The sequence below is a fragment of the Lagenorhynchus albirostris genome, chromosome 9 (assembly GCF_949774975.1).
Source record: "Lagenorhynchus albirostris chromosome 9, mLagAlb1.1, whole genome shotgun sequence".
In the NCBI taxonomy this organism is placed as follows: Eukaryota; Metazoa; Chordata; class Mammalia; order Artiodactyla; family Delphinidae; genus Lagenorhynchus; species Lagenorhynchus albirostris.
Window position 1 is genome coordinate 51,306,212 of NC_083103.1, and position 144,179 is coordinate 51,450,390.

The 144,179-nt window shown below is 39.6% G+C and overlaps 4 protein-coding genes and 1 pseudogene across 7 annotated transcripts in view; 2 read left to right on the forward strand and 3 right to left on the reverse strand.

The window, feature by feature from the left end:
- Nucleotides 1–10,724: 10,724 nt before the first annotated feature.
- RAB6A (RAB6A, member RAS oncogene family) lies at nucleotides 10,725–77,117 on the reverse strand. 4 transcript variants are annotated; one of them, XM_060159981.1, is made up of 10 exons: nucleotides 76,558–77,117; nucleotides 62,986–63,083; nucleotides 53,092–53,176; nucleotides 48,709–48,767; nucleotides 38,921–38,974; nucleotides 37,244–37,349; nucleotides 35,317–35,428; nucleotides 30,235–30,328; nucleotides 13,788–13,854; nucleotides 10,725–12,781 (listed from the first exon to the last, which is right to left on the reverse strand). In XM_060159981.1, the coding sequence occupies exons 4-10, from the start codon at nucleotides 48,736–48,738 to the stop codon at nucleotides 12,717–12,719; spliced, it is 528 nt and encodes a 175-aa protein (XP_060015964.1). In that variant the 5' UTR covers nucleotides 48,739–48,767; nucleotides 53,092–53,176; nucleotides 62,986–63,083; nucleotides 76,558–77,117; the 3' UTR covers nucleotides 10,725–12,716. The 4 variants fall into 4 exon arrangements, with proteins under 4 accessions (XP_060015964.1, XP_060015962.1, XP_060015960.1 ...); XM_060159979.1 differs by lacking the exon at nucleotides 53,092–53,176; XM_060159977.1 differs by lacking the exons at nucleotides 53,092–53,176; nucleotides 62,986–63,083.
- On the reverse strand, nucleotides 51,160–56,183 carry LOC132525908 (zeta-crystallin-like; annotated as a pseudogene).
- An 18,588-nt stretch (nucleotides 77,118–95,705) lies between the features above and the next one.
- On the forward strand, nucleotides 95,706–95,907 carry LOC132525302 (H/ACA ribonucleoprotein complex subunit 3-like). Its single transcript, XM_060157840.1, is given in 2 exon segments — nucleotides 95,706–95,816; nucleotides 95,819–95,907. Coding segments are annotated over 2 exon segments (192 nt in total). The 5' UTR covers nucleotides 95,706–95,713.
- A 2,867-nt stretch (nucleotides 95,908–98,774) lies between these two features.
- Nucleotides 98,775–144,179, forward strand: part of MRPL48 (mitochondrial ribosomal protein L48) — a 62,714-nt gene continuing 17,309 nt past the window's right edge. The window contains exons 1-5 of the mRNA XM_060160860.1: nucleotides 98,775–98,840; nucleotides 111,829–111,996; nucleotides 122,063–122,115; nucleotides 123,120–123,157; nucleotides 135,349–135,437. Coding sequence (XP_060016843.1) covers nucleotides 98,775–98,840; nucleotides 111,829–111,996; nucleotides 122,063–122,115; nucleotides 123,120–123,157; nucleotides 135,349–135,437 — 414 coding nt within the window. The remainder of the gene's footprint in view (nucleotides 98,841–111,828; nucleotides 111,997–122,062; nucleotides 122,116–123,119; nucleotides 123,158–135,348; nucleotides 135,438–144,179) is intronic.
- On the reverse strand, nucleotides 124,453–124,822 carry LOC132525303 (large ribosomal subunit protein eL13-like). Its single transcript, XM_060157841.1, has one exon. The coding sequence runs from the start codon at nucleotides 124,820–124,822 to the stop codon at nucleotides 124,469–124,471; it is 354 nt and encodes a 117-aa protein (XP_060013824.1). The 3' UTR covers nucleotides 124,453–124,468.

Genomic DNA, 144,179 nt, shown 5'->3' on the forward strand with positions numbered 1-144,179 from the left:
ATTCCAGTCTTAGGGAGATCATTTGCTTGGTTGTAGGTGGCTGCAAACATGCATTTAAAGCTTTTGAGGGAATACAGCACACCAGGAGGACTACTATAATTATTATGTTCAGGATAATTCCAATGTTTGGAGTGCACTTTGGAGCCATGGTCCCCAAGACCCAAACAAATCAAAATTTAAAAGTCAAAGAAAGATCACTTGAAGAAATCACTTTCTGAAGCCAAGAGGCTTGTTCGGTAATCTTATGTAGCTGAGTTTCAATTTACCCAGAATTGTTAATCCAGGTGCAGCAAGTAGTGCTAACCATAGCACAAACACCTCCTTGTTCAGCTAAAAAATAATCAGTCTATCCTATTATCAAGGACAACTTCAGCCAGAGTTTGATTTTTGTTGGACAGCTATTGTTTTAGCAGCAGATTCTGCAATATGTTCATTGTTAAGGAGAGGTTCCTTATCATAGCCTTATTTGCATTTACTCTTAATTAGGAATTAGGGCTCTGCCAAAGGAAGTAAATCCTGAAACCGAGGGGGGGCCCTGTGGGGCTCCTGGGCATGGAGGCCTTTTTGTCTCCCATTTCTTGTAGGCAAGACTCTGGCTTCCATGACCTTCCCTGAGTTCCAAAGGGCAGATTTGGAACAGTTGCTAATCACGGGAGGAGCAGTCAGGAAACCACCTGAGGCAAGAATAAAGGGACCAGAGAAGCTCATCAAGATTAGGAGACCTTGACCACCTGAGACTCTGCACATACCCTAATCTTATCAGCAACCCCACCCTTTTGAAACTTTGCAGAAGAAGAAGGCAAGACTGTTACTGCCTTGATCCTTACCCCATACCCCTGACCATAAGACCCGACTATAAGACCTCTCCCTATTCCCCAGCGGGGGGAGGCACATTTCTTGAGGCGCTAGCCTGCTGTGTTCCCTTTTTGCCTGGCAAAGAATAAAGCCACCCTTTCTTTTTCCTCCAAAACTCTGTCTCCGTATCTCATTTTGGCATTGGTATACAGGGAGCCAATATTTTGACATAAATCCTGAATCATGAATGCCTCCTGGTAGGTCCTTTCTAACTTGAAGATATAAATTCAGGGGAGCTGGGACTTCCCTGGTGGTGTAGTGGTTAATAATCTGCCTGGCAAGGCAAGGGACACAGGTTCAAGCCCTGGTCCAGGAAGATCCCACATGCCACGGAGCAACTAAGCCCATTTGCCACAACTACTGAGCCTATACTCTAGAGCCCGTGAGCCATAACTACTGAGCCCACGTGCCACAACTACTGAAGCCTGCGTGCCTAGAGCCTGTGTTCCACAACAAGAGAAGCCACCGCAATGAGAAGCCTGCACACCGCAACAAAGAGTAGCCCCCGCTCGCTGCAACTAGAGAAAGCCTGTGTGCAGCAATGAAGACCCAACACAGCCAAAAATAAATAAATAAATAAATTTATATTTAAAAAAAAACAAAAACAGGGCTTCCCTGGTGGCGCAGTGGTTGAGAGTCCGCCTGCCGATGCAGGGGACACGGGTTTGTGCCCTGGTCCGGGAAGATCCCACATGCCGCGGAGCGGCTGGGCCCGTGAGCCATGGCCGCTGAGCCTGTGCGTCCGGAGCCTGTGCTCCGCAACGGGAGAGGCCACAACAGTGAGAGGCCCGCGTACCACACACACACACACACAAAAACAAAAACAAAAACAAAAAAAAAACCCCCCAAAACCCCTGAGAGGACCAGGTAGAACAAAATGCAAGCTCCTCCAGGAAGGACTTTTGTTCCCTAAGGCCAGAATTTTTACCATAGTTACAAGTCTTTTGAGATGAATAGGCAAGGTTAATTGTTAAAAAGGAAACAGTGAATTGTTTCTGGAGCCAAATTTTTGTTTTTGTAAAAATCTGTAAGATAAGGACAGTTGCTTTTAGTTTATTAAGGAATCGCATTGCAACTTAAATGACATCATAAGTTGGTCCACCCACACAACCACATTAGCTTCAATTTGCTTTTTTATTTTTATTTTTTTTTGTTGGCCATGCTGCACGGCTTGTGGGATCTTAGTTCCCTGACCAGGGATCAAACTTGGGCCCTCGACAGTGAAAGTGCCCAGTCCTAACCACTGGACTGCCAGGGAATTCTGTTTGCTTTTTTATATATCAGGAAGATTTCCAGCTTAGATGTAAATCAAAAGATTTCTATGTTCTGGATTAGAGCTCTGTGTCTTTGGAATGTTTTAGTAAATCCTTCCACAAGGCTTTAAAATTTAAGGCTTTTCTTTCTCACTGTTTACATAGTTTTATTTTAGCTTAAGGGAGAAGGCCTAAAAAACTCTCTTAAATATCTTGTTAGTTTCTAGCTGGGACAAACAGTAAATATTTCTGGTAGTATTGAACAACCCCTCCTTGGATGTAAGCGGAATCAAAAAGGGTACAAAGGATACTACCTTCCCAAGATCCAGAGTCACTCCCAAAAAGTAGCCAAAAGAAGGAACTGACAACCTGTATGTATGTACGAGGCAGGCAGAAAGCCAGGCCAAGTTCTTAAGACTCAAGACAAGATAAGCAAGAAGGCAATAACTATCCCTGGGAGGGACTTCCCTGGCAGTTCAGTGGTTAGGACACAGTGCTTTCACTGCCATGGACCCGGGTTCAATCCCTGGTTGGGGAACTAAGATCTTGCAAGCTGTGTGGCACGGCCAAAAAAAACAAAAACAAACCTATCCCTGGAAGAGAAAGAATCAATAACAAATGGGTCTGGATTTGGAAAGCAAGGGACAGCGTAAAATTTAATTCTCCTCTCTCAACCAGGTACCACAGACAGAGATTTGGGAGAGCTGATCTGGTAAGAATTCTCACTCTTTGCTGGCTTCTGCCAGTTTTCCCAGGAGCCACTCTGTACGCTCTGGTATCTATCAGAATTTGGCAAGATTCTTCACTAACTTAATTTAAAAATTTTCGCTGTTTAAGAGATTAATGTAGAAGTTTATCAGAAAAATCCCTCAGAGTCTTGTCAACTCAGGGAGGGGCCCATTTGGGGGCCCTCCTTCGAGGGTAGATATGGGGCCTTCAGCAAGGCTCCTAGCTTGGCAGATTTTGTTTACAGTCTTGCTTGTTTTTTTTTTTTAAGGCTGCACCGTGCATCATGCAGGATCTTAGTTCCCCAACCAGGGATCAAACCTGTGCCCTCTGCAGTGGAAGCAGTGTGGAGTTCTAGCCACTGGACCTCCAGGGAAGTCCCTTAAATGATCTTATTGAATTGGAACATTTGTAATAATGGACTTTGTAATTCTAGGTTGTTTTCAATAAGATTTTTGCTTTTTTTGTAGATATCTATGGCTTGCGGGACCATAGTTCTTAGACATAAACTAAGCAGTTGTGCTGGAAGGTGGTGTGCTCAACACTTTGGAATTTAAAGATCCCATTTTTATTAAATAATTAATTAGCTAAGATTTTGGGTCTCTTGGACCCAAACTAATACTTTTTTTTTCTTTAATTTGGTTGCGCCGGGTCTTAGTTGTGGCTCATATGCTCCTTAGTTGTGGTATGTGAAGTCTTAGTTGTGGCATGCATGTGGGATCTAGTTCCCTGACCAGGGATTGAACCCGGGCCCCTGCATTGGGAGCATGGAGTCTTAACCACTGCACCACCCGGGAAGTCCCCTAAACTAATACTTGAAAGGGATGTGCAGCTGAATTGGGAATTGTGTGATGTTTTACAGTGTACCTTGTTGCATGGAAATTTTCTTGAGGTTGGCAGGTGGCCTAGTGTCAATCTAACCTGTTCCATAACCAGCTTATCCTAACAAAGGAGTCTTTGGGTCGGTGGCAAGTGCTCTATTAGCTTTTACATGCTCAACGCATGCCCACCAATTTTGTGGCTGCTTCCAAGATTTCCATTAGCAATAGCCTTTACCTACACAAAACACAATGGACCCAGTCCAGTTTAAGCCTGGATCCAGTCTGGTTTTTAAGTCAGACCCAGTGTGACTCTGGCCAGAAACCATCAATAGTCCCTGATGTGGAATCTGGGAATACAACCAAATCCTGGGGTTTTCCACTCAAAATGGGGAACAGTGGAAAGCCAATTAGATTGGGAGCTCGATGGAAAGAGAGCAGAGCTCAGAACTGAGGGGAACTTACCCACAATCTTCAGAAATGGCGAGAAGGAGACCTCAAAAGGGTTCGTGGGTATGCCTGTGTTTCTTTATGTCCCTAAAGCCATCAGAAGCGCCCTTCCTCAGTCCAACTGCTGCCACCACATCTGTTAAAAAACAAAATTCAGCTGAGTAAATTTGAAGATCTAATTGGTTTTATTCAATGATTCATGAATTGGGTAGCATCCCATCTAGCAGATAGAAAGGAACTCTGAGGAGCTGTATAAAATTGAAGGCTTTTACAGGCAGCAGGGAATGGGAAAAGGAAGTTTCTAGCAAAGAACAATGTTTTAGGCAAGGTGACCTTCCTATGGGGTCAGATGGGATCTATTGGGTGGGTTATCTCACTAGTGCTGACCAGGTAATTCAAAGTCAAGTGGTTAAAGGTCACTTTCCAGGGAGAGGCTGAAACTGCAATTAGGTTAGGTATTAAGTCTTGGTTTGTTGACACGGGGTTTAGCACAAGTGACTCCATTTTGGGTCTGTTGTTTCTTTTTTAACATGTGAGAAGAAAGAAATCATTTAAAGGTAGAATTCTTAATGAAAGGGAAAGCAGAAATTTAAAACTCGAAAAATTCTCAGCCTATCCATATTGAAAGAAATAAGAAAACTCATTTGAGAGAGAATGCAAAGTGTGTGGCAGGATCTGATAAGAAGATTGGTATGGATCTACCACTCCAACAGAAGCTGGGAGCTATTCAAGACAATGGGGAGATTGCTTGGTCATCTAAAAGAAGACAGGACCTATTATCCAAGACAATAGAAGAATGACCCTGAAGGCACTCCCATCACAGTCCCAAACTGAAAGGGCATGTGGGGCAGAACAATTTCAAAGGAGAAGCTTCTGCTGCCTGGCACTCTCTCACATCCCAGGCTCTGCTCCCCCCTCCCCAAATTCTGGTACCTGGCACCTCAGCTACCCCAGGTGTAGTGCAGGCCATGGCGATGGTCCTTCCAGAGGGCACAGGTAGTAAATCTTGTCAGTGTCCTCAGCACCAGATGTGGCTACCTCCACCCAGATTCTAAAGGATGGACTGTTTTGGAGCCTCTGATGTGCAACACAGAGGGCCGCTTTTGGGTACAGTAGAGCGCTCCTGTTAGAGCAAGGCCCAGCAGAGTTGTGGGGATGGGACTACCCTCAAACCCCCAAACTGGTAGAGCCACTGGCATGAGATTCCACCTCTCGAGCCACAGGCACAGGACTCCAACCCATGAGGGCTGGGGTGGGGCCACCCATTAGTCCAAAGTGCAGGTCCCTGCCCCAGTGTGCCTTAAGGTTTTGGACTTGCGTGGGACCTCTTATCCCTTTTTTCTTCTCTATTTCTCCTTTTTGGAATAGGAACATCTATGCTACGCCTGTCCCACCATTGTATTTTGGAAGCACATAACTTGTTTGACTTCATGGATTCATAGCTGGAAACCAATTGCCATAAGCTGAATCTACCCTGAATCTCACCCATGTAAAAAATTAATAGGGACTTCCCTGGTGGTCCAGTGGTTAAGACTTCGCCTTCTTATGCGGGGGGTGCAGGTTCCACCCCTGGTCAGGGAGCTAAGATCCCACATACCTCGTGGCCAAAAACCCCCCACATAAAACAGAAGCAATGTTGTAACAAATTCAATAAAGACTTTAAAAAATTAATAAACGGAAGCTTCAATTAAATAGTCAGGAGACCAGAAGAGGGAGCTCTCAAACCATGCAATGACAGCAGAGCCCAACAAGCAGACAGACTAGTCTTCCTTCCTGGCAAGGACTCAGCCAATGAAAAGTCATGGGCTTTGTTCATAGTCCTCCCAACTTCCTTTTCCCCTCTATAAAAGCATTCTCCTTTCCTTGCCTTGCAGGGACTTGCCATGGTTGCAGACCCCAAACTGCAATTCTCCACTGATTCTGAATAAACCCCTATTTGCTGGAGAAATAACCTGGAGTCTATTTGTTTTAGGTCAACACCCATATCTAATTTAGATGAGAATTTCGACTTAGACTTTTGAATTGACACTGGAACAGGTTTAAGACTTTTGGGGTTACTGGGATGGAATGAATGTATTTTTCATGTGAGAAAGACATGAATTTTGAGTGGGCAGGGGCAGAATGCATGGTCTGAATGTTTGTGTCCCCCAAAATTTACATACTGAACCCTCCAAAAGATGATGGTGTTAGTAAGTAGGCTTTGGGAGGTGCTTAAATCATGAGGGTGAAGCCTTCATGAAAGGGATTAGTGCCTTTATAAAAGGGGCTCCAGAGAGATCCCTCAGCCCTTCCACCCTCTGAGGACACAGCAAGAAGGTGCTCGCAACAAACTGGGAAGAGGGCCCTCACCAGGTGACTGTGCTGGTGCCTTGATCTTGGACTTCCAAGTCTTCAGAACTGTGCAATAAATTTTCTGTTCTTTATAAGTTGCCCAGTCTGTGTTATTTTGTTATAGCAGCCCGGATAGACTAATACAGAAAGACATCCTGTGTTTATGGATTGGAAGACTTAATATTAAGATGACAAACTACCCAAAGTGATCAGAACAAAGCAGCAAGACTCACACTTCCGACTTCAAAACTTACCACAAAGCTACAGTAATGAAAACAGTGTAGTAATGGCATAAGGACAGACACATAGACAGATGGCACAGAAAAGATAATCCAGAAATAAATCCTCACATATATGGTCAGTTGATTTTCAACAAGAGTGTTAAGACCATTCAATGAGGAAAGGACAGTCTTCAACAAATGTTGCTAGGAAAACAATATCCATATGCAAAAGAAGTTGGACCCCTACCTTATGCCATTTACAAAAGTAACTCAAAATGGATCAAAGACCTAAGCTTAAGAGCTAAAACTATAAAACTGTTAGAATAACATGGCAAAAAATGTTCACGACATCGGATTTGGCAATGATTTCTCCAATATGACACCAAAAGCATAAGCAAAAAAGGAAAAAGATAATTGGACTTGATTAAAATTTAAAACTTTTGTGCACCAAAGGACACTCTTAGAGTGAAAAGAAAACCCACAGAATGGAGGAAATATTTGTAAATCCATGTATCTATCAAAGAATTAATAACTAGACTATATGAAGAACTTCTATAACAACAAAAAATAAACCATCCAATTTAAAAATGGTTAAAGGACTGAACAGACATATCTCCAAAGTTTCTCAGTAAAACAGCCTGCAAGGAACTTAACAAAACAGACATCCTCCAAAGAATATATACAAATGCCAAGTAAACAAGATGTTCAACATCATTAGTCATTAAGGAAATGTAAATCAAAACCACAATGAGATAGATATCACTACACGCCCATTAGGATGGCTATTATTAAAAAAATCAGAACATAAAAAGTATTGATGAGGATGTTGAGAAGTTAGAACCCTCAAGCATTGCTGGTGATAATGTAAAATGGTGCAGATGCTGTGGAAAGCAGTTTAGCATTTCTTCAAAAAGTTATCACTTGATCCAGCAATTCTACTCCTAGATAGAAACAACACAAGTGTCCATCAACAGATGAATGAATAAACAAAATATTGTATATACATACAATGGAATATCATTCAGCCACAAAAAGGAATCAAATCTGATACCTGTTACAACATGGATGAACACTGAAAACATCATGCTGAGTGAAGGAAGTCAGACACAAAAGGACAAATACTGTATGACTCCAGTTATATGTGGTACCTAGAATAGGCAAATTCATAGAGACGGATAGCAGAATAAAGGTTACCAGGGACTGGAGAAAGGGAGAAAAGGAGGGTTATTGTTTAGTTTGCATTTCTTAGAATTTTATATAAGTGAAAACATAAAATATATACATTTTTTGTCCAACTTTTTTCACGAAGGGTAATTTTCTGATATTCAGGTATGTTGTTGGTATCAACAGTTCATTCTGATTTATGGCATACTATTCCACAGTAAGCATGTACCATGATTTGTTTACATAGTCACCTTCTGATGGACATTTGGGTTATTTCAAGTTCTTGGCTAATACAAGTAAAACTGCTATGAACATTTGTGTGCAAGTCTTTGTATAGACACATGCTTTCATTTCTTGTGGGTAAATACTTAGGTGTGGAATAGCTACTATATATAAATGTATATTTAACTTTTAAAGAAACTTCCAAACTGTTTTTCCAAAATCTCATGTAGCTGTGTATGAGAATTCCTAGTTGCTCCTCATCTTTACCTACACTTCGTACGGCCAATCTTTCAAATTTCAGCCTTTCTGATATGTATGTAGTAGTATTTCATTGTGGTTTTAATTTGCATTTCTATAATGACTAATGATATCAAGCAATTTCTATGTCTTTTCTATCAAGTTATGAGAGTTCTTCATATACTCTGAATACTTGTCCTTTATCAAGCATGCAATCGACAAATATTTTGTCTGTGGCTTGTTTTTTGTTCAGTTCTTTCCAGGCTGTCTTATTAAGAAGTAACTCAGTCCCTCATTGGCTGGAGGCTGCCCTCAGCTCCTTGCTGCTGGGCCTCTCTACAGGCAGCTCAAACGTGGCAGATTGCTGCATAAAAGCAAATGAGTCAGATTGTGTGAACAAGACAAAAGCCACAGTCTTTCATAATCTAACCTTCAAAGTGATGTAACTTTTGCTGTGTCCTATTTCTTAGATGAAAGTCACCAGGTGCAGCCTATATTCAAGGGAAAAGGATAATGCAAATGTATGAGTACCAGGAGGCAGATACCATTTCAGAAACTGCATTCAGAAGATACACATATGCCTGTCACAAATACTATCTTCAAAATTCTTTGTTTTCAGTACTTTAATTTTCCTGATTTTCATCTCCCTGGAATTTCTGAATGTTGCTATATATACTATTCTCCTCCTAATCTTTATTTTTCTGTTTCTTTGCTTTCTAATGAAAGAGTTCAATTGAACGTTCTAATTCAATGAATAGAATCCAGTCTACTACTTACCTGTGTTTTTTATTTCAACTATTATATTTTTCACTTAATATATTTGATTATTTTATGATTCTTGTTCCATACTGGTAGTATTTTACCTCTTCAATATTTATCATGCCATCTTTAAATTATTGGTTGTCTTTTCAAGTAGTTCTGCTTCAAATGGTATTCACTTTTTCTTTTGAGGAAGTTTTCAGGTATCCAACTGCTCTGACTTATGAGTCCAAATTCTCCTGGGGTATGGGTTATAACTCTGGGATGGTATACTGGGCAAGGGTCAAAGACCAGAATGTCAAGTTTTAAGATGGGGAAAGGACAAACCTTGGGACAGAGTTCTAGGTACCACAAGACCACATGTATTGTTCCCATTCAGTATCATCTCACCAAACTTTATTTCAAGGCCTTACCTTTAAACCCAGTTTAGGAAGAAGCAGCTCTTGCAGGAGGCAGTCTCCCTAGATCACAGTCCACTAACTGATGCTTTGAAAGGGTAAAGAGTGAGTGAAAGGCCTAAGGCAGGCAGGTTATTCCCCACCTAGTTTCATCAGCTCCTCACTTCTCAGGGATTTTTTATATTTTTTCTGCGCTGCGCGGCTTGCAGGATCTCAGTTCCCCAACCAGGGATTGAATTTGGGGCAACGGCAGTGAAAGCCTGGAATCCTAATCACTAAGCCACCAGGAAATTCCCTCTCAGGGATTTTATACTGCCCTGACATTACCGCTGTGGATACCTGAGCCTGTAGTCTGGGCTGTGGCCTCCATTTCTATAGTACAGGGGAGAGCTGTGGTTTACCCTAAGGCCTGTTTCCACTACTCAACTCCATCTTTGCAGTGAGAAAGTATGGCTGAGGTCTAACATAACTTAAGAACAGGTAGCAGGCTGGATTTGGTGCGAGGGTAGTTTGCCACCCCTGTCCAAAGGCAAAGGTGGAGTTAGGAGTGAGGATGCATAAGCAGAACTTAAACTGCTTTTCTTAACACATCCTATTATTGCCTCCACCAGTGGCCCTATCTTTCTTTTTTTCTTCTTTTTTTTTTGCAGTACGCGGGCGTCTCACTGTTGTGACCTCTCCCATTGCAGAGCACAGGCTCCGTACGTGCAGGCTCAGCGGACATGGCTCACGGGCCCAGACACTCCGCAGCATGTGGGATCTTCCCGGACCGGGGCACGAACCCGTGTCCCCTGCATCGGCAGGCGGACTCTCAACCACTGCGCCACCAGGGAAGCCCAGCCCTATCTTTCAAGTTGCAGCCACTTTCCCTCACCCTCAACAGTTGAAAAGAGTCTTGTGACTCCCCAGGGGTTTCTCAGTTTTGTTGTTGTTTTGCTATTTTTCTGGATTCCACATTCCCTTTATAGTCCTAGGGAGGAAGTAGCATATGGTAATTCATCACTTTGGCAGGAATGGGAAACCAAGTCAATAAATGTTTTCTTTTGTGTTTATTTATACATTTTTTGGGCAGCAAAACTGTGTTTATTAAAAAAAGAATGCACTATGAACACACTTCACTGCTTTGGTTGAAGAACCCCAGCTAAATAAAAAGACCAATATTAAAAGCAGCATTAACTGGTTACTGCCTTAAATATACATTAAAAAGAATCAAATGCTACAGTGTAGGAACACAATCACCCCCATGTCAGAAATCACAACTTCTTCCAAATAAAGAATATGACCCATCGCCATATTGAATTGATATTTATTTCAGGACATGCCATGTCAAAATAAAACAAAAGAGTCAACCCTTGCCTTTAACAATAATATTGTATTATAAAAGCACTTTACAACTCCATCCCATCTTTGAGTACAAGTTACTGGGGTATGTGGGCTAATGATTATCTGAAAGCATTTCTCTATTCAGACCCATAATCCAAGTGCTCTCTGAATATTATAAGGTTGGACAATAAGTGGGAAGTGGAGGAGGAAGAGGGGAAGGAATAAGGTTCTCCCAGTTAAGGGTTTTGTTGCAATGAGGGGATGAGGAAGTATGAAGATATTTTTGTTGCCTTTTCATCCTTATACTGTGTTAAGTAATGCTTACAACATAAATTCAGCAGGCTTTTCCTGAGCTGTAACTCAGAAATTTTCTTCTTGCAAACAATGTATTTACAAATGTATTTATTAACTTACACAGCAATCTCACAATAACTAGTAAAGATTAAAATGGTGCACTCCTAGTATATTTGTTTGCAGTGTTTTAAGGGAAATACATATTGCCATTGTTATGAAGCTCTAAATAAAATATCTAAAAATTGAAAGTAGTTTTAAAAAAGGCAAAGAAATAAATATCACCAAAGAAAAAAGATTAATTGTAGCTTAAATATAAAATTAAATCACTAGTGAATTAAGCAAACTATACAGATCTAATAAAAAGCAAAACTGGATTGAGAGAACATAAAAAAATGCTGAAAAATAAGGCATAAATCTGCATATTAAGTTTTATTTTCATTCTCTCCTTTCCCTCTTCTATGTATGCTTTTTCAGATCTGCCTCTAGGGCTTATAAGAAAACTGTTTCCACTTTCAATTTGACCTCAATTGTCCTGGGCAAAGTATTTGCTATTCTCTTGAGGATTCTTTAGTTGGTAAGGTTTAGATATCATTGTTTCTACTAGTTACAGTAGTTTCGATCAAAGTGCCAAATTTAAATTCTTCCACTGGTTCTTCTTAAAGGAATTTGATTACTACAGTGCCTTGCCTGCACAGCATTTCAAAAAAAAGGAAGAAAGAAAGGAAGGAAGAAAGAAGGAAAGAAAGAAAAGGAAGACAGAAAAAGAAAACCCAAGAGAAATCTATTGCCTAAAAAAGTTTAGTTTTGTTTTTTAAACAAACAGAAGAACTCGATTTTGACAAATTTAAAATCCTGGAAGAAATAGATCTTAGAAGAATTAAATATTTAAAACCTGTTCTGAAGCACTTTTACTTTTCTCTCCCGGAGTCTAACATGTGAAAGAATCATTTGTTTTGGTCAGAAATATATTTTATGTTCATTTACTTGTAAGTACTCAGTATGTTCATTAGGACTCATTCTGAAGACACACCAGAACCTTTTCCTTATTCCAGCACTGCCTACCATGATAGTTGAGTTTTGACCTCAATTAAGGTCTAACTAATTTATATCAGTGCTTAAGAATAATTTTGGATATCTTGAGACAAGTGGTATTGCTAAAACTGAAGGATAATTCCAATGGGCTTGGTCTGACTACTGCTTTGCCCCCTCTTGTTTGTTTTGATGGAGGAAGGACTGGAATAGGAAATGGGGTAAAGAACAAGCAAGTAAAGCAGGGAGAGATCAAGTAGGTAGGCAAGTGCTGCTGTGAACAACTGCTCCTTAACCAAGTCACATACTGTTGAGATTTCCATCATTTTGAAGTACATTCTCATAACATTAAAAAGGAAACAAAAATGTTAAGAAAATGTATCTAATTTTTAAAGTTACCACTGGAATATGCTGCAATTGTTTGGCTTTTTGTAAAATATAAATAATGAAGACACTGACTTTTTTGTGCTTGTGAAGCTAATAGATCATCTCCAAGAGACAGGCAGCAATGCTGAATTGCAATACGTTATTACTGAAGGGAAAAGGTTCAAGCCAATATTCACACTGCAGTCAATGAAAGGGTAAGGGGGCCAAAGCAGTGAGCTTCTGGAGGAAAGTTGAAGATGCCATGGGGGATTAGCAGGAACAGCCTCCTTCGCTGACTGGTTGCTCCTGAGGCTTTTCCAGTTTTATGTCAATCACTGAAACAAAAGCTAAGGAACTATAAATGGGAAAGTACAATTCCAATTCTGCTGAACATCGACAATTCTGCTAAGATCCCCTTCCATTCCTATTTGGCTTCAGAGACTACTCAGCCACTATTTTCTATATAGCTCGCTCACCATATAAGGTGCTCATATGGAATAAACTTGCTTATATCTCCTATATGCAGCAAGGTTCAGAATAAGGTTAATTCCTACTCATGGAAATCTATCCTAAGGAAATTATTCTACAGGAGTAAAAAATCATATAATGATGTTCCTTAAAAAATTATCTATAATAAAAATCTGAAAATAGCCTATAAGAGAGTTCCACAACAGGGAGAGAATTTAATAAATAATGGGGCTTCAACTCTATAGAACACATTATGCTGCTAAAATAAAGGCTTAGAAAACATAAAACATTCAGAAGTGGGAAGAGCTGAATACAAAGTGCTATGAATTCTATGGCTTAATAAAACTGTCTGCATATGGAAAAACACTAGAAGGTAAATATGAGACAAACAAGGAAAATATCAAAATTCTTTTAAATAACTAATATTACGTGTGCTTCATTCTGTCCCATTTCTGAAAGAAGAGGCCACGATAAAGCTCCAAACTTAGTTATCTCCTGCCTATGCCAAGTAGACAGTTCAAATGATAGAAAAAGCAGGGGAAGGAAATATGATATATATTGTGGGGAAAAAGCCCAGAGCCAAGGGATGTCAAAATTAAGAAGCAGGAGGGTGGGATGTTAAGAGTTTCCTGCTCACTAAAAATCAAGCAAGCAAACAAACACAAACCTTCTCACTGATTAATCGTAGTGAGCAGCAGCCTGCAAAGAATGCAACTGGATAACCAGATCTCATTCGTTATAGAAAAACTTTTTGCTCCTAAACCATCAATTCTTGGCTGTAAAAGGCAATGGCATAATATTCCTAAGCCAACCAAGTGGGGCTCTAAAGACTTGTAGTAACAATAAAATTTCCTGATGAAACAAAAAGGATACTGTCTTCTCTGCTTCTGTCCTGTGTGCTTTCCATTCCAGGTAGAGCTGCTGCAACACGTCGGAAGAGCTGTGGAAAAAGAGACGTGATAATTGGGAGGGAAAATTTAGCAAAAGGTATCAAGTAAAGGGATGACCACTGGATGGTTGAGTTAAAGGATATGGCTTCTGGGTTATTCCTTAGACCTTAGCACAATGAAAGCACATTAAAATGTCTATTTATTCTAAAAATGAATATCATGTGAAAACCAGCATGTCAAATACAAAGAGGATCCTTGCTTTCCAACGGGTGAGATTAGACATGAACAAATAGCTAAGAACTAAGGAGCAAAAATATCATTTGAGTCATAAAAACAAACTACTACAGGAACTCAGAGTAAGGACAGAATGTTCATTTAGTTAAACTGTATAGTGGCATTCCTATCTTTTATAATGAGTTAGGTTCTAAAGTTAGCGTACATATGGAGAAAGTCAATCTAGTCAAAATTGCCCTTGATAAATCCTTAGGAAATCACTATGTTAGAAACCACCATACCACACTCAATCCTGGTGAGATGTTCACTTTGAGAGGCATGTGGGAACAGAAACTGACTGAAGGAACAACAGATTCATACTCTCTACTTCATGTCCAATCCTAGCTATCCACTTACTGGGAAGAATGGCAGGTAAAACTGCAGATTATTTCAATCATTTCTTTTTGTTAGGCATGCAGTGTAAAATTCCTATAAATTAAAATGCATATATGATGTTAACTACCTTATACTAAGTACCTGCTTACTTGAGGCACTGTCTAAAGTTCTCTAGGGACACAAAAATGAACAAGCTGTGCTTTTTAGATTCAAGGAGCTCACAGTTTGGCAAAGGAGATAGACTCAAACCATTCCTTGTGTTACAATGCAATGAGTGCTATGAACTAAGGAAGTAGAAAATGATATGGCAATACAGATGTAAGAAGGCCCTACTCAAGAGGCCGAGAAAGATCCTCAGGCAATGACATTTGAGTTGGGATTTAAAGGCAGTTTTAAAGATTTCACATGGTTGAAAAGCATACCATACAAAGCACTCAGAGTTTAAGCACTCCATAAATGTTGCTGAATTAAAATGAGAAGAAACAGAAAGAAGGCCAAAGATGAAAGAATGGAACTATAAGTAATCTGTCTAGGGAAAGAAGTATAGAAAAGTAACAAATCTTTATCTGTAGGCAATAAGTATGATGTGGTAGGATTAAGGAAGATCTGAATAAAAGTATAATTGTCTTGGTTCTGTAACGTTTAGTAGCATTTAGAGATGTGCCAAAGTTAGGCATTAGCCTCAATATTCAACCAAAATCAGCTTTAGACTTAAAATTGCAGAATGCTTACTTGAACATCAGAAACTGTGCACGATCAAAGATCATGTGGTTGTGTAAATTACCATCAATCAAATCAATGTAACATTAATTGTATAAAGGTGGGTCCATTTGGATTAATATATGAATACTCAGTTTCAAATACAGATCAGCACTCTAGGGCTTCCCTGGTGGCGCAGTGGTTGAGAGTCCGCCTGCCGATGCATGGGACACGGGTTCGTGCCCCGGTCCGGGAAGATCCCACATGCCGCGGAGCGGCTGGGCCTGTGAGCCATGGCCGCTGAGCCTGCGCGTCCGGAGCCTGTGCTCCGCACCGGGACAGGCCACAACAGAGAGAGGCCCGCGTACAGCAAAAAAAAGAAAAAGAATAAATGCTGCAATAATTAATGTCTGTGAAAGCTGTTAATTTTATGAACAAAAATAACTTAAAATTTACAAAGGCAAAATGAACACAGAAATAGGTTAATATAGTGCATTAGATAACTTTAGGAAGAATATTATGCCCTTTCAAAACTAGCAAGTGTTTATAATTAATTAATGCATGCAAAGTTGGACAATAATTCTAATCTTTTGAAGTTTTTATATAATAGTATTAGATAATGAATTAAAAGCAGAATGTCAACTTTGTCAGCTCAAAATTTTATGCATCAGGAAAAGTCTAACACCCATTAAAAATCACTTTTCATCCAGAGATAAAGAATATAGAGTATGAAGGAAAAACACATTTTATAGACAATAAGAAAGCCTGAAAAAAAATGTGTTCCCCCTCCAACATCAACTGAAAACAACCATCTATTTAGTACTGCAAACCAGAAATAAGTATAGTGACTACTGGAATAATCTAGCAGCTGACAATGCGGCACTAAACCAAATCTTGTATCCCAGAAATTCGTTCTATAATGGTGATATTCAGTTTTGGCCGCAATGATTTTCAGGAATGGTTAGGTAGTCCAGACCGACTGGAGCACACAATATTTAAAAGGATTAGAATGAAGCTATATACATATATATATATATAGAAAGCCAGACTAAGAAAGACCTGCAAAGAATATGGACTTCATCTGGCAAAGGAAGGCACTAAAAAAAGCAGTGTGCATAAAGACTTCTTTCAATAATTCCAGTGTATTACTATGACTACAAAGACATACAAATCACATATTGAAAGCAAAAGATATTAAGGTGAGATGGCTAAAACCTAAAAGGTGAAGTGTTTACATTCTGGGTAGGCCACTTATGTGACAGGTCATCTTTCTGTTTTTCAATTTTCTCATCTGTAAAATGGGCTTAAGATAATAGTACACTTACCTGACTAGATTACTGTGAAAATTAAGGGAAATCATTATGTAAAATGCTTAGGGCTGATCTTCTACATAGAAACTCTTTCATATACAGTAGCTCTCTTCCTATCAGAATTGAGTATCAGTCGCAATAACCCATGGTCCTGTGGGCTAAGGGAACAGAATATTTTGAAATTCTGCAAGAATTGTAGGACTACAGCAAAGCACCAATAGGCATAAAATCCTGCTTTAAGAAACTATGTAAAACTGACAGGAAAAATGTGGGGGGGTTGGGAGAGATCATCTGAAAATATTAAAGCAGAACTGAAATGTTCTTACTTAGGAAAATCCAGAAATCCTCCCCAAGATCTCATAGCTTGCTCGGACATGAAATATTTATTAAACTGCCTACTTGTTCAAGATACATAATCTTTCTGGCTTCTAAGAATATTTTATCATGGGCTAGCTTAGAAATTGAAATTTTTTTTTCATGGGGGAGGCATAGGGAAGGTCTGTTTACCTTCTGTGAAAATAGAATGAGGTTTACAAGTTTTGAGGTTTTTTAAAAAATTAAAGTAAGTTCTAGTTAGTGAAAAGTACGTAACTAATGAGGTCTTTCAGGGAGGGTATTGTTAGAGTTACATCCATCTATCTATTCTCATAATATAACACAGGAATATCCTCCCCTGCTCCCAGCTCAATCTGTCTAGCTGATAGATCCTTCAGGATCCATTCCCTGATAACTCTGAGAAAAACCTCCCTACCCCATTCCCAGATTTCTTCAATCCCATCATCTTCCAATATAATTAAACACTTCTATATATTCCAAGAGCATCCTGCATTTCTTTTTTTTTTAAATATATTTATTTGTTTGCTTATTTATTTATTTATGGCTGCACTGGGTCTTCGTTGCTGTGCGCGGGCTTTCTCTAGTTGCAGTGAGCAGGGGCTACTCTTCGTTGCAGTGCATGGGCTTCTCATCGCGGTGGCTTCTCTTGTAGCGGAGCACGGGCTCCAGATGCGGGGGCTTCAGTAGTTGTGGCACGTGGGCTCAGTAGTTGTGGCACGTGGGCTCAGTAGTTGTGGCACGTGGGCTCAGTAGTTGTGGCTCACAGGCTCTAGAGCGCAGGCTCAGTAGTTGTGGCACATGGGCTTTGTTGCTCTGTGGCATGTGGGATCTTCCTGGATCAGGGCTCGAACCAATGTCCCCTGCACTGGCAGGCAGATTCTTAACCACTGCGCCACCAGGGAAGTCCCCTGCATTTCTTCTTTCAGAGCTTTTATTACACTGATTATAATGGCCTATTTACCTCCCAGTCTTTCCCTCTAGACTTTAACCACTGGAGGACAAGGCTCATATTTCATCTTTGTTATCCTAGTACCTGACATGCAGTAGATATTCTTGAAAATGTTAGTTGTAACAATGGCTAATGCACGTGAAAACACATCAGAAAGCACACAGTGCAGTACAAATAGTTGATTAGTACCTTTATCCACTGGCTTCTTTGAGTTCACTTCCATCTGAATTCTCAGATAATTCTTAATATTTTTTGGCCGCGCTGCACAGTATATGGGACCTTAGTTCTCCAACAAGGGATCAAACCTCGCCCCCTACACTGGAAGCATGGAGTCTTAACCACTGGACTGCTAGGAAAGTCCCTCAGATAATTCTTTAGGCATGACTATCCATAATACTATTTAGCAGATGATCACAGATTTGAGAAAGCCTTTTTTTATTTTTTTTTGGCGGTACGCGGGCCTCTCACTGCTGTGGCCTCTCCCGCTGCGGAGTACAGGCTCCGGACGCGCAGGCCCAGCGGCCATGGCTCACGAGCCCAGCCGCTCCGCGGCACGTGGGATCCTCCTGGACCGGGGCACGAACCCGTGTCCCCTGCATCGGCAGGCGGACTCTCAAACACTGTGCCACCAGGGAAGCCCAAGCCTGTTTTTTTAAATCAAGTAAAAGAAAAATTAGCAACACTTATGCCCATTGACTCCTCCCGACCCCAGAAAACAGGAAACAAAAGAAATCAATGTACTCAGTTTCTTGTAGAAAAAGGAATTATAAAAGGAATTTTAAATTTACATGCAGAGTGACAGTGAAGGAAAACGCTGATAAACTTCAACTAGATGGAAAAACAAATGCCACTGAATCTCTCCAATAAAATATGAAAAAGGATTTTTTAAAAACAAAGATTCAATTAACACAAGCAAATATAATGGGAGGAAACAACAATTAAGAGGGACCAGAACAGGGACTTCCCTGTTGGTGCAGTGGTTAAGAATCCGCCTGCCAGTTCACGCGGGTTCGATACCTGGTGGGGAAGATCCCACATGCCGAAGAGCAACTAAGCCCGTGCACCACAACTACTGAGCCTGCGCTCTAGAGCCCGTGAGCCAGAAAAAACTACTGAGCGCGCGTGCCACAACTACTGAAGCCCGCGCACCTAGAGCCCGTGCTCTGCAACAAGAGAAGCCACTACAGTGAGAAGCCCGCGCACCACAAGAAGAGTAGCCCTGCTCACCACAACTAGAGAAAGCCTGCGTGCAGCAATGAAGACCCAATGCAGCCAAAAAATAAAATAAATACATAAATTAATTAAAAAAAAAAAAAGAGGGACCAGAACATTAACTGGTAGATCTGAGAAATACACACTTTTTTTTTTTTGCCACACTGCGCGGCTTGTGGGATCTTAGTTCCCTGACGGAATCTAACCTGTGCCTCCTGCAGTGGAAGTGCAGAGTCCTAACCACTGGACCGCCAGGGAATTCCCCAGAGAACTATACACTCAAAGAAAGCAACAAGCCTCCATTATCTACAAAATTAAATATATTCGACACGGAAGAGTAAATGGGTTAACATGACCCCATAGGTCCCCCCACTCTTTTATTTTTACCTTTGAGAATTAGAACTAAATACTTCAGGAAAGCTTTCTTGAAAGGTTATGTGTGAAGTCCTTCCTTCAAGACCAGTAGTTCTCAACACCTATAGTGCATTGGAATTACCCAGGAAACTTAAAAACAAGCAAAACACCAGATGCTTGGGTCCCACCCCCAAACACAGATTCAACTAGTTTGGGTGGGGCTAGGTCCTTAGTACATTTCATTTAAAATTCTCCAGATGAGGGACTTCCCTGGTGGTCCAGTGGTTAAGATTCCACGCTTCCACTGCAGGGGGCACAGGTTTAATCCCTGGTCGGGGAACTAAGATCCCTCAGTGTGGCCAAAAACAACAAAAACCCCCAAAATCTCCAGATGATTCTAATGTGCTGTGAGGATGCTGTAACAATAATCTGTAAGGAGTGTGAAGTAATCAATCAAATCATGTAGGCAAGAAAAAAGGTAATACTGAGTGCTTAACTTTACATATTTTCTCATCATAATCCTTGCAGTAACTTGTGAGGAAGGTATTAATATCTCCATTTTATAGAAATCTAAGGCTAAAGAGAGTATTTGCCATCCACCAAATGAATAGCAGAGCCGAGATTCTAAAGTTCATATTTTTCCTACTACCTTATGTTGCCTAGTATAAATGGAAATTCTTTCTATATGGAAAGCACCGTTGAAAGGGCTGTGTGAAGAGACAGCTAACAATCTTGGGAAGAGGAATTTGCTTTGTGAAACACTATTATGATATACAAAAATCACAGACATAAAAATTTAATCAATGTATTTGAAAAATTTGGTGCTCCCTCAAAATATTTCAATTAAATTATTGGGTTGGCCAAAGGTTCGTTCGTTTTCTTCCGTAAGATGGCTCTGGTAGCACTCAGTTGTCTTTAACTTCATTCGAAATAATTTTGTTAGATTTTATATGACAGCTGTCATATCAGCGTGCATTTAAAAAAAGACATCAAAATTGGTGAATTTTTGTGTAGCCATTTTAATATTGAAGATGGAAGGAAAAGAGCAATATTTTTGGCATATTATGCTTTATTATTTCAAGAAAGGTAAAAATGCAACTGAAACGCAAAAAAAGATTTGTGCAGTGTATGGAGAAGGTGCTGTGACTGATCAAACATGTCAAAAGTGGTTTGCGAAGTTTCGTGATGGAGATTTCTCCCTGGACGATGCTCCATGGTCGGGTAGACCAGTTTAAGTTGATAGCGATCAAATCGAGACATTAATTGAGAACAATGTTACACCATGCAGGAGAGAGATGACACACTGAAAATATCCAATTAAAGCACTGAAAATCATCTGCACCAGCTTGGTTATGTTCATCGCTTATGTGTTTGGGTTACACATAAGTTAAGCAAAAAAAACCTTCTTGACCATATTTCTCCATGCAATTCTCTATTGAAATGTAATGAAAACATTCCATTTTTAAAACAAATTGTGACGGGCGATGAAAAGTGGATACTGTACAATAATGTGGAAGGGAAGAGATCGTGGGGCAAGTGAAATAAACCACCACCAACCACACCAAAGGCTGGTCTTCATCCAAAGAAGGTGACGTTGTGTACATGGTGGGATTGGGGGTCCTCTATTATGAGCTCCTTCTGGAAAACCAAATGATTAATTCCAACGAGTACTGCTCCCAATTAGACCAACTGAAAGCAGCACTCGACGAAAAGTGTCCAGAATTAGTCAACAGAAAATGCGCAATCTTCCATCAGGATAATGCAAGACCACATGTTTCTTTAATGACCAGGCAAAAACTCTTACAGCTTGGCTGGGAAGTTCTGATTCATCTGCCGTATTTACCAGACATTGCACCTTCAGATTTCCATTTATTTTGGTCTTTCCAAAATTCTCTTAATGGAAAAAAAATCCTTGGAAGACTGTAAAAGGCACCGGGAACAGTTCTTTGCTCAAAAAGATAAAAAGTTTTAGGAAAACAGAATTATGAAGTTGCCTGAAAAATGGCAGAAGGTAGTGGAACAAAACGGTGAATACTTTGTTCAATAAAGTTCTTGGTGAAAATGAAAAATGTCTTTTATTTTTATTTAACAACCAAAGGCACTTTTGGCCAACCCAATAAAAGAATCAATTTCACTAACTTATACTATACTTAGGACATCCCAAAATGGGCCAAAAAATGCTTTACAAAAGCCAAGTTCTATCCTTACATAAATATATGTAAGACAGGAAGGAAAAAACTCTAGGGGTTTAAGTTGTTTTAAATAATTATTAAAGGAAAACCCATATTTTAAATGCCAATGATATGCTAAAAGAGGCTTCTGCTATATTAGAAATGACAGAGGACTAACTATGGGGCCAGTACATTTGGTAATGTTTTTTTTAAAATCCTCTCACTTGGATTAACTGAATATCCACTTCCTATAGGCATTCTGGGGCATCCTTCTCAGGATGCTTACCAGAATATTTTCTTTTCCTGGAAAAATGGTATCAATTCCACTCTAACCTCCAGGTGTATGGTATTTTACTTGTAATTTCTAAGGAGAAATAGGCATATTTAAGTTGCAGTGACAGCTACAGGAATTAGCTCTGGGGATGATGACAAGCTGAATATTGGCTCTCCATAGAAACTTTCAAGTTGAATATTTTGGGCTATGATTTTAGGTATTTAATTTAAAGGGGTAAAATGAAGATTTCAAAGTAAAATCATTGTTGCTACCAGTTCTTACCTTTATTATAAGATTAACTAAGTACTTTATAAGCAAGAGGATATTCCATTCTTCAAAGAGTAAGCTAAGTTAATCAGTTCCATCAACATACAGAAAATTTTCCATTATGAAAGTTGTCTTTGTACTGTAAGGGCAGGGAGTGTTTTATACACCACAATTCTCATGATGAGTGCTCAGTATTTGTTAACTTTGATTTTTTGCTAGATCTCTATTTTAATTTTGGTAGCCTAGCATTTCTTAAATGAAAGATTATTTTATTACTGTTTTTTTCTCTTTTTTTTGCAATCAGCTCTTAATGGATCTTTTTGCCTTCCACCCTTACCCTTTTACAGCCTATTTTTCACAGAGCAGCCAGTGATTTCTTTTAAATCCTAAATCACAACATGTCAAATCTCTGATTAAAACCTTCCAACAGCTTCCTATCTTACTCAGAATAAAAGCCTAGAGCCTAAATCCTTGCTACAGCCTACATGGACTTAGACCTCTGTCCCCTAGAACTATCCCTCTGTAAGCTTATTTCCTAACACTTGCCCCCCTCCCTCACTCCACTCTAACTGAACCAGCCTTACTATTCCTTAAACATGCCAAGTACCTTTGAACTTGTTGTTGCACTTGATACTTGGAATGTTCTTCCCTAGATACATAAACAACTTACTTCCTCAATTCCTTTAGATCTCTGTTCAAATATCACCTTATCAGACAGTCTTTTCCTGATTACCTTTTACAAAACATCAATCAATATCTTAACCCTTTCACCAGTACTCTTTATCTCCCTGACCTTACTTTTACTTTTCTCCACAGCACTTATAACCTCATGAAGTATTATATTTTCATTTATGGCCTAACTTTCCATACTAGAATGTAAACTTCATAATGGTATGGACTTAGGATATTTTGCTCACCATTGTATATCCACTGCCTATAACGTAACAGAACTAGGCATGTAGGAGGTGATCAACAAATATCTGATGAGTGAATTGACTTAATAAGAGCATGGTCAGGGACTTCCCTGGTGGTCCAGTGGGAAAGAATCTGTCTTACAATGCAAGGGAAGTGGGCTCGATCCCAGGTCAGGAAACTAAGATCCCATATACCGCGGGGCAACTAAAGCCTGCGTGCCACAAATACTGAGCACACGTGCCTCAACCAGAGCCTGCGTGCCTTAAACTACAGAGCCCACACACCCTGGAGCCTGCGTGCCACAACTAGAAAGAGAAAATCCGCATGCCACAACTAGACAGAAGCCTGCGCGCCACAACAAAAGATCCTGCATGCCTCAACGAAGATCCCGCATGCTGCAACTAAGACCCGATGCAGCCAAAAATAAATAAATAAATAATCTTTAAAAAATAAAATAAAAAAAGAACGTGGTCAATATAATAATTTCTCATTCAACCAGTTCATGTTCACCATGTATGTGGCTTCCTGACATTTAGTGATATTAAAGTCCTACTGTGTTAGGGATATAAAGCACAAAAGGATAAATTAGGGGTATAGATAAACATTACATATTGTATGTAAACTGCCTGGTAGGAAGACAACAAAGAAATGTCTTAAAGTTAATATTTATGACATAATATTTATACAATGCATAGTAGGTCATTTGTATTATGTATTAATTTCTCTTCTTCCTTGGAGTATCATCTTATCTATACAAATCAAATATACACCTCAAGGGTTTAGCTCTTTTGTTGTAGCTTTTTTTAAAAATAAATAATCTTTATTATTATTATTTTTAAATATTTATTTGGTTGCATGGGCTCTTAGTAGTGGCAGGCAGGCTCCTTAGTTGTGGCATGCAAGCTCCTTATAGTTGAGGCATGTGAACTCTTAGTTGTGGCACACATGTGGGATCTAGTTCCCTGACCAGGGATCGAACCCAGGCCTCCTGCACTGGGAGCAGGGAGTCTTATCCACTGCGCCACCAGGGAAGTCCCTTTTGTGGCATTTTTCAAACAAAGCCTTCCTTGATCATCCTAATTGTATATGATCTTATTCATTTCTGCAACAAAAATACCTCCTTGTGCCAGCATTCATTTTACATCTCAATAATTACTGTGGATCTTACTATCTTGTAGCATTTGCTATGCATTTACCATGTACTATCTAGCTTTCACTGCATAATTTTCATGAGAATGTAATTCTTCTCTTCAACTATAAGTTTTTTTGAAGTCAAGAACCATATTTTACATAACTTTATGCTCTCCAAAGAACCTACAGTGGTCTTACATATTGTAGGCACTTGATACGGGTGGAATAAGGTATGTGATAAAGTATAAGATTAAGACCTGCTATGAGCCAAGAACTGTGGTTGACATGGGATTCAGTGGTGTAGGAAAGACACCATCCCTACCAATGCTTAAAATAAATATGTTTTCTCAGCAGGTATAAAATAATTTTCATTCACGCGCGTGCACATACACACACGACTCCACTGTGAATGGTACACAAGTTTTCACTGACTTGTTAGTGCTGATGCCCATCAGCTACCATTAATTTCTCGCAAAGTCCTCCCTTCTCTTTCAAACGAATCTTTTTCTTCTGATAAGCACGGATGATTTTAGAAGTTAAAGATCAAGGAGCATTTCAGTTCCTATTCCATTTTCCAGTACTGTAAAATTAGAGAATATAATAAGGGTGACACCCACACACTAAATACTTCATTAAAAGAATGTACTAATTCTCAGATGAAAAATGAGTTGGAGCCTTAAATAATCACCTTATCATTACCATTTCCTTCAGCAATTTAAACACCAGACAACTTTCATAAAGAAAGCAATATTATTGCTTTTTTAAAAACAAATTTAGAAAAATAAAGGGTAAATTTTTCTTAGGCTGTCTTTTAATGAAATATTGAAAGGATAAAAATCATTATTTAAATATCCTATATACTACAAGTGATCATGTTAGATTATTATTATATATTCTAGTTCTAACCCTGATAGCTTTTATTTAAAAACTACAAAATATTCTTTAAGACAGAAACAAGATTTTAGGGTTAAATGCTTAAAGCAGACTAAAGGGCAAAAGGTTTTAATCAAAGAACATCTTTAAACAATAAGAAAAAGTAGCCATATTGGGTAGGAATAAATTTGTTTTATTTTAAGCCAAAGTTCTCAGGCATTAAGGTCCAATTACTTGAACCACGGTTAGACATTAAATGATGCATTAGTGAAATCTCTCCTAGAATTGTTTAAAAAGGAAAAAGAGCAATAGAGAAAGCCCATTTTAAGCTTTTATTATATATATTATAATCTAGTACATGAGGGAGTGGGGAGGAGGAATCCAATTAGCAGAAAATTAAAAAGACATCTCTGTACATGTAAAGTACAGCTAGATGGTACCTTCAGTACTGATATACATGTCTTATATACAGAAAGACTTCTGTGTACCTCTTGGTGAACAGCATGATTTTGTCAAATAAAATAAGTACAATGCACAATCATCAAAAGTAACTGCATTTTGCAGACACATGGCTGAACAAACATACACAATGCTTACTTAACAGCTCGTAAGACTGTGACTCTCAATGTTTTCCAAGAGTGTGACTGGACTGTAAATTTTACCTGGTAAATTTTTGAATACTAGCACCATTTCTGAATTATGACTGACCTACAACAAAAACTCAAAAGAGGGCTTCCCTGGTGGCGCAGTGGTTAAGAGTCCGCCTGCCGATGCAGGGGACACAGGTTCATGCCCCGGTCCGGGAAGATCCCACATGCTGCGGAGCGGCTGGGCCCCGTGAGCCATGGCCGCTGAGCCTGCGAGTCTGGAGCCTGTGCTCCGCAACGGGAGAGGCCACAGCAGTGAGAGGCCCGCACTTTTTTTCGTGTACCGCAAAAAAAAAAAAAAAAAAAAAAAAACCTCAAAAGGAATTTGAGATTATTTCTTCATAATCACTTCTGTTGATATGTGTTACTCACTGACCAAATAATTTAATTCAAAAACCTACTTACATTAACCTTAGATAAGCAATAACATACAGAATTCAGGAATTCTGTATGGAATTGTGGAACAAACTGGTCTTCTATATTAAATAAAACTAAGTATGTACATGCTAAATAGTCTCAGTTATTTCATTTATCAGATATTTTAATTTTTACCCCATAATTTCAATACAGACTCCAGTGTTGGTAACAGCAGAGTAGCGTATACAGGACTAACACTCTTGCAGATAGCATTTACTAACTGTGGACAACAACTATTTGAAGGCTCTCAAGAGCAACAAAAAGCAGGTACAAACTAGGAGGAATTCACACTAGAAGGGAACCCACACTCACTGGGTGAGGGTCACCTTTATACAGGTTTTCCCAAGAGCCAATCCTAGTTTGAACAATATGGGGTGGTTAGAACTCAAGCAGAAAACTAGAGTTTTACAGGTTTGAGGTGTCAACTGACTACCAGAGTGGCTGTATTAAGGAAGAAAATAACAAAAAGGAGGGAGCCAAGAGTAGGAGCCCTAATATCTACACATAAAATTCCTGCAAATCCTCAGTTACCTCTTTAATGGTACATATGTAGGAGAGATTCCAAGGAGCCCATCTGAAAGCAACAGCTAGAAGGCTGAAAGAAATGAGCAGAGATTTCAGCTACTGCCTGCTCCAGGTATACAGTTTAGAGTTTACAGTTTCAATCCCACCAAGATAGAAAAGCTTGATAAACATCTCAGGCTTTCTATAGATCCACGCAAACAATGCGTAACTTCAAGACTCCACAAGTCCATGGTGATCAGCCAGCAATATAACAACCTGCCATAATACAACCCCAGAATTTAGCAGAGAAAAATAACAGAAACCAGAGTCTCTACGCATACACAATGCCAACCATACAACCAAGAATTACTAGATACACATAAAAAACCAAACCAAAACAAAACAAAAACCGCAGAAAAATCTAACCTAGAGGCAAGAGAAAAAGTAAATAGCCAATAGAAATACACTCTGAATTGACCCAGATGTTGGAATTAGCAGACAAGAATTTCAAAGCAATTACTGTAAATATGTTCAAGAACTCGAAGGTTAACAATGACCATAATGATTGAACAGATGGGGAATTCCGACAGAGAAATGGAAGTTTTAAGAAATAAATGAAAAAAATCTAGGACTGAATTACAATATCTGAAATTATAAATTTACTGGATGGACTTAACAGTTTAAATATGGCAGAAAAAGGATCAGTGAACTTGAAGACACATCAATAATAATTCCTAATCTGAAAAAAAAAAAAGAGAGGGAAAAAGTATCAAAAACAATGAGCAAAAGCCTCAGTGACCAGGGGGCATGGGTAATATCAAGCCATCTAACAGATGTGCCACTGGTATTCCAGAAGAGAAAAGAAGAAAATGAGGCAGAAAAAATACTTTAAAACAACACATTAGGGCTTCCCTGGTGGCGTAGTGGTTGGGAGTCCGCCTGCCGATGCAGGGGACACGGGTTTGTGCCCCGGTCCGGGAAGATCCCACATTCCGTGGAGCGGCTGGGCCCATGAGCCATGGCCGCTGAGCTTGCGCGTCCAGAGCCTGTGCTCCGCAGTGGGAGAGGCCACAGCAGTGAGAGGCCCGCGTACCACACACAACAACAACAACAAAAAAAAAACACATTACAGGGACTTCCCTGGTGGCGCAGTAGTTAAGAATCTGCCTGTCAATGCAGGGGACAGGGGTTTGAGCCCTGGTCCAGGAAGATCGCACATGCCGCAGAGCAACTAAGCCTGTGCGCCACAACTACTGAGCTTGCACTTTAGAGCCTGCGACCCACAACTACTGAGCCTGCATGCCACAGCTACTGAAGCCTGTGAGCCTAAAGCCTGTGCTCTGCAACAAGAGAAGCCACCGTGATAAGACGTCCGCGCACCACAACGAAGAGTAGCCCCCGCCTGCCACAACTAGAGAAAGCCCGTGTGCAACGAAGACCCAACACAGCCAAAAATAAATAAATAAATAAATAAATTTATTTAAAAAACACACAAAAAACCACAACACATTACAAACAGAGAATGATATAAATTAGAGTTCCCTTCTCATTAAAATCAATGGAATCCAGAAGACAATCGAAAGGCGTCTTTAAAGTACTGGAAGAAAAAAATCTGTCAACCCCAAATTCAAAAACTAGCAAAATGTTCTTCAAAATTATTCTTCAAATGGCCTTTTGGAGTATGTGAAAGCAGAGAGAATTTATCACCAGGATACCCCTATAAGAAACAGTAAAGAAAGTTATTTTGGCTAAAGAAAAATACCAGGTGAAACTCAGATCTATAATTAGGAATGAAGAGCACTGGAAATGATAAATATATGGATAAAGAGAAAAGATTATCTTTTTTCTTCTCTTAATTACTGTTTAAAGGAAAAATTAAAATGTTTATTATGGAGGTTTATAATATATGTAAATATAAAATATGACAATAACACGAAGGACAGTGTGCATTATTTCACATGAAATGGTATAATATTAACTCTAGTTTAACCCCTAAGCATCCACTAAAAAGGTTATGAAAAAATTTAGCTAAAGATCAAAAGAGGAATTAAAACACAATATAAAAATATCTGATTAAGACAAAAATGAAAGAGGGACAAGCAGAAAACAAAGAACAAATGGTAGACATAAGTCCTAATACATTAAATCTAAATAAACCAAACACTCCAATTAAAAGGCAGAGGCTTTCAGACTGGAGGAAAAAAAAGGAAGTTCCAACCATGTGCCATCTACAAGAGACCCACTTTACAAAGAAAAAGATATACCATATGAACAATAAGCAATTAGAGAGCTGGTGTGGCCATATTAAGATCAGATAAAGAAAAGGAATATTATTAGAGATAAAGAGCAGTATTTTTTTTTTTTTTAAAGAGCAGTATTTTTTAACATTAAAAAAGTCAACACATTAGGAGGACAGTTAACAATGCTAACATGTATGCACCCAAAGACAGAACTTCAAAACACATGAAGTAAAAGTTGACAGAACTAGGGAATTCCCTGGTGTCCAGTGGTTAGGATTCCGTGCTCTCACTGCCAAGGGCCTGGGTTCAATCCCTAGTCCAGGAACTAAAATCCCACATGGCGAAGGAAAAAAAGAAGAAAGCTGACTGAACTATATACAAAACACATGATACAAATATTGTTGTTGTGGATTTTAATACCCCCTTCTCAGTAACTAATTGAACTACCCTCCAAAATTACTAAGGCTATCTAAGACTTGAACAAGGCTATCAACTGTGTTATCTAAGATTTGACCTCATTTATATTATTTATAGAACGCTGTATCTGACAACTGCAGAAAGACATTCTTTTCCAGCGCACATGGAACATTCATCAAGACAGGCCACATGTTAGGCCATAAAACAAGTCTCAATAAATTACAAATGACTGAAATGTTACAGAGTATATTCTCTGATCACAACAGAATTAAATTAGAAGCCATAACAATGAACAGTATACTAGGAGGAGGGAATTAGTGACAATTCAGTATTACTTACATATGTTTCAAGGCAAAGAGAGATGGGACGACCAAAAATGAAAACAATATAGAGAATTTTTCATAAAGCTCTACTTATTCAGTTTCAAGGATTTTACTTTACCCCTCTACTGGTAATGTAGAATTAAAAAAATAATTTATTGGGAGGTAAATCCTATAAATCTGGGACCACTACTCTATATGACACGTAGCCCTGAAGAATTAAGCAGGCAAATTTTTGGTTACCCCATCTTTTAGAAAACAGTTTGACAATGTGAGATCTCCCCATATTTTCCTATCCCCAAAACACTCCTGTTATAAACTCTGTTAAAACACCAGCAGTTTATTAAGGACAAAGTAACGAGAATGTATTTTTACAACAACAAGCAAAATACCGTGCCTGAAAGCAAATACCTGCTTTACCATAATCTTACTATCAAACACTAAAATAAGGAAAATTTACCTTGAAACAATGCAGTTGGGATGTAGTGAGTGTATGGTGAGTTTACAACCTAGCAATCATCTTACAATCATAATCTTATAATCAAAATGAAATACGTGTCCTATGAACAATCTGAAAAGTTTGGCAAGCCTTTTCCTCTTTTTCCAAAACTATGCCACATTTAGATTTTTCACTGTTCATTGTGATATGTCGCTAATTCATGAGGCCTGCTATTGCCAAGTGGAAGAAAATCTTACACTAGAGAACAGAAAACTCACACAATTATTTTATAATATGTTTTTTCAATTTGATAACCTCAACTCACACATACTGAAAAGACACTTACCTGCTTTACATTATATCCTGCTTTTGCACTAGTTTCAATAAACATAACATTCAGCTCTTTGGCTTTCCTCTCTCCTTCCTCAATTGACACTTGCCTGTAGAAAATAAAAAAGATAAACTCGTCTTTTTGAAAGATAATGATATAAAGATTATAAACAAGGTTCTGAAAAAAACTTTTCTTGATATGGTGCTGGTTATACAAGCAAGACTAGTTTGAAAATTTATCAAGCTGCAATACACTTGAAATTTGTGCACTTAGGTCAGAAAGAAAAAGACAAACACCATACAACATCACTTATATGTGGAATTAAAATATGACACAAATGAACTTTTATGAAACAGAAACAGACTCACAGACATAGAGAACAAACCTGTGGTTGCTGGGGGGAGGGAGGGATGAAGTGGGAGTTTGTTAGCAGATGCAAACTAGTATATAGAGAATGGATTAAACAACAAGGTCCTACTGTACGGCATAGGAAACTATATTTAATATTCTGTGATAGACCATAATGGAAAAGAATATATAAGAGTATATATATAACTGAATCACTTTGCTGTACAGCAGAAATTAACACATTGTAAATTAACTATACTTCAAAAAAAAAATCTGTGCACTTCTGTGTGTATATCTAACCAAATGTTTTTATAAAGGCATTTTTTAATGATTTACTTTTACCTGCTGAGCTCATCCTGTATTTTTTTAACTTCAAAAATCTTAATAGTATGCTATTTTCTCTTAGCTTTAAGCTTTGCGATTAAAAACTTTTATGTAAAATAACTTTTTATGGCTAGACAATTTGTCAATTTACTACCATAATTTATGTAACCAGTCTCAAACTGTTAGAAATGTATGTTGTTTTCAAATTTTATTGGGTTGGCCAAAAAGTTCATTTGGGTTTTCCATAAGATGTTATGGAAAAACCCGAATGAACTTTTTGGCCAACCCAATACACCACTGTGAAAAATGTTGCTATGAACATCTTTGTGCTTTGTGACTTTAGATCATTTCTTTAGGTTGGATTTTGTGGATTTCTACAAGTGGAACAAGTGAGTCAAATTAGTACTTCTTTTACAGGGAATTTTGTAGTACATCATAATTAGCGGTGTCTCTCAAGCTGTGAGCTCTTCAGGTGCAGGACTATCCTGTTTATCTTGGTATTCCTAGTGCCTAGCAATCACATAGGTGTTTAATAAATATGCAACTAATTATTAAATGGATCTAAACCATCAGCTGATAAATCCTGCTTCCTACAACACAGAACACCAAAGCAATGAAAGAGAATTTCTACAAGCTCCCACCATATCTATCCTCCAATCTACCTATGTGTGTGCCTTTTATATTCTATGTCTAATCCTACTATGGAGGAACTGTCCTTATTCCCCAAACTTATACCTATGTACTAGATTCCACTGTCTTCTTGTTTACAAGAAGATGTTATTCTTGAATTTCTCCACTCTCTAAAAACAAAATTACTCTTTTCTAAAAAAGTAATTAATTTATTTATTTTTGGCTGTGTTGGGTCTTCGTTGCTGTGCACGGGCTTCCTCTAGTTGCGGTGAGCAGGGGCTACTATTTGTTGCGGTGCGCGGGTTTCTAATTGTCGTGGCTTCTCTTGTTGCGGAGCATGGGCTCTAGGCGTGCAGGTTTCAGTAGTTGTGGCACGTGGGCTCAGTAGTTGTGGCTTGCGGGCTCTAGAGCTCAGGCTCAGTAGTTGTGGCGCACAGGCTTAGTTGCTCCACGGCACGTGGGATCTTCCCGGGCCAGGGCTGGAACCCATGTCCCTTGCATTGGCAGGCAGATTCTTAACCACTGTGCCACCAGGAAAGCCCCAAAATTATTCTTATATATAACAATGCAACTATTAATGCTTTACTACATCTGTTTGTTTTAGCCACTCGTTCTCTATTTATTTATGTGTGTATAAATTTTTTAAAAAACACATTTTTTTCTTTATTTGACAGTAAGTTGACAATCAGCAGCAGACCTTTAGGCCCAAACACGAACACTTCAGAGTGTGAATTTCCTAAAAACAATTATTTCAGATGCCCTAAAACTTACTCCTTGGACCTCTTCTCTATCTACAATTACTCTCTTGGCAATCCCATGTAGTCTCATGGTTTTAAATACCACCTATATGCTGATGCCTCTCAAACTTATATATCTAGCCTGGACTGCTGCTCTGAACTCCAGACTCATATATCCAACTGCCTACCTGACATCTAATTATTAGGATATCTAATAGCCACCCTATACTTAAAATCACCAAAAGCTCAAGTCATGATATTCCCTCCCAAACTGTCTCTTTATGCAGTCTCTCCTATCTCAGTTAATGACAGTTACTCAGGCCAAAAAATCTAGGTGTCATCCTTGACTCCTCCTTCCCCCACATCCCATATTCCATCCATCTGTATGCATGCCATCAATTGCATCAGTATATCCTGACAGTTCTATCTTCAAAATAATATCTGAATTTGACTACTGGTCACCACAAAAGCTACCACTATGTTGGTCCAAGTCATCATTTCTTGCTTGGAATAAAGTCTAGATTAGCCTCCTCTCTGCTACCCTTATGTATTTTCAACAGAGCAAACAGTGACTTATGAAAAGCTACTTCTCTGCTCAAACCCTCCAATCTCATTCGGAAAGTCTTTACTTTTGCCCTACATGACCTGGCCTTCATTATCTTTTCTTGTTTTTTTTTTTTTGTTTTTTTTTTTGCGGTGCGCGGGCCTCTCACTGTTGTGGCCTCTCCCGTTGTGGAGCACAGGCTCCGGACGCGCAGGCTCAGCGGCCATGGCTCACGGGCCCAGCTGCTCCGCAGCATGTGGGATCTTCCTGGACTGGGGCACGAACCCACGTCCCCTGCATCGGCAGGCGGACTCTCAACCACTGCGCCACCAGGGAAGCCCCCGAAAGATTTTAAAAAAATTTAAAACTTTTACTCATTTAAAAATTATTTTATTGGGAATTCGGGATTAATAGATACACACTGCTGTGTGTAAAACAGAAAAACACCAAGGACCTACTGTGTAGCACAGGGAACTATATTCAATATCTTGTGATAGCCTATAATGGAAAAGAATCTGAAAAAGGATAAATACATATATATATGTATAACTGAATCACTTTGCTATACACCTGAAACACTGCAAATCAACTACACTTCAATTTAAAAAAAAATTCCTGCAACTATTACATTAAAATTTAAATAATAAAAATAGATGAACCCCCCCAATTATTTTAGTGGAACGAACAAAACTCTAATTTTTATTTTTTAAAATTAAAAAAACCTTTCTTTTAAAGACTCTTAATTCTTTTAAATGTGAATAACTGAAGGGTGATAGTCTGGCAAAAATTACTGAGAAATATGTTAATTCTAAAGCAATGGACAAATATTACCTTAAAGAAAAATTATTGTAAACATAATTTAGATGTTTCTAGCATTTGTATACTCAAATATTATGCAATAAAAGAACAGATGCTTGTAAGCATCCTTTTAGATAACTCTGGCTATAAAGGGAAACAATTCAGATATACAATTTTTCTATTTAACAGTGAAGATATCTAGCGACTCTCCACTAGAATATATAGAAGAATATATACCTATATGATCTTTAAATTCTCATACTGAAGATAAATAAAATAGTGAAAATTTATGATGGCAATTCATGTCCAAAAAATGATTTTCATAAAGAAAAGTTGAAATCATACGCTGAATTTACTTTTAAATTAGCAAAGACTTTCTTGACAATTCCAAATGAGGTACCATGACAGAAATGGGCTTAATATTTCATAAGTCTTTGAACATATTGGGTTTCTTTGTAACATTTTAATTAATAGCAAAAGTTCATTACTGGAATTTCAGTATCCAACTAATGAATAAACAAATAATAAATAGTAAAAGCTTCGAATATTAAATAAATGGTCAAGACTATTTAAAGCAGAAAGAATATCCAGTAGATCACTTAGGAATGCTAAAGGCAGATATTCAAGCCACAGATTCTACAGTGAATGTTAATACATTTGCATCCTGTGACTTGAATATGTCTTTGCTCATTTGACTAAGGTATCACAATCAAGCTATTCAGTTCAACCTCACAGTCTGGCTCAACCATACAATTAAAAAAAGAAAAGAAAAGAAAAAACTACACCACTGAATTATAATGAATATTTATAAGAAGACTACCAAAAGAGTGTGCATTTAATCATTACGAATACTTTTTTAAAGATAGGATTTGTAAAACATTTTGTTCTTTAACAGAACACTGCTCATATTTATGAGCCCTAAAAAATGCAAAATAGTTACCAGCTTCACGTGTAAACAATCTTACACAAGAGTTATTTACACAGGAGCTTACACAAACCCAAAAAATTTAGTTTCCTTTAAGGACTGAGTTTAATGTGTGTTTTCTTTTTTTTTAAATAAATTTACTTATTTTATCTATTTATTTTTGGCTGCGTTGGGTCTTGCTGCACGCAGGCTTTCTCTAGTTGCAGTGAGCGAGGGTTTACTCTTGGTTGTGGTGTGCGGGCTTCTCACTGCGGTGGCCTCTCTTGTTGCGGAGCACGGGCTCTAGGCATGCGGGCTTTAGCAGTTGTGGCACGTGGGGCTCTAGAGTACAGGCTCAGTAGTTGTGGCACATGGGCTTAGTTGCTCCGTGTCATGTGGGATATTCCCAGACCAGGGCTCGAACCTGTGTCCCCTGCATTGGCAGGCAGATTCTTAACCACTGAGCCACCAGGGAAGCCCTAATGTGTGTTTTATTGTGTGTGTGTGGTGTGGGGAGGGTGGGTGGGCCGTGCTGCTCAGCTTGCAGGATCTTAGTTCCCCGACCAGGGATTGAACCTGGGTCCTCGGCAGTGAAAGCACAGAGTCCTAACCACTGGACCGCCAGGGAGTTCCCGGGACTGAGTTTAACGTTTACCTTTCTATTTCAGGTCCCCACACTAAAGAAAAGGGGCAGGGGTATAAAATTAAGGATTAAACATGTCTCCTTTTAAAGCAATTTTTCACTAACAAAAATAACAGGCTGCTTAACAAAGAAATCAAACATTCCATACAAATATGAAATCATTCCATACCTCTTGTCAGCAAGATCTGTTTTATTTCCTACTAGCATGATGATAACATCACTTCCTCTTTCTGTTCTGACATCATCAATCCACTTTGTAGTTTGCTGGAATGAGTTAACATCTGGTATATTGGAGGGTGGATAGAGAGATTAGTGTTATTCCAAGTGCTCCAAGTGAAGGACCAAACAAAGAAAAAAGAGGAAAAGAAAAAAGTACTGGAAGTTGGAAGGGGGTTGGCACATTAGTACCCACTTTTAATGTGCCTGCAACATAACTCCATTTTATCTGAGTATAAATATCAATGATCTAAACAAATCACAGCAGTAAAGTCCTTAAGGTATCTTTTATAATAGTTTAAAATTTTTGGACATGACCAAGTGAGTATAATGTACTATATATAATTGAAAAAAAATTTTTTTTAATGTAAGGACAGCTATGGCAGATAGTATGGTGTCATGTTGCCACAATGCTTTTTTGATTACTTAAACATACCAAACATGACAAAGAAAGCATCTCCAAAAGTATGTCAGCCAGTAAGTCCCAACACATCCACAAAATTTGTAAAGCCTTTAAATAGCTTTCAACACCACTCTGTTTGCATTGCTTATTCAGTTTGTGATCACTTTAACTTGAAGCTTATTAGTTTAATGTACCAGAATCATTTATAACAAAATCCATCTTTTCTAGCCCTGGATTCTAAGTAGAGTACTTCAATACATCTTACAGCAGCTAAAGAAAACAACTTGCTAATATTTTAATGGCATGTGCACAGATTTCAAAGAAAAATACACCAGATTTTACTTGATTTGGTTAAAGTAAGCACAAACATTTTAAAGCTGCAAAACTTGTGAATGCACAATAATGAACATACATTTTTAAAACAAGTAGCAACCCAAAGAAAAGCTTCAAGAAAAGAAAGACTGCATTTGGCACCTAACCAAAATAAAAAGTCTCTGAATGCAAACCTCTTATAATTCTGCCATTGCAATTATTGTTAAGTAGATATGATTTCTGGATGAGCAAATATGCAAAAATGTATACTAATAATATTACTAGCTCAAATCGGTAGATTGTTTATGTAAGATGTTTTTAAATAAGTCCAAGATGTGGTACTATCCTGGTCTTCCTATAAATTATGGAGCACTATACGGAATGATGCTTAATATTGCCTAATATATCATAAACTGATTCACAAAGACAATTTTAATCAGATAGCATTTCCCTGTCAGTCACCAATGCTCCATTCAAAATTTGCAGTCACTTAAAAAGCTAAAGGCACTATTAGTCAGTCTTGAAGGAAAAGAAAAAGAAAGACCATTACTTTTTTTAGTCTCCCATTTAAATTTTTTTCTTGGAGAGAAATGAAAGTATAATTCGTTAGCAACCAAGTAAATAAGTCAGAGAATCCAGATTTCATTCAAATGAAAATGATTAATAGAAAACTGCATATTATGTTTTCTCTGCCTTCCTCTATAGAGAGAGGATGGCTGGAAGGGGAAAGCAGAGAAAAGTTGGCTAGCGGAAGCTTTTAACAGTCTCAACAGAAGCCTTGAAGGATCTGGAGAACTTGGCAAGAGACTTAAATGCAGATTATTTTATTTTAGAGAAATCTGAGATCAAGTTAAATAAAAAAGGAGACATTCTTCCAACCATAATTATGCTGTAGGGATAATAGGATACTAAGAAAGCCTTGGAGAGGATTCATAATTAGATCTAAAGGAAAAATTACAGGGCAAAAAAACCTGGCACAGTAGAAATAAGGCATATTGGTACAAACACCAAAGCAAATACTCTGACCTAGCTGGCCTGTGATAAGGTTTGCTATGATAAAACTCATTTTTACATGCCAGTATAGAAAACAAGCACAAGACAAGAACATGCATGCAACTAAGCTAAAGGTTGAAAGATTAGAAATGCATAATCCCCCCCCACTCACTTGTGATATCATAAACAACAACTGCCACAGTGGAGTCACGAATGTAGCTAGGAATCAAGCTCCTGAACCGCTCTTGACCTGCTGTGTCCCATAATTGCAATCGTACCTAACAATAAAATCAGTCAAACAAGCAAGAAAAATAAGAAAGGTCAACCCGTTGCAAAATACCTACTTGTGATATCGTAAACTACTACGGCTGCAGCAGAATCACGGATGTAACTGGGAATGAGGCTACGGAAACGTTCCTGACCCGCAGTATCCCATAGCTGCAGCCTGATCTGTGGGATGGGGGAAAAAAACAAACAAACAAAAAAAAAAACCAAATTCATACTAAAAAGAAATAATGTTTTTAAAGGGAGGAGGGTGGCAAGGAGGTAAAAGGAAACTCATGCAAAAGGTTACAGGGATGTGAGGAATGAAAATAACACAAAACTCCTTTCCTTTTTCAAAAGGGAATAATATTTAAATTTGGCTTGCTCTGAAGGTACATAATGCAAAAAAAATGGCAATATGAAAGATTTCACAGAATCAGAAGTACAGCTTCCTTTTTTTCCCCCTCCCTGTAACCTCTCTTTGAATCCTATATGTTCCGGAGAGCAAAAGTAGACTGCTGATGTTCAAATAGTGAACATAAAAGGGAAAAACAAAGGTAAATGTCAGTGATCATTGTCAACATCCCCTTTTCTGCAAGCCTCTCTGAAACTAAAATAAAATGTCTCTTTTCTCTATTGGATTCAGAACACTTTGAAATTGGATCTCTGATTACTGTGCTTATGCTTCTCCCACACATTTCTTCCTAGAACACTGTATATAATCTAGCAAAAAGGAGAAATATCTTTTTGCAACCCTACGTAAAAATATCCTTACTTTCTTACTTTTTCACATCTACATTCCAGGAAGAAAAGCCTGAAAACAAGCATTAAGTTCTCTTACCATCATAAAGCAGTTTCTGTTTTCAAATTTTAAGAAATAGAATGCTATATGTTAAAACATAAAAGAGAACATACAAAAGAAAAAAACTCACAAACTTATAAGAAATAGCATTAGAGATAACTTTTTTGGGTACAGATCCCAAAATAATGCATTTAAGAGAGTCACTGTTTAGGTGACAGAAATCTCTTCAAGGGATAGCAGGCTAGAATACAGGATTTATATTGCACTTAAAAGGAGTATTCCAAAAGATGGAAGACAAAAATCTAACAAGTAAATGCACATTAATTTTTTCTATTCATAGTCACTTTGGTACATATCATATCCTGACAAATAAAACCTTGAAGTTCACAAACTGTGTGATATTCAAATGAAATCTTTTTGAATGCCTCAAGAGTGGTATTCAAAAGGTCTTTAGCAGCTCTTATTTCTTCTTGAAAATATTCTTATCTCAATGCTATTTGTTATAATTTTCCAAATCAAGACAAAATTTTGTTTAACAAGTCTAGGGCCATCAGAGTTTTACAAATAACAGCTTTCTCTCCCCTTTGGATTCTACTTGGGGATAAAAAACTCAAAGTGCTGAGTACTACTCACTCTATAATAACAGTTTTTCTCAAGGCCTGTAAACTAACTTTGGCAACTTTGCTAAGTACTTCTTATGCTGACAATCATCGATTATAGTTTTGATCATAATTTTCTATCCTGGAGTGTCGCAGAAAATCGCACACTGAAAACATTACTCACTGTTCGATCCTCTAAGTACATTGTTTTTGATAAAAAGTCAATACCAATTGTTGCCTGTAAAACAAAACAAAACAAAACAAAACAAAGAAGTTAAAAATAGTAATAGTTTAATGGCAGTCAGCAGTTTAGGGTTCAAGTGGGAATTATGATTGTAGAAGAAATAATGAATAAACATATAAACATATCATAGTCAAATAAAAATGAACAAAATTTTCAGTGATAATGGCTTCTACCTACTGAGCACTTGCTGTGTATTAGAGATTCTTTTAAGCCCTTTACATGATCATCTCTAATGCTAATACATCTCTACAAGTAGCTAGTAGCATCATTATTTTTCTCATTTTATACATAACAATATTGGGGTTTGGAGAAGTTAAATAACTTGTCTAAAGACACAAAGCTTCTGCTGTGGAGTTGGGAATAAAAGTCCAACTCTGGGCTTCCCTGGTGGCGCAGTGGTTGAGAGTCCGCCTGCTGATGCAGGGGATACGGGTTCGTGCCCCGGTCTGTGAAGATCCCACATGCCGCAGAGTGGCTGGGCCCACAAGCCATGGCCGCTGAGCCTGCGCATCCGGAGCCTGTGCTCCGCAACGAGAGAGGCCACAACAGTGAGAGGCCTGCATACCGCAAAAAAAAAAAAAAAAAAAAAAGACCTGGCACAGCCAAATAAATAAATATTAAAAAAAAAACTTTCTAAAAAAAATAATAAAGATAGGTTTTATTTTTAAATTGTCATAAAATTTGACATTTTAACTATTTTAGGTGTATAATTTAATGGCATTAATTACATTCACAACTGTACAACTGTCAACACTATTTACAAAACTTTTTCACCTCCCCAAACAGAAACTTTGTACCCATTAAGCAATACCAAATTACAATGTATGGATATATGACAATTTGTTTATCCATTCATCTATTGATGGACACTTTTGGCTACTATGAGTTCCTGTTTTCAATTCTTTTTGGTATATACCTAGGAGTAAAATTGCTGGGCCATATGGTAATTCTACTTAACTTTGTGAGGAAAGTTTCTGCAGCAGCTGTGCTATTTTAAAGTCCCACTAGTGATATATTCCTATTTTCCCTTTTCTATATAAATAGCCATCCTAGTGGGTGTGAAGTGAAATGTTACTGTCGTTTTGATTTGCATTTTTCTAATGACTAATGATGCTAAACATCTTTTCATGCTTTCAGGTGCTTATTGGTCATTTGTATATCCTCTCTGGAGAAATGTCTATTCAGTCTTTTGCCTATCTTTAAATTGAGTTTGTCATTTTGTTATTGATTTGTAGGAGTTCTTTATATATTCTGGATATTAAATCTTTATCAGATATGTAACTTTCAAATATTTCCCCCTATTCTGTAGGTTGGGCCTGGTGCCTCTACTGCAAATCAATTGTCAAGAGATATATATATTTATTTATAGGTTCTCAATCCTATTCCATTGGTCTGTATGTCTACCCTTATGCCATTACCACACTGTTTTAATTACTGTAGCTTTGTAGGAAATTTTGAAATTGGGAAGTGTGAGTCCTCCAACTTTATTTTTCTTTTTCAATAATACCTTGGCTATTAATATCTTGGTGAATTAGGATCAGGTCTTTCATTTCTACAAAAATGGCAGTAGGAATTTTGATACGGATTGCACTGAATTTGTAGATTGCTTTGGGTGGTTGGTACTGACATCTTAACAATGTTAAGTTTTCTGATTTATTTACCTGGGATGTCCCTCCATTTAATTAGGTCTCCTTTATTTTTTTTGAGTAGTTTTGTTGATCTCCTTTTCACATGGACTTGTATTTTAAAACAAACAACAACAACAACAGAAGAAGATGCTTCCTCCTTTATCCCAAACTATGTGACTAATACACAACCTAAGTACTAATTCCACCTTATGACATTCAATCTGAAAATTATATCTGCCATAGGGTGGGACAATGGGCTTATAAACTTGAATTACTTTGCAAGAGCATCTAATTGACAAACCTCAGGAGTGTACAGGAGTGGCATAGCTGCATTTAAGAAATCTCACCAGTAGAACCTCATTTACTCAGACAGTGTGGCAGAGGTAGTTACCTACACAAATATCCATCTACCCTTTCCTCCCTACTAACACAATCAAACATTTACTTAAAACCATACTTTTCCCATGAAAAAATTACATTTTCCAGGCTTCTTTGAACTTTAAATAAATGGGGTTAACTCAGTCGGGAGGTACGTTCTTGGTTTTTCCCTCCTTTCCTCCGTCTTTCTTCCTGAACTGTGGCTACCAAGGCTGGAACTCCAGGAACCATTCAGTAACCATGAAGCAAATTTCAATATGGAAGTCATATATTAGATCAGGTTAAAAAGAAAGTTAGAAGGAGTCTTGGTCCTGGATGACCATGGAGCTGCCACGCAAGTGCTGAAACACACTACCTTTAGACTTCTTTTACATGAAAAAAAATTCTCATGTCACTTATCAATGTTATTTTGTGTTTGTTATAAACAGCCCAAAATAATTTTTAATGGCTATAAATAGAAACAAGCATTTTCAGATCTCACAGTCAAGACATAAATGTTTTTACAATTAGTACAAAGTCAGACTTTATGATAAAATGTACAACAGTCCCCTCCTTGCACTGTACTATCCTAGTTTTGGGGCATCAGTTATACCACTGAACTCATAAAGATCAAGATTAACCTGAAAAACATCCTGTTGTTACTCTTCTTCTTAGTTAATTTTATTCCAAGCTGAGCTACTACAGCATAGAAGTCGATCAGCTGTAAGAATTAAGCCAACAGCAGGAAGAAAAGAAAGGAGATGGCTGGGAAACTAATCGTTATCAGCTTTTCCAGCATCTTGAATGCTACTGATGAGGAACTAATTCAAATTTTCATAAAAGATGGATGAGACATTAGTGCTGCTTCTTGCTCATCTCCTTAAAAAAGTGCAAAAGGCAATAACTGCAGAAGAAACCAAAGAGAAAATTCTCCCATGTATCTTAATTTACAACTTCATATTATCTTAAATGTTAACTAATTCATTGGTTTTGAGGGGGCAGGGGTCTGCTTTAAAAAAAAAACAAATTAAACTGAGTACTTATAAAAGGAGCTCACAATTCAAGATTGAACAATGTTATCCAAATATATTGGAGCCAAGATAACAGTAACTTTTACTTGTTTAGCTATTTTATTTGGATGCTCTCCACTTAGAATGGTGCTTATTTACCCCTACAGCTATTTTATAAAAGATTCAGATGTAAGCTACTATTCTGTCTGACTCCATAAATAGTGGTTTGTCACCTGTCCCGATGCCACAGAAGCCAGAGACCCATAAACATTATGATTTTCCATATGGGACATGATTTTTCCAATACAAAACTAACTAGGTAAGGAAAACAAGTTTTCTTCCGTATGAAGCAATGATAATCAGTTTCCTTCTGTGGTCCAAACACGTAAAGCTCTGTTGCCTGGTTGCTGCCTTCTCTATCAAGAGAAAATAGAGAAATAATGAGTTGAAAGAGGCAATGACCAAAGGAAGAAAAGAGTGGGGAAGTTAAAAGAATTTAAAATTGAGTAACAGAGATAAATAAAAAGAATGAGGAAAGGAAAACGACCCCAGAAAGAAGATGCTGATACAGAATCCAGTTTAGAAGGGAATCCCATTTAAAAATATGTTTACATATGTGGGAAAAAATATATGTATATACATTTTCCCCCTAGATACCTTTGTGCCATATTATATTTCTGTCAATTAGGACAGAAACTAGGTAGAGTCTGTGAATTTTAAAAATGAGTCATTAAAATGGACATAAAATTTTAGTTCTGCAAGGTGAACAAGTTCTAGAGATCTGCTGCACAGCATTGTGCATGTAGATGACAATACTGCATTGTATACACTTAAAAATCTAATAAGAAGGTAAAATCTCATGTAAGTGTTCTTACCACAATGAAAAAAAAGAACCTCACCCCCACCCCAAATAAAATGACAATACTTCTGGAAAAGGAAAAAAAAAAAAGTCATTAAAAATTAAACAAAAATAAAAAGACAAATCAAACACAGAATCAGCAAAACAGTCCATCTAGTTAAGGATTTTGTTTCTACTGATAATCTAGAATTCTGTATAGAATAATCTAGAGCTTTAACTTAAAGAGATTAAGGATATATTTATTCACCACCACCATCTTTCTGGACAAGTTCATTAGAGTGTCTAAAACCCACTGCTTGGACTTCTCTGGTGGTGCAGTGGTTAAGAATCCGCCTGCCAATGCAGGGGACACAGGTTGGATCCCTGGTCCGGGAAGATCCCACATGCCACAGAGCAACTAAGCCCGTGCACCACAACTACTGAACCTGCGAGCCACAACTACTAAGCCCACGTGCCACAACTACTGAAGCCTGCACACCTAGAGCCCATGCTCTGCAACAACAGAAGCCACAGCAATAAGAAGCCCGCACACCGCAACAAAGAGTAGCCCCAGCTCGCCACAACTAGAGAAAGCTTGTGCGCAGCAACGAAGACCCAATGCAGCCAAAAGCAAATAAAATTTTAAAAATAAATAAATAAAACTCACTGTTTTATCTATGCTGTCCTGAACTTAACTGTTGATTTGTAACAGCCTTTGGAATAAGAAATTCTCTAAATTCAAAGTAATCTCTAAGGTTACTCTGAGCAATATAATCTTCCTCAAATAAAAGAATTAAACTACTCCAACTGTGGGAATCTTTCTCGAGCTTATTAACATTAAGCTGAACTATATAAAATGGCCAATATTATACCATTTTTGAATGATAAAAATAGCAATGTAGTATGGTTCAAACTGATATAGTTGAAACTGTTAGAAAAATCTGTTGGTTTATAATTGGTAAAAGAAAAAGAAGTGGTGAATGCTAGAGCAACTTAAGAGAAACGCTTCCAGACTCTCTAACTAGAAATAATTTTCCCAGATAACTTAGATTTTTTGCTTTACTTTGAAATAATGACCAAAATATGGTCAATTAAGGACTCTTCTGGCCAACCAGTTTAGTCTTTTTCAAATGAAATTAATTCAGTGCAAAGGAATCATAAATAGGGCATGAATTATGAATTACATAAAATTTATCTTTTTTGTGAAATAAAACTTCACTAAGTTTCAGATATATATTACATACGGCTCAATAATACATTTCTAGCTATGAGACTAGCTCTTCAATTATTCATTTCAGAAGTCTTTCTCTTGTGTGTATGGTGGAGGTAGGGGTACGGAATCTTCAAATAATCCACTGAACAACTCTTCACCTGATAACTAAGTTTGCAGCTAACGACATATGGTCAATTCTTCATATATCAAGTTAATACTTGATATGCTGTCAAGCTGATTTCCCTAGGTAAGGATGTAGGGTGCTACATTATCCAAATTTTCCTGTTAGAGCTAAACTAAGATAATACCTCGGACTGTACCTAATTCTTACAAAAACTTGTAGTTTACATTGTAAATCAGTATCTCCTATTAATGCCAAAGTACAATGATATTTTGGCTTCACTAGCAACAACTTCTTCACAAAGAATCAAAATCTTTCCTTATCTCTCAAATTCTATGTAACCTCACCCCATCAACATCACTGCCCTTATAAATGTCTGAATGAACAGCAGCAATAGTCTTACTGCATAAGTAGCAACAGCACTTTAGGTGTGCCGGAAATATCTCCTTAATTTCACAGAGAACTTGGGTAAAATGAAATACTTCAGAAATACTCAGAGGACTCCAACTACAGGCTCTAGCTCATAATTCTTTAGCCTAAGACTCTGACTCTAGTTCAAATTTTTTAGCGTATGGTATTTGGTTCCACTCCCAAAGATATGAGCTCAACACTCTCAGGAACTTTCTACATATGGCTCAATGACATCAATACTTTCTTCAGTCCCTAAGACTGGTATTTATAGTTTCTCTGCTGAAGAGAGAGAGAAGCATTGCTCAGAATCAAAATATGGTATGCAAGAGGTCATCTAGGTGAAGCTATAAGCTGTAGAGTTGCAGGGACCTAGAAAATTGAGGATATCCGATATAAACGGGTCCAAAAAAACCCGAAGTACTCTTGCTAACTGTACTATTTTTTCATTTCTAAACTTGTTCTTTTTATAGTGTCTTAAGATGTGACTAAACCATTTCTGAAATATTCAAAAGAATGTAATAAAATTTATACTATACCTATTCATTGGCTTTTAAGAAGTGACTTTTCTTAAATGTCATGTTTATGTTTTAGTCATTCCTGTTTCATGATCGTTATGGGTTTTAATAAAAGGCTTAATTAGAAACAAATTCCTTTGGGGGTGAGATGGAAATGTTCTTAACCTTGATTGTAGTAGTAGCTTCATAGGTGTACATATCTGTCAAAATTTATCAAAATGTAAGGAATTAATAATTCTTTACTACTATCGATTATAAGATCCCACTGAATATTTTGGATAAGTCTTTCGTCATGTGTGCCTTTTGCAAATCTATGGCTTGTCTTCTCATTCTCTTAACACTGTCTTTGGCAGAGCAGAAGTTTCTAATTTTAATGAAGTCCAGCTTATCAACTGCTTCTTTTATGGATCATGCCTTTGGTATTGTATCTAAAAAGTCACTGCCATATGCAAGATCATCTAGGTTCTCTCCAATGTTACCTTCCAGTAGCTTATTACAGAGTTTTACATTTAGGTCTGTGTTTAGGTCCATTCTGAGAATAACCTCTGTGTCTACATTCATTTGCATGCGGATGACCAGCTGTCCCAGCACAATTTGTTGAAGAGACTATCTTTGCTCCATTGTACTGCCTTTGCTCCTTTGTCAAAGATCAATTAGAAAAACCTTTGTTTACATCTTAGTTCTACCATTTAGTAGTTGGATGGTTTTGGACAAATTGTACAAATTTGGACAAACTTTTTCCTAGAAAACAAATGCCAAGTTTTTCAGTTTTCTTAGTGTTCAAACCAGAAGGCATATCCCTGAAATAAAATAAATATTTCAAATATGGGAAAATACATACTAAAAAAGGGACAGGATTCAGATTTTATATTTACCCTAAAAGCTTTCTGAAAAATAAAAAATGGTTTAATAATTGAGACAGAGGCAGTTAATTACTATGGAAATTAACCATTCCTTTAATCAGATCAACATTTGATACACTCCTAAGACAAATAATTGAAATCAAGTTTTTATACTAACTACACAGTAATACAGATGTAAAATACTTCAATTAAAAGGGATTTTTAAAAATTTTAATAAGAATATTTCAGAAAGTTGATACAGGGACTCTCCTGGCGGTCCAGTGGTTAGGACTCTGCGCTTCCACTGCAGGGGGCGTGAGTTTGACCCCTGATTGGGGAACTAAGATCCCACAGGCCGTGCAGCAAAAAAGTTAATACAGAAAAAGATTTATAATGTGCTTAGGGCCTCAGTGAAAGTACCTGGTATGAAGATTACTAATTTATTCGTTTTAGCTTTTTCTTTGATTTTCGTTTCACAATTAAGCATTTTAAACTAAGATACATACAAACATATAACTTAGATACATATGCAACTGAGAGCAGACATCCTTGTCTTGTTCTTGATCTTAAAGAGAACGCATTCAGCCTTTAAACATTACGTCTGATGTTAGCTGTGGGTCTTTCATAGAGATGCCCCTTATCACATTTAGAAAGTTCCCTTGTATTCCTAATTTGCCAAGTGTTTTTATCATGAAAGGCTACTGGATTTTGTCAAATGCTTTTTCTGTGTCTGTTGAAATAATCGTGTGATTTTGTCCACACTGCGTGGCTTTTTTTTTGCTTTTTGGCCGCACTGCGTGGCTTGTAGGATATTAGTTCCCCGACCAGGGATTGAACCCGGGCCCTCAGCAGTGAGAGTGTGGAACCCTAACCACTGGACTGCCAGGGAATTCCCCTGATTTTGTCCTTTATTCTATTCATATAGCGTATTACATCACTTTCTGTATGTTAAACCAACCTTGTAATCTTGGTACTAACCTACCAATCCTACTTGGTAAATGGTATAGAACCTTTTTACAAGTTACCAGATTCAGTTCGGTAGTATTTTGCTGAGGACTATTGTGTTTATATTCATAAAGGATATTAGTCTGTAGTTTTATTTTTGATGTCTTTGCCTGGTTTGGGTATGAGAGTCATACTGACCTCATGGGATAAGTTGGGAAGTATTTCTTCTTCTGTTTTTGGAAGTTTACGAAGTATTAGTGTTGTTCTTTAAATATTTCATAGAATTGACCAGTGAAGCCATCTAGTCCTGCGATTTTCTTTGTAAGAAGTTTTTTGATTGATAACTCTATCTACTTATTATAGGTATATTCAAATTTTCTATTTCTTCTTGAGTTAGTTTCGATAGTTTGTATCTTTCTTGGAATTTATCCATTTCATCTAGGTTATCTAATTTGTTGGCATATAACTGTTCACAGTATTCCCTTATAATCCTGTTTATTTCTGTAAGGTCTTCTCCTTCACTCCTGATTTTAATAGTTTGAGCCTTCTTTTTTCTTGATTAGTCTACCTTTAGGTTTGTCAATTTTGCTGATCTTCTCTAAGAACCACTTTTGGTTTCACTGAATTTCTTGTTTTTCTGTTCTCTCTTCCATATATTTCTGCTCTAATCTTTATCAGCTTCTGAATTAAGCACGTCTTTATTTTCTGTATTTTTGTTGTCCTGACACCTGGGGCCTTCCTTATACTGGAGGGACTGGCCATCCCAGGGTTTGCCAATTCCTAGAGAAGTAAAACTTGCCTGTGGAGGGCCTTTAATATGAAAACCAACCAATCCAAACCCATACCCCAACCACCTCCTCTATCACACTCAGGGTCATTACTCCCCTGCCCTAATCACCCTAGGGCCAAGTAGCAGACAACTAGGAACAGCCCCTACAGCCCAGAGACCACTGAAATTACTCAAAGTAGGCAATCCTATATTTCCTTACCTGGTCTTACCCATCCTTCCCACAGAAATCCCAATAAAGGCTAGTGCCTACATTTCCTGCCCACCCCCCCTTCACCTCCTGACCAATACCAGTACTTCTTCCATGTGCCCCCCTCATATGGCCTGGAGTGTCCCTTCCTCTTGAGATTTGTGAGTATAGTAAACTATCTTTACAATGGCAATCATCTCCTGATCTGTTGGCCTCACCACACCTGAATAATAAAACCTACATTTTAAAGTAGTTTTTACTTCTGCTTGCTTTAGGTTTACTTTTCTTTTTCTAGTTTCTTAGGATAGAAGATTAAATTACTGATTTAATGTATCTATTCTTTTCCTTATAACACTGCTTTAGCTGTATCCCATAAGTTTTGGTATGCTGTGGGTTTTTTTTAAAATTTATCTCAAAGTATTTTCTAATTTCCCTTGTGATTGTCTTTGACCCACTGGTTATTTACGAATGAGTTATTTAATTTTCCATATATGTGTGAACTTCCCAAATCTCCTTCTGTTAATGATTTCTAATTATAGTACTCACTTATTCTTGACTTCAAGTATAGATGAAAATGTCACAGAATCCTAGACTTGGAGGAAATCTCTCCAAGAGAATAGCTATAATCACTCTTACTTCTATCCCAGATGGTATTAGCAATAATCTTTCAATAGATTTTGGAAGAGAAGCTAAAGAAATCAAATGAAAAAGTTGAGGACTATGAGCATCATCAGTTATACTTTGTATTTATAGAGAATTTTACAGATTACAGAAAATGCTTTTATATCCATGTCTGAATGTAAATAAATGAATTTTTAAAAGGACCTGTAACACATAAGAGACAACTAGTAGGTTGGCATAAACAAAATACCTGATAGGTGTTGTCAAAACTGTCATACATGAATCTGGTAATCAGTGATGTCTTTCCAACTGAAATGAAAAGGAAAAAAAAGATTGATTCAGTTAACACATTAAATTGGGTTCTCAAGCAATTTTTTTACAGAGAACTGCGATTCAATTCATTGGGAAATATCTGCAATGGTTCAACTAACAATAATTTACAAACATACAGGCCTATGTGACAAATAAAAAGAGAATACTTACATAACCACTAAAAAAAAAAACAAACAAAAAAACCATACAGGCCTGAGTTTGTTGAAATGTCTTTCTTTAATAACAGATAATCTCGGGACTTTCCTGGTGGTCCAGTGGGTAAGACTCCACGCTCCCAATGCAGGGAGCCTGGGTTTGATCCCTGGTTGGGGAACTAGATCCCACATGCATGCTGCAACTAAGAAGCCCACAGGCCGCAACTAAGAAGCCCACAGGCTGCAACTAATAAGCCCGCATGCTGCAACTAAACTTGCTGCAACGAAGGTCCCGAAGATCCCGTGTGCCGCAACTAAGACTCAGCCCAGCCAAAACAACTAAATAAGTTCTTCTTCCCCACCCCCTTCCTTTTCCTCTCCTCCTCCTTATAAAAAAAAAAAACCAACCAAACAAACAAAAGATAATCTCTCAAACTGAGAGCACAGGTAAAAGAATATTTATTTAGTTAAGAGGTGAGGAAAATGAAGAGAAGAGATGGAGGAAAACAATCAGTTATGCTGACATCTCTAATTCACAAAAGGTAAGCAGATATTTACTTGACCCCTAACAAAAAGAACTAGGATTACACTGGGAAGAAATTATAGTTAACTTCCTGGACAGTAACCTGGGGAATATAAGGGTCAGGTCCACTTCATTCAGTGAATCAAAGCTTAATCTCGGGAAGCATAAAAACTAAATATGAAGAGTTCTAGGAGGGGTATGAGGGCTGCAAGAACTTGACTGTTTTAAGAGTAAGAATGAAATGACATGGAAAATTGTTTTGAAACTCATTTCAGGATCAGATCTCTATTCTTTGGCAGGGCAATCCCAAAGATTCATACTACTTTGTATTGGTATTTTTAAGTTAATCCACATGAAAGTGCCACTAGGTAAACAATAGTGGTATACTGCCAATATCCTTACCAATGGGCACAGTGTTCAAGGGCAAGAACCATATCTAATTTTCCTATATCTCCAGTAGCTTGGCATAGATTCAATAAATACTAAATGATACAAGAAATTATATCAATTGGAAAAGAACTGAGCAAATAAATATCTCAAATGCTCTCCTAAATGTAAATACTTTGGGGAGGAAAAAAAAACAATACCTAGTCACTCATGTTTTTGTATGAATTTAAGTAACTTTTGATTTCAACTTTTGATTTTTAGAGACATGATCCCGGCCTCTTTAAATGTCCTCCATCCATGTGCTATATGAAAACCTGAGGAAAAAACTGAGCCAAAGAAGGAAGAATCCCATAAAATCACCTACTCCCAAACATCTTATTTTAAAGAATCTAAAATAGCAGGTTGAACAGCTAAAGCTAGTTTCCCTAGACCCTGGTCAAAAGCAAACTGATGTTTGGGAAGAAGTCTCTTTTTGGAGCAATGAGTAGATCTACGCATTTCTTCATTAGTAAATAGTACATACAGTTTTTACTTTGTTTTGAAAAATGTCCCTCCTTTTTTATATAAAGGAGCAAAATGCATGTTATAAAGCGGGCAACACAGAAAAGACCAAGAACAAAGTGAAAATTACATATATCCTACCACCTATACATAACTAACATTACAACTTTGGTATATGTTTTTCCAAAATACTTTTTATATGTAAGAATACCTATGTACTTAAAGGCAAAACCCTAGAACCAATCATAGTAAAGTCAGGAACAATACACATACTACATTATTTAACACTGATCAGAATCTATTAAAAAGTAAATCTAAAAATCTGAAGAGATAAAAGGCAAAATAGTGGTGGGGGAAACAGTGGTGGATAAAAGCAAAGGAGCTTTATTATAAATAAAATATATAGTGAAGAAATGCAAAATAGCTTGTTTGTTGAAACGGTTTTTTTCTTTTTTCTTTTTTTTTTTGCGGTACACGGGCCTCTCACTGTTGTGGCCTCTCCCATTGCGGAGCACAGGCTCCGGATGCGCAGGCTCAGCGGCCATGGCTCACGGGCCCAGCCGCTCCGCGGCATGTGGGATCTTCCCAGACCGGGGCACGAACCCGTGTCCCCTGCATCGGCAGGCGGACTCTCAACCACTGCGCCACCAGGGAAGCCCTTATAAATTTTTTTTTTAAATATAAGAAACTCACTGAATCAAATGAATACTAATTAAAGCAAATGCAGTGTACATAAAACTGAGGTAAGAGACCTCTAACTCCATAGGAAATCTATGAAATGATTAATCATTTCATAGATTAAATGATTAATCTATGAAATTCATTAATCTATGAAATGATTAGTGGTTAAGAGAAGAATTATTTTTCCAGTAGCCCCACTGCTTTGCATATCATCTTCATGGGCCACCTTCTCCAATGGAATCTGAGGACCTAATACTGGTCTCAACCAACCAATTTCCATTCCGGCTTGAAGGGCTGCTGCAAACTGCTGAAATTCCTCCTTGGTGGATATATAGAAAGCAACTCCTATTATGCTAGATTCCTTTGCCATGATGTCTCCCGTGGGTTTATTTCAACAGGACCTCTGCTGCCAACAACTATTACTCGTCCTCCATGTGACAGAGATTCAAATCATTGCTAAGATTTACATTAGTTAACATTTCAATAATCACATCAACTCCTTTTCACCAAAAGATTTCTTAATTATATCAATATAATTAATTTCTCTGTGATTAAACACTTCGTGGGCCCCATTTTGCAAAACAGTGTTTTGTCCTTCCTCAGTACTAGCTGTGCCCAAAACTTTTAAGCCATAAACTCTAGCAGTCTGGCATGCTGCTATCCCAACTCCTCCACTAGCTCCATGAACCAGAACACTTTCTCCAGCTTTCACACAGGCACTGTGGAGCAGAGCTCAATAAGCAGTAAAATACGGGATACTGATGGCAGCTCCTTGTTTAAAGTCCAGTTTTTCCGGCAGTGTGTAAACAGGGTAATTGGCTGCCAGAGCATACTCTGCGTAGCCCCCAGAGATCATGCTGGTAGTGAAAACTCTGTCACCTTTCTTGAAAGCAGATACACTTTCTCCAACAGCTCCTGTTATCCCAGCCACATCTAATCCAGGAGTATAAGGTGGAAGTGGTTTTCTACTGTAGGTACCAGAGTGAATTTGTGTGTCCACTGGGTTTACACTACATGCTTGGACTTTGATTAGAACCTGATGGTCTTTTGGAATCGGTATGGCAACATCCGACTGGAGTTTCATCACTTCTGGTCCACAAATTAAAAAACTCTAATAGCTCTCATCAACCTCTGTTCAGTCACCACGGTGATCTAGATACGAGTCCTAGAGTGGGAAATCAAAATCTGCGAGAGCTCCCTCAGATTCCATGGAAAAAAGGGCTGTGTGATGTATGATTTCATCTCAATAAAGCTGTTATTAAAAATCTATCATGGATTTCCCTGGTGACTCAGTGGTTACGAATCCTCCTGCCAATGAAAGGGACGCCTAGAGCCCGTGCTCCACAACAGAAGCCACTGCAATGAGAAGCCTGCGCACCACAATGAAGAGTAACCCCTGTTCGCCACAAGTAGAGAAAGCCCGCGCACAACAACGAAGACCCAACACAGCCATAAATAAATAAATAGATAGATAAATAAAATCCATTGTGGTGATTATTGTACAATGTGAAATACTTAATGCCACTGAACTGTACACATAGAAATAAGTTAAAATGGTAAATTTTACTATGTATAATAATTTTAATACTGGAGCACCAAAGATAACTAAAAAAGGGGCTGATTATTAAAGATTAGAGGAACTAATTATTGGGCCTCTAGAAGACCAAGGTATACTAATTTAAGAGATAACTTCTGTAAGTGGTAAAGCAATTCCTCACATAATATACTCTTCAAGAATACTTAGGATTCAAAGATTATAAGACTAATGTTTGCATAAAAGGAGAAGTCTCAATTATTCTACAACCTATATAAATGAACATTTATGAACTGCTTCATAATCTGGTCAGTTATATTGGTCAGATAATACTGAAACAGACAAGATATTTATATATTCTAATTTTTCCCCACAAAAATAAGCCATTATAAAAGATTAATGTGCTATGATAATAACAGTACCTTAAATCAGACGCTATGATTTTAGTTAGAAGTTAAGCATAAAAATACAACAAGCAAACACACAAAAACAACACTACCTGTAGTCCATCATGGTAATGAAGACACCTGAAAAACGTACCTAGGGACCATAGCGAAAAAGCTCAGCTGCAAGCAAAACTCACTGCAATATCACAGCCAAGATGTCTCATCTAGGTGATGCAATTCTACAGCAAAACAGAAAATCAATTAAACCAAGCTAACACTACTCCAATGTAGCGAACCTAGTCAACAACACTGAAGTTCCATAAAGCTAGTAGCCTTTCTCTAAAGACCTAAATTGAATAAAGATTTCATTTTTCCTAAAGCTTAAAAAAAAAAATGAAGAAATGGAATATTACTCAGCCATAAAAAGAAATGAAATTGAGTTATTTGTAGTGAGGTGGATGGACCTAGATTCTGTCATACAGAGTGAAGTAAGTCAGAAAGAGAAAAACAAATATCGTATGCTAACACATATATATGGAATCAAAAAAAAAAAAAAAAGGTTCTGAGGAACCTAGGGGTAGGACAGAAATAAAGAAGCAGACGTAGAGAATGGACTTGATGACACATGGAGGGGGAAGGGTAAGCTGGGATGAAGTGAGAGTGACATGGACATATATACACTACCAAATGTAAAACAGATAGCTAGTGGGAAACAGCCACATAGCACAGGAGATCAGCCTGGTGCTTTGTGACTACCGAGAGGAGTGGGAAAGGGAGGATGGGAGGGAGATGCAAGAGGGAGAAGATATGGGGATATATGTATATGTAGAGCTGATTCATTTTGTTATAAAGCAGAAACTAACACACCATTGTAAAGCAATCATACTCCAATAAAGATGATTAAAAAAAAAAAGAAGAGAATTACAACTACACTTGTACAATTACATTCAAAAATGGGGAGAATGAATTTGGTTGTATAAAATATTTGCTGAATAAGTAATTTCACATCTATGGCTCAAAAGTTGTTTTTTTAATAAATATGCTTTATTTCTTTATAATAATATTTACGTTAAAGGCATCAGACCTGTGATATGAGTTTCCAGGATGATGAAATGGAGACATCCAAAGTAAAAACAAAAAATATTTGACTACACAAAACGTGAAGACAGAAAAGATATTCACATAAAGGTAATGACCCACTGGCTACTCTTACCAAAGATGAATAAAACATAAATATATTAATGCTTGGATGGCTACTATTTCTCACTTCATTCCAAAACTTCCAAGCGCTAGGAAACAAGGAGGTTGGAGGATGAGAATGAAAAACAAATGTAAGTAAGGCCTTGAACGCAAAGGAGTTTACAACCACTGAAAGAGGGTGAACAAGAGAATAAAGCACTGTGCAAACAAAGTATCCATCCTCTATACTGCCAGAGGTATGTTTCAACAATTTATAAACATTCCAAGGCTCCCCAGTCTCCATAAGCTAAAGATCCTTAGCAGGCATTCAAACTTGAGCTGAGCCTTTCTAGTCTCATCTCCTAACCTTGCCAAACACAAATACCATCTGACAATGATGGAAAGCTATTGGTTATTCTTCAAGCATAACAGGTTCCTTGGAACCTGAGATTTTGCTCATATAAACCAGTTTTGTGGAACTTTTCTTTCCTGGTTACATTATGAACTTATGGATTCAGTATCAGATGTGGTTCTGCCTGGAGGAGAGAAAAACTAAATTACCTCTCAAAACTACTTTCAGCCAAGCTCCCTGGTGGCCTAGTGGTTAGGATTCTAGGCTTTCACTGCCATGGCCCGGGTTCAATCCCTGTTCAGGGAACTGAGATTCCCGCAAGGCATGCAGGGCGACAAAAAAATAAAATAAAATACTTTCAGCCTAAGATTGTATTTCTAGAAGTATTTTAGATAGCAGCAGGGCTTTTATTTTATTCCTACAACAAAGTTAACATTCATCTATGAATGTATCTTAAGGATAAAATGACGAGCTGGACTAATTAAAAAAGATACATGCATCCCAATGTTCATTGCAGCACTAGCCAAGACATGGAAGCAACCTAAATGTCCATCAACAGATGAATGGATAAAGAAGATGTGGTATATATACACAATGGAATACTACTCAGTCATCAAAAAGAATGAAATAATGCCATTTACAGCAACATGGATGGACCTTTCATACTAAGTAAGTGAAGTAAGTCAGAAAGAGAAAGACAAATACCAAATGATATCACTTATATGTCGAATCTAAAATATGATACAAATGAACTTATTTACAAAACAGAAACAGACTCACAGACTTAGAAGACAAGCTTATGGTTATCAAAGGGGAAAGGGGGCTGGGGGAGGGATAAATTAGGAGTTTGGGATTAGCAGATACAAATTACTATATATAAAATAAACAAAAAGGTCCTAGGGACTTCCCTGGTGGCGCAGTGGTTAAGAATCCGCCTACCAATGCAGGGGACATGGGTTCGATCCCTGGTCCAGGAAGATCCCACATGCCGCGAAGCAACTAAGCCCGTGCGCCACAAATACTGAGCCTGTGTTCTAGAGCCCACAAGCCACAACTACTGAGCCTGCAAGCCACAACTACTCAAGCCTGCAAGCCACAACTACTCAAGCCTGCACGCCTAGAGCCCCTGCTCCGCAACAAGAGAAGCCACCTCAATGCGAAGCCCACACCCCGCAAGAAAGAGCAGCCCCCGCTCACCCCAACTAGAGAAAGCCCGCGTGCAGCAACGAACACCCAATGCAATCGTAAAGAAATAAGTAAGTAGCTCCTATTGTATAGCACAGGGAACTATATTCAATATCCTATAATAAACCATCTGGAAAAGAATATATATACATACATACATGCATACATATATATAACTGAATCACTTTGCTCTACACCAGAAACTAACACAAATCAACTATACTTCAATAAAAAAATGTTTTTAAAAAGATAACTTGAAAATAATCTGTACCCTCAAAGAACAGTTCAGTGGCAAGTTCAAAATAAGTACTAGCATAAGACTAGCTTTTCCAGCATTAACTTTACTCAAAACCTTTTTAAGTCTAAGTGTAGAAAAGCATGATCCACTTCTTACAGGGAAAAATAAGAAAAAAATGGCAATATAAGGAACTTAACTCATATTATCTTGTTTGTGCATTTATTTAATAGTTTACCTCTCCCAACTTACAAATGATAAGCTGTAGAATAGGAACCTCATCTATCTTGTTCATGGCTACACTCAATGTTGGTCCCTGTCTAGCACTAAATGAAATAATCAATGAAAGAAACCGTCAAGTAGACAGTATTCACTAAGGTTGTCCAGAGTCTGCATTCTTGGAAAAATGAAAGTAGATATAGCTCACAGGGGCACACTTATGATAAAACTCAGTGAACTGAGGTTTTAGAACCAGAAGGCCAAATTTACTAATTAATGTAAGAAATAATTTTGTAACGATGGGAATATTCAGGTCAATATAACTAGCAATTTTTCTCATTCAAGCTGTACACTTAAGATTCGTATGCTTTTCTATATGTTACACTTCAATAAAAAGTTTTCCTTGTAAAAATAAAATCTAAATAATCACTGTCTGAAATAATAACATCTTATGGGGTTTTACACACACACACACACACACACACACACACATACACACACACACACACACACACACACTTAAAGTACACATAGTAAGTCAAGTCAGAAGGAAGAATGGTAAGTAGAATTAGACTGCCAGGGTCCCTGCACTGCCCAGAAGGGTAAAGGAATCAATTACCTGTAAACTTTTGTAAGTGATGGCTGCATGCCACAACTTCTGGGCTAATCACAAAAAGAAAAAGAAAAGAAAATTGTATAACTTCCCAATTAATGAAGAATATGGAATACTTTTTTAAAAGACTACAAATTCAAATAACACAAGAAGAGAAAAAGAAACACTCAGGACAAAAAGAAAGCACATTGAGAAGATGGTAGATTTATTTTAAATCCAAATATATAATTATATTAAATGTAAATGTACTAATGTTCCAATTTTAAAAACAATTATCAGACTGGACAAACACAAAACTTAACTAGATGACTACTAAGCCACATCTGAAACATAAGAATACAAAAATGTTGAGAGTAAAAAGATAGAGGGACTTCCCTGGTGGCACAGTGGTTAAGAATCTGTCTGCCAATGCAGGAGACACGGGTTCGAGCCCTGGTAGGTCAGGGAACTAAGATCCCCATATGCCGGGCACGGCAGCCAAAATAAATAAATTAATTAAAAAGGATAGAAAAATATAAATACTATGAAAACATTAGCCAAAAGAAAGGTGGTATACCTATACTAACATCAAAGTAAGCTTTGGGCTTCCCCGGTGGCACAGTGGTTGAGAGTCCGCCTGCCGATGCAGGGGACACAGGTTCGTGCGCCGGTCTGGGAGGATCCTACATGCCGCGGAGCAGCTGGGCCTGTGAGCCATGGCCGCTGAGCCTGCGTGTCCGGATCCTGTGCTCCGCAACGCAAGAGGACACAACAGTGAGAGGCCCACATACCGCAAAAAAACCCAAAACAAACAAACAAACAAAAAACCAATAAGGTGGGAGGATTTGCTCTCTGGTAAATCAGTAATTTTTATATTAAGTTATAGTAAGTTTTGTACTGTTGCAAGGGTAGACTAAGCAATTAGCAGAATAGAAATTCCAGAACCAGGTCAATGAATTTATAGACAGTTGGTCATTATAAAACCGATATGGCAGAGAACTGAGGAAAAGAAATGTTTTTAAATACATGATGCTCGGATAATTACATATCCATACTGAAAAAAATTAAACCTGACATCTATTTCATAGTACACATAAAGATAAATTTCAGTTGGATTATAAACCTAAATGTGAAAGACAAAGCAAAACAAAACACAAAAAATTTCTAAAATATAATAGGGGAGACTATCTTCATTACTCAGGCTATGGAAAAACTTAAAATGGGACATAAAAATCAGATTTTTATACACTGATACATCTATCTACATTAAAACTAACATTGTCTGTTCATTAAAAATTGTCATTAAGAGTGAAAAAAGCAAGCAATCATAGGTTGGTCTGTTCAAAAAAAAATACACCTTTTGTTTTTCTTCATGGAGAATAAGGGACACATGATTTGAAGGAGGATGAAGCAACAGTTTAAGACTATCATAGTGTCTGTGTTACCGATTAAAAGTCTTTCTCTGAACTGTGAGTGTAGTTCCTTTAATATGCACCTTAACTTTTCTACAGCAAAATTTAAGCAAATAAGTTTTGACTTTGGAAAAACATTTCTCAATAATACAATAATGAAGTAATCAAAACTAAAAACCCAAGAAAGAAAAACAAAGCTCGAAAATACCCTCCCTTCAACTCTAGTAAAACACATTTTCCAGCATACCAATTTTTTTTTTTTTTTTTTGCGGTACACGGGCCTCTCACTGTTGTGGCCTCTCCCGCTGCAGAGCACAAGCTCCGGACGCGCAGGTTCAGCGGCCATGGCTCTCGGGCCCAGCCTCTCCGCGGCATGTGGGATCTTCCCAGACCGGGACACGAACCCGTGTCCCCTGCATCGGCAGGCGGACTCTCAACCACTGCACCACCAGGGAAGCCCCAGCATACCAATTTTTAAAAAATTACAATAAATAAAGTCTTTGCTCTCATGGGGTTTAAAACTGGCAATACATATACCTTACAATACAAGTATATAACATTTAGGTATAGAGGATAAATTCTTTAATATTTTAGTTCAAGGTAGTTTTTGTTTTGTTTCGTTTTGAAGACAGAATCTCCAGGGACTTCCCTGGTGTTCCAGTGAGTAAGACTTTGCACTCCCAATGCAGGGGGCCGGGGTTCGATCGCTGGTTGGGGAACTAGATCCCGCATGCATGCCCCAAAGTCCACATGCCGTAACTAAAAAAAAAAGATCCCGTGGGCCGCAACTAAGACCCACAGCATACATGCATGCATGCATGAATGAATTAAAAAAAAAAAGACAGAATCTCCAAATAGTAGATCAGGATCTCAATGTCTCTCTCATCTGGTCAGCATTCAAGTTGTTGTATCTTCCTTGTATTGAGGGTAACCCAAAACTCCAGAGAAAGAGTATAGTCCACTTATAGTCCACTTAGGTGGCTCTTTTACATTGTCCAAAGACATATTTTAGCACCCTTTCATATATTACTACCCATTTATGATCAATAGCTTCTGGAAGCTATTTAGTTTCCGGAAATTAAAATAGCTCCTTTTCATAGAAAGATTAGACATATCTAATTTTAAAACAGCATTCCTTCTGTATTTGCATTTCTTCTGTATTCATTCAAATCTCTTCAGCTAAGCTTATTTCTCCAAAATAGTTTTCAAAATCCCTAATAGTACATTCTTTATATCCTCCTATATAAAGGCAATTTAAATGATCATTTCAATCAAAGCCTAACTAATCTTATCCTGAACACTGTGGCTATTCATTTTTCTTCCAACAATATTTTAACATTTGTCCTTAATACTCCTGTGCCACCATACACACAAAACTTCATACAGCATTATGTTCTAATACTTTTCTTCCTATCCCACTCCCAACCCATGCCATATAATTTATTCTGTATTATATAAATTTATTCAGTCAGTCATCAAGAAGTTCTGATAAAAGGAAGCATATATTGAGGCAAGGAAGACCAACTAAAACTAACAAGAATATTTAATTATCAACAAATATGGTTCTATACAACACAAAATAGAAATCTGTTAAGTATTGTAGGTATACTCCTGGTTCTGAGTATGCCTAGCTCTTCCAAGAAATCACTTCTCTGTTTAAAAAAGGAAATATCTCCAGGTGATTTCATAACCCACTCTTAATATTTCTACAACCTTTTTAGTCAGGAAATTCTTCCATATATATGACTTAAATTCACTATGTTTCATAGCACAGGGAGATCAGCTCAGTGCTTTGTGTCCATCTAGAGGGGTGGGATAGGGAGGGAGATGCAAGAGGGAGGAGATACGGGGATATATGTATACGTATAGCTGATTTATTTTGTTATACAGCAGAAACTAACACACCACTGTAAAGCAATTATACTCCAATAAAGATGTTAAAAAAAATTCACTATGTTTCAGCTTAAGCCTCTCTTATTGTTCAGATCTTAGAATTGCAAATTAACAAGCTATTATCTTTTCTGTAAGATATTACAAATCCAAAGACTTTTTTCAGTTGTACTTTTGCCTTCTTGATGTGACTGGACAATTCTCATTTGAATGTCACATTTTAATTCCATGATTAAACAAACCTATGATTTTCCTTGTGTATAAGCAACATGAAGTGATTCTTTTTACTTCTTATTAAGTGTCAGCCAGTAACACAATCATTGACAAAGCAAATTTTATCAAAGCCATTGAATTTTTAAACTGTCTTTTTTGTAATTAATTTATTTTTGGCTGCGTAGGGTCTTTGTTGCTGCACACAGCTTTTCTCTAGTTGTGGCGAGCAGGGGCTACTCTTCGCTGTGGTGTGTGGGTTTCTCATTGCGGTGGCTTCTCTTGTTGCGGAGCACGGGCTCTAGGAGCATGGGCTTCTGTAGTTGTGGCACATGGGCTCAGTTGTTGTGGCTCACGGGCTCTAGAGCACAGGCTCAGTAGTTGTGGCGCACAGGTTTAGTTGCTCCACGGCATGTGGGATCTTCCTGGACCAGGGATCGAACCTGTGCCCCTGCATTGGCAGGTGGATTCTTAACCACTGAGCCACCAAGGAAGTCCTCAAAGCCACTGAATTTTAAAACTAATTTGTTTATCTTACTCTCTACTTAACTGTAAGTTACATGTATTAAGAATTTTGTCATATAAATTACAAAAGTCCAATACAGCAAAATACCTGAGAAACACTTAATCTTATCTAACATTTAGTTCATGTAGCTCAACCTTCCAGAGATGATTACAGTTTTTTCACTCATGGTTTTGGGAACGCCAAAGTATCCTTACTTCCTGCACACCTTCTACCTATACAAAATTTATCAAGGAAAGGTTGTATAGTTTAGTGTCTTAGTAGTGGAGCTCTAGAACCAGGCTGTTGAGCTGAAACCCAAGTTTAGCCAGTTACTAACTGTATATACTACTGAGACAAGTTATTTAACCTATCTGTGCCTGAATTTCCTCATGGTAAAATAAGAATAACAGTAGTACCTATCTTATAGGAATATTTCAACTTTTTTTCACTGAAATATATTTGATTTCAATGTTGTGTTAGTTTCTGGTATACAGCAAAGTGATTGTTTTATATATATATATATATATATATATATATATATATATATGTATGTATTTAGTTGTTGTTATATTCTTTTCCATTATAGCTTATTACAAGATATTGAATATAGTTCCCTGTGCTATACCATAGGACCTTGCTGTTTATCTATTTTATATATAGTAGTTTGTATCTTCTATTCCCAAACTCCTAAATGATCCCTCCCCACCTTTCCCCCTTGGTAACCATAAGTTTGTTTTCTATGTCAACTTTTTATTTTACAGAAAAGTTACAAACCTCCTTAGTCTCCTCTCATCAGTGACATTTCCTGTCTTTCCTGTTTTTACGACCTTGACACTTGTAAAGAAAACTGGTCAGTTATTTTGTGTAATGTCCCTCAATTTAGATTTGTCTAATGTTTTCTCATTAGAATGAGGTCATACATTTTTTTTTTTTTTTTGCGGTACGCGGGCCTCTCACTGTTGTGGCCTCTCCCATTGCGGAGCACAGGCTCCGGACGCACAGGCTCAGCCGCTCCGCGGCATGTGGGATCCTCCCGGACCGGGGCACGAACCCGTGTCCCCTGCATCGGCAGGCGGACTCTCAACCGCTGTGCCACCAGGGAAGCCCGAGGTCATACATTTTTGACAAGACCACCACAGAACTGATGTGCCTTTCTCAGTGCATCATAAAAGAAATACATGATGTCATATTAATGTCTTATTCCTAGTGATGTTAACCTTGATCACTTGATTATGGCAATCTCCACAGAGTTTCTTTACCATAAGTTACTGTTTTTCCCCTTGTAAATAATAAATATCTTGAGGAATATACTTTGAGATTATTCAAATATCCTGTGTCTTCGCAAAATTTTGCCCTCTAATTTTAGCATTCATCAAATGGATCTCGCCTGTAGCAATTAGCACTGTGGTATTCCAACGGTGATTTTCTATTTCCCTCATTCTATTTACTGTAAGAGCAGTCCTTTCTTATCTATTTATTTATTTAAATAAGTATTCATAAATATCTTAATTATGTGGGTTATAATCCAATATCACCATTATTTATTTTGTTGCTCAAAAATTTCCAACTTTCCCTGTTGGGCGCTCTTTCACATTGGCTCCTGTGCCCTTTCAACATGTCCCCCATCCTTTCATAAACACTTCCTTATTTTCTGGCACCAGAATACTCTCCAGCTTATTTTGTATTTTCCCTGCCCCAGCTCTGAAATCAACCACTTCTCCAAAGATCTCATGGGGTTGGTTTTAAGGGTTAAACTAGCTAAGACTGTAAAGTACTTACAACAGGGTCTGATCTGTACTAAGTAATCAAATGTCAATTGATATCTAGTATTGACAGTTTGACAGGAAATACACATTAACCATTACAGCTGTCAGGAGGTGCTATATTTCTATATTTCTATATTTGGTTGCAAAGTGATATTAAGCACTCTAGTCTGCTAGAGCTGCTGTAACAAAGTACCACAAACTGGTTTAAACAACAGAAATTTATTGTCTCACAGTTCTGGAGGCTACAAATCCAAAATCAAGGTGTTGGCTGAGTTAGTTCCTTCTGAGGGCTGTGAAAAGAATCTGTTCCAAGCCTCTTCCCTAGCTTCTGGTGGTTTGCTGGCAGTCCTTGGCATCCCTTGGTGTACAGAAGCATCACCCTGATCTCTGCCTTCACCTTCAGACGGCATTCTCTCTGTATATATCTGTGTCCAAATTTCCCCTTTTTTTAAGGACACGAGTCATACTGTATAGTGGCCCATCCTACCCCAGGAGGACCTCACCTTAACCAGTTGCATCTGAGGTACTAGAGGTTAAACTTCAACATACGAATTTGGGAAGAACACACTTCAAGCCATAACCAGGCACAAATGAAAAAATTCTGAAAAATAAAAATAAATCATCACAGTATTTAGAATAATATCAATCAGACTGAGGTTGAAATAACTATTTAGATTGTTTTCACATAGAAGACTAATTATTGCAGTATCAGAGGTTTTGAAAACAAATTACAATATTTTGGAGAGGAAAGTTCAACTAAAGAATTTTGAAAGAACAAAAGGAATGCTTTATTTAAAACTAAATGTCCCAATGCAGCCAAAAATAAATAAATAATTTTTTTTAAAAAAAGGGGGGGCTTCTCTGGTGGTGCAGTGGTTAAGAATCTACCTGCCAATGCAGGGGACACGGGTTCGATCCCTGGTCTGGGAAGATCCCACATGCCACAGAGCAACTAACTAAGCCCGTGAGCCACAACTACTGAGCCTGTGCTCTAGAGCCCGTGAGCCACAACTACTGAGCCCTCATGCCACAACTACTGAAGCCCACGTGTGTAGAGCCCGTGCTCTGCAACAAGAGAAGCCACCGCAATGAGAAGGCCACGCACCGCAATGAAGAGCAGCCCCCGCTCGCTGCAACTAGAGAAAGCCCGTGAGCAGCGATGAAGACCCAACACAGCCAAAAATAAATAAATAAAATTTTAAATAAATAAATAAATAAAACTAAAGGTACTCAGTCTTTCTGTGAAGAGGAACTACTCTCAATTTCTGAAAGCTCTGAGAGCATTAAATAGGTAGGAATATATGAGAGGGTGCTGACAGTAAGTCCCTGGGTGGAGCCTACAGAGGACCATCTATGCAGGCCATATTATATGGGTAGATTCTTCTCATTTTACCTAGAGAGGTTAAAATGAATGCTTTAAGGGCTCATAATGTATAAGGTGGCGGAGCAAAGACCACAGTTCAGTATCCCTAACTCCTGCCCCATAACTTTTCCCCCATATCACATTAACTATAGAAGTTTCACAGGCCAAAGGAAAGAAACATTCCATATTAAACAACTTGATAAACAAACATAAAAGGTTTGCAAATTAGTAACTTCAATAGCCATCTAGTTTTGTCCTATTTACTTAATGTCAATATATTAGTGCTTCTGTCACCTGCTTAAAGAAGAAAGACCTGTTTACTCAGATTCCTAATGACTGGACAGATTCAATATTTTATGGTTGCCTGTATGAAGGACATTATGCTAGACACCAAGGACAGAGATTTAAAAGATCTAAGAATGGATTTTATGCAGCCTTAAGTACTACAGATCAAAATATCTTTAGTCCAGAGGTGGCCTAAAATCTGTCTAAATTCATGAGTCATCACATGCTCTATTTCCCTATTATAATCAACTTAACTCACCTTGATTATGTAGATAATTTAAAGTACACATGCACAGATTTCTGAAAGGGATATTCTTCAGTTTTAAGAGGATGGTTAAAGACAGATAAAGGGTTAATTAGCCACATGAGACTACTGAAATTAAAGTGAAATAAAATTTTGAAATCAGTTCTCAGTCACTGTAGCCATCACCATATTAAACAGCACAAATATGGGACAGTTCCTCCATCAGAGAAAGTTCAATTTGATAGCAAAGATTTAGACATCCTAAAATGTTAAGTCTCAAACCATGTAATGCAAAGTATCCCAAAAATAAAGGCCTCTGTGGGCAACTATATCCATGAATGTCAAGAATATACCAATAAGAAAGTTCTCATCTTTTAGCAATCATACAAAAATATTTGCGATGATAGGATATACGGGATTTTCTTCAACTCACTCTGGTATGTGGGGGATAATTGTTGAAGCTGAGTACGAGTTTATGGGGGTTCATGACACTATTCTCTGTACCTTTTTATATGGTTAAATTTTCCCATAATAAAGGGGTTAAATAATACTTTAAGAACCCAAAAACATATTTGGTTAAATCACACTCACTCTTCAAATATGCCATTTACAACGACTGACTTCTTGACTCTCCAAAACTCTACTGAGACCACTTTTTAAAAATTAGCAATTAGTTCTTGATAAATCCAATAGCCTTTTCCGAGTTATCATTTTCCTCATCTTGAGCCACTGACTCTTCAGATTCATACCAGATACTTGGCATATCAAACCTTTCTCCTACGTTAGGTTTTTTTGTCTTATTCTGTTTTTCTTTTAATTATCCTCTTTTATGCGTATTTTTGAGGTAGCAAGCTACCTCAAAGCCTTTCTGAAACTAAGTATGGTAAAAATCAGAAATCATTCACTTATTTGAAAATATTTAGTGAGCTCCCGCTATATGCCAAGCACTATGCAATGGTGCTTAGAATACAGCAATGAACAATAAATTCATGAATGCTACCTCTGTGGAACTTACAGAACAAATGGAAAACAGAAATTTTAACAGACAAATAATTACAACTGTATTAAAGGCAGCAAGGAGAAGGACAGTGTTGACGGGCTATAAAGAATGGGAAACTAAACCACTCTGAGGAAGTCAGCAAAGCCTTGAAGAAGTTTCTTGAAGCTAAAGGATAAGCTGGAGTTAATCTGACAAAGGGGAAGAGGGAATATATAACAAGATGGAGATTGGTTAAGAGTTATAACTTAAAAAAGGTCAGTATGGGGCTTCCCTGGTGGCACAGTGGTTGAGAGTCTGCCTGCCAATGCAGGGGACACGGGTTCGTGCCCCGGTCCGGGAAGATCCCACATGCCGCGGAGCGGCTAGGCCCGTGAGCCATGGCCGCTGAGCCTGTGCTCCGCAACGGGAGAGGCCCCAACAGTGAAAGGCCCGTGTACAGCCAAAAAAAAAAAAAAAAAAGGTCAGTATGGCTGAAACAGAGAGAGATGGTGGGAGATATGCTCAAGAATGGACGGATGGGGAGGAGCCAAAAAATTCAGTGTGAGCAATGTAGATCATTTGGAAAGATCTTATTCTAAGAGTGATTTAAACAAAAGCAAAAAAAACCCCAAAAAACTGCAAAGGTGGGGATTTTTTTGAGTTTTTACAATTTTTTAAAAATTTTATTGTGATAAACTATACCATAAGATTTACCATTTTAACCATTTTTAAGTGTACTATTCTGTGGCTTTAAGCACAGTCAAGATGTTTTTGTTTTTAGTAAGAAGTTACTCTGATTTACATTTTTATAAAGTTCACTCTGATATCAATGTGGAGGATGGATTGGAGGGGAGGTCCAAGAACAGAGGTTGGAAGGTACAAATATAAAGATTTAAATCTACTTTACTGCTCCCTGCTAGACCATAAACAAGAAGAGAACAGAGATTATACCTGATCTGTTAAAAACTACATTTCCCGGGACCTAGCTCTATGCTTGGCACACAGTGGACATCTATTAAATAGATAAATGACCTGTAAGATTCTATGATTCTTAGAACAGAAAACTTAAAATGCAAAGATGTGTGTTCTGTACAGCACGTAACACCTTAATGATGATTTTTTTTAACTTAAAAAAAAAAAAACAAAAACCTGTCTAACAGTAATAGGTAAAGATGAGTTCTAGCAATAAGGTTAGAGATAGGAAGGTAGAATCCAGACTCTGAAAGGGTCTGACTAGGGCAGAAGAGCTTGGACTTCATCTCAAAGAGAAGTCTATGCGGGGTGTATGGGCAAGGTTTTATGCAATCTCACAATGGCAGGTTGAGGTAACAGTAATGCTTATTATCAGTTAATTTAAAAAATCATACAGTATTTGTCCCTTTGTGATTGGCTTATTTCACTTAGCATAATGTCCAAGGTTCATCCATGTTAAAGCATGTGTCAGAATTTTCTTCCTTTTTAAGGCTGAATCAGTTTTCATTGTATGTATACACAGAACCATGTTTTGTCTACCCATTCATCCATGGATGAACACTTGGATTGCTTCTACCTTTTGGCTCCTGTGAATAATGCTGCTATAAACATGGATATAAATGAGTTGGTTTTAATTTTATAAAATGTACTTTTAAAAAAGAAGAGGAGGGACTTCCCTGGTGGTGCAGTGGTTAAGAATCCGCCTGCCAATGCAGGGGACACGGGTTCGAGCCCTGGTCCAGGAAGATCCCACGTGCCATGGAGCAACTCAGCCCGCGCACTACAACTACTGAGCCTGTGCTCTAGAGCCCGCAAGCCACAACTACTGAGCCCGCATGCCACAACTACTGAAGCCCACGCACCTAGAGCCCGTGCTTTGCAACAAGAGAAGCCCCTGCAATGAGAAGCACGTGCACCACAACGATGAGTAGCTCCCACTCACTGCAACTAGAGAACGCCCTCACGCAGCAACGGAGACCCAGTGCAGACAAAAATAAATAAAATAAATAAATTTATTTTTAAAAAAGAGAAAAATAAAGAACAGAAACTGAAAACCCTAAGCAATTCTAAATGTCAAAATGTGTTGATTCTCAGAAAATCAGTTAGAAGCTAGAAAGCAAATGCAAAGTGGTACCTGACCTAATAGATTCTATAAAGATCAATTTTAAACTGACAATGGGGAAAGCTGAGAAACAATCTGATTTGTGCCAGAGAACCCCCCCAATGTAGGCACCAAGTACATCTAGAAATAAGGGTAAAGGTGGTGCTAAAAATGAAAGGAATGGATGAAAATCTGTTTAAAAGGGAGACTGACACCCTCACATCCCCTCCTCTATTCCACACAGCCAGGTTCCTCTCCCACTTCATCAGAAGATTATAGATTATGCTATGAGAAAGGAAAATAGAGGGTTTCTGGACTGGTGAATACAAGAGTCAAGCGAAGTCTGAAGTACAAACTGTATTAAAAACAAAGTAGGGCTTCCCTGGTGGCATAGTGGTTGAGAGTCCGCCTGCCGATGCAGGGGACACAGGTTCGTGCCCCAGTCCGGGAGGATCCCACATGCCGCGGAGCGCCTGGGCCCGTGAGCCATGGCCGCTGAGCCTGTGCTCCGCAGCGGGAGAGGCAACGGTGAGAGGCCCGCGTACCACAAAAAAAAAAAAAAAAACAAAGTAAATTAAATTCATATACTCTAATGTTATCTTCAAACCCTGTCTCCATTCAGCTCCAAGAAAGCTGGCAACCAATATTATCCTCTCCAGCAGGACACTGGACAACTCTTCTTTAAGAAATGTGACTGGCGGGACTTCCCTGGTGGTGCAGTGGTTAAGAATCCACCTGCTAATGCAGGGGACATGGGTTCAAGCCCTGGTCTGGGAAGATCCTACATGCCGCAGAGCAACTAAGCCCCTGCGCCACAACTCCTGAGCCTGAGCTCTAGAGCCTGCAAGCTACAACTACTGAAGCCTGCGTGCTACAACTACTGAAGCCCATGCGCCTAGAGCCCGTGCTGTGCAACAAGAGAAGCCACCGCAATGAGAAACCCGCACAACGCAACAAGAGTAGCCCCCGCTCCCCGCAACTAGAGAAAGCCTGCGTGCAGCAATGAAGACCCAAAGCAGCCAAAAATTAAAATTAATTTAAAAAAAAAAGAAATGTGACTGGCAAAAAGACTTAAAAGAGCTAACATCAGAGACTTCTTCCCCCAAAAAGAACTCAGCCAGACTGTCCTACAGAGAAGCCCAATAAACCCACAAAAGAGCTTAAAATCAAATTTTTAGTGCTCAACTCTTAAACAAAAGGAGACAGTTAAGAATACTAGTTCTTTGAGGACCACATCAAACAAGAAATAGAGAAACTAGAATAAACATAAGTGAAAAGCAATTTACAAAAAACTGAGTATTGAAAAGAAAGCCATATATCTCTTTAATATCCTCAAAATGACAAGAGATACAGCAGAAATTATCACAATGTTGAAAATCAACTATACTTCAATTAAAAAAATTTTAACAAGAGAAGATACTAGAATCAAAAAGATGTTATAGACAGAAACAATCAGAAAACAAAGAGCTCTTTGAAATTAAAACGATAGCAGAAATAAAACGTAATAGGGTAAAAGAAAGTTGAGAAAATTTTTTAAGAATTAAAACAGAAACAAATAAATGAAAAAGGGGCAAGATAAGATACAACTAGAGGATCAATCCAGGAGGTCTAATAAGAATTCCAGAGAGAACTGAAAATGGAGAGGTGAATATCATACTAGTTAAGTCAAGAAAATTTCCTGAAAATAAACAACTTAAGTTTCCAGTTTGAAAATATTCATACCTATTACTCAGCACATAAAATGAAAATAAACACATCATTATGAAAGATCAAAATACCAAGAGTCATAAATGGCAATACTAGACTCTACAAGGCAATATATGTCATCAAATTTCTGAAGGAAGAATATATCCAACCCAAATCTCTAAACTCCACCAAACTTCAGTGTAAAGGTTGTACAAACACATTTTCAGACATACAAGGTCTCAAAAAACTTCCTCCCATGTTCCCTTTATTAGGAAGCTACTTACTGGTGGATACATTCAACGTAATGAGTAAAACAAAGAAGAAAAAAGTAATCTGAGAAACAAGGGATCCATCCAACACAAGAGAGAAGGAAACCCTCAAAATGAAAGTAAAGGAGATCACACATTGACAGTTGTCAATTCTGGAGGGTAACTATTATACAATAGTTACCCTCAAGGTCAGAAGGTTCTGGGAGAGATGTCCCAGGCAAACCTGATGCATTTAAATAACTGAGATCTACACTACTGGTAAAGAGTTTGGGGATAATTAAGAAAAAAGCAAGTCAAATAGTGACACAAAGGAAAACAAAAAAAATATATGAAATATAGTACAATAAATCAGTATACTACACAGCTCAGCTGTGAATACCATTATCTAATAACAATAATGTGAAGATTAAATACTGATCTAACCAAAATGTATAATATCTATATTTAGAGAATGGGGAAGACAACACTGCTAGGTTAGTACTGCATATCAGAAATGAAAAGAATTTAGAAAGGTTAAATAAACTGTCCAAGATCACACTGTAAACACGGGCTTCAAGATTAGAACCAAAGTATAACTGTCTCTAGAGCTGTCTTTATCAGTATATATTGCCTCCCTAAGAAGAAAAAACTTAACTACAATAGTAAGGGAATAGATTTGAGAATTTCAGAACAGGGAAGTTTAATACTAAAAATTACAAAACATGTTCTCCTGGAGATCTCTTAGAATGAAGTAATTTAAGAGTGGTACAGGGCTTCCCTGGTGGTGCAGCGGTTGAGAGTCCGCCTGCCAATGCAGGGGACACGGGTTCGTGCCCCGGTCTGGGAAGATCCCACATGCCGCAGAGCGGCCGGGCCCGTGAGCTATGGCCGCTGAGCCTGCGCGTCCTGGAGCCTGTGCTCCGCAATGGGAGAGGCCACACAACAGTGAGAGGCCCACGTATCGCAAAAAACAAACAAACAAACAAACAAACAAAAAAGAGTGGTCCAGTTTAACTGTCACAGACAAGAACAGCCTAAGGAGCTCTAACAACTAAATCAAATGTAGTATCCTAGATGGGATCCTGGAAGAGAAAAAAGACATTAGGAAAAAAACTAAAGAAATCGAAATAAAATATGGACTTTGGTTAATAATAATGTATCAATATTGGTACATTAGTTGTGAAAAATGTACACATGAGCTGTTAATTACAGAGGAAACTGGTGTAGAGTATACAGGAATTCCGTATTATCTCTGCAATTTTTCTGTGTATCTAAAACTATTCTAAATGAAAAAAATTGTATTTAGAAACAAAACAACAGAATGGGAAAGTGCTCTAAGTACTAATGTGAAAACATCTCTAGGAATTATTGTTAAGCGAAAAAAAGCAAGATGCAGAATAAAATCTGATACCTCGTATGTAAGGAAGAATAAAAATTGTATTCATATTTGCTTGTGTCTGCATAAAGAAATCCCAGAATATACATAATGGTATATATTTATAATTACTAATAGAGGAGGGGGTGGGGAATGAGGTCACAGGAACAGGGGTAGCAGTAAGTTTTCTGAAAGTATATCTTTTTACATAATTTTGATTTGTGAACTATGTGATTGTGTTAACTGTTAAAAATAAAGTTAGAGGGGAAAAATAGCAATCCAGTTTAAAGCCCTAAGAGAAATGGATTGGGTGACTTCTTCAAGTCTCCTCCAACTTTGGAATGCTCTAATTCAAGAATTTCAACTAGAAGATCCTTAAACTTTTAGTCAGTCATATTTATAATGTATCAATACCTTCCCTGAAACTCCATGCTCCCCTGTCACTTCTCTGTATCTTTTAACTGTACTTTTCAAAGCAGCTGCACTCATTGCACTATATTGTATTAGGTATTATATGTTTCTTCCATGATGAAATGTATATTTCTTAAGAGTAGGCTCTATCAAACTATTGATAATTGACAGAGTAGGAGTTTTCAGTAGACATGTGCCAGGCACTCTTCTAAATGCTTTACATTTATTAACTAATTTAATCTTCACAATAGCGCTATATGACAGGTCCTATTATTTATTTTATAGATAAGGAAGTTAAAGCATAAAGAAGTCAATAATCTGCCCAAGGTCAGTGAGCAGGGCTAAAATATAAAACCCAGACTCTGTGCTCGTAATCACTAGCTGTACTGATTAGTTTTAAGACTTCAAAACAAGATATGGAATAAACTCCTTTTGACTGTTCTAAATGCAATATGGCAACTTCCCTGGTGGTCCAGTGGTTAAGAATCCACCTTCCAATGCCGGGGACGTGGGTTCGAACCCCGGTTGGGGAACTAAGATCCCAGAGGCAACTAAGCCCATGCACCACAATGAAGAGCCCAAGCACCGCAACTAACCCAACGCAGCCAAAAATAATAAATAAATGTTAAAAAAATAAATAAATGCAATATGAAGCTACAAGATACAAATGGCTTAATATCATCTAGAAACTAGCAGATCTCAAAATGCAGCCCACCAACTCCCAGGATCCCCAGGACCCTTTGGCTGGGCCACTACTCTCCTGAGGGTCAAAACCACTTTCATAATATCAAGATGTTATTTGGCTTTTTTCACTTTTGTTCTCTCATGAGTGTATAGTGGAGTTTCCAGAGCCTATGTGATGTGTGATATTACAAGAGACTGAATGCAGAAGCAGCTGTGAGAAGCAGATGACTTTTAATACATCAGACATTACAGAGATTTGCAAATATGTAAAACAATGCCACTCCCTCACTAAATTATTGTTTGAAAAATAGTTCTCTTTCACTAAAATTATGTCAACATGTAATGGATTTAACACTACTCTTTTTAAATGAATTAAATATTAAACAATTTTCTCAGTTAACTTTTAACACAGTAAATAGTGATATAAACCACATAAACAGCTCTTTAGAAGCCTCAATAATTTGTAAGAGCATCTCGAGAGGCTCTTGAGAAGAAAAAGTTTAAGATCACTGATCTAGCCAATCTAAACTGTTCAGTGTTCCTAGTCTCTGACATTAAGACACTTTTTCCCAACACAGCACGTTATAATTCAAAAGAACTGATGTAAAAAAGGTAATAAAAAGTGAAAAAATAAGTAGTACCAGGCCAGGTATGTGTTTCTTTTTGAAATTACATTTCCTAATTTGTACTCATAACATTTGTTTGTAAGTATTACCTTCTACTCTAAACCATTCCTAAAATTGCCTCTGTATTTCAAGACAATAGCCAAAGGTGGTAACAAAAGAGGTTGCTCAAAGAAACTTCAGGTTCAAGCTGTGTATTTCAACATTTCTTTATTAAAGCATGTATACTACTAAAATATAAAGAAACTGTTAAGAATTTACACGAAGATTACCAAGACTGATATCATTAATTCAATATGAGGCTTCATATACTGAAACACTTCATCTTCATTATAGAATACAGAACCTTATTTTTTTTGGCTGTGTCATGCAGCATGCAGGATCTTATTTCCCCGACCAGGGATCGAACCGGTACCCACTGCAGTGGAACCGTGGAGTCATAACCACTGGACCGCCAGGGAGGTCCCAGAACCTTGTTTTTGAAAAGCTAAATAAAAAAGTCTACCTAACTTCAAATCTGTTCCATGAACATGTCTTTAATAATCATTTGACATACTTTTAGGTGTTATACTAATAGCAAATAATTTAACAATAACTTTAACAAAACTAATTTTGTTCAACTCAAAAACAAAAGTATAAAATTCTGGTCAGTTGTTTTTTTGGTTTTTTTTAGTTACACCGTAAAGGTTATATATAAATTATTGTAATCCCTGCTCTGGAGCATCTGGAGTATCCCTATATACAATCAAATAATGTAAGTATAAAATGTTATTGTTGGGAATTCCCCGGCAGTCCAGTGGTTAGTACTCAGCGCTTTCACTGCCGGGGCCCAGGTTCAATCCCTAGTGGGGGAACTAAGATCCCACAAGCTGCATGTAGGGCCAATAAAGAGAGTTATTGTTAAACTATTAAATGTGCAAGGAAAAAATGTAGACTTCACCGTAACAAAGATGACTACTAGCTTTGGTTACTATTAGATTCAACCATCATTCATTCTGAGTATCCACTACAAGCCTGGCACTATTCTAGGCACTGGGGATACAATGAACAAAAAAATTAATAATTTTTAATCTTCATGGGACCTGCATTCTGCTGTGGGAAACAGACAAACATAAACACAAGTAAGAAATAGAAATGTGGTCAATGCCATTAAGGAAACAAACAAGGCTTTGCCACAGATTAGTCTTTGAAAGCTGAATTGTAGAATTCTAAAACCTAAAAATAAAAAATTCATTAAGAGTTAAATCAAGATGATTTAACTGGTGGCACAGTGGTTAAGAATCCGCCTGCCAATGCAGGGCACACGGGTTCAGGCCCTGGTCCGGGAAGATCCCACATGCCAAAGGGCAACAAAGCCCATGCGCCACAACTACTGAGCCTGTGCTCTACAGCCCATGAGCCACAACTACTGAAGCCCGTGTACCTAGAGCCGGTGCTCCGCATCAAGAGAAGACACTGCAATGAGAAAGCCTGCGCACCGCAATGAAGAGTAGCCCCTGCTCGCCGCAACTAGAGAAAGCCCGCGCAGCAACAAAGACCCAACTCAGCCAAAAATCAATAAATTAATTTAAAAAAGAAAAAAAGATGACATTGACTCTACAGACCTTTGCTAATGCATAAGAAAACTACAGACACTGCCTGTGAAAACAGAGATCCGTCTTTCCAAAGCTACTGGATGGTATTACTTAGCAATGTAGTAGCCTCAAAAGATAATTTAGCTCACAGTTCCACAGAGTTAAAAAGCATGTAAACACAATACTAAAAAAAACTGAGGAGCCTAAGGAGACAGGACAAACAAATGTAGTGTGGTATCCTGAATTGAATGCTGAAACAGAAAAAGATAAAAATTACGGAAATCTGGGTAAACTATAGACTTTAGTTAATAATGTATCAATATTGTTTCATTAATGGTAACAAATGTACCTTACTAATATGTTAATAATATGGGATATTGGGTGGGGCTATATGGGAAACCTCTGCATGATCTTCTTAATTTTTCTGTAAATCTAAAACTGTTCTAAAAAATCAAGTCTACTTAAAAAAAAATCTAAGATGGCTTCAGGAATTATGGTGGAAGGAAGGGGAGTTAGTAAAGACTTGAAGAAACTAAGAAATGAGAAGCCATAAAACTCTGCAATGTGAATTAGAATATAAATACCCAAGAAATTCAAAGGAAACCTGCAGATACTTAAATTATGATTTCTATTCATACTAAAAACTTTCTAGGACAGAGATTAATGGATTTTTCATGCAAACTAAATAGCTCTGCATCACAATGTAAGGCAGGCATTAACATCCCTGAGTGCACAATAAGCACTTTAGATCCTATTTATCAATAATGACCAATAGGCTGTATTTTATGTATGCCACTGTCCTGAAACTGTCATAAAATACCTGGACAGGGATCAATCTCATAGGTCTTACTAAGTCACTTGAAGAAACAAGTTTATATCTGTATAGCAAAAAAAAGCAAAGAGGAGACTTGGTAAGAGGGCAGGGAGAAAAGATTATGTATGAAAGGAGAAAAACAATTTATCAGGTCTAACTGGAAGCAATTTTGCAACTATTATTAACCTACTTTAATGCCACACAAATTAGTATAAATAGTTAAGAGCAGTAATAAGAGCTCTGAATTTATATCAGTTATCTTCCTTCCAATCAAAAGAAATAAATGTCTTCTATAGCCTAACCTAAAACACCTATCATGTAACTCAATGTCTGATGACTCGGGAGGAACTAATCTCTCAATGTCTCAATTTTAAAGATAGGAAAAGTGTGAGAAAAATAATGGAGGATGCTAATCTCTAAACTACAGAGTGTGAAGTTTGCATAATACAGCATAAAATTGGAATTACCACAAGAAGTAATTTTTAGAGACAACCATCAGAAAATTAGAAGCTTATACCTAACACAAAGTACAATGACAGCAGGAGCCTGACCAAGTATATGAGATAATAATTTCACTCATCAGATACTATGGAATATTAACCATAAAAGAATCATTTAGCCAAAATGGTATTACATATTCGAATCGAATTTAGATAACTGGATGATGAATCTATCCCTTCTCTACTCTGTTACTCCCTATCCGCAAAGGAAACCCTACAAAACAAAGATGTTCGTTATTCTAAAGCCTTCTCTCCCTAAGGAATCCTGAATATATAATTGGAAAATACTCAAGAAGAAATGGAATTAACATTTCTCCAGTAATTCCTGTTTGCACCGCCGTGAGGAGAATCAGACACTGCGCTTCGTGTTGAAGCAGAAAAAGGAGAGGTGAGATGTGAAAAATTCCAAGTAAAACGATCATGACATAGCATCTGGCAGAGATTGGAAAAGCATGAACACAGCCAAAAGAATCGCCAGGGATGAAAGTCAAGAGAAGAAAACGAGGTTTTCCAACAGGCCACAGCCTAACCCAAGGGGCAAAAACCGCTACTGCCGCCGCCACTCCCTCACTCCCCAACCATTCCATCAAGTCGCCTCCAATTCAGATATGTATCCTCTATAACCCAGACCCATTCCCCACCTTGGTGAAAACAATCCAAGAATTTCCTAGGACTTCCCCCCCCCCCCAGCCTTCCATAAGATCCGCGCTTCTCGAGGCCAAGCCTCTGGGGAAAACAACGCCCAGATCCCACCCTCCCGGCGCAAGGTTGAAGAGGGCCGATTCCCCGGAGTGGGGCTTCCCAGGTGGGCCTCATCGAGCTGAGCAACTGGGATCAGAGCAAGGAACAAGGGTGGGGCTCAAGGAAGGGAGCTGGCGTCGGTGAGACGACGGAGACCGGAGGAAGAAAGGGATGGACAGGAGGCTGGGGCTGGGCGGGGTGAGGAGTGGGGAGGGCAGATCCACGGGAGAGGGCCGGGCGGCGGGGAAAGGAGCGGGCGGAGTGGGGGGCGGAAGGGTCAGAATCCGATCGACGGATCATGGCGAAGAGGAATGCGTGGCTAACAGGGGTCGGCAAACAGGCTCAAGGGCTAGGGGGTGGAAGGAAGCGCGACCGCGAGGCCCGCAGGGAGCCTCCGCGGACGGAAGGGCCGCACTGGGGGCGGTGCGGGGAAGCCACTGCCAGCTGCCAGGAGTGGGGGAGCCGCGCACTCACCGCTCTGCTCCCCCAGGAACACCAGCTTGAATTTCCTCAGCGGATTCCCGAAGTCTCCGCCCGCGGACATGATGGAGCCGGAGGAGCTGCCGCCGCCTCAGCCCAGAGACCTCCCAGACCGACGCCGCTCCAACCGGTTCACGGGGAGGATAGAGGAAGGGTCGGCGCCGAGCTCTCTCGGCCCCTGCAGGGCCCGGCAGCGGAGCAAGGCTGGAGAACAAGGCTCCTCTCACAGACAGGCAGCCGTCGCCGCCGCCTCTACTCGGAGTCGCCTAGCACCGAGCGAGGCCCGCAGCTGGGAAAGGAAGGAGGGCGGTGTCGGAAGCAGCCAGGGGTGTGCTCGGGGGTCCCGAGGCTAGAGCTGTTCCCCTCTCAGCACCCGGCACCGAGACTGAGGCGAGGGTGGCGGAGCCGGAGCCGCAGACGTGTCTGGGACCTCTCACACGTAGCGTTCCAGCTCCACAGCTGCAGCCACCGCAGCCCAACCTGCTGAGTGCGCGAGCCTGTGGCGCGGCGCGGCGCGGGGCGAGCCCGGGCGCGAGCCTGCCGCCCAGCCAGCCACGGCGTGCGTGCGTGCGTGCGTGCGTGCGAGCGCGTGCGCGCCACAGCCAGCGCCTTCCTGGTTTAGCCGGCTTTCCCGGCTCCGCCCAGGCAGAGGAGACGTGGGGAGGTTACGTTTCCCTTCGCGTCGGGAGAAGCCGGGAGATGGTGGGGTGGAGCCTGGGGGAGCTGACGGGGTAGAATAAGGAGCACTGATGTCACTTACGGGCTGAGCCAATCGGAAGAGGTTAAGGGCGGGCAGAGCTGGCGAGTGAGGTGGCAGCGCCAGAGCGCGCGCGCTGCCCTCCTGCGGTGGAAAGCGTCTCACCGTGGCGGCCATGCGAAGTGTGACTCGTCGCAACCTGAGGGGAGGGGAGGGCATTGGGGCGGAGACGGGGCCAGAATGGAGGCGGAATTGACCCCAAGTGTGGGTGAAATCGGAAGGCCCTAAGGTGTACAGAAGGTTCCTCTTTCCTGAGCCCTCAGCTCTGCCTCACAGTCCTCAGATACGCCCTTCACCTCTGCACCCACCTTCTCCATCTTTTTTCTTATAATTCCTCAGACGATACCCTACTAGGTACTGTTGCTCCCAGGAGTTTCGTAACAGAAGCAGGGCCTCCACATTTTTGTAGACAAGAAAGGTAACGGTCACAGGAAGGAAATGATTTACAAAATTCGCAGAGCCATAAAGTGGAACCCAGGTTTTGTCTTTTCCCCCAATTGAACCTCCACAACCTCCTCGTTGATAAACCCATCCACTTCCCTAGCTTGACCTGCTTTGGTCTTCTCTTACCAACATTTGTTCCTCAGATATGGACAGTTCTAAGTGACCCCCACCTTCTACTGTGATAGAAAAGGAGTTAGACGTCAGGTAAACTAAACCCTTCATTTCACAGGTGGTGAAACTGAGGCCCAGGTAGGAAAATGGGGTTGCAAAAAGGTCACACAACAAATTAGAGGTAGAGCATGGCCCTGATGTGGGGAAGTGGACATTGAAAGATCACCTGGGGACTTCCCTGGTGGTGTAGTGGTTAAGAATCTGCCTGCCAATGCAGGGGACATGGGTTCGAGCCCTGGTCTGGGAAGATCCCACATGCCGTGGAGCAACTAAGCCCATGTGCCACAACTACTGAGCCTGTGCTCTAGAGCCTGTGAGCCACAACTACTGAAGCCCATGTGCCATAACTACTGAAGCCTGCGCACCTGGAGCCCGTGCTCCACAACAAAGAGAAGCCACCAAAATGAGAAGCCCGCGCACTGCAACGAAGAGTATCCCCTGCTCGCCACAATTAGAGAAAGCCCACGTGCAGCAACGAAGACCCAATGCAGCCAAAAATAAATATATTAAAAAATAAAATAAAAAGATCACCTTTCTACAGATGTAGAAAACAAACATGGTTTATGGGAGGGGAGGATTAAATTGTTAGATTGGGATTGGCATATACAGACTACTATATATAAAATAGATAACTAATAAGAACCTATTGTATAGTACAGGGAACTCTACTCAATACTCTGTAATGACCTATATGAGAAAAGAATCTAAAAAAGTGGATATATGTATATGTATAACTGATTCACTTTGCTGTACAGCAGAAACTAACACAACATTGTAACTCAACTATACTCCAATAAAAACTAATTTTAAAAAAAAGATCACCCATTCCCTCTAAAGCAGGGCTTCTGAATCTGCTGTGGGGGAGCCTCCCTTAAATCAGACATCTGCAGCATGTGTATCTTTCTGTGGAGAGAATCCGTAGCTTTCATCAGATTTTCAACCCAGTTCATGACCCAAAAATGAAGGTTAATGTCACACTCAAGAGGAGCTCAGGAATACATGACAACTAGGAGTAATGTGGATATAACTAACATAACTAAACTGTTAAGTTTAAAGGTGAATGGGATCCTGGAACAGAAAAAGGACATTAGGCAAAAACTAAGGAAATCTGAATAAATATGGACTTTAGTTAATTACAATGTATCAATATTGGTACATTAATTGTAACAAATGTATCCTACTAATGTAAGATATTAATAAAGGAAACTGGGGATGGGGAGAAGTATATGTGGACTTTCTGTACTGCCTGCTCAATTTTTCTGTAAATCTAAAACTTTAAAAAAATAAGATCTATTAATAAAAGGTAAATAAAGGTTAAGAATTATCAAATTAGAGAATTTGTAATCCACACCTTACCATACTTCAGCCACAACTCACCATACGATAGGACAGCATTGGAAAAAGTAATCCTTGGCCTTGAAAAGGACGCTTTTAAAAATTGGTATCAAAAATAGTTCCAAGTTAATAATAAAAAGTAAGTCCTTAAAATTGTGTATAGAGCCTTACCATTCACAAAACACACTTATGTACATTTTCTCATTATTTGAGGGTTATTGTTTACTTAGCTGTAGAAATGGCAGGATCAAACAAGTGCCTTCTCAAACCCAAGGATGAATTGCTGAATGAACTAGAATAAATTAAGGGGAGGAAAAGAGATTCTTAAATATTTATTCTGGCCTATCAAGACAACAGCTATACCCCCAAATCTACTTCTCTATTAAAATTTACTAACTTCTAGTTCCCCTCAGCCAAGCAGCAGAAAGATTTTAGATCATGCATCTAAAATGAAACAGTAGAAACCTGAGTTGTGACATGGATGTTTGATTTTTTCTTTTTTAATACTTGATTTTAAAAGTAGCTTGTCAGGTCTGATAAGGCTCGCCCCACCAGTAACCCAAAACCCTAGTACACACAAAGAGCAGCCAATACCAAGGCAATATTTAAGAAGAAAAGCTCTGCAAACAAAAATGAGTGGCTATTTTTTCTTTCTGATGGGTACCAGGTTTTCATTATGTTTCCTGAAATAGCCTTTAAAGTAACATCTGAGGATTGGAACTATAATTACTTTGTACTTCCTCCAGAACTTTATGAACCAATTCTTCCCTGCTGCTTTGGTCTCTGTAATCACCTAGGTAGGTGAGGCTATTCCTATCATTTTGAAGAGCGATATGATATAATCCACCTCTTACCTCAGATGTTTTTAATGTTTTAACTTAGCATTTTGCGTTGACACATATAATGCCTCATTCTCCTCTGAAGCCAAAATCATATTTATCAAGTGCTCTGTGTAAGTCATATGTTTTATCTTTAGAGATCTTATGGTCTAAAAGTTACATATGTGCTATGGGGTTCATCAAACGGAGAAATTACTTGGGAGAAGGAGGAATTAAAGAGGCCTTTTTCAAGGGTGCTTTCACCAGCACTTCCACTTGAATGATTTCTCTTAATCTTGAACACGTGCACCTCCCTCCCTCGTCCTCATTCCTACTCATTCTTTAGGTATCATCTTTTAAAAGTCCTCAAAAAGACCTCTCTGTCTGCTCGAATTCCAACAGAGTGTAAATACTCCTGCCTGTCTTGCCATTGTACCCTATTCTTCCCCATCACTTAATTGTTTTTGTTATTTGTCAGTCTTCCCCACCTGACTATAAGCTTCATGAGGTCAAAACTCATGTCTTGTATCCCCAGCACTTGCAGAGTGCTTGCTCCACAGCAAGCATGCAACAGATATTTGCTGAATAAATGAAATAAATGAGAGAGATTATTTTTAGTTTTCTTCAAAAGGTGAATGGGATTTGAGCATGTGGAGATGGAAGGGCAAGAGCGTTTTGGAGAAAGAGAACATCACTTAAAATCATGTGATGTAAATTGATACTGCATTCCTTTACGACACTTATGAAAAAGATGCCCAGATCAGATCTCATAACCAAAAACTGGGGACAATGGGAGAGGACGGCTTTGGCAGCTCCAAAGGGAAGTACCTAGAGCTGTTTTTCTGATCAGTTTAAAAGGGATTATTGGGGCTCCCCTGGTGGCGCAGTGGTTAAGAGTCCGCCTGCTGATGCAGGGGACACGGGTTCGTGCCCCAGTCCGGGAAGATCCCACATGCCGCGGAGCGGCTGAACCCGTGAGCCCGTGAGCCATGGCCGCTGAGCCTGCGCGTCCGGAGCCTGTGCTCCGCAACGGGAGAGGCCACAACAGTGAGAGGCCCGCATACCTCAAAAAAAAAAAAAAAAAGGGATTGTTAATTTGAAGCCCATGAGTATGAGCAGGAATCTAGCACACAAAAATTGTAATATAATTACAGCTTGACTTTCTGCCCCAGAGACAAAAAACTTCTTGAGGGAGGACTGAGATTTCATCTTACTCCCTGATGACAGACAGTATTTGTTGCCTATCCAACAACAAACACACGCACACACACATTTCCACAATATATATTGGAAATGACAGATACTTTTCCAGCTTCCCTTCAGCTAAGCTATAGGCACCTAACTTGATCTGAGCCAGTGGGATACAAAGGAAATGTGCCAGAGACTTCTGAGATAAATTTTCTTCCTTGATGAGAACAGATAGATGAGGAAAAACTGCCATTTTTCTGCCATTGGATATGGTTATATAAGGACATGATATCTAGGGCAAAGACATCTTGTGAACATTAATATATAATCCTGAAGAAAAAAGCCAACCACTGATGATGGCTAAGCAAAAAGCTAAAAGGCATCATTGGGCCACTGTACCAACCTTGGAACTGGACTTCCTCTGGATTTTTTTTAGCAAAATAATAAATGTCTTTATATGTATTAATGTCTTCATAATATGTCTTTGTCATTGTTACTTGCAGCTGAAAGCATCTGACATTCTCATCTTTAGATCCCTTAAAACACCTCACACAACTCCTTGAACATTAGGCACTCAATACTGTGTGTGTGTGCTTGTGTGTGTGTGTGTGTGTATGTATACATACATGTGTGTATGTGTGTATATATATATGTGTGTATATATATATATAAAATACAGTAGTGGTTACCAAACTGTAATGTCTTTTTCTGTTTACTACCCCCTAAAAAGGATTTATTACTCTTGGAGAGGCAGGAAATCAATAAAAGGAGAAAAACTGCCCGGGTAAAAGGACTGAAATCATATTGCTCATATTTGAAACAAATAATAGCTCTGGCAGGAATTCAAATTCCATCAAATGTGAAGCCCTTCTAACCTACTCCACAAGTTATTAGAATCATTGCTACTAAAAATAATAGTGGGTCAATATACAAAGCATAAAAATGACAAATGCCCAATAATTCAAGGTGACCAGTTAAATAAGCACAATTAACACAAGGTATGTTTAAGCAAGTCTCATTTCAAAAGGACTACAATTAAAAAAAATAAAAAGACATAGGAGGCCTCATGTCAAAACCTGTTTTCCAAATACCTTGACATTCAAGGATGTGCCATGGTATAAGTATAAATGTTATTCAGTCAAGGTGGAGGAGAAGGCGGTTAGAACTTCAATGGAATTGTTCTACCTATGTTTATGGCCAATTTATAAGCTATGTTACAAGATATTTTTGCTGCAGAGTGATCTACAAAATCTATTTTTGATAATTCCATTTTGTTCCATTCATGTGAATCATGGTCCTTGTTATGAATAATGTGATTTCTCAGAGCCTTAGATGTGAGGTGTTACTTCTAGGTTTTGAAATTGCAGTGGGAGAAGAGGTTGCTTCTTTTTTTATCTTTTTTATTTTTATTTTTTTCAGTACGCGGGCCTCTCACTGTTGTAGCCTCTCCCGTTGCGGAGCACAGGCTCCGGACGCGCAGGCTCAGTGGCCATGGCTCACGGGCCTAGCCGCTCCACGGCATGTGGGATCTTCCCGGACCAGGGCACGAACCCATGTCCCCTGCATCGGCAGATGGACTCTCAACCATTGCGCCACCAGGGAAGCCCCAGGGAAGCCCCGAGGTTGCTTCTTTTTATGTAGGTCCAGAATGTGTAATATCTGACACATTGCTGGAACTCTCCTCTCCCCACACTCTAACCCCCACAAATAATAAAGTCTCCTCTAAGATGTGCCGGAGAATGAATCACTCCACTTGCTACTAAGATAATCTCTCTCACAATAGAAGAGAACAACTGCTTCTACTGCTGTTTATGTAAAGAACAGAGCATCTTAGGAAAGAAAAATGAGACCAATACTGTTTGCACTGAAATGCCAACAGACTGTACGGCCAAATTGTAACTTGCCTAAGATGCTAAGAGGAACCATCTATTAGTGAACATTTCTTCAGATTTTTGAATTTTAAATAAAAATCAAAAGATCGAAATCATTATGGTAGCTTATAGCTGAAACTATCCAGTGAGATAATAAGCTGCAACACCATTCCAAAAAATTGAACAAACTTCCAGTTTTAGGATGGTAGATTAAAGGAGTTTCTGCCTCCTTCCTTTTCTGAAATTGTTCCAAAACAAGAAGAAAAAGTAAAAACGCAAACTCTGGCTGTGACATCTCTAACCCAGACCCATAATATTTTAAGTTGGGAGACAAAGAAAGAGCAACGGTAACTGACTAAACAGAGGATAGAAAGTGCTTACTGAAGGGGAAAGCAACAAGAAGCAAGTCAATCAGCCAAGCTGAACCCCAGAAAGGATCAGGAATGTGAAATACCAGGTACCACAGAAGGTAGGGAAGAGAAACGGGGCCCAAAACAAGGGAATTGTATCAAAGACGATATAAACAGTAGTTATAAACCTATCCCCATCTATGGAGGAATGGCACATAAGAGGCTCTAGGCTCATAAACCAGGCATAGTAGACTACTAGGGTGAGGTGCTGTCAGAAGATACGGGGATTGATAACCAATGGTCTCTCTCCAAGCACCTTTCATAACACTGGCAGCATCTTATAAGACTGAAAAAGAGATGGAAAGAGCCTTCTATATATAAGCTGAAACATCCCAGAGAAAGGACCTGTAAGTTCTGAATATAGAGGTAACTTCAATAAAAAAGCCAGTTCACCACCAAATCATCTATAATGAACACTTCTAATCAAGAAATTCTACCCCTCACATTGAGCTTCCAATTACTTTGATGCTTCTCTTAAATCTGAACAAACTGTAAAAGTTTACCATATATTTGGTAAAATCTCCAATATGAAATAAAGAAAAATAAAACAAATAAGCCAGCAAAAAGAAAGAAAGATAGATAGAAAGGAAAGAAAGTCTATGATAAAAGCTATTGCATTTTTCATTTCATTTATTTATTTATTTATTTTTGGCTGCATTAGATCTTTGATGATGCATGCAGGCTTTCTCTAGTTGGGGAGAGCAGGGGCTACTCTTTGTTGTGGTGTGTGGGCTTCTCATTACAGTGGCTTCTCTTGTTGTGGAGCATGGGTTCTAGGCGCACGGGCTTCAGTAGTTGTGGCTTGCAGGCTCTAGAGCACAGGCTCAGTAGTTGTGGCACATGGACTTAGTTGCTCCACAGCATGTGGGATCTTCCTGGACCAGGGCTTGAACTTGTGTCCCCTGCATTGGCAGGCGGATTCTTAACCACTGTGCCACCAGGGAAGTCCCACTATTGCATTTTTGAAGGAAGAGCAAGATCCTATTTTTAAAAAAGGAACACTGTTTCAAAACAGGTTTTCTTGGAAATTAAAATTATGATAGCCAAAGTTTAAAAATAAAATAAAATAATTGAAAGACAACATTAAGGAAATATTCCAGAAAGCATAGCAAAAAGCTAAGAGATGAACACTAGATAATTTGAGGAGTATCTAAGATTAATCCAGGAGACTCAGCATGCAAATAATAGAAATTATATGGAGAGAGAACGAAGAAAACTTTAATGCAGAGATTATAAAATAAATTATATAAAATAAGTTCCCACACCTAGGAGACATGAGTTTCCAAATTGAAAGTGTATGTCAGGACTTCCCTGGTGGCTCAGTGGTTAAGAATCCACCTGCCAATGCAGGGGACACGGGTTCAAGCCCTGGTCCGGGGAGATGCCACATGCCGCAGAACAACTAAGCTCGTGCACCACAACTACTGAGCCTGTGCTCTAGAGCCCGCGAGGCACACCTACTGAGCCTGCGAGCCATAACTACTGAAGCCCGCGCATCTAGAGTCCATGCTCCGCAACAAGAGAAGCCACCACAGTGAGAAGCCCACGCACCTCAATGAAGAGTAGCCCCCACTCGCTGCAAGTAGAGAAAGCCCACGTGCAGCAACAAAGACCCTGTGCAGCCAAACATAAATAAATTAAATTAATTAATTAAAAAATCATAGATTCCATTGTAAAAAAAAAAAAGAAGAAAGTGTACATCAGAGGCCCAGCAAAAATAAAAGAAAATCCCTTCAGTTCATATCATCATGAAATTCCACATCAGAGACAAAAGAAGATCTTAAAAGTTCCCAGAAATTAAAACAGGACATACCAAAAGGATTAAAAAACAGAAAAAGGAGACTTCCCTGGTGGTCCAGTGGTGAAGAGTCCGTCTTCCGATGCAGGGGATGAGGGTTCGATCCCTGGTTGGGGAACTGGGATTCCCCCATGCCTCGGGGTAACTAAACCTGCGTGCCACAACTGCTGAGCTTGGGCACCTCAAGTAGAGAGCCCACGTGCTGCAAACTACAGAGCCCACGTGCTCTGGAGCCCTTGAAACACAGCTAGAGAGAGAAAACTGCATGCCTCAACGAAGATCCCACATGATGCAACTAACACGTGGCATGGTCAAAAATATAAAATAAATTAAATGGCATCAATGTTCTCAATAATAACATTGGAAATTGGGGAAAAAAACAAAGAAACTTCTAAGTGAAAAGATTTTCAAACTAGAATTCTATTCCCAGGCAAACTATCATTTAAATGTGCAGGTAGAGTAAAATATTTCCAGATATACAAGGTCTCAAAAATTCACTCTTTTCCAAAAAGCTATTGAAGAAGCCAAACAAGGAGTTAAACCAAAGAAAAGGGAGTTATAGATCTAGAAATAGTAGATCTTACGCAGGAAAGAAGTAAAAGGTATTCCTAGGAAAAGCAAAAAAGTCTAGAGAGTAACCAACCCAGACAGAGCAGAAGGATGTAGTTAAATTTAACCATACAGAAAATGGAGTTGAAGGAAAACTTGCCAACAAGTGCAAAAAAGCTAGGCAAATGAAAAATAGCATTTTAGCACTATTAGACTTTTTAAAACTATGCATATATACACTTGAATTAAACATAATTGAATTTTATAAATGGTGTTGGGAAAACTGGACTGTCACATGCAAAAAAATGAAACTAGACCACTATCCCACACCATACACAAAAATCAACTCAAAATGGATTAAAGACTTGAATGTAAGGCCTGAAACAATAAAAATCCTAGAAGAAAACATAGGTAGTACTTTCTTTGACATTTGTCTTAGCAATATCTTTCTAGATGAGTCTACTCAGGCAAGGGAAACAAAAAAATAAACAAATGGGACTACATCAAACTAAAAAGCTTCTGCACAGCAAAAGAAACTATCAACAAAACAAAATGACAGGGACTTCCCTGGTGGCGCAGTGGTTAAGAATCTGCCTGCTAATGCAGGGGACACAGGTTCAATCCCTGGTCCAGGAAGATCCCACATGCCGCAGAGCAACTAAGCCCGTGCGCCACAACTACTAAGCCTGTGCTCTAGAGCCCGCGAGCCACAACTACTGAGCCCGTGTGCTGCAACTACAGAAGCCCACGCACTCTAGTGCCCATGTGCTGCAACTACTGATCCCGCATGCTGCAACTACTGAAATCTGCATACCTAGAGCCTGTGTTCCGCAACAAGAGAAGCTACCACAATGAGAAGCCCATGCACCGCAACAAAGAGTAGTCCCCGCTCGCTGCAACTAGAGAAAGCCTGCATGCAGCAACGACGACCCAACTCAGCCAAAACAAAACAAAACAAACACAAAATGACAACCTTCTGAATAGGAGAAGATATTTGCAAATGAAATATTCGATAAGGGGTTTATACCCAAAATATATAAAGAACTTATACAATTCAACAAAAAAAAAAAACAAGCAACCCAATTTAAAAATGGGCAGAGGAGCTGAATAGACATTTTTCCAGAGAAGACAAACAGATGGCCAACTGGCACGGGAAAAGATGTTCAACAGTACTAATTATTAGGGAAATGCAAATGAAAACTACAATGAGATATCACCTCACAACTGTTAGAATGACTATTATCAAAAAGGCAAGATATAGCAAGTGTTGGTGAGGATGTGGAGAAATGGGAACCCTTGTGCACAGTTGGGGGTAATGTAAATTGGTGCAGCTACTGTGGAAAACAGTATGGAGATTCCTCAAAAAATTAAGAATACAACTACCATATGATCCAACTATCCCACCTCTGGGTATTTATCCAAAGAACATGAAAACACTAATTCAAAAAGATATATGCACCTCTTTGTTCATTGCGGCATTATTTACAATAGCCAAGGTATGGAAACAAGCTAAGTGCCCATCAATGGATGAATGGATAAAGAAGATGTAAGATAGATATATATATTCATATATATGTATATATATGAATACTACTCAACCATAAAAAAGATGAAATCTTGCCATTTGTGACAACATGGATGGACCTTGAGGGTATTATGCTAAGTGATATAAGTCACATGGAGAAAGACAAATACTGTATGATTTCATTCATATATAGAATATTTTTTAAAAACTCAAAACAAAATAAACGAACAAACCAAAGCAGAAAAAACAAAGTCATAGATATAGAGAACAGAGTAGGAGTTACCAAAAGGGAAGGGGCAGAGGGCAAAATGGATAAAGGGAATCACCTTCTATGGTGACAGAAGGAAGTGCTCTGAACATGCTGTGAGGTATACAGAAATAGAAATGTAATGCTGTACACTTGAAATTTATTTATTTATTTTAAAATTTTTATTGGAGTATAGTTGTTTTACAACCATTGTGTTAGTTTCTACTGTACAGCAAAATGAATCAGCTATATGTATCCATATATCCCCTCTTTTTTGGATTTCCTCTTTCCTTCTTTTTTGGATTTGAAATTTGTATAATGTTATAAACCAATGTTCCCTCAATAAAAAATAAATCTAGGCCTGGTAGCGCAGTGGTTAAGAATCCACCTGCCAATGCACGTACCAAAAAACAAATAAATAAATAAATAAAAATAAAAAATAAAGATTATGGAACCTCAAGCTGAAACTACTGAGTCAAAATCTCTGAAGGTATGGCCTAGGAAACTGATTTTTTTTTTTTTTTTTTTTTTTTTTTTTTTTTGCTGTACGCGGGCCTCTCACTGTTGTGGCCTCTCCCGTTGTGGAGCACAGGCTCCGGACGTGCAGGCTCAGCGGCCATGGCTCACGGGCCCAGCCGCTCTGCGACATGTGGGATCTTCCCAGACCAGGGTACGAACCCGTGTCCCCTGCATCGGCAGGCGGACTCTCAACCACTGCACCACCAGGGAAGCCCAGGAAACTGATTTTTAACAGGTGTAACAAGTGGACTTTTATGCACCCTAAGTTTGAGAATCAGTATGCTACTCCATACTTTTTTTGTGTCCTAGTTTGTCAATTAGATCATAAGCTATGCAAGGTACCTTATGTGTATAACGTACCTCCAGGGTCTTATAGGTATTTGATGCTCAGAAATATAGGTATTTTGGTACATCACAGTTACATCATGGTGCATTGTATTTATGAGAAGTGTGAAATCTCAGCTGCATCTTGGCATACAGGCAGAATTTGAATAGATGGAAAAGGAGGAGAAAAAGGTAAAAGTACTGAAACTTGTATAAATAGTATCATAATAACTACAAAGAACCAGCGTCAATATATATCTTAAAGTCTCCTGAATATAATTACCATTAGAATTCTCCCCTGGGGCTAAATAGTGCCAGCATTGAGTGGTAGAATCAGCCTGAAAATTCTCATTATTTTCATCAGTAGAAGCAAGAAGTTTCCATATAGCATTGACCCTAAAATATGTCTTCCTGGCTTCACCTGACATGCCTATAATTGTTTCTGTTGCCTAGATCTGAGACTATCAAGGTTAGTGTGCAAAGGGTCTTTTTCAGAGGAGGTTTGTAAGAACATCTACATTACAGCTGGAGTAAAACACAGACAACAGACATGACAACAGGGTCGACATGTGCTCTTTGTCCACACTCCACTGTAGTCTAAGAAGGAAAAAAACCCCACATAGGTTGTTTGCTATGTTATCTGTTTACTAAAATTATTGGTTAAGATTCTTTCAACTAGAAGAAATAGAAAACTCAACTCTAAATAGTTTAAATAGTAGGGCAAGTCACATAATGAAGTCCCAAGTTAGGGCACCTTCAGAGTTGGTTAATTTCCATCCAGCAATGTCAGCAGAGACCACCTTCTTCTGTCTTTCTGTTCTGCTTTCCTCGGTTTATTGACTTTGCCCTTAGATACTAGCATCCCCAGTATTCACAAGATGGCTGTCATAGTTCAAGTTGACACTTCTAGACACTATAAAGTCCAAAGAAAGAAGATGCCTCGCTGCAACTCTTTTTTTCTTTTTTGGCCCTGCCGTGTGGCTTGTGGGATCTTAGTTCCCTGACCAGGGATTGAACCTGGGCCCTGGGCAGTGAGAGTGCAGAGTCCTAACCACTGGGCCGCTAGGGAATTCCCCGATGTATCTCTATTTATAACTGAAAAACTTTCCCCAGAATCTCCCCAGCAGACTCTCCATTACATCTTTCTTTTTTTTTTTTAACATCTTTATTGGAGTATAATTGCTTTACAATGGTGTGTTGGTTTCTGCTTTATAACAAAGTGAATCAGCTATACATATACATATATCCCCATATGTCTTCCCTCTTGCGTCTCCCTCCCTGATACCCTCCCTATCCCACCCCTCTAGATGGTCACAATGTACCGAGCTGATCTCCCTGTGCTATGCGGCTGCTTCCCACGAGCTATCGGTTTTACATTTGGTAGTGTATATATGTACATGCCACTCTCTCATTTTGTCCCAGCTTACCCTTCCCCCTCCCCATGTCCTCAAGTCCATTCCCTGGTAGGTCTATGTCTTTATTCCCGTCCTGCCCCTAGGTTCTTCACGACCATTTTTTTTGTTTTTTTTAGATTCCATATACATGTGTTAGCATACGGTATTTGTCTCTCTCTTTCTGACTTACTTCACTCTGTATGACAGACTCTAGGTCCAGCCACCTTACTACAAATAACTCAATTTCATTTCTTTTTATAGCTGAGTAATATTCCGTTGTATATATGTGCCACATCTTCTTTATCCATTCATCTGTTGATGGACACTTAGGTTGCCTCCATGTCCTGGCTATTGTAAATAGAGCTGCAATGAACATTGTGGTACATGACTCTTTTTGAATTATGGTTTTCTATGGGTATATGCCCAGTAGTGGGATTGCTGGGTTGTATGGTAGTTTTATTTTTAGTTTTTTAAGGAACCTCCATACTGTTCTCCATAGTGGCTGTATCAATTTACATTCCCACCAACAGGGCAAGAGGGCTCCCTTTTCTCCACACCCTCTCCAGCATTTATTGTTTGTAGACTTTTTTTTTTTTCGGTACGCGGGCCTCTCACTGCTGTGGCCTCTCCCGTTGCGGAGCACAGCCTCCGGACGCGCAGGCCCAGCGGCCATGGCTCACGGGCCTAGCCGCTCCGCAGCATGTGGGATCTTCCCGCACCGGGGCACGAACCCACGTCCCCTGCATCGGCAGGCAGACTCTCAACCACTGCGCCACCAGGGAAGCCCTGTTTGTAGATTTTTTGATGATGCCCATTCTGATTGGTGTGAGATGATATCTCATTGTAGTTTTGATTTGCATTTCTCTAATGATTAATGGTGTTGAGCACTCTTTCATGAGTTTGTTGGCAATCTGTATATCTTCTTTGCCCATTACATCTTACTGGCAAGAATTTCCTCATATAGCCATCCTATATCTGTCACTGGCATGAGAAAAAGGATTTCTATGATAAATACAAAAGTGTATTGCTATGTGGAGGGAGATGGGTTATTACAAAAAAATTACAATTTTGTAATAAGGAAGAAAAGATGGAAAATGACATTTGGTAGTCCACCACCAATGTACACTACACTAACACACCAGTTCAGTTTCAAGTATGTTCTTCCCTGATACATTCATTTATTCATTCTACAATACTTTTACCTACTTTATACCAAGCACTGTGCTTTCTTACTGGAAAGACAAAGCAGAAAAAGATTTGGTCCCTGCTCTTGAGTTTATATCAATCTCCTAGTGAGACACATACGTAAAATTTTAAGCTAGAATGAAGTAATAGAGTTGCAGGTACATTAAAATTCTATTTTACTTACAAGATCTGACAAGAAGAGTATATTATTGTCTATAGACTTCAGCGATCATATGTATATTTCATATTTCATCTAGCACTTTGATACTTAATACAATATAGGTGAATCTTAATTTCCTCCTCAAAGAGGAACAGGATTTAACTGCTAATTTGATGAGTTTTCTGTTTGCATTTTATTATAGCGAGAGCCCAAGAGAAGAACCACTGTTGATGATAAGTAGTTTTACTATACTATACTATACCAGACTGGAGCTCAGGGCACGAGTCTGAGCTGGAAATAGAAATTTTGGAGTCATCGGCTTACAGATGGCAGTTGTAGCCATGAAGATGAATGTAATCACTTGAGTAGGTGTAGGCTGAAAGGCCAGGACAGAACTCAATGGAACAGCAATAGTTAAAGTAAGGGACGGGGACTTCCCTGGTGGCGCAGTGGTTAAGAATCCACCTGCCAATGCAGGGGACACGGGTTCGATCCCTGGTCCGGGAAGATCCCACATGCCATGGAGCAGCTAAGCCCGTGTGCCACAACGACTGAGCCTGCGCTCTAGAGCCCAGGAGCCACAACTACTGAGCCCGCATGCCACAACTACTGAAGCCCGCGTGCCTAGAGCTGGTGCTCCGCAGCAAGAGAAGCCACTGCGATGAGAAGCCCGCACACCGCAGCGAAGAGTAGCCCCCACTCACCGCAACTAGAGAAAGCCCGCACGCAGCAACAAAGACCCAATGGAGATATAAATAAATAAGTAAATAAATAAATAAATTTTAAGTAAGGCAGGGACTTCCCAGGTGGTCCAGTGCCTAAGACTCCACGCTCTCAATGCAGGGGGTTGGGGTTCAATCCCTGGTCGGGGAAACAGATCCCTCATACTGTGACAAAGATCCCGCACGCGGCAAGGAAGATCCCGCGTGCCGCAATTAAGACCCTGTGCAACCAAATACATAAATAAATAAATAAATATTTTTTAAAATAATAAAGCCTGGCAGAGAAAGTAATCTGTGAAGAATTATCAAAAAGTTAGGAGAGGAAAAAAAAAAAGTTAGGAGAGAAACCAGGAGAAAGTGATGGCCAGAAAGAAGGGAAGAGAAAGTTTCAAAAGGAAAGGTATGGTCAGTAGGGCCAAATGTATTCAGAGCAGTTAGGTAAGTTGTGGACTGAAAATCATTCATTGAATCTGTTCTCAAAAGGTGAGTGACTGCAAATGGGCACAGGGCTCTTTTCAAGGCAATAGAAATGTTTTCAGATTTGATTGTGGTGATGATTGTACAATGTTGTAAATTTAATAAAAATCACTGAATTATAACTAAGCCACTTAAAATGAGTGACTTTATCATATGTAAATTATATTTCAATAAAGTTTTCCTTTTTTAAAATGTCACTGTCCTGAGTCAAAGAAGTTTCAATGGAGAGAGGAGGAGAGAAGCCACACTTGGGTTTAAGAGGAAATGGGAGACTAAGAAATGGAGGGAAAAAAAAAGAAATGGAGGCAAGAAGTGAAGACTCTTTCATCTACGGAATTTTGTTCTGAAGAGAAGGAAAGAAAAAAGAAGGTAGCAAATAAAGAAGTGGGGCATACAAGGTCAAGAAAGGCAGGAAGATAGTGAGTTTAGTTTTACACATATTTCATTGAAGTAAGAATCCAATAGCTAGAGGTAGATAATTATTATTTATTGTTCTAGAAGTAGCAATTGCCATGCAAGTTTCCACAGTAGGTGGACATAGGATTGAAGCTGGAAAGGGAACAATACACCTCCGATACAAGTCCCCTCTCTGGTCTCCAGGCAAAGTCCTTTTCCCATAATTACTGAGCTCAGAGAAGATCTGTAGTGCTTATTCATCTCTATCGGCTTCTAGGCATATAAACATCAACTGATCCTTTAGTATATTATATAGTGAAGAAAATCTCTCCACTCTCTCCATTCCAGTTCTTCATTATCAGGAAGTTTTTCCTTGTATTTAACTCGGATCTCTCTTTTAAGAATTGAGTGCTTTAAAACTCTTCATTTAAGAAAAATGTTGCATGCAGTTGTGCTTTCTGTTGTTAGTGTTTACAAGATCACCAGATATCCTAAAAAAATATTGGGTCACATCTCCAACCTCTCTAGCCTTGGTTTCTCCATCAGAATTAAATTAAATGATGTCTGTAAAGCATGCAGCATAGTGCCTGCACAGAGAAAGAACTCAATAAATAGTTATCATTTGGAGGGAAAGATGCAAAAAAAATGTTTATATAGAGATGTTACTCTTTTCCCCTTGGGATAACATCCCTTTTGTATTATTTGATAGAAAACTTAACATTAGTATCTGAACTATTAACCCATTTTACTTATAAACTCATAAATTAGAGAATGAAATTACTCACATTGCAAAACAATTCATCCATTGCAAAGGGGTCATAGGCTTCCTTTAAGTACCATCTTCTTAAGTGTTTGTTTAGAGTCATTAAATTCCATTAAATTCTTAACAGAAGGCAAACCCAAAAGTTCAAAGTATAACAAACTACTACTGATTAAATATCAATCACAAATTAAGATAAAGCAAGCTTGAAATTATAATGAAAAAAGAGCATTTAAGTGTCTAGCTTTCTAATTTTTCACTTTGCTGTATAGACAGTTAAAATATTGAACAGTCCTGTTCAATACCAGGTATTTATGCTTTGGTAGTAATGAACAGGCAAAAGTCATGCTAATTCCAAGACAGAGCTTTACTACAGGGGAAGGACTCTGTTCTTCCAAATACAAATACCTGAAAGGGACCAATACTCAACATTCAAAGAAACAAACTACAGAGAGACTGACAGGCAGCTCTATATAGTAACATTATTATATATGTAGTTTTCGTTTGTTTATGTGTAATTTCAGTGTTCTGCCTTATATCTTCCAATATTATAAATTCTTTGAGGACACACATTTTACCTTCGGTTTGACCTACAAAGCCTAGCCCAGTGTTTTACTCTAGGGATGTTCAATAAAAACATATTAAGTTGAAATAATGAATGCATAATATTGGTGTATTAATTAGATTGGGTTGCCAGATAAAATACTGGATACCAAATTAAATTAGAATTTTAAATTCTATATTCAAATTTAACTGGGCATCCTTATTTTTGTTTGCTAAATCTTGCAACTCTAATTATGAGTAACCTCTAGTAAGAAATCAGATCTTGCAGCCCCACAGACTGGCTAAGGGTTTCTTTCTTTAGCAGTGAGACTGCCCTAATCCAAAGTTTAGAACCAAGCAATCTCACATGCTCAACAGAGAGACTGAACTAGAAAACAGATACTATAATTTTCTGATTTTTATAGAGGATAGAGTAAAATACTCACTATAATTCCTAGTTGCAGAAAATTTGGGAAGGAGCAAAGGAGATTATTATGCCTTTTAAATGTTCTTGAGAAGAGATATGCTCTGCAGGTACAAAAATCATATTTAGATACACTTTTCTTTCAGGTCTGTTTATTTATTTATTTATTTATTTTGCGGTACGCGGGCCTCTCACTGTTGTGGCCTCTCCCGTTGCGGAGCGCAGGCTCTGGACGCGCAGGCTCAGCGGCCATGGCTCATGGGTCCAGCCGCTCCGCGGCATGTGGGATTTTCCCGGACCGGGGCACGAACCCGTGTCTCCTGCATTGGCAGGCGGACTCTCAACCATTGCGCCACCAGGGAAGCCTAGGTCTGTTTATTTTTAAAGGCAATTCTGATAGAAGATTGGCTCAAGGGGTGGGAAGGTTTGTGGAAAGGTTTGAAAGAGAGAACATTATAATTGGCAATTTCTGGGACTTCCCTGGTGGTCAAGTGAAGACTCCATGCTCCCAATACAGGGGACCTGGGTTCGATCCCTTGTCGGGAAACTAGATCCCACATGCATGCCGCAAGTAAGTGTCCTCATGCTGTAACCAAAGAAGCCCGCAGGCCAGAACTAATAGCCTGTATGCCACAACTAAAGATCCTGCATGCTGCAAGGAAGAGCCCGCGTGTTGCAGCTAAGACATGGTGCAGCCAAAATAAATAAATAAATTAATTAATTAATTTTTTTTTTTTTTTTTTTTTTTTTTTTTTTTTTTTTGCGGTACGCGGGCCTCTCACTGTTGTGGTCTCTCCCGTTGCGGAGCACAGGCTCCAGACGCGCAGCCTCAGTAGCCAAGGCCCACGGGCCCAGCCGCTCCGCGGCATGTGGGATCTTCCCGGACCGGAGCACAAACCCATGTCCCCTGCATCGGCAGGCGTACTCTCAACCACTGCGCCACCAGGGAAGCCCAGTAAGATGTTTTTAATTGGCAATTTCTTCACTTATAGAATTGACTGCTTAGTGAATGCAGCTTCTATTTTGGACAGATTCTTTTTTTTTAATTTCCACAAGTAAAAACTTCCATATTTTTTTAAAAGCACAACATAATATGGGCAGACGGAATTGGACCCTCTGGCTTTGGTGTGGTCATGTTTCTCCAGTATTATCTCAATGAGCAGGGAGACCGGATCTATTCGCTGAAGAAGCTTGACCCTATGAGACAACAGACCTGCATGGCCCATCCTGCTCAGTTCTCCCAGGCGACAAATACTCTTGACACCATATTACCATCAAGGCATGCTTTAAGGTGCTCATGACCCAGCAATTGCACCCCGTCCTCTGAGGACCTCTTAAAATTTCAGGTCTCTTCTGCTGTCTGCTCGCCCTCAAGAGACTTTCTGAAACCAAGCTCTTCAATCTGTGAGCCTTGAAGCTTTCCTACGACCCTTGCTCTTTGGAATCCAGTCTCATGATTGCCTTGGATCATGCTTGTTGTGAGGCAATCATGGTAGCATCCCCTTTAAAGGGAAGACGTTTGAATCTTCTTATACTTTGAATCACTGCCAGGTTATTAAAATGATTTGAAGAAAAAAAGAACATAATATGACCCCACCAACATTACCACCTACTCCAATTAGCACAGGGTCTAAAAATTCCTCCTATCCTTGTGATTTCTAATTGCTCTCTATCCCAAACCTTATAGTCTTGAAGGAAAAAAATATGCTACTTAAAGATATCCAGAAATGAATGTGATGGGGAAGCATTGGCACTACATATACGCCACATTTCATCTTGACTTGGACACATGCTGGAAGGACTAGCCTCGTTCAAGCCTCAATAGAGAGCACCATGTAAATCTCAGAGAAAGAGAAATTCATAATATTTACTTTACAAATTAATGAACAAAATAAGAATAAAGATGGTAACAGACCTAAAGTTCTCTGTAGATATTTGTTGAATAAAATGATTTTAAACTTCAGACATATGTGCCCAATTTTTTTTAAAGTCAAATTTTGCAAGGACGTTTCTATTAATGTACACTGGTAGAAAAAAAATTTAAGTGAAATTGACATTTTGGCTCTTAGCCTGAACAGGGAGTCCTTCATGTAACTCAGCCAGTAAAGATTTAGATTTCTAAAATCTTGGTATCCCAGGCCATGAATTAAAGACCCGTTCTATAAACTTTATGTCCTGAAGTAAGGCAGGGTCCTGCTTGTTGATCCTGCTTATTTATGTTAAATAAATAAATAAAATAAAAAATGGAAAATAACAAGTTTTTGTGAGGATGTAGAGAAATTGGAACCCTTATCCATTTTTAAAAAAAATTTTATTTATTTTTTGCCTGCATTAGGTCTTTGTTGCTTTGTGCAGGCTTTCTCTAGCTGCAGCGAGTGGGAGCCATTCTTCATTGTGGTAAGCGGGCTTCTCGTTGCGGTGGCTTCTCTTGTTGCAGAGCAGGGCTCTAGGTGCTCGGACTTCAGTAGTTGTGGCATGCGGGCTCACTACTTGTGGTGCAGGGGCTTAGTTGCTCAGAAGCATGTGGGATCTTCCTGGACCAGGGATTGAACTCATGCCCGTGCATTGGCAGGCAGATTCTTAACCACTGCACCACCACGGAAGTCCCCCCTTATCTGTTTTTGATGGGAGTGTAAAATGGTACAGCTGCTGTGGAAAACAGTATGACAGGTTAAAAGTTAAAACAAAAAGTTAAAACATAGAATGACCATATGACCCAACAATCCTACTCCTAGGTATATCCTCAAAAGAATTTAAAACAGGGAATCAAACAAAATACTTGTATGGGAGTTTTCATAGCAGCATTATTTGCAATAGCCAAAAGGTAGAAACAACCCAAGTGTCCATAAGCTAGCTAATAAATGCAAAAACAAATTGTGATATAACCATACAATGGAATTTTATTCAGCCATAAAATGGAATGAAGTACTGATACATGCTACAATATGGATGAAACTTGAAAACATTATACTGAGGAAGTAAGTCAGACATAAAAGGACAAATATTGCATGATTCCACTTATGTGAATTATCTAGTAAAGGCAAATTCAAAGAGACTACCAGGGGCTGGTGAAATGGGGTAATGGGGAGTTATTGCCAAATGGTAGAGTTTCTATTTTAGGTGATAAAAAATTTTGGAAACAGATAATGGTGACAGTTGCACTACACTCTGAATGTAATTAATGCCACTTAAAAATGATTAAGAAGGATTTGCAACAACATGGCTGGAGCTAGAGGGTATTATGCTTAGTGAAATAAATCAAATACTGTGTTTTCACTTATATGTGGAAACTAAAACATAAGCAAATGAATATAACAAGAAACAGAAACAGACACAGATATAGAGAACAAACTAGTGGTCACCGTTGTGGAGAGGGGTGGGGGAGGGACAAGATAGGTTAAGGGGATTAAGAGACACGAAGTAGAAGATATAAAATGAATAAGATACAAGCATCTAATGTAGAGCCAATGTTATAACTTTAAACGGAGAATAATCTATAAAAATATAGAATTACTACATCGTAAACCTGAAACCAATATAACCCTGTAAATCAACTACAGTAAAATAAAAAAATAAAAATGATTAAAATGGAAGTGTTCCGTACATACATTTCAGCGTGCGCGCGCACGTGCACACACGCACACACAAACAAAAACCTGGGCCTAAGACTTAATCTGGAGTAGGGTGGTTCTAAATTCCAGAACAGTCCACATATATGACTGTTGGGCCAATGGTAATTAATAAGTATCACCTTAGGCTTTCAAATCTGTGCCAGTTTTAACAATAAATTATATGGTCACCCTACCTCTAAGAATCTGATTTTAAGTGGTTCTGAGATCCTAACCACAGGGCATTAGGACCTTGGAAAGGTTTTGTGATGACATTTCCTTTTGAAAACTAAAACCCGCCGGCCTCCTGGGAACTGGAGGCAGTGAAGGAAACCTCTGCACTTCACACGAACGCCCTGCTACCAATTGGCAAACAGCCCTTTCCTCTGGGTCCTGATAACCGGAGACTAAAGAGAAACACTGGGAGGATAAAAGCGGAGGTCAAAGAGCGAAGTGCTCCCCCAACCCGTCTCGGTCCCGCCACACTCAGTATGGCTGCTCCTGTCGGAAGTGGGGGAGGGATGCACCACCTCTCGTACGCCCCAGAGGGGCGGGCACTAGGAGCCAAATGAGCTTCAGCGGACCAATGGGGAAAGGCAAGGGGCGGGAACTCGCCAGGGGCGTGGGCCAGAGGGCCGCCGGCGCGTCTTGGGTGAGACGGGCCTTGCTCGCATATTGTGGTTACCACGTTATTCCCAGTTCTTGTGGCTGGATTTTGCCCTGTCGTGAGCTACCGTCAGCGCTTCCGGGTTGAACTCGAACTGAGCTGATCAGCCCTCACCCTATCCAGTGCTTGTCCCTCCCCTTCAAAGCCAGCCCTTGTCAATGCCCAGCTGGCCCCTCCCTCGTCTTTGAGATGACTCATCTCTGTATCCCAACAATAAATTGGCGGCGCCAGGTGTGGCCTAACACGTTTGAACTTAAAACATTTTTTTTCTGATTATAAAAATATATGCATAATTTAGGAAATTTGGGAAAGCATAATGAAAAGAAAAATGCTGATAGCCCACCGGCCAGAAATAATCATGACTGATTTTTGTCATTCTTCCTTTTTTTTTCTGTGTATCTATTTTAACACAATTGGGATAATGCTATATAAAGTCATGTATTCTTTGTTACAAAGTAAGTATTTTTCTTCGTCATTTTAATTGAATATATAGTATAAAGTATTCCATGGATGAACGTGCCATAATTTTTGTATTTCTCCAATGGGCAATTAAATACTTGGAGTTTTAAGTGAATAGCAGGTTAGGGGTGGGGCAGGTAGAGAAGGAGAGACAGCCAAGAACTGGCTACTCCACAACTTGATCTTCCCTTTGTAAAGTTGTTCCACAAGAATTACAAGATTTTAGAGCCTTTAGACACTTTACAGTCTTAGGATTCTAGAGTATTACACTCTTGAGAAACTCAGAATCATAATATCTTGGGGTGGTAAGGATCTCTGAAGAAACAAAACCAAACTTTCACCAAACGTAGGAGTATCTAATAATCAGAGCCTTCTCAAAAGTTGGGTCTTTTCGGACTTCCCTGGTGGCGCAGTGGTTAAGAATCCGCCTGCCAATGCAGGGAACACGGATTCGATCCCTGGTCCGGGAAGATCCCACATGTTGCAGAGCAACTAAACCCCTGCGCCACAACTACTGAGCCTGTGCTCTAGAACCTGCGAGCCACAACTACTGAAGTCCTCATGTCTAGAGCCTGGGCTCCACAAGAGAAGCCACTGCAATGAGAAGCCCTTGTACTGCATCGAAGAGTAGCCCCCACTCGCCACAACTAGAGAAAGCCTGCATGCAGCAACGAAGACCCAATGCAGCCAAATAAATAAACACATACATTAAAAAAAAAAAAAGTTGGGTCCTTTACATTTAAGATGTTGCCTCTTACTAGATGTACTCAATCTTTCTCCTGTGTTAAAATGGCTGTAACAACTCTTCACAGCCTGGTCAAGAAATATGTTAGGTCTTCCAGCCCCAACTTCTGGTAGGAGCTTTCCTAGTTATCTAAATGTTGTCTTGCACTACAGTTTCTAATTAGGCAGATAAGCAGGATAGAGAAGGGGGAGTTTTCCATGATTTTATTCACTTATTTATTTACTTGACAGGAGAGAAATAAGTTTTGATCTCTTTTGTTCCCTCCCATGGGACTTTCCATGGGAGTAAAGGGACTGACTGCTCAGGGGGCCTGTAATAATGATAAATTGGCCTGAATGTGGGTCTCCAAGTAACAATGATCAAATGAGATAATGTTGAGAAGTAGAGGCTGGATGAAAAGGGCATTGGGCTAGGAGGCTAAAACCTGAGTCCACTTTCTAGCTGTGTGATGTTGAGCAAGTCACTTCAATCCTCTGAGTCTTAATTTCCTCATCTTGCGATGAGAATGTAAGTCCCTCTTTACTTTCTTTATAAGATTGTGGTGAAGAATATTTGAGAAAATGTCTGTGAAGGTGTTTCAGGAAAAAGAAAGCACTGTGTTGCTGTTATTATTAGATGGCATAAATATTTTTTAAAGAAAGTTTTGAAACTTTTGAAGAATCATAATCCAGAAAAATTGGGGGAGAAGATACGGCAAAGGTCAAGTGGCATAGTAACTCCCCTAGGCCTATATGACTGTGCATGTAGGGGAGTCCTTCATGAGGTCAGTGACCACTTCTTACTTCATGACAGCATTATCAACAAAGGGTGACTTCTGTTTTACTCAGAAGAATTTACTTCTTTGGCTTGGAAGGAACAGGGTTACCTCAAGTGATTTAGGGTGGAGATTTGTTGAGCATTTCATGGTAGGGATACACTTGCTGGAGGACCCTGAAATGCTGAGCAGTCCAGTCTCAGGAAGAGTTGGAATTCAGGAAGAGAGGGTGGTTCTAGATTTGAGAAGGGGCTAGGGCCCACAATAGAGTTGGAAGGTCCTCTTAGCCAGACTTGAAGAATAATCTGTTCACTTGGATTGAGTTTTAGTTTCCTCATCTATAAAGTGGAAAGAATAACGAACTGCCTATGTATGGCAGAATAATGGAATCCAAGACCATTAGAGATGGAGGGCCTTCAGAATTGTATATACATATAATGGATTAAAAGGGAGCTGTTCTAATTAAAGAAGAAGGCAGGAGTTTTGGAGGGTAGCCCTATCTACTTGGCCTTTCCCTTGATCTTAGAGCTTCTAGGGTATCATCCTTATTGTACAGTTTTGGATATTGAAGTCTGGAGAGAAGTGACTTGCTCGGGGTCACATAATGGTAGTGCTGGGACTTGAAAACAGGTTTCTTGAACTCCAGCATGATTTTCTTTCCCTGAATATAAGCTGCTTCCTAAAACATGATAAGAGTATGTATAAAAGGCTGAGATTGACAGGAATAAAAGTATTAAGACTCCAAAGGATAAATGGGTAACCAGCAATTCACAAAGGAAATAAAATTGTATAACAAAGCATGGGAAAGGTTCAATCATACTAACAACAGAAAATGAAAATTATGCAATTTATACTCTATCAAATTTGAAAAGATTTTTGATATGAAATTTTTTACTTAACAAAATTTGGAAAGTTTTCAAATATATTAATATTCAGTGTTTCTGGAGGTGTGGTAAAACAGGAAATACAGAGAAATAAAGTGATAGCAATTTGACAAACTATATCAAAAGCCTCAAAATGAATCTACCTGGAAGTAATTCTGCTTCTCATGATAGCTATCATTAGGAAGTAATTTTAACATGAAAATTTAGTATAATCTATAATATTAAAAGTAGACAATTTAGGATCCAATGATACATTTTTGTAATAGAATATTATTCAGCTACAATATGATGTTTGCAATGAGTTCTTTTAGTAAATTAGGGTATAGATTATGTTATAATATACTGGAAACAAAACTACCTTGGATGCAGACCATATTAAAATTATTTTTAAAATACATGGATAAAAGAGAAATATAATGAAATGTTACCATACTGGCTGTCTTTGGGTAGTGTTGATTTTGTTTATTTTTAAAAATAAATTTATTTATTTTATTTATATTTATTTTTGGCTGCATTGGGTCTTCGTTGCTGTGCGTGGGCTTTCTCTAGTTGCGACGAGCGGGGGCTACTTTTCATTGCAGCGCGCGGGCTTCTCATTGCAGCAGCTTCTCTTGCTGCGGAGCACAGGCTCTAGGAGTGTGGGCTCCAGTAGCTGTGGCTTGCGGGCTCTAGAGCATAGGCTCAGTAGTTGTGGCGCACGGGCTTAGTTGCTCTGCGGCATGTGGGATCTTCCTGGACCAGGGCTTGCACCCATGTCCCTTGCATTGGCAGGCGGATTCTTAACCACTGCGCCACCAGGGAAGCCCTATTTGTTTATAATTTTCTATCTTCTCCAAATATTTTGCAGTAAGTATGCCCTCCCCCCCATTTTTAAGAAACAGTCCTCAGAGACTCAAATAGGAGTAGCATATCATGAGAACTATTTATATTTTGATTAGGAAACTTGGGGGCAAAGATGTTAGTATACATCAGCAAGCCCAGTGTTTGTCCACAGATATTTTCTGGTGCCTCCAATATGTACATGCAATAAAGATGCTGAGAGAAACACAATGCTGAATCACACAGGGATTCTAAAATCAAAGAACATCATCTGGGGGTCAGACAAACACATCTGTAAAGAACTATAATACAAGTGGTAAAGTCCAAAAGGGAGGTATAGGAAAATAGGTTGAACAGAGTTATCAGCGTAATAGAAGCAATGGGTATATGAATAGGAGTGGTTGGAATGGTAAATTGGAGATAGATTGTGAGAGTTATGAATTCCAAGGAAAGGAGTATGTTGTTAAATTGGAAGGCTATAAGTAGCTATTGAAGGTTTTGGTTTGTTTTTTAATGTTGTTTTTTAAATCATGATCTCCATGATATATACTTCAGGAAGGCAGCTTTTGGAAATAAACTGGAGTGGGGATGAGACTGAAGGCTGTAGATCAATTAGAAGCCAGCACAATAGTTCAGGTGAGAGACAGTGAAAGTGGATCTTGGGAAGTAGATGTGGAGGTAAAGAGGAGGAGGCATTCAAATAAAGTCAGATAACTGGAGGATAGGTTAATTGGAGATGAAGGTTAGAAGCTCCTATCTCAGTAGGTCAAGAAAGTATTCCCATCTTCTGAGGAATTTATTTCAAAATCAGCCTCCACATCATGATTTTGTAAAATCTGCACTTGTGTCTCCTATGCCAAGCTGCCAGGGAGGAAAATTACACTAGCAACTCTGAGTAGGTTGCTAGAGTGAAATTACAGCTTTTCTGTTTCTGTTTTTTAGTACACATGTGATATCTGGGGCTTGAGCAGCAGCAGCACAAAGGATTCTTCCTAGTCCGTAAGAAGAGTTTTTCATATGTCGAGTAATGGTGTACATTAAAAAGGTGGTTTAGTGCAGGCCAACCTGAAAGGGATGGGAGGAGGTGGGAGAGGATGGCCTCTCAGGTATCCAAGTACCCCAGTATCCCTATGCTGGAGGACCTTCGTGCTGCAGGTACTCTCCCGGTATCCCTGTGCTGGAGCCCAGGCTGGACCAACCTGAACACAGGTTCTGGGCTTCTAGAAAGATTCTCAACTGAGTTGAACATGTAGCTGCTTGGTGAGAGGTTCTTTGCACCCTCCCCCTCTCTTCTTATGGGCTTCTAAGATCTCATTAACCACTTGAGCTTCCCTCTTGCAGCCTCTTCCATCATCCTTTCTCCCTCTTTCTGGAGTTAGGTAATCCCCACTCACTCGGCCCAGCCCTGCACAAGCAGAAAACTCCTGGTAAAGTACAGGCTGGGGAGTCAGCACCATTTCTTTCTGGCTTTTTTTAGGTAGCCAGCTCTCTTCCGTCTCTGGCCTTCTTTTTTTTTTTTCCCTTTCAAGTATGATTTTCTTTGTACCAAAACTATACCAAAAAATAGAAGCAGAAGAGTCCTACTTGAAGCTAAAATAGTTTTCAGTTGGAGGTAGCTTAATGCATATATTTTCACTTAAGCCAGAAATTAGGGCTATTTGACACCCTTGGGAAACTTTTTATAATAGGTACCACAGAATTATTACTTTAAAGGAAGTTTAACCTGAGATCAAACATATTCTTTTAAAGGGTCTCCCTTTATTCTCTCTTGTTCCCTAAAGCTTTCTCAGATGTGGTTGTGCTGTGGGCTGGAACAGATATTTTTAAAAGCTTTTAAAGACAACTGGCTTGTAAAAATAAAGCCAGAAAGGCAAAAGTTTCTCCATGCTTTTGTGTGTGTGTGTGTGTGGTGCAAGATCTGGAAAAAAAATCTAAAATTCATAATTATATCTAGGAACCTATAAATATTCACTCATTCATTATTCCTTTTACCATTTTAGGAACCTCATTGTGTTCTACAAACTGTGCCAAATGCTGGGGTTACAAAGAAAAATGAAGAATATTCCTTTAAGAATGAGCTACACAGGACTAAGTATAACATTAAGTGGACAAAGATTGGGAGACATGGGCTTCCCTGGTGGCGCAGTGATTGAGAGTCCGCCTGCCGATGCAGGGGACACGGGTTCGCGCCCCGGTCCGGGAAAATCCCGCATGCTGCGGAGCAGCTGGGCCCGTGAGCCATGGCCGCTGAGCCTGCGCGTCCGGAGCCTGTGCTCCACAACGGAGAGGCCACAGCAGTGAGAGGCCCGCATACCGCAAAAAAAAAAAAAAAAAAAAAGATTGGGAGATATCTGTCTTGAGGGGGAGGAGAAATTTACAAAGCTGAAGAAGTTGGTGCTTCAGTGCATTTAGCCTCCATTCTTATCTGGGAAAAGACTGACCTCATTGTTAGTTCCTCAGTTAAGTTGCTTGGGGCCCAAATTCATGTGTGTTGTGTAAATGCCAATTCACCAAGTGTTGGTTTGAGATTTAGGATTGGCAATGGAAGGATCTCAGAGCCTCCAGTTTGCTTTTTGCTGTTGTTGACCATAAGAATGGACTTCCAGAGCTAATAAAATCTATTGTCATTACCCTGTTTTTGTCATGTACAAGGTGTTTAAGCTTAGGCAAGCCACCTATCTTCTTCCCTTAGTTTTGTCATCTACAAAGTGAGAAAACATACCTATCATCCTACCTTTGGTAAAACTGCATAATGTTCATGTAGGTGGTTTGATTATCTGTGTTAATCTTTGAGGTGGAATAAAAAAGAATACTCTTTAAAAAATGCTCACAATTGGGACTTCCCTGGTGGTCCAGTGGCTAAGACTCTGAGCTCCCAATACAGGGGGCCCGGGTTCGATACCAGGTCAGGGAACTAGATTCCACATGCCACAACTAAGAACCCACACGCCGCAACTGAAGATCCCACACTCGGCAATGAAGATCCTGCATGCCGCAACTAAGACCCGGCACAGCCAAATAAACAAATAAATAATGCCCACAATCTAGTGGGAAAGACATACAAGTGAGCAAATAGTTACAATATGCTGTGTTGAGGACATGAAAAATAGGCCAGAGAAGCATAGTGGAGGGACCATACCTTCCTGTGAAATGCATTCAAGAGGCTAAATAGGAAAGGTAACATTCAACTTGTGTCTTTTAAAGAGAAGTAGGAGTTTTCCAGGTGGATGAGTAAAGAAAGGTCATTTCAGCAGAGAAAATTGCAGGTACAAAGGTAAGGAGGTGTGAGAGAGTATATCATGGTTGAAGAATTACAGGAATTTATGTTGACTGGGGAGTAATATTTGTGTTGAAAAGGGTGGCAAATGAGGCTAGATAGGTAGACAAGTTCTACAGAGTGAAGGACTTGGTATGTTGTATCCAGGAGTTTGGACTTAATACTATAGGCTACTCTAGGGAGCCACTAGCCATATGTTGCTATTTACATTTTAATTAAAATTAAATTAAAATCCAATTTCTAGGTTGCACTAGTCACATTTCAAGTACTCAATTGCCATAGGTGGTTGGTAGCTACCATACTGGACAGAGCAGATAATAGAACATTTACATATTTGCAGAAAGTTCTGTTGGGCAGCACTGCTACAGGTAGTGTGTGGGGAGCATTAAACGTCCTTGGGCAGGGAAGTGAAGTGACATGGTCATATTTGTGATTAGAAATATCACTCTGATGGCAGCATTAAGAATGGCTTGGAGGAGAGGGAGAGAGGGATTTGTCAAATCATTTTAAAAGTGAAGTGATCATAATTTACTATTTGGTTACCTCTTCCTTAGCCCTACTGTCTTAGCTGCCTCCCCTCCAGTATCCCCGCATCATGAAGGCAAAACTATCCAGAATTTAGGCCTAAAGGATTTACTTCAGGCAGCTCTTACAGGTGGCATTCAAATGTTTCATCCCTTTTCTTCTATTTCTCCCAATGGGGAGGTCACAAGGGATTTGTTGAGCCTCAATCTATTTCCTACTCTAGGCTGATGGCCCAAGAGGCTTTTAGAAAATAAAGAGAGGGGAAGCAGCATATCATATGCCTGGGAGAATGGGAAACTGGCTTCTCTGCCACCTATTTGTAGACGGGTACTCGGTACTCATCCCAGGATATAACTCAGAATGTCCCTTACTGCCCACATCTAATCAGGCACCATTCCTGGTCATTATACCTCCTTAACATCACTTATATTAATTCCTCTCCATCTCTATCAGTGCCTTAATTTAGGCCTTCCTTCTTCTCTCTTATATTACTCCCTTAGGGAGCTTGCAGGTTGATGAGCACCTGAAGATTTGGGGAGAGTGGTATGCTCAGAGAAAGTATGGAACCTCCACCTCCTTTCCCCATACTTTGCCCTATGCATCTCTTCCATCTGGGTGTTCATCTATAGTCTTTATCATATCCTTTTATAATAAACTGGGAATCCAGTTTAAAAAATTCCTCCCTTAGTCTTCTGGCTGGACTTGCTGGCTTCATTCTCTCCTCCACTATTCCACTCTTCACTGGCTCCTGACTGGTCAAAGCTTCCCCAACCCTTTGCCCTAGGATTTACTGATGTGACTCTGTTCTTCCTCTCTAGTCTCCTCTGATCTTCCTCTCACCATTTTTTCTCTATGTCTACATTTCAGCCAAACTTGAAGTTCCCCAGACATTCATCACTCCCTCTTTTTCAAAACCACATAGTGAGTAAATGGCAGAAGCAGGATTGGATTCAATACATATTCTCTCATCCTTATGTCTGCTTATGTCTCTACTATGCCACTTGTGAAAGTGCAGACAGAAATGCCATTGTAGAGATGGGTTAGAGGTAGGAGAAAAAAGAGCTAGAAGAAGAGGAAGATTTCAATCTGTTCACCAGATGCGTATTACCATGGTTCAGGCCCTGGAGTAGATACTGGAGATACAAAGACAAGTCTATAGAAGGATGAAGCAAGAAGGTAGGAGCCTTAGTACCTGGAAAGTAGCCTTTGTTGAGGTATGCCTGGTATCCCCAAGAGAGTTTTAGTTTTTAGAGTCTGGAGACAAAATAAGTCAGAGAAGCTACAAAATAATGGATAGGGAAGGGTATCTGATATCTGTATGAAAGTGTCCTTCTGGGAAGTTCAGTAAGCTCATATACCTTCATAACTCATGACATAATCAACAAAGCTTGGCAACAAAAATATAGATTCCAATACATTAATAGATATTGCTAAGGTATCTTTACATCCATGTATGCTGATTTCACCTCCCTTTTGGGTCCTTGATTCCTGACCTTTTAAAGTATTCTAGTGTAAAAGGGAAGCCTTTTACTTCGATACATAGAACTAATTGTCCCCTTCTTTTTACCTCTTCCCTTCAGCTTCCTCCCTCCTCAGAGTGTAGGAACAACACAAAGATGGATTTGTATCTTACCAGATAGCATTTACCTGGACTAGACAAGGAAAAAACTCTCTGGCTTAGCCAACCTGTCCTTTTGGAAACCTGTATTTGCAGTCCTATGGAGCCGAAGGAGCACAGGTGTTGAAATTAGCCAGCTCATCGCTTACAGTGTGCCTTATGTTAACTAGGTAACTTCTTTGTGCCTCTGCTCCTCATCTATGAAATAAGTATAAGATCCCCAGCTTCACAGGGTTATTGGGAGAATAACCTGAAAAGATCTGACCTGACACACTAAGAACTTGAAGTGTTTTGTTTTGTTTTGTTTTTTCGATTTAAAAATTCACTTCTGGGACTTCCCTGGTGGCACAGTGGTTAAGAATCCGCCTGCCAATGCAGGGGACGCTGGTTTGATCCCTGGTCCGGGAAGACCCCACATACCGCGGAGCAACAAAGCCCGTGCGCCACAACTACTGAGCCCACGTGCCACAACTACTGAAGCCCGTGCGCCTAGAGCCCATGCTCCGCAACGAGAAGCCACCACAATGAGAAGCCCGCACACCGCAACGAAGAGTAGCCCCCGCTCGCCGCAACTAGAGAAAGCCCGCACACAGCAAGCAATGAAGACGCAACGCAGCCAAAAATAAATAAATAAATTTATTTAAAAAAAAAATCACTTCTAAAAATCCCAACAGCTTTTAGATACCAATGCAGACAATAACCTGTGGTGGAGCTATGACTTGTCTGCTATTTCCCCAGGAAGAATGAATTGCCATCTCTGTGCTGCCCCCAATACTTTACACACAATTCTGCTATTTCATCTGCCATACTATGTATTAATTATTTGTTACTTTCTCTTTCCCATGTTTGATTGGGAGTTCCTCAAGGACTGACATCCTGTCTGATTAATTCATTCCAGCATCTGGCACAAGATGTGTAGACCCGACTTCTAACCTCGATGTAAAAGCTGATTGACCCTAAGTGAATTTTCCAACATTCAATTGCCTCATAAAAATTGATAATAACTATTTAAAAATTTTTTTAAATTTTTTTGAGGTATGCGGGCCTCTCACTGTTGTGGCCTCTCCCGTTGTGGAGCACAGGCTCCGGACGCGCAGGCTCAGCGGCCATGGCTCACGGGCCCAGCCGCTCCGCGGCATGTGGGATCTTCCCGGACTGGGGCACGAACCCATGTTCCCTGCATTGGCAGGCGGATTCTTAACTTTCCTGCACCAGGAAAGTCCCCAAAATAATGAAATTTTGCCATTTGCAACAACATGGATGGACCTGGAGGGTACTGTGCTTAGTGAAGTAAGTCAGACAGAGAAAGACAAATACTGTATGTAATCACTTATATGTGGAATACAAAAAATAAAACAAACTAATGAATATAACAAAACAGAAACAGACTCACAGATATAGAGAAAAAACTATGAGGAGAGGAAAGGGAGGAGAGACAAAATAGAAGCAGGGGATTAAGAGGTACAAACTACTATGTGTAAAATAAATAAGCTTCAAGGATATATTGTACAGCACATGGAATATAGCCAATGTTTTATAATAACTTTTTTTCTTTTTGCGGTATGCGGGCCTCTCACTGTTGTGGCCTCTCCCGCTGCGGAGCACAGGCTCTGGACGCGCAGGCTCAGCAGCCATGGCTCACGGGCCTAGCCACTCCGTGGCATGTGGGATCTTCCCGGACCGGGGCACGAACTCGTGTCCTCTGCATCGGCAGGCGGACTCTCAACCACTGCGCCACCAGGGAAGCCCGATAATAACTATTTTTTATTTGAGTGGCCGCTATGTGCAATGCATTATGCTCAGTGCATCATTTAACTGTGAATTTGTCTCTTTAGGTGGTCTCTTAGCAACTCTTCTCCACAGGGGTTAAGGGCTACCTCTGGGGGACGTAGATTTACCTACACAGCCCTTTGTAGCTCCTTGGAATTTCATCATAGGAAGGATTGATAAAGCAATAGGACAAGGTACCTTGGCAGGGTTTCTGACAACAAAGGAAACTCCCTGTTACTGAAGACCTATTCATATTTACCAGTTTTTACACCTTTTCCTTGCTAAGTACAAAAATAATAACAAAAACAGTAGCAGCAGCAATAATAACAGCAACAATAAAAATAACTGCATATTTGTTATTTCACTTGATGTTGACTTTGTAACCATGCACTCCCTTCATACAGAGTTTATATGTATATCTCTGTAACTGGAATTCCTCATTGCTTTATAATTGTTTACAACTTGGCCTCCTTACTAATCTCTATGAGCCACTTAAAAATTGTATATATTTAAAGTGTAAAATATGATTATTTGATATACATATACCTAGTGAAATGATTACTACAGTCAAGCTAGTTAATATACCATTTCCTCACATAGTTAGCTTTTTGCGTGATGAGAGCACCTGAAATCTACTCTCTTAGCCTATTTCCAGTGTTCAATATGGTGTTATTAACTATAATCATGCAGTACATTAGATCTCTAGATTTATTTATCCTGCATAACTGGACATTTGTACCTTTGACTAACATCTCCTCATCTCTCCCCTTCACCCCCACTGCCCCAACCCCTGGTAACCACCATTCCATACTCTGCTTCTATGAGTTTGACTATTTTATATTCCACATAGGTGAGATCGTGGAGTATTTGTCTTTCTGTGCCTGGCTTGTTTCATTTAGCATCATGTTCTCCACGTTCATCCATGTTGTCACAAATGGTAGGATTTCCTTCTTTTTAAATGCTGTTGTAATATTCCATTATACATATACTGTTTATACTGTTTTTGATAGTGGCTGTATAAATTTACATTCCCACCAGCAGTGTGCAAGGATTCCCTTTTCTCCACATCCTCACCAGCACTTGTTATCTTCTGTCTTTTTGATAATTGCCATTCTAACAGGTGTGAGATGCTATTTTGTGGTTATGATTTGCATTTCCCTGATGATTGGTGATGTTGAGCGTCTCTTCATATACCTATTGACCATTTGTATGTCTTCTGAGAAATGTCTGTTTAGATCCTTTGCCAAATTTTAAATCAGGTTGTTTTCTTGCTATCAAGTTGAGTTCCTTATATATTTTAGATATTAACTCCTTATCAGATGAATGATTTGCAAACATTTTCTCCCATTGCATAGGTTGTCCCTTCACTCGCTGATTGTTTCCTTTGCTGCACAGAAAAACTTTTAGTTTGATGCAATCCTCTATGAGCCACTTAAGGGCAGGGACCATGTAAATATTCATCTCTGTCTTCCCAAGTTTCAAAGGATTGGCACAAAGTCATGCTAAGTAAATGGTTGATATGTGTAAAATAAGTAAATGAATGTGTGCTGTGACATTATCTCATGTGAGAAAGGGTATGTCAGAGGGAAAACACTTTGTATAAATGAGACAGTTTGAAACTCAGCTCTGCCTCTGTCGGTTGGCCCTAGACAAGTCTCTTAACCTCCTGCAATATCCTTACATGTAAAATCCAGTGATAATATCTAACAGGCTTGTTATGAGGAGTAAAGTGATGCTCTGAGCATAATGCGCTGTACATAGTGGTCACTCAATAAAAAATAGTTATTATCAATTATTATGAGGCAACTGAATGTCAGAAAGGCTCACTTAGGGTCACTCAGCTTTTAAATAGAGGTTAGAAGTCAGATCTCCACGTCCAGTGCTAGACGCTGGAATGAATTAATCAGGCAGAATTTCAGTCCCTGAGTAACTCGCAATCAAACACGGGAAAGAGAAAGTAACAAATAATACATAGTATGGCAGATGAAATAGCAGAATTGTGTGTAAAGAATCGGGGCAACACAGGCAATTCATTCTGTCCAGAGAATTCGCAGTGATGGTGACACTTGAGCTGTAGTGGGCGATTTCTAGACACTGAGTCTCAGAAGCTGCCGGAACCAAGGTGCTGCGGGACTTGAGTGAGTCTCGGTCGGATATTGTTACCGGACCGGATCGAGGCCGTTCCGTCAGTGTTTTCGGACGCCCAGCGGTCGCGGCTTCTTGGGCCGATCTTCAGCTGGCACAATTACAGGCCGCGCAGCAGCAAAGGATGAATGGAGCTCTGGGAAAGGTAACGTAGGTTCCACGCATGCTGGGCGCGGGGGAGGTAGTGAAAAGAGCTGAGCTGCGAAGTGGCCGCGGGGCTCTCACGCTGCTGCAGACATCCGGGTAAGAGACTTGGGAGAGAACAAGGCTCTTCCCAGAAGCACGTGCGGCGCCTTGTCAAAGGGTTGCGCTTAGTCGTCTGCTCCCGGGGCGTTAACCCGCGCGCCACGCCCCCTCGCCTCGCATTGGCCGGAGCCCCGCAATGGGAATCACAGCGGAATAGGTCCAAATAATATGTACGACCTTGAGCAGGTCATTTTATTTTTGCTTTAGGTCATCAGCTTCCAGATTTTTTTCTAAGAATACCGTTTTGACTCTCTGAACAGATTGGGATGTGAGGCTACTTGGTGACAAGGGAAGGGTAATAATAAAAAAATATTTTTACTTACAAAACCTTAATTACGTGACTGCAGTAAAACCGTGTAAACCACGTAAAGCATTCCTTGACTTTCCCTTGTTCTCTTAACAGATTTCAGCTGTGCTTTTTCAGTTGTACCATGCTGCTTAGAATAATGACCTTTTTTTTTTTAGCAATTCATGTTAAAATTTTATTCAAGGCATTAATTTGGAGACTGTACTCCATGATACACAGCATGATCGTTGCTGCTCATGGATCTACTGGTCCTAACTTTGGGGCAGCCCCTGAATGTCTCTAGGTTTGTTTCCTTAAGATCCCAAACCTCACTTCATCCTTAATGAAGTAACTCTCTGTTGTTCACTTTAGCCAAATTGTGAGAATTTAACTACATCTGGTGAAAAGATAATAGAAAAAAATCAAAGTTTTAAAATTTAACTGTTAAAGATGGTCAGATTGGTGGCTCCATGCTCCTGCTCTAAGAGCCTTGATTCTGAGGAATGCTGAAAGGGAGGGATCATTGTTCAGGGAATACTGTTTTTGGCCATTCTATACTCCTGAAGAGCCCATGGAAATCTGTCATAGGCTATCACCTAAAGATACAAGGGCATATAGGGCCCGTCTGGGTCTGATGCCACTGTTCCCTTCCAGACTCCTTTGTTACTGACTTCACTCTTCCGTTCTGCCCTATTGCTTTGGCCAGGTAGTCTCTTCTTTATTTACCAAATACTGAATTCCTAATCTTTGATCTTGTGGAGCTTTCTCACTTGGAATGCCCTCACCTTTTTCACCACCTATCCAAATGCTCCATGGTTCAAGGCCCAGCTCAGGTCTCATCTTTTCCTTAAAAGCTTTCAGACCATTCCAGCCAAAGTGCTTGTTTATTTTTTGAACTCTTAGCTGGTATTATCTTTTGGCATCTAATCATATGCAGTCCTGTGACCATCCTTGTCTCAGCCTGTCTGGAAGTGTTAGTTAATGCTTTACATTTATAAGGAAAACACATGGGATTTGCATCAGACCTGTGTTCTATCTCTTGCTAGCTGTGTGACCTTAGGCAGGTTATTTGACCTCGCTGTGCTTCAGTTTCTTATCTGTAAATGCTGATAATGGTGCCCATCATATGGAATCGTTGTAAAGATTATAGAAGATAATGTAAGAGTATTTTCTAAGTGTGAAGGACTATACAAATAGGAATATTGATATTATTCTATAGTTAATAAACTGCTTTCATTTCCATAATTTTATTTGAGCTTCATGATATGAGATAATCCTGGCAGACACAACAGATAAGGAGGTGGAAGCTACTGGTGCAGTGTCTGGTACATAATAGGTTCTCAAATTCTTTACCAAATGCCTGAATGAACGAATGCCTTGCTTATAGGTCAACAGTCTCTTTTGTGGTAGTGCTGAACTGGAGCCTAGATTTTCTACCCCTCCTAAAACCCCACTGCCTTTCCTCTTCTGAGTATTTTGCATCTCCCTAATTTGATAATAATCTTGGTTTCTCTCATCTGTGAAATGAGGAATGAAAACCTTCCTTGACCTTCCCAGTTGTCAGTCCTTCCCTTCTTTGTGACCTGTGCAGCCCATTATACTGATCTCATTTCAGTGTAATAAATAATTTGCACATCTACTTTCCTCATTAGCAAGATTGAGGGTAGGGACTTCCCTGGTGGCCCAGTAGTTAGAATCCGCCTGCCAATCCAGGGGACACGGGTTCGAGCCCTGCTCCGGGAAGATCCCACATGCCGTGGAGCAACTAAGCCTGTGCGCCGCAACTACTGAGCCTGCGCTCTAGAGCCTGCGAGCCACAACTACTGAGCCCACATGCCACAACTACTGAAGCCTGTGCTCCTAGAGCCCATGCTCTGCAACAAGAGAAGCCACCGCAATGAGAAACCCACGCACCACAACAAAAAGTAGCCCCCACTCGCCGCAACTAGAGAAAGCCTGCATGCAGCAACGAAGACCCAATGCAACCAAAAATAAATAAATTAAAATAAAATAAAAAATTAAAGAAAAAAGAAAGATTGAGGGTAGGCAACTGTATTTTCTTCATGTCTGTATATATGCAGCCTACAGTGTACTTGACCTGATAAATATTGAATGAATAAGTGAATGAAAAAATGTTGACATTATGTGGTAAGTACACAGTAGAGCTGGGACTAGAACTTCAAACTCTTAGCTCAGTGCCTGGGACCCTAAGAAATCATCTCAAATTTTAGATGAGTGAGAAGCTCAGCTTTACTGGAATAAAACTGGGTGGATCACATACCTCTTTAGGTTAACAGAAGTAGTAAAGCAGCATTGATCCAATTAAGACACTAATGCTGATAGTCATCAGACTTCAGAAAACATTGTTTGATCAAGATGGAAGGATGGTGCCTGTGGAAGTCAACATGCACAGGAAATTGGTAGTGACTCACCTGCTGAGTTACTTTGCAGAGAAAATGGATGGTGTTGGAGTGTCAAGCTCAGGTCTGGATGTCACTCACCCTCAGATTACCATTCTTTTCGGGGATTACCATACCCTTGAACCACAAGGATATGATTAGGGGAGTGGTGGTGATCACAAAAGATATGCTAGCCTTACCAGTCCAGAGGGAGCAACCTTGGGGACTGATCACATAGTAAGATGTTTTCAAATGAAACACTGAAGGCTAACGTGGAGCAGAGTTCATATGAACAAATAGCAGTGAGGATTGAAAAAAATGACAAATCAACAGACATGAATTAGGAGGACATAAGAAGATATGAAACAGGAGGACAGAAATTTCAGAGGGCCTAGCAGGGCAGGGAGTCCAAAAGCCGAGCAAAATGGTTAAGAAGTTGGCTATTTCCTGGTCGCTACTAGACTGTAAGTTCTGGAGGACAGGGACATTTCTCTATTTTGTTCATGGTTTTATCTTCAGCACTTGTCACATACTAAAGTACATATTGTTTAATAAATGAGGAACTGAACAATCACCACAGTTATTGTCACTGCTCCCAATTTGACCGTTAACAATGTGCCTTGCACTTGCTAAGTCCTTTTCATATAATATCTAATTTAATAGTATCAACAACTCTATGAGTTTTTTTTATTTAACTTATTTTTTTATACAGCAGGTTCTTATTATATGAGTTGCTTTATAACCTGTTTAGAGATAAGGAAGTGAGGTTTGGAGAGATTTACTAATTTGATCAGCAAATATTTATTGTGCACTTGCTATGTGCCAGAGAGTATGCTAGATGCTGGGATGTAGTAGTTCCTGTCTTCAAGGAGCTTATATTTCCAGCAAAATAGACTAATTAAACATATAACTACCTTTTGCTGTATACCTGAAACTAGCACAATATTGTAAATCAACTATACTTCAATAAAAAAGTATAATTACTTAACTAATTGTGATAAATGCCTCAAAAAAAAGATTCTGTGTGCTATATGGTGTGTATAACAGCAGAATTCAAATAAGTCTGAGCAGTCAAGAAAGTTTTCTTGGTGATGTTACATGACTAAGACTTAAAGAATAATAGAATTTAGACTGGGAGAGCATGTGCGAAGGCCCTGAAATGAGAACACGTTTGGAGTTCCAGAGGGCCCAGAGGAAATTGGAAGGGAGAGAAGCAAGGGAGCTTGTATCAAGGGAGAGTGTGAGGAGAAGTATGGGGATGTTGGGGAGATGGTAGGGGATTGGGCTTTCATTTCAGTGACCACAGTTGTTTTGAAACATTTTAGTCCTGGAGGAAGGTAGGGAATTGGGCTTAACAGAGCTCAGCTGTGGCCTAGAAGTGCCATCCAGCAATATGGTGTGAGGCCAGATATTCCTTTCTTCCTCCCTTCCTCTCAATCTCTCTCTCTTTCTTTCTTTTTAAAATCGAGATATAATTCATGTACCATGATATTTACCCTTTTAAAGTGGATAATTTAGTGGTTTTTAGTATATTCATAAAGTTGTTCAGCCATCATCACTAATTCCAGAACATTTTCATCATTCTAAAAAGAAACGTTGTACCCATAAGCATTTACTCCTCAATTCCCGCCTCTGCCCACCCCCTGGTAACGACTCATCTACTTTATGTCTCTATGGATTTGTCTGTTCTGGTCATTTCATATAAATGAAATGATATAGCATGTGAGGCCAAGTATTTCTTTTCTTTTTTCTTTTTTTTTTTTTTTTGCGGTACGCGGGCCTCTCACTGTTGTGGCCTCTCCCGTTGCGGAGCGCAGGCTCCGGACGCGCAGGCTCAGCAGCCATGGCTCATGGGCCCAGCCGCTCCGCGGCATGTGGGATCTTCCCGGACCGGGACACGAACCTGTGTCCCCTGCATTGGCCGGCGGACTCTCAACCTCTGCGCCACCAGGGAAGCCCCAAGTATTTCTTAAGTGACTTGCGAAAGATCATACAGCTAGTAACGTGGAGGAGCTGATATTCAAACCCAGGTCTGTGTGAATCTATAACCTGTGTTCCTAACTGCCGTAAAGACTCAGTGCAAAGACAGGCTTTGATAGTCACCATATTAAACACATTCAGAAGAGAATGGCCAAAGAAAAAATTACAAGCAATCAATTTCGAAAGAACTTAGGAAAAGGTCAGCTTGAATACCACTTATTAGCTGTGTGCATCAGACATATTAATTAACATTTCTGAGCTTTGGTTTCCTTACAGTAAAATGGGGGTAGAAATATCTACTTCACAGAATGGTTGTGAGGGTTAATGCCAATAATATTTGGCATAAAGCAGGTTCTCAACAAATGGTAGGATTATTTAGGCTATTATTATTATCATTATTATATGAATTTCGCTGCTATTAAATTGGTATTGTTCTTTTGAGAGGTAGTATGGCAGAATGGAAAACATGGGTTTTAGAGTCAGATCTGGTTTGAATTCTTGGCACCTCTTACCAAACCTATAACTTTAGGCAATTTACCTAAGCCTCTGTTTTTTCCTCTATAAATAGAGGCAATTATTTCAATGCCTCTATTAGAGGATTGGTGTAAAGATTGAGCAAAGTGCTTAGCACAAAGGATGTACTCAATAAGTGATAGTAACAATGCTATTTTAAATAATATTTGCTGATATACAAATATATTCTGTTAATATTCATAAGACAGTTGCTTGCCTCATGGGCCCCTTACCCACTTCTGTCACCATCCACCCCAGGGCTCTGTTGTCTGAAGTTACTCACACACCATAGATTTTGCCCCGTGACTTCAGTTCTTAAGTAGCTGTGTAGTCCTTTTCTGGTTCCTGACTCCCGAGCTCATGGGACAAGTATTTTTGCAACCCACTGCAACAGCTCTGTCCTCATTCATTCATTCAGTAGAGTCACTGGCCTTCTCTTCCATTTGGTCCGGAGCTGGAGCTGCTCTTCATTTGCTGACTGCGGGGAGAGAGTATTTGTGGATACAGTCCCAAAATAGATTACTTTTGTCCTGATAAATGATGCCGAGCATTGCAGGGGAGAGGAAGCACATTTCCCAGAGCTGAAAGGGAGAGTTCACACCACAGTTTGAATGTCTTCCAGACAGTTGTCAACCCTTAAAAAGGTTTGGCTTTTAGATAATTAAATCCATAGCTATTGTGGAGACTCAGAAATCTGAACAATTAAAGTGAGGAAAAATCAGTCTCATCTAGATCTTTCTTCCCATCCAATACCTCTTCTGTATGAAGTGACCCATTTAAGAATACATTCTGTTCACTCTGATTTCTATTCTGTTTGTCGTGGTTGATAGATCTTGCACCTGGAGGGATGTTAGAGTCATCTGTTCTAAGTCCAGAGAGGGGAAAATTACTAGCTAATCACTAGTATGGTGACCAGTGGGGGCAGAGCCAGCCAGAGCTCCTGTGTCCTGGGGCTCCCAGTTGCCTGCTTTGTCTTTTATGCTGGTCAAGAAAAGGTTAAGCATATTGTACACATGTTTACAAAGTCTTTTAGTATCTGATTTAATTGTCATTTTTAGGATTGTCTGCATACTTTGTCCTTCCTTCTGTTATTCATATCCTTCCCAATCTTCATGACCTCACATTCTCTGGGACACTTTTCCTAAATTTGATCATTTTCCCCCCTAAATTCCTAAACACTAACACATTCATTTATGGGAGAGAGGGTGTAGAATAGTGGAAAAATTATAGGCTTTGGAGTCAGAGAAACCTAAGATCCTATGCTAGTTCTGATAGTAGCTGTTTGACTTTGGGTAAATTACTTAATCTCAGTTTCCCCAACTGTAAAATGGGATAATAATATTTATCCTGTAATGGAATTATGATTTAGACACATGGTGGGTGCTCAGCAAAATAGATGTGGGTGGTAATAAATGGTAGCAATGATTGTCACTCATTCACTTCTTCCTAATCATTTATTTATTTACTAAAACAACAGGAAGATGATATGACTCTTGCCCTTGAGGATCTCTTGGTTTAGCATAGTGGCCTATGGGTGATGTTAAGAGTTTCAGTGAATCTCTTGAAGTAGTATGCAAACTTTTTTTCCCCCCTTACTTACTTAATTTATTTGATTCTACATACTACATTTTTTTTTTTTTTTTTTTTGGGCCACGCCATGCGGCATGCGGGATCTTAGTTCCCTGACCAGGGATCGAACCCGTGCCCCTTGCATTGGGAGCGTGGAGTCTTAACCACTGGACCACCAGGGAAGTCCCCACCTGCTACATTTTAAAAAATTGAAGTAGAGTTGATTTACAGTGTTTCAGGTGTACAGCAAAGTGATTCAGTTATATATATATGTATATATACACATATATATAGATTCTTTTTCATATTCTTTTCCATTATATGTTATTATAAGAATATAGTTCCCTGTGCTAAGTATGCAAACTTTTGTATATTTGTGTCTATATTTATTTGTCTGGGGAGAAGTTTCATGATTTGGGGCAGATTATCAGCAATATCTGATCTGTAACACCCCAAAAGCTAAGAACTTCTGGCCATCAACACCTGGATTCCCTGCCAGAGGTGCTTGTTGTTTGTGCCACCTATTTTGACTTAATCATATAATACTGTGGTATTGCTTAGCTGTTTAATACAAATGTGTATTCATATCTTCAGCCATTCAAATTCCTATAAGACAGGGGTTGTGCTTACATTTTTTAAACAGCTTTATTGAGATATAAGTCATATACCATACAATTTGTCCATTTAAAGTATACAATTCAATGGCTTTTAATATCTATAGAGTTGTGCAACCATCACTACAATCAATTTTAGAACATTTTCATCACCCCAGAAAAAAAACCCATATCCCTGAGTTGTCATCCCCAGCTCCCCAGACCCCCCCAGCCCTAGGCAACCACTAGTCTTTCTTTCTCTATAGATTTTCCTATTCTGGCTATTTCATATAAATGGAGTCATACAATATTGGCCGTTTGTGACTGGCTTCTTTTATTTAGCATAATGTTTCCAAGTTCATTCATGTTGTTATATTTTGTTTTTACAGTCCCTTTCATATTCATCACAGTAGTTGACACATAATAGGCTTTTTAAAAAATTTATTTTTATTTCTTAAAACTTTATTTATTTTTGGCATCGTTGGGTTTTCGTTGCTGCGCGTGGGCTTTCTCTAGTTGCGGCGAGCGGGGGCTACTCTTCGTTGCAGTGCGCATGCTTCTCGTTGTGGTGACTTCTCTTGTTGTGGAGCACAGGCTCTAATCACATGGGCTCAGTAGTTGCAGCGCATGGGCTCTAGAGCACGCGGGCTTCAGTAGTTGTGGTGTGCGGGCTTAGTGGTTGTAGCTCGCAGACTGTAGAGCGCAGGCTCGGTAGTTGTGGTGCACGGGCTTAGTTGCTCCTGTGGGATCTTCCTGGACCTGGGATCGAACCCGTGTCCCGTGCATTGGCAGGCGGATTCTTAACCACTGCACCACCAGGGAAGTCCAGGCTTTTTTTTCTTAATTTAAAAAAATATTTATTTATTTATTTACTTATTTTGGCTGCGCCGGGTCTTAGTTGCAGCATGCGGGCTCTTAGTTGTGGCATGCAGGCTTCTTAGTTGTGGCATGCAGCCTTCCTAGTTGTGTTATGTGGACTCTTAGTTGCGCCATGTGAACTCTTAGATGCGGCATGCGTGCAGGATCTAGTTCCCGAGCCAGGGATCGAACCCAGGCCCCCTGCACTGGGAGTGCAGAGTCCTACCCACTGGACCACCAGGGAAGTCCCCATAATAGGCTTTAAAAAAATAAAATTTAGAACAGTTTTAGAATTACAGAAAAGTTGCAAAGATAGTACAAAGAATTCCCATATACTTCATACCCAGTTTTCCCTGTTATTATCTTACATTAGTATGGTACATTTTTCATAATTAATGAACTGATATTGACATATTATTATTAAGTCCATACTTTATTCATATTTCTTTCATTTTTTAAAATCCAGTGTCCTTTTTCTGGTCTAGGTAGGATCCCATCCAGTATATTATATTACATTTAGTCATCATGTCTGCTTAGGCTCCTCTTGTCTATGACAGTTTCTCAGACTTTCCTTTGTTTCTGAAGGCTTTTACACATAATAGGCTTTTAAGACATAAATGTTGAAGGAACTGAAATTGTTCCTCATAGTGGACAGGATTTTCTCTTTGTGTTATGGGACCTTAAGGGCATTTATTATTTATTATCTAGTTACTTTATAAAAAGAACTCCTCTATGTTAAGCACTCTCTTAGTAAACCTATAGCAGTGACCTTTTGAGTGGGTGCCACCAGGGCAGAGTGAGATTAAAATAACTGGGTTGTTGGGGGTAAGATTGTGAAGAGTGGGGGAAGCTGCCACTGCAACTGCCTTCTCTCATTATTATTGTTTTGTTCATGTTGCTATATTATTATTATCATTATTATTATTATTATTAAGAGAGTGTGGTGTAATAGAGGCATAGTCTTTGGAGTAAAACAGTCCTCTTAGCCACTTATTAGCTATAATTTCTTGGAATATAAATTCTATGGGCCTCAGTTGCCTCACCTGTAAAATTGCCTTGCAGTGTTTTGAGAATTAGGGAAGAGTTCAGAAAGTCCCTTGCATGGCGACTGTGCTTGACACATACATAATAGTTGTTGATTGATATTAGAAAATATAAATTAGGGACTTCCCTGTTGTCCAGTGGTAAAGAATCCACCTTCCAATGTAGGGGACGCAGGTTCAATCTCTTGTCAGGGAACTAAGATCCCACGTGCTGTGGGGCAACTAAGCCCATGCGCCACAACTACTGAGCTCATGTGCCACAAACTACAGAGCCCATGCACCCTGGAGCCTGTGTGCCACAACTAGAGAGAGAAAACCTGCATACCACAACTAGAGAGAAGTCCGCATGCTGCAACGAAAGATCCCACATGTTGTAACTAAGACTTGACGCAGCCAAGAAAATGAATAAATAAATAAGTATTAAAAAAAAGAAAATATAAATCAAATTAGAAAGGGGAAATAGGGTGAAAAAAAAGCAATCCAAGTAGTACGGGGGGGTTGGGCTTCTGTTTTTCGAGCATTTTCTCTAGTGGGTAGAATAGGAAAGAAGATGGCCTTGGTTTGCCTGCATGTTTGGTATTAACTGTAGGGCAGTTTCTTTGCTAGACAAGAGACTTTGGTTCCATTTTGTTTTGTGTACTGTGGGTTTCTAGCCTCTTTGTGAAGAGGTACTTGGAGATCTGTAAATGCTTACAATTGTTCTAACATGGCTATTTTGCTGTAGGCGCTGTGTCTGAGGAATGACACCATTTTTAAGCAAGCCTTTTCCCTCTTGAGGTAAGGATATTAATAACAGTAAAAATATAGTTAATATTTGCATTCCACTAGGTGGTTCACACAGCATTCTTCTTTCATCATCTCCACTTACATGTTTACTAAGCATCTCAAGCATTAACTCCCCTGCAAACTTACTCCTTCCCCATTCTCAGTAAATGACAACTCCATTCATCTAGTTGCTCAGGACAAAATCCTTGGAATCATCCTTGACACTGTTGTTTCTCTCACTCTACATCTAATTCTTAAATAAATCCTGTCAGCCTTGCTTTTGAAATATGTTCGAATAATGCAAGGCTATTGCAAGAACGACTTCACTGGTCCTCTTCCCTCAGTTTCATGTCTTCCTATTCATTGCTCACCTATTGCCAGGGTTAACTTTCTAAAACTTAAACTTGATCAAATCACTTTTGTGATTAAACTGCCAGGAGCTTCCCACTGCCCACACAAAGTACAGACAAAACTCCTTAGCACAGTGTTTGAGGTTTTCATAACCTGACCCCTGATTACCTCTTTTACCCTGCCCCCTTCCCTGCTGCTTAAGTGCCACTCACATCCACCTGCTTGCTGTTCCCCAGATATACTACTTTCATACCTCTGCCTAGAATGCTTTTCCTGTTGGGCTAAATAATCGAGAATAGTTCTTAATTTTTAAAACCTCATTTCAAATAGTTTCACCCCTCATGAGCATGCTTTCCTTTGTATTCCACCAAATCTTGTACATGATTTTGTTCTGGATCAGCGCTGTATTGTGGCTCGCATCTGTTTACATATCTCTCTCCCAGCTAGACCGTAGATAGAGACATTTTACTTACTTTTGCATCCTCAGGACCTAACAGATTGACCCATAGTAAGTACTTAATAATGTTTATGGAAAGAAGAGAAGGAGGAAATAAGGAAATATGTAGCATTGATATATCCTTAATGAGGAGCATACAAGTTTTGGTAGCTTTGCAAATAGATGTGGGTATCTAATTGTATTCAACATACTTTCTTCCTCTTTTTAGGTTCAGAACTTCAGGAGAGAATCCCATCTGTTCTGCAGGTAAACAGTTATTTCCTGATGTAGTCTTCCTGCTTTAAGTGACCCTCTAACACTCTAATAATTTTGTCTAAAAAGATGCCTAACATATCTTTGAGAAGAGTGCCTGGGACCAAATCCTACCCCTCACGTGGAACAGGACAAAGGGCAAGAACATAAAGTAGTGGTTTAAGAGCAAGAGTTCTGTAGTAAGTTTGGATTCCAACTCTACCACATACTATTCTGTGACTTTTAAGTACCTCTCCATAGCTTGGTTTCCTCACTTTAAAAAATGAGAATTATAGTACAAACTACAGTGAATTATTTGAAGATTCAGTGAGATAAAACATATAAAGTGCTCAAAAAAAGTTAGTATTGGGACTTCCCTGACGGTCCAGCAGCTAAGACTCCACACTCCCAATGCAGCGGGCCCACGTTTGATCCCTGGTCAGGGAACTAGATCCCACATGCCACAACTAAAAAGTGATCCCACATGCCACAACTAAGACCCAACACAACCAAATAAATATTAAAAAAAAAGTTATTATTATTATTGCTACTATTTCAGACCTGTCTTTCATGTCCATTATCTACCAGGCTAAGGCTTTTCTTCCAGTATTTTATCCAAAATGAATGTTCATTCAATTTGGTCAACTCAATGAATTTCAATCTGTTTCAACCCTATTATTTGCCAATTTTGCTTTGTCTATTATGTGACACATTTCAAAGCAGCCATTGGATAGTAATGACATCTGTTTTTTGACTGAAGAGTATCAGAAACAGGAAATTCCCTGGTGCTCCAGTGGTTAGGACTCTGCACTTCCACTGTAGGGGGCACGGGTTTGATCCCTGGTCAGGGAACTAAGATCCTGCAAGCCGCGTGGTGTGGCCAAAAAAAAAATAAATAAGTATCAGAAATAAAGGAATGGGAGCAAGGAAGGGAACTAACATTTACTGAGTGCCTAGTATGTGCCATGCAGTGCATAAGAAGTTTTACATCCATTAATTATTTCAGAAGATGGTGGCAATGTGTAGAGAATCACCACTTCTACCAGGCCTAAAGCCCAGCTTCTCAAAATATGTGCTTCTTTTTATTTATTCATTCTCTCAACAAACATTTATAGGACCAGGCTGTGTTTGAGGTGCTGGGGGTACAAAATTAAGATGATATAATCCTTGCCATTTGGAACCTTACAGTGTTATAAGAAATAATTTTTTCCCAAAAGAATAATATAATGAACACTTCTGTACCCATTACTTAGATTCAACTGTTGTAAACATTTTGTCATGTTAGCTTTCTTTTTTTTTTTTTAATAACAAGTTGCCAACAGCACTTTATTTTTTCTTTTCAACATCCTGTTCTGCAGCTTCCTTGGCCCTTTTTGCCCAGATGCCAAAGTGCCGGGCATTGGCGCGGGCCATGCAGAGACTGGCGAAGGCCTTGAAGTTCTTCTCCTCCTCTGTGATAACTCTGGCCTTCTCCTTCTTGTAGATGTTCCATATGGGCATGACTGGTCCGGTCAGCTGGGTGGCCAAGTTGAGCTTTGCATCAGAGCTGTCTCCTTTCTTGGGGGCTGAGGTCTTCCTGCGGATCTTGCGCGCCGGCTGGTTGAACCACGTGGCCACGCGCCGCTGCCAGTTCTTGTGGAAGTGGGGCTTCAGGATCATATCATTACGGCTGGGCGCCATGGCTGCGGCCGACTGGCCTGGGGAGCAGGGAGGACGGGGAGCGAGTTAGGGCCCGGGCGCAGTGGCCCGAGGGCGCACGCACCCACATTAGCTTTCTTTTTTTTTTTGCGGTACGCGGGCATCTCACTGTCGTGGCCTCTCCCATTGCGGAGAAAAGGCTCTAGACGCGCAGGCTCAGCGGCCATGGCTCACGGGCCCAGCCGCTCCGCGGCATGTGGGATCCTCCCGTACCGGGGCACGAACCCGCGTCCCCTGCATCGGCAGGCGGACTCCCAACCACTGTGCCACCAGGGAAGCCCCCACGTTAGCTTTCTTGATCAGATGTTGTGATACTTCACCCCTGAATACTTAAGCATGCATTTCTAGAAACAAGGATATTCTCTACATTCTATTAAAGAACCACAATAGCATTATCTCCCTGAAGAAAATTAATAATAATGCCCCAATGTCATCTAATACTCTATCCATTTCCCCAGTTGTCCCCCAAAAGTCTTTTATGGGGTTGTTTATAACCAAGAGCCAATGATGGTTCATGCTTTGCATTTTGCTATGATGTCACCTTTAATGCAGAACAGATCTTTCACTATTTTATTTCTACAACAGTTGCTTTTTGATTAGGCTAGACCATTTGACTTATAAAATTTCCTCCCTTTTTAATTTGATTATTTCTGTGCGGTATTTTATAATATGTTCTTCTGTTCCTTTCCTACAAACTAGAAGTTACATCTAAAAGCTTTTCTAGATTCAAGTTACACAATTTTAGCAAGAAAACTTAATAACTGATGCTCTGAACTTCATATTGCATCCTATCAGGAGAGGAAAAAAAAAAAACTAAGAAAATCTGATCATAAAAGTGAAAAGCAGCCATTTTAGAGAATATGGAAAATAAACACACACACACACACACAATACACACACGAAGAAGCTGAAGAAAATAAAAATCACTTGTAATCCTACCATCCAGAGATTATTGCTTAACATTCTGGAGTATATCCTACCAGGTCTTTTTCTAAGCATTTCTTTCTCTCTTTCTGTGTGTGTGTGTGCGTGTGCGTGTGCGTGTGTGTGTGTGTATTTTTTTGTCTTGCAGTAATGGGAACAAATTATATATAATGCTTCATAATCTTTTTTTTCTACTTAACCTATGGTGAACATGTTTCTACTATAATAAATAAATATCTACATAATTATTTTGAATATACTGCCTTAAATTGAACAACTTGTAAGAATCTGAGTCTGGTTTTGAACATGTTGAGTTGGAGTGCTTGTGAGGAAGATATACTAAGTAGTCCATTGGAGACACTGATCTTGAGCTCAAAATATAGGTCTGGGATGAAACTGTGAATTTGGAAGTCATCATATTGTTGATTTTAATTGAAGTCTTGGGAATGAATGAGACTACCTGAGGAGAACAAGTAGAGAAGAGGCCCAAGGATCAGGCCCTGAGGAACTCCAACATTAAAAAATTGGGTAGAGGGTGCAAGATATGGCTAATGAGCTTGAAAAGGGAGGCCAACGTGGTAGGAGAAGACCAGGTTAGTATAGTTTCATAGCAGCCAAAAGGAGAGTGTTTCAGGAAGGAAAGAGTGGTTAATCACGTAACAGTTTCAGCTGTGTGCTGCTGAGAGGGGATCGCAAAAGACATGAACTAACGATGTTCCTTGGTTTTGACAGCATAGAGGTGACCTTAGGGAGAGTAGTACCTGTGTAGGTGTGGTGAGGTCTGTTGTGGAAATCAACTGCATTGACAGGTGAATGGGAGTTCAGGAGTTAGAGAAAGCTATTACAGACAGTACGTTTAAGAAGTTTGTCTTTGAATGGGAGGAGAGAGAATTGGCACGAGCTGGAGAGGGATGTGGGATTAAGGAAAGATTTTTTGATGGTTATTTTTCTCTTAATTATACTTTTAATTTTGAAAGATATAAAAAGTTATAAAAAAGTGAAAAGGGTGATATGTCAAATAAACCCAGATTTGGCAATTATTAACATTTTGTTAGACTTTCATTTTTTTTCTTGTATATTAAAAATAAGGATTATGTTCAAGACCCATTTATTCCCTACTCTTGGTATCATCCCTTATCCCATAACCAGAGAAAAAGTTCATTTTGAACTGGTATGTATTCCGAGGAAGGTTTTAAAAATATGTTAAAAATTATAAAAGCATGCAAATGGTAAAAATAAATATAAATTGACAAAAGGATGTATGATGAAAGATTGAATTTTTTTCTATTACCCACCTAGTCTCACTCCTCAGTGGTATGCATCGATAGCAGTTTCTTGTATATTTTTCAGGAAAGTTTTATGCGTATATTAACATATATGTTGTAATGCTGGACATTTAGCTTGTTTTCAGTTTTTGTTATTTCAAAAAATGCTGCAACAACTGTTTCTATACATCTTTATAAACTTGTTCTGTACATTTGTAAGTTAAATTCCTGGAATTGAAATTGCTGAGTCAATGGGTTGTCAGTTGAAAATTTTGGTAAGTATTGTCAGATTGCCCTTCAGAGAAGTTGTATTAATTTACATTTCTATTTTCTGGCCCAAACTGGGTTTTACAAAACATCTTACTTTTTTGCTGGTGAAAATTATGTCTCATTTTAATTTGCATTTCTTGAGAAAGTTTGTCATCTTTTCATATTTTTTTGGCCATTTGTATTTCTTGTGAACTGCCTGCACATATTTTTTGCCCATTTTTCTTTTGAATTGTTTGCTTTTTCATTTTTGATTTGTAAGAACTTTTTATATAGTTCCTTTTTTAAATGAAAGTTCTTTTTAAAAATTTATTTAATTAATTAATTTATTTTTGGCTGCGTTGGGTCTTTGTTGCTGTGCGTGGGCTTTCTCTAGTTGAGGCATGTGGGGGCTACTCTTTGTTGCGGTGCGTGGGCTTCTCATTGCCGTGGCTTCTCTTTGTTGCGGAGCACGGGCACTAGGCACGCGGGCTTCAGTAGTTGTGGCATGTGGGCTCAGTAGTTGTGGCTTGCGGGCTGTAGAGCGCAGGTTCAGTAGTTGTGGCGCACGGGCTTAGGTGCTCTGCGGCATGTGGGATCTTCCCCAACCAGGGCTCGAACCCATGTCCCCTGGATTAGCAGGCGAATTCTTAACCACTGCACCACCAGGGAACTCCCATAGCCAGTTGTTTTAACATTTATTGAAACATCCATCTTTTCCCCATAGATTTGAGAATGTCACCTTATCATATACTAAGTTTCCATATGGATCTAGAACTACTGTATTGTAATTTAGTATTGTTTTATAGATCTGTCTGTATATTTGATACCAGTACCAAGCTGTTTTAATACTACTGGTTACTGTAGTTTTGAGGTATATTTTAGTATCTGATTCCGAGGTAGTTTTTTGTTTTATTTTGCTTTTGAAACTGGATTAAATGGGGCATGTTAAATGCTGTTGAAAAAAGTCCAATTGAATAAAAGATCCTTTTGAAAAGAAAGGTAGGGACAGTAACAATTTACTCAAACAGCTTCCTATTTGGAGAAATTTAAGTTGTCTCCAAAATCTTGCAATGTAAACAACACTACGATAAACATCCTTGTACATTAGTATTTCTGCCCTTCTGTGATTATTTACATAGGATATATTTCTCAAAGTCTAATTGTTGGGTCAAAGGAAATGCACATTTTAATTTTTTTTTTTGGCTGCACTGGGTCTTTGTTGCTGCACGTAGGCTTTCTCTAGTTGTGGCGAGCGGGGGCTACTCTTTGTTGTGGTGCGTGAGCTTCTGATTGTGGTGGCTTCTCTTGTTGCCGAGCACGGGCTCTAGGTATGCAAGCTTCAGTAGTTGCAGCACACAGGCTCAGTAGTTGTGGCACGTGGGCTCAGTAGTTGCAGCGTGCGGGCTTAGTTGCTCCACAGCATGTGGGATCTTCCCGGACCAGGGATCAAGCCCATGTCCCCTGCATTGGCAGGCGGATTCTTAACCACTGTGCCACCAGGGAAGTCCCAAAATGCACATTTTTAAAGCTATTGATGTGTATTGCCAAATTGCTCTTTGGAAAGATTGTACCATTTTATAGTTTTTTTGGTATTTAAGAATCCCTTTTTATACACTCATCAACATTGTTATTTTTTTAATATTTGTTAATATTAATAAGTTAAAAAATGCCATCCCTTGTATTTGTAATTTGCATGTCTTTGATTACTAGTTGGTTGAACATATTTTCATACATTTACTGGCCATTTATCCTTTCCTTTGCCCATTTCAATTGTGGAATCTCAGTGCCTAGAAGGCTCCAAGGCCCAGGGTAACTCACCAATATCAGCATGCCAAAGTTATTCTCTTTGAAAGGACACAACTTTGTTGGCGTATTTCATGTGTCTTTGAGATTTCTTTAAAGTTAGAAATTTCAAAATTGAATTATAATGGTGTTCGGAAAAGAAGAGTAGGAAGCAGTGTCCTGTTCCTACCTTTACACATCATACTCTCTGTGGGCCCTGGGTACCATCCCAGCTGCTCTCTCTAAGGGATGGGCCTCATTGTAGTAACCATCTTTTTCTTACTGCTTTAAACGTACATGGAGAGGTAGAAGTAAATATATAAAGAGGTCTAAAGAGGTTAAATGAAGGGAACTCAGACTCTTCTTATTATAGCATGAGCAAAAAGGTGGAGTCATCAAAACATGGTACATTCGGGACTTCCCTGGTGGCTCAGTGGTAAGAATCCGCCTGCCAATGCAGGGGACGCGGTTCGAGCCCTGGTCTGGGAAGATCCCACATGCCGCAGAGCACCTACGCCCGTGCGCCACAACTACTGAGCCTGCGCTCTAGAGCCCGCGAGCCACAACTACTGAGCCTGCATGCTACAACTGTTGAAGCCCACGTGCCTAGAGCTCATGCTCCGCAACAAGAGAAGCCACCGCAATGAAGCCCGCGCATCACAAAACGAAGAGTAGCCCCCGCTCGCCACAATTAGAGAAAGCACACACGCAGCAACGCAAACCCAACACAGCCAAAAATAAATAAATTAAATAAATTTATTAAAAAAAAAACATGGTACATTCAAGTCCAAATAGTTCAATGTAATTAGAAATTCTAAACTGAAAGAAGTTTGAAAAGAGATTTTGAAAAAAGTGGGTAGCCACCAGAGCCAAATCATTGCAGATTGTCTTGGTAAAATATCTCTATAATTTCAAAACAAAACAAGCAAACAAAAACACCCCAACACTTACTGAGCACATACCATTTGCCACGTGCTGGGGTGTATCTGCCCTTCAGGGATGTGTATTGGATGGAGAAAGTATCCTGTAATTAGACTCTTGGCTGGGGTTACCCCAGCTTTTTCCTCTTTCCCTCTTGCATAGCCCTGCCAAAATGCTTGTTCTAATTTTGAAGGAGAAATAATTAAAATGAAGTTGTTTATCCCCATCCTGGATTGATGGGTTTAGTTCCCAGTTTAGTAAACAAGGACATTGAAGGACAGTTGGCTCTGGCATATATAAAGGGAAGGGACATGTTGTGGGAGAAGTCAATACATGATTACGTTCCATAATTGTACTAACTGAAAGATTTTCAAAGCCTCCTTTTGAAATCATGGGGTTTTGTATCTTCTTCAACGAAAAGAGTTGCCTTTTCTCTCAGGAGGCTGCAATGTTAATATGACAGCAGGAAACCAGCTTAATGACACAAGCAGGGGAAAAAATTCAGTTGAACTTAATGGAAATCAGAGGCTTTCAAACTTGTAAATTTTATAATTAAAACAACTAATTAAGCAGTTTAACCACTGGTAATTTGACCAAAAACCTTTCATTTAAGAGAGAAAAGGGTTAATTTAACAGTAGTTTGAACCAGCTTCTTAATTAACCAACTGCTCTAATTATAGAAATTGCCCCAAACTAAATTTGAAAATGCCTCCTTGCCAAGGAATTCCAGTAGATTAGAGGCTGAGGCAAGCATTTGTGGCATTTTCACCTAAGATGTGTCATCATCTCAAGGATCACTTTTGGTTCTGCTACTTGAAACCACTGGTGGGTGATTGAATTTCTGGTACTTAAAGATGGTGACGAGTGCCTGGGTTGTTGTTGTTTTTTAATTTACACAAAATATTTTACTATATAATGGAGGCATGGGAGAGCTGCAACTGTAAACTCTTGATGATGTTTGTGTGTTTAGGGCAGCACAGAGACGACATTTAAGCTGGCCATGGAGGCTGTGAAGGATATCACCAGTCAGAGAGGTTCAGTCCCAGCATGGGGGACAGCCCAGCACCACAGAGAGACATGAGAACTGCGTGGTTTATACAGAATGGCAAATGTAGCTCTGTGGCTGAGAAGCAAGGTTTTAAAAGCCTGGAGGATGGAGGGTGAGGACGTGAAGTGGTTGGAACTAGATTATAAAATTGAGACTCTTAAATACTTGCCTAAGGAGTATGAACTTCAGGCAGTGGAAAATCATCAAACATTTTGAAATATAGCAAGGACCTTCCTTGTCTCATTTATTGGTGTTACTGTAGTGCCTGATACAGTGCCTGGCACAGAGTAAGTCCTTTTTAAAAATTGTGTGTGTGCAGTGAATAATTGTTGAATTAATGAAAGAGAATAACATGATTAGGTTTGTGTTTTAGAAGGATAATTTGTCAGCTTTAAAGGACGGAATAGAGAGGGGGGGTGTGGATACAGGAAGACTAACAACAACAAGTCAGCCAAGGACACTACTTGAATCTTTGCTTGAACTTCCATCCACACTCCCCCTCCAACCACCTTCCACCCACAACAACCAAAGTGATCTTTTAGAAACACATTAGACATATAATTTCTCCGCTGTTCAGCATGAAATCCAAACCCTTAACATGGCTCAGAGTGGTGGGTTCCAATCCACTGCCCTAATCTCTGGTGCACTGAGCCCCTCTCACTTTGCTTCAGCCACATGGACAGTCTTTTTGTTCCTTGAATGTGCCAATCTGCATCCCCCTCTGGAGCCCTTGCACATGCTATTCCCTCTGCCTGGAATAGTCATTCTCTATCTTTTTACCTAATAAACTCCTATCTGCCTTTCAGGTCTCAATTTATTTTATTTATTTATTTGAGTAGATAATGCATGTACATGGAACAAGTTTTAAAAGATACATGAGTATAAAGTCAACAGTAAGTCTCTCTCTCCTGCCATCTAGCCACTTCTCCCTGGGGATAACCACTATTACTATTTTCCTCTGAAATCTGGTTTCAGTTCACATGTCATTTTTTTTTAGAGGCCTTTCCTGATATTCCAATCTAAAATAGATCCACTGATTGTATTGCCATAGCGCTTTTTATCATTCATCACAATTTGTAATTTCATATTTATTTATTTATTTATTTTGCGGTACACAGGCCTCTCACTGTTGTGGCCTCTCCCGTTGCAGAGCAGAGGCTCCGGATGCGCAGGCTTAGCGGCCATGGCTCATGGGCCTAGCTGCTCTGCGGCACGTGGGATCTTCCTGGACCGGGGCACGAACCCGTGTCCCCTGCATCGGCAGGCGGACTCTCAACCACTGCGCCACCAGGGAAGCCCTCATATTTATTTTGTGACTATTCCCTCCTCCATTAATGATTCCCTCCTCCTACTAGACTATAAGCTCCATAAGCTGAGTTTTGTTGGCCTTGTCCCCTGTTATATCTTCACCTCATTGCACAGTGTCTGGCACCTCATAAGTACTGAATAATTAAGCCCTTCCTAAATTTTTTGCCTGTTTCTGTAAGCTCATCTCTTGCCACCCTGCTGCTTATACTCTGCCTTGAAATTCTCTCTCTGGGTCTTCCCCTCCCCATACTGTGTTCTCTCTAACTCCTAGTCATCTGTCAGGTTTTACTTAAAAGCCACCTGCTCTAAGAATCCTTTCCTGACACCACAAGTCCAGCCTTAGTGCCTCTCTCATGTATATAGCCCTTATTGTAGGTAGCCCTTATCACCTGCATTGATATTACTGTCTCGCCACTAGATCATAGAGTCTGTATTGCAGGGACTTTGTCTTTGCCCATTGTTACAGCTCCAGCATCTAGGGCAGTGGTTGGTACCAACCCGGGCCTGCCATGGATATTGGGTTGTTTGTACATTGCACAACTCTAGTGTGTGCCATTCACATGGTTGTGAGGGTATAATTGTTTCTGGCTACCCCAGTGGGTAGTAATAAATATTTGTTGAATGAGTAAACATGCTTTGGAGAGTTCAGTGCTTTTTAGGAGGTCATGTTTTAAAGTCATAATAAAATCTTTTGGGATGGATTAATTTTCAAGGCTCTGATCTGAGGATGGTTGTGTACCCAATCCAGGGGATTTGGATATCAGCTGTTTGGGCGGGGCCCCAGGTTGCAGAGTCTGGAACCTAAAGCCTCAAAGAGTCAGCTGGGACTGTGGCCAAGAAGATACCTCAGTTATGTTCAGTGCTCTTTGGAAGCCTCTGCCAAAAATACCTCCTTCTTCCATGCGTGTTAAACTCTTACTCCTCTTTCAAGAATGCAGCTGTTGGGACTTCCCTGGTGGTCCAGTGGTTAAGAATCCGCCTTCCAATGCAGGGGACGCGGGTTCGATCCCTGGTCAGGGAACTAAGATCCCACATGCCTCGGGGCAACTAAGCCTGTGCGCCACAACTAGAGAGAAGCCCATGCGCTGCAACGAAAGATCCCGCGTGCTGTGGCGAAAATCCTGCGTGTTGCAACTAAGACCTGATGCAGCCAAATAAATAATAAAGATGAGAAAACTGACTTAAAAAAAAAAAGAATTCAGCTGTTACCTCCATGAACCTATTCCTCTGTACTGTCTTCCACTTCGCCCCGCTTACCCCTAAGGTGGAGTTAGTGGTTCTTTCCTCTAAGTTCCTTGCTCTTATCTCCATTAAAGTATTTTGTACACTATAAGGTAATTATCTGCTTTCCCATCATCCTTCCCCAGTACACATTGAGTGTCTCTAGGGAAAGTTGTATATTTTAGTCATCTTTGTAACTGTCCCAGTATCTATTCAGTTGTTGGCATATAATAGTAAATGCGGACTAATGCACATCATGGAAGGGATCCATGATATACCAGGGTTGTCTTGATGAAATACTGTGGATTGTAAACATAGGGAAAGTCTCTGAAGCCACGATTCTTGATTGGCCTGGCACAGAGCAGACCTGCTTGGAAGCACATTTTAGAAAAGAGAAGCTTAAGAAACATTTCACTTGATGTCATTAGACTTTTCCACACCATTTTGTGTTTAGCCCCCCACAAAGTGGTGGCCCTGGGGAGATGCAGGACCACAGGAGCTGGGAGGGAAGGGAACAGAACCTAGGACTAGTACTTTTCCAGAAGGTAGGGAACAAGCAAGAGAGACAGACAGACATAACAGAGCTGTGTAGGGCTGGTTCCAGTGAAGGGTAGAGATAAGGAGCTGATATCAGATATGGAAACGATCAAGTCTAGCTAGATTTTTTTTTTTTTAATTTGGCTGCATCGGATCTTAGTTGCGGCATGCAGGATCTTCGCTGTGGCATGTGAGATCTTTTGTTGCGGTGCATGGGCTTCTCTCTAGTTGTGGTGTGTGGGCTCTCTAGTTGCGGCACACAGGCTCCCTAGTTGTGGCTCGTGGGCTTCAGAGTGCACGGGCTCAGTAGTTGTGGCGCGTGGGCTTAGTTGCCCCGCGGCACGTGGGATCTTAGTTCCCCAACCAGGGATCAAAGCCACATCCCCTGCATTGGAAGGTGGTTTCTTAACCACTGGACCACCAGGGAAGTCCCTAGCTACATTTTGTATTCCAGAAATTCAGATGTTATAACACATCTGAGAACAGGCTGTTCAGTCACTTAGACCTGGGTTTAAATTGCAGTTCTGCCTTTTACTTGCTGGTTGACCTTGGCCAATTCCTATTTTTTTGAGCTGCAGGTTCTTTATTTGTAAATGAAGATAAAAATAATGAGGATTAAAGGAGAATATGTATATATCAGCAAGTCCTTCTTTGAAGGGAATCTGGGTGGCATATCTCTGGGTCTATCACAGTGAATATGTGTATACAGATCCTATTTTTTACATACACACTGTTCTGTACCTTAGGTTTTTAGTTTTTATTGTTATTCACTTAACAAAGTCTGTTGGAGATTATTACATATCAACACAAATAAAGCAAATTAGATAGTTTAAAAAACTGTGGAAATCTGTGATTGTCCTTTTTTCTGGTTGTATTTGCCACCTGTCTCTTTCTCTGAACAATCTTCACTGGAAAACTTCAAAAGGATTATTGCCTGTTGAGGAACGGAGAAAATGAGAGCCCTGTGAGAATGTATTTTGTCCCCCTACCAGCACTGGCTCTAGCAGGAGAGAATTTCTCAAAGAAAGACGGGTGGTGGGGATTAGATATAGTCCAGGGGCCAAACGGAGAGAAAAATGGGGTAAACCGAGTGTCAGCTCAGGATCAAGAAATAGCTCTGGTTCTTTAAACCAGCAAGAGGCTCACTATCCCCAAATATTCCATTTCACGATGGAGAATTTGTCTCCTCATGTATGATCTATCTGTCCCTGGAGGAGCTTTGAAACAGGTTTGTCTTATTTTCTCTCTTTTAGGTGGCATTCTGCTGAGCATCAGTCGGCACTACAGGTCACAGCCCACGCATGGCATTGGAAGATACAAGCACCTAGTTAAAGCACAAGAGGTAAGAGGGGCAGAGGTCCTTTAGAAAAGGATAGCGTGCAGCTTTTACAAAGACCCTGAAGATCAGATGTGCATAGGTTGGGTTATACTGGAGCTAGAAAGGATAGAGGGTTGTCCCTCAGTCCTCTCCAGTTCATTAGTTTGGATATGATCCAGAGTGGAGATGTTTTTGTCAGTTCCTAATCTTGTCCCTAGGCCAGGTTATCACAGTGAAAAGCAAATTCTTTGGTTTTATTATTTGTGACACGTAAAGAAAATATCTTCTTAGTACTTAGTTCAATAGGGACCTCACAATGGAAATGATATGTTCAGTTCAGTTGAATGGATGGTTTATGGCACATAGAGGTAGATTCACATTTTCAGCCAAATAGCTGATTTTTACAGTATTTACAGATTTAAAATATGTATGTGTTTCTTTAATCCATTATCACAGATAACTGGGAGTTATTTCTAAGCATTGTAAGATTATTTAGCCTATTTCTTTGGCTCCAGCTGAAGGATTGCTTCTGTGGTGGTTGGATTTTTTGTGCATTTGCAGAGGATTTTGTAGTGGGATGGACACAAAACTGGCTTGAAAGTCAGACAGTCTAGCTTTGAGTCACGATTCTATCACTTCCTGTAAACAGTATAGTTTAGGAAGATTTTGCTGTTCTACTTGGGGAGATTTCAACATCGCTTTTGGTTCTTTGGCTTAGTTCGATGCTCCCATGCAACCCCGCACATCTCCCATTGCCTCTCTCACCTTGGCAGAAGTCCAGTACCACTGCATTTGGGCCTCAGAAGCCACTAAACTTGCCACGTTCTCCTGAGCAACATCCTTATATCAAGGAATTTCATGACAGGAATGTTGCCACACCTGAGGCTTGTATCAGGCACCTTCCCAGCAGGAAACAGCCCTACTAAAATTGTTCCTTTGTGATGAGAAGAGTACTGAATTGGGAACCAGGAAACTTGTGTTCTAGGCTTGGTTCTACCAGTTATTAGCTTCGTGATTTGGGGTAAGTTAACCTAACCTCTTTGGGCATGGCAGGTCCTGAAATTATATGTAAAATGTTTTCTATGTGTGACTTTTTCTAGGAAGAGAGTCCATAGCTCTTGTCAGACTCTTCACAAAGTTTGAGAAACTCTGGATTAGAATATCTTCAAGAGTCTTTCAGCTCTGTAACTCCATAATGCTATGATACATTTTTCAAACATCTATTATGTGCTAGGTACTGTTGGGGGTGCCTTGCCTATTCAGACTGAGTTGCAATAAAATTTTATAGTATGAATGAACAAGACCTGGTTTATGCTCACAGGGAGCTGATAAACCACTAGAGATAAGACACAAATAATTATGCTCCCAAGCAGAAAGTGACAAGTGCTGAAAGGAAGATACAAAGTGCTATTTAAAATTCAGAAGAAGGAGTGATTTACACCCTTTCTGAGTTGTGACACCTCAGAGTAAGTTCTTGGAGTTGTTTTATTTTGCGATATCCCCCTTCTAAAAGTCTCACATAAATTAGCAGAAAATAAAATTAGTTTTGTTTGGGTGTGAGTTTTTTGTTTTTTTTAATTTCTTGGGATCCTCCCTCATAGATAATTTTCTGTATATACCATGCTCTGGCCCACTCCTTGGCTTGTTATAAAAGGAAGCTTAATGGCATGTCTAATGCCATCTGTCCCATCTTTCTCTCCAGCCTCCTCTCCCATCTCATGGATACCATACTCAAATCATCATACTGGGGTTTTTTTTTTTGCAGTACGTGGGCCTCTCACTGCTGTGGCCTCTTCCCGTTGCGGAGCACAGGCTCCGGACGCGCAGGCTCAGCGGCCATGACTCACGGGCGCAGCTGCTCCGCGGCATGTGGGATCTTCCTGGACCGGGGCACGAACCCGGATCCCCTGCATTGGCAGGCGGACTCCCAACCACTGTGCCACCAGGGAAGCCCCATCATACTGTTTTGAGACCTCTCACCTGCTCTTCTGTCTACTTGGAAGACCTGCTCTCCTTCTTCACTTGGCCAATACATTCTGAACATCTAAATCCCATTGAGGAAGCAGGATGAGGAGGGGAAGAACAAATCTCTCCTTCTGAGAAACCTCTGATTCCCTGCACTGGGTTACTTGTCCTACCATGAGCTGCTGGAGTTCCTTGTGCTTCCTCTATCCTAGGACTTGCTGCTCTGTTTTAACCACCTGTTTTGATGACTGTTTCTCCTCCTAGATGATGAGCATACTCAGGGTAGAGGCCATGTCTCATATTTTTTCTGTATCCCCAGTGTCCAGCACAAAGCCTGGCATCAAGTAGAGGACAATAAATATTGACTGAGCTGAACCTAAATGTGGTTATTGGAGCTGCCCCGAGGTTTTGTAAATCAGAGCTGGCAAACAACCCATTCTCTGCAAACAGCTGCCTCCAGATGACCTTGGTTGCTTGAAGGGAGTGATGCTCCCTTTTGTTAGGGCTGTAGGGTTTTCTCTGATGTCATTCATTGTTCCAGGGTGGCTAGCACAATAGGGCTGGATGGTGATGGAAGCTGCTAGAGGCTCCTCACTTCCCGCACGGAACAGCACAATGAAAACTTTCATCCGCCAGCTTACAGAGGCTCTGTCCCAAGTCCCTGTCTCTTTTGCACCCCTGGGGAACTGGACTGGAAAAGCTAGAAGTCATCTTTTGGCTTCCTTTCTTCCCTGAACTTAGAACCTAGAAAAAACAATAAACAGCCATTTTCCCATTTTTTCTTCTCTGACTCTCAGGCTGGCTCCTCTACTCTCTTGAGCCCTACATCCCTGAGACAAGAGTTAATTCTCATGCACAAAGTGGCCAACCCTTGTCCCTTTTCTGCTGGTATAATCTCCTCACTCCTCCTTCCAAAGGTTCCACACTCAGCCTTATGACTCCTGAACCTTGGGAAGGAAAAGGCACATCTACCTCACCTCAGCTTTCCTTGTCAATACTGGTTTTATCTCTATCTTGCATGGCCTGGTTTATAACTCTAGGTTGGTTTCCATCCCTCCATCCTGTGCCCTTGTCCTTGATGCTTCTCTGAGGAGTTAGTGAGAAGAGAGGTGAAAACAAAGCTTCCTCTTGGGTGGCAGCATGGGGGATGATAGCAAACCATTTTTTCTGTATCCTCAGTGGGATTTCGGGTCTCTCAGCACAGACCCGATCTCCTTCTCAGTGATTTCCCATTTTGCACACTATACTTCAGGCACATTTTCTCATACACCCATTCTGCCTCATGCTTCTGTTCTTTGTACATGCTCTTTCTTCTTTAAGACATGATATCTTCCTTTTTCTTCTCTCATCATGTAAGACCCACCTTGACTCATGGCAGTGGGGGCTCACACTTCAGAGCGTATCTGCAGCCACAGCACTGTGTCTCAGTGTGTAATCTCATTATTCCTTCAAGGGCCCTGCATCATTCTGTTAAATTTAAAAGGCTTCAGATTGTTTGGAGTGATTTTTATTTGATAAAAATAAAAAGAATATAGTCCTTCACATTTGTATAGTGCTAGGTCATATCTCCCAAGACCACTTACTTACTTGCCCTCAGCTGTTGTTCAGCCTCCAATTTTAGGGTAATAGCAGCCCAAGAATAAAAGCATTGCCAAGAGGAAGATGTGGGAGGATGAAATGGAGACAACATAAATTGCTGTCAGTTTTAGCTGTTATATGTTCTATTTTTCAGGCTCTGGGGCAAGAGAGTAAGGTTTTTGAACTCAGACAGTTTATTTCCTCTTTGTAGAAGGGCAACTAGGAGTCAAGATACCTTTTCTCTTGGAAACTTCATGCTGTTCTGACTGTTGACATAGAGGAGGTGTTTGTCATTTCTGACACCTACTTATTTTGTTGTAGCACTCATAGATGGATCAGCTCTAACAGCCACAAGTCTGTGAGGAGACTGTGACATCATTCCCAGAAAAATCAGCAGATCAGAATCACTTTGTGGTGATAGTCCTAGCTTCCTGGAAACAGAAAGCTTGGTTTTGCTGGCCTGGTGACTGTAGGGCTAGACATGGATTATAGGACTGGCTTACAGAGAGTTGTTTTAAACTAGCATCCATGTTTTCCCTCAAGTCTGCCTCTTGTAACTCATTGAAAAGAACAACCGTTATTGAGTGTCTGCTATGTGCCAGGCACTGTGCTTTGCACAGATGACGCTGTGGTGAGTGGGACACAGTCTCTTAACTACAAAAAGTATGAAGTGGCCTGGGAAGGATAGTGCTCAAAAATGTAACTAAGGTACACGTGGGAAGTGCTTTGCTTGGGAAATGAACTAAATATCAAGAGAGCAAAGTTAAAGATGCAGTTCTCCCTGAAAGTGTCAGTGGAGGTGTTATAGAGTTCAGCTCAACAAACATTTATTAAATGCTACCTGTGTTCTTACACTGAGTATGTAAAGTGAACTGACACTCATCTAGGAGTATGCAGTTGCTTAGCGTAGCTGGAAACACTGGGGCTATAAAAACTATAAAAGGGTTTCCCAGAGCTTTTCCAGGCACAGAACAATTCCTGTGAAGACCTGACTTTTAGCCTGTGCCATTAGAGCACCCTGGTCTCCAACCCACTGGGCTCTCATCCTGCCTTGCCTGTTCTGCTAAATTACAACAGTGTCAGAGTTTTAGAGAGATTCATTTTTGATATGAGTAAAAGTAATGATCTCTTTCCATTTTCAAAGTGTTTTTCCATCCATTATCTCAGTGCCTCTCAAACCATAGGCCCTTGGAACACTGGTGATCCTAGAATGGAACCTCTCCTCAGGTTTAATAATGGCAATCTTCCACATTTTAGAAAGACAATTAAGTTAATGGATAGAACTTTCTAAATTACAAGTTTTTCTCCCATCAGTTTTACTTGATGAAAATAAATGTTAACAGAGGAACTCATATGTTTTCATATTTTTTGAAATGCAGAGAACTCCATTTATATAATCTAACCATATGTTCTGCTAGTTAAGTCATTCTTGTTTTATACAGTGAAAGCACATTGATGAGTATTTCATGTGCTTCACAAAGGGAAACGTGATTTTTTCTTAGGCCCTTTGTAACCAACAGATTTGAAAACCGTGCTTTTTACTTCACCAACTATCCTGTGAGGTAGACTGGGCAGAAAAGGAAACTGAGGAGCATAAGTGATTTCTCTATGACCATATGGCTAGTAAATAACAGAATTAGAAGCAGAATTTAATTCAGCTCAACTCAACATTTAACATTGCTGGGCTCTAGGAATAGAGAAATGAATGAGACATAATACTTTCTTATTGAGGTAGTGGTTTGGCTGCCATAAGAGGGAGATCCACTCAGTCAAGGGGCTTAAACAAGATAGAGTTTATTTTTCTGTCATATAAAGTATAGGTAGATATTCCCGCCTTTTGTTTTGCAACACTTATCATACAGCTTCTATCTCATAGTCTGAGATGGCTGCCTCCCTTAAGCCTTCATGTCCACATTCCAACCAGCAGGAAGGGGAAAGGGAAAGCAGTATGTGTGAGCTTGTATCCCACTGGCCAGAACTTGGTCACATAACCATACCCAGCTGCAAGATTGGTTGGGAAATGTAATTTTTATTATAAATGGTCATGTGCCCAGGTAAAATTCAGCAGGTCCGTGATTAAAGAGAAAAGAGAGAATAGATATTGAGGAAACTGACAGGCTCTGCATACCTTCCTTAAAGAGAAAGACGGAGATTAAGAGAAATGTTTTAGAATTAGGCAGACCCAAGTTAAAGATTCAGTTCTTATGCTTACTAGTGTATGTCCTCGGGTAAGTTACTTAACTTTTACAAGCCACAATTTTCTTGCCTTTAAATAACCATGTTATTTAAATGGTTTGTGAGAAGTAAGTTAAAAAAGAAAGTTTTAAGTACTTAGCACAATGTCTGAAGCATGGAGCCCATAAGTAGTTACTGGTGGTGGTAATGATGATGCTGATGATGGCATTAGTCCCTCTTTTTTACAATCCCATAGCACTCTATTTCCCTCCCTCAAAACATGCATCTTCTTATAATTGTTCTCTGTATGCCTTTCCCAATAGATGGCAAGTTTCAGCAAGCAGAGACTATGGCTGTCTTATTTACTATCATATCCCCATTGCTAACCCTGGTCTGGCTTATCACTATTGGTCAGAAAATATTTGTTGAATAAATGGATACATGTGATAAGTGATAGTGGTGTATAATGGGGAGGGGGTTGCTATGGGAACACATAGGCGTAGTACCTAACTCAGCATGAGGAATGAGGGAAGTCTTCCTGGAAGAGCGTGAACAGAGTCTTAAAAAGTGACTAGGAGGGGAGCTTCCCTGGTGGTGCAGTGGTTGGGGGTCTGCCTGCCGATGCGGGGGACGCGGGTTCGTGCCCCGGTCCGGGAAGATCCCACATGCCGCGGAGCGGCTGGGCCCGTGAGCTGTGGCCACTGAACCTGCGCGTCCGGAGCCCGTGCTCTGCAACGGGAGAGGCCGCAGCAGTGAGAGGCCCGTGTACGCAAAAAAAAAAAAAAAGACTAGGAGGGACTTCCCTTGCGGTCCAGTGGTAAGATGCCGCGCTTCCACTGCAGGGGGCACGGGTTCCACCCCTGATCGGGGAACTAAGATCCCGCACGCCGCGTGGGTGCCGCAAAAAGCAACAACAACAGCAACAAAAAATTACTAGGAGTTACATTGAGGATGTTGGGTGAAGAGTCAGACTCTGCAGGGAAAGGTGGAAAGTCATTGATCCTGGAGATGCAGTTGGGAAACTTTTAGCAGTTTGTTAATCCTGGAATCTCAAGTGGGCACTAGAGGATGATGGTACATGAGACTTGAGAAGTAGACAGGTCTAGATTAACTTTTTTTAAAGTTGCCATTTATTAAGGAACTACTATATACCCTTATATGTCTTGCAAAAAACCTAGGAGTACTGACCTGCTCGTTGCACTTTCAGCTGCGACCACCGGAGGTCATTGCTCTTGGGTTTTAATTGACATGGTGCAGCAAGGTAGCTTGTGTTGAACTTGCCATGGGAGGTGGGCTGCTTGTTATGATTAAATTGAGAGGATTGGTTCTTTTTCTTCTTTTTTTTTTAAATTAATTAATTTATTTTTGGCTGCATTGGGTCTTTGTTACTGTGCACGGGCTTTCTCTGGTTGTGGCGAGTGGGGTCTACTATTCGTTGTGGTGCGCGGGCTTCTCACTGCAGTGGCTTCTCTTGTTGCAGAGCACAGGCTCTAGGCGGGCGGTCTTCAGTAGTTGCGGAGCGTGGGCTCAGTAGTTGTGGCGCACAGGCTTAGTTGTTCCGCGGTATGTGGGATCTTCCCGGACCAGGGCTCGAACCCGTGTCCCTGGCATGGGCAGGTGGATTCTTCACCACTGTGCCACCAGGGAAGTCCTGAGAGGACTGGTTCTTTCATGTGTGTCTTCTCTCTCTCTCTTTCTCTGAACTGTAAGCCTCTTTAGAACTGGGACTGTGTTTTCTCTTTCTTTGGTCTCTTTCTTTAGAGTGGTTGAATCAGCACTTTGCACACAGCAGGTGCTTAATAAATGTCTCATTCTGTAAAGCATACCAATAGGATACTAGGAGCATGCTTACCTCCAATTTGTAGTAAAAATAATGTCCTATCTGTGTACATTACTCAATCTTTCTTTAAAGATACCACTTATTGAGCAATTACTTTATACCAGTCGTGTAACCACTGTGTGCCAGGCTTTAAAAGCATTATTTCATTTTACAGTATTACAAATCGTATATTTTATTTAATCCTCAGATATGCTGTGGTTATTAAGGACCCTGTTTAAGGAATCTAAGACTCATTAAATGACTTTCCCAAGTGGCTAGTAATTTCCAGAGCCATTATTTGAACTGACAGTGGTCAGAATCCATCTAATGTCCATGCTATTTCCATTTCACAGAAATTCACTATTTTGAGCTTCACAAGAACCTTAGGTGTTACAGATGAAGACACTGACACCTAGAGAGGTCACTCAATGTCATGTAGTGACTAAGACAGTACTTGAGCCCAGATTTTCTTTTTTTTTTTTTCAGCCATGCTGTGCAGCATGCAGGATCTTAGTTCCCCAACCAGGGATCAAACCCGTGCTCCCTGCAGTGGAACCGCAGAGTCTTAACCACTGGACTGCCAGGGAAGTCCCCCAGATATTCTTTGGCTTCCATCTTAGTCTAGGGCTCTTTATGCAGCACCAGACTGAGCCTCTCTGCCATCCCAGTCAGGGTCAGGCCTTCTGTCTGGTGTACATTTCTTGAGTGTGCTACACTGAGTTATAAACATAACCACTTGATTTCTGTGTACCCTACGGCTCATTATGGACTGTTCAGAGTACCATCACCAAATCATTTAAGTCCCCAGGTGTAGCTTTTAAAATTTCCATCAGCAGAATTTCTGGAAGCTGTATATGCTGCAGGCCTGTCAGCTTTTCATTTGAGGATTCAGATGATACAATTTCTTCCCAACTTTCCCACCCTAGAGAATGCCACCTATAGTGATAGGCAGCTACTATCATTACTTTTGCAGAATCTAGAGGAGAGAGCCTGGATTTGGGGCCACAGACTCAGCTTCTAGCCATGGCTAGACCCAAAGTGGTTGCCTTTTCCATTTCCTTACTATTGTAACCTTTATTTTAACCTTTCTGGACCTCGACTTCCCCCTTATATAAAATTAGGGGAGGAAGGAAGGAGAAACTAAGTTATCTCTAAGTTACCTTCCAGCTATAACAGTCTGTGATTCTAATCTGAGTCCTTTCTCTATCTGTTCTTTGCCAGCAAAGTTC

Coding starts and splice junctions, on each gene's coding strand:
- LOC132525303 (XM_060157841.1), bottom strand. CDS start 124,822: ATGGCGCCCAGCCGTAATGATATGATCCTGAAGCCCCACTTCCACAAG.
- RAB6A (XM_060159977.1), bottom strand. CDS start 76,627: ATGTCCGCGGGCGGAGACTTCGGGAATCCGCTGAGGAAATTCAAGCTG. Junction 35,429..37,243: donor TGTTGTTTATGATATCACAA/GTGAGTGGGGGG, acceptor CCAATATACCAG/ATGTTAACTCATTCCAGCAA. Junction 13,855..30,234: donor CAGGATATAATGTAAAGCAG/GTAAGTGTCTTT, acceptor CTTTTTCCACAG/CTCTTCCGACGTGTTGCAGC.